At 38.6% G+C, this 144,179-nt stretch overlaps 4 protein-coding genes and 3 long non-coding RNA genes across 10 annotated transcripts in view; 3 read left to right on the top strand and 4 right to left on the bottom strand.

The window, feature by feature from the left end:
* Positions 1-25,093, top strand: part of LOC309485778 (transforming growth factor beta-1-induced transcript 1 protein-like) — a 173,793-nt gene extending 148,700 nt beyond the window's left edge. For all 3 annotated transcript variants that reach the window (XM_082152817.1, XM_082152815.1, XM_082152816.1), the window contains 2 exons: positions 22,471-22,619; positions 24,388-25,093. In XM_082152817.1, coding sequence (XP_082008943.1) covers positions 22,471-22,619; positions 24,388-24,654 — 416 coding nt within the window. In that variant the 3' untranslated portion in view covers positions 24,655-25,093. The remainder of the gene's footprint in view (positions 1-22,470; positions 22,620-24,387) is intronic.
* A 25,342-nt stretch (positions 25,094-50,435) lies between these two features.
* On the bottom strand, positions 50,436-51,849 carry LOC309485914. The gene is made up of 4 exons (XR_014201334.1): positions 51,725-51,849; positions 51,434-51,517; positions 51,038-51,127; positions 50,436-50,846 (listed from the first exon to the last, which is right to left on the bottom strand). It is a non-coding gene; the product is annotated as an uncharacterized lncRNA (long non-coding RNA).
* Positions 51,850-62,322: 10,473 nt separating this feature from the next.
* On the bottom strand, positions 62,323-69,626 carry mylpfb (myosin light chain, phosphorylatable, fast skeletal muscle b). The gene is made up of 7 exons (XM_082152923.1): positions 69,508-69,626; positions 69,227-69,375; positions 68,774-68,869; positions 67,744-67,924; positions 67,266-67,344; positions 67,101-67,149; positions 62,323-66,695 (listed from the first exon to the last, which is right to left on the bottom strand). Exons 2-7 carry the CDS (start codon positions 69,227-69,229, stop codon positions 66,591-66,593), a joined length of 513 nt encoding a protein of 170 aa, XP_082009049.1. The 5' UTR covers positions 69,230-69,375; positions 69,508-69,626; the 3' UTR covers positions 62,323-66,590.
* Positions 69,627-76,863: 7,237 nt separating this feature from the next.
* Positions 76,864-94,640, top strand: LOC309485745 (tectonic-3-like). 2 transcript variants are annotated; one of them, XM_082152748.1, is made up of 15 exons: positions 76,864-77,279; positions 77,456-77,719; positions 83,092-83,206; positions 83,288-83,388; positions 87,224-87,336; positions 88,548-88,656; positions 88,745-88,857; positions 89,719-89,757; positions 89,853-89,927; positions 90,009-90,128; positions 91,072-91,179; positions 92,396-92,499; positions 92,630-92,777; positions 93,983-94,069; positions 94,297-94,640. In XM_082152748.1, the coding sequence occupies exons 1-15, from the start codon at positions 77,063-77,065 to the stop codon at positions 94,444-94,446; spliced, it is 1,863 nt and encodes a 620-aa protein (XP_082008874.1). In that variant the 5' UTR covers positions 76,864-77,062; the 3' UTR covers positions 94,447-94,640. The 2 variants fall into 2 exon arrangements, with proteins under 2 accessions (XP_082008874.1, XP_082008873.1); XM_082152747.1 differs by having other exon boundaries at positions 93,935-94,069.
* On the bottom strand, positions 94,615-123,924 carry mto1 (mitochondrial tRNA translation optimization 1). Its single transcript, XM_082152742.1, has 13 exons — positions 123,762-123,924; positions 119,785-120,023; positions 119,502-119,701; positions 114,665-114,782; positions 114,278-114,576; positions 105,918-106,030; positions 105,281-105,471; positions 104,163-104,293; positions 99,271-99,475; positions 97,960-98,131; positions 97,674-97,783; positions 96,437-96,594; positions 94,615-94,755 (listed from the first exon to the last, which is right to left on the bottom strand). The coding sequence occupies exons 2-13, from the start codon at positions 119,969-119,971 to the stop codon at positions 94,642-94,644; spliced, it is 1,998 nt and encodes a 665-aa protein (XP_082008868.1). The 5' UTR covers positions 119,972-120,023; positions 123,762-123,924; the 3' UTR covers positions 94,615-94,641.
* Positions 107,516-111,632, bottom strand: LOC309485881. The gene is made up of 2 exons (XR_014201300.1): positions 111,500-111,632; positions 107,516-107,932 (listed from the first exon to the last, which is right to left on the bottom strand). It is a non-coding gene; the product is annotated as an uncharacterized lncRNA (long non-coding RNA).
* LOC309485885 lies at positions 114,789-119,018 on the top strand. Its single transcript, XR_014201304.1, has 2 exons — positions 114,789-115,545; positions 118,000-119,018. It is a non-coding gene; the product is annotated as an uncharacterized lncRNA (long non-coding RNA).
* Positions 123,925-144,179: the final 20,255 nt, after the last annotated feature.

The following is a 144,179-nucleotide window of genomic DNA, read 5'->3' as shown; positions in this document are numbered from 1 at the left end:
TCTCTATCGTGTTGTGTTTGTTTCCTTTTTCTGTTTAGAAGATAACTGAGTCTTTAAATCTCCTTTATAAATTATTTACAAAGCATAACTAGTCCTGAAATAGTGAACTGACCACTACTAAATGCTTTATAACTGCCTGAATCTACTACATTTACTCACACTTTCTAAGTGATCTTATTAATCACTGTAAACACCTAAATTTAGAAATGATAAATTGATTTAATAAAGTATGAAAATGCAATTATTAAACACATTATAGATATGCTTCTAACTCAATAATACAGCGTTTAAAGGTGTATTTATAAACTGCTTACTAATGTCTGCTTTATGAATTATGATTTATCTGTTTACCAATGCTTAACTAATGATTAATAGGATGCAGTTATTATAAAGGGTTACCATATATATTATATTATATTTCTCAAAATATAACTTCAAATTTGCATTTTTTTTTATAAAAAAAAAAAGCATGCCAAGAGGGGATCTGCAACTAAATGTTATAATTATAATGTAATTATTATTTTATTAAGATATTAATAATGCGACTGATAGTATTGGCTGCCTATTAATTAAAACATAATTTCTACTCTTAAAAAAAATCAATAGACATGTCCTTATTTTTCTGTTTCCTTTGTTTCTAGGATGTTGATGTACAGAGAAAGTCAGTGTTTGAAATATTGCTCAATTTAAATGCAACCAAACATATGTCGTTCGTTACCATCCAACAGTGGACCTTTCTTTAAGATCTAATTCAAAACTTTTGAGTTGACTTGCTGCATCTGGTCATTTTGAAGAAACAAAAATTAAATCATTTTTTTCATAATATAACTTTAAAAAAATCAAAATTAAAAAAATTAAACATGCCAAGATTGAATCTCAACTCTGAACGATCTCTACCTATACAACAGTGGACTCACAATAGCCTGCAATGGAACTGTGTGTGTGTGTGTGTGTGTGTGTGAACAGTTAAGTATGTCTTTATTTTGTAACTATAAGTTATATATATTTATATATAGGCCTTCATAGATACTTTCTATGCTTGGTTATGCAGTCCCTAACAATTTACTTGCCATTGTTATGTGCCATTGCACTCACACATACATCTCTATATTACTAACAGACCAATGTCACTCTACACTGGCCAAGTGAGGACTCAATGAACGATGTCTATCTATACAAGTGAGGACTTGAACAGTGTGTGTGTGTGTGTGTGTGTGTGAACAGTGAAGTGAACTGGCAGTGAAGTCTGTCTTCATTATGTATATATAGTATATTATATAGTATATTATATATTATGCCTTTTATCACTCGTTTTGAAAACGATGCCTTTACCATCTGCATGTAAACAACATAAACGTGAATTTGTGAAATTGTTACGTCATTCCAACCCGGTCACACTAAATGCGTCTCTATAGCACACATTGTGTTTATTGTGCAATTTATACGTGCATATGATAGGCATGGGTGGGTTTAGGGTAGGTTTAGTAGTGGTGTGTAATATGTAATATGTATTATATGTTTGGTTAGGATTAGTTTTGTAGGATGTGTGTGTATTACACTCAATAAAGTGCGTATTATATGCATGTAAAAAAATATATTTTTGCGTAAAAATTGCACGATAAACACAATGCGTGCCATAGAAATGCATTTTCATGAGATCAGGCAGGTCATGCACAAGTATATAACATGGTCACATGCGTACTTATCATCACGTGTTCACATGTTCATGAGTATTTGAGTTTTTTTTTTTTTTGACAAAGTAAGAAAGGTTTGGGGTGTGCTTTTAGATGGGCCTTTAAAATTTGACAAACAAATATCTTCAGTAACTGGATCTAGTTTCTATCAACTCCGTCTTTTGTCTAAAATTAAAACACTTCCTAACTGACAAAACACTAGAGATGGCTGTTCATGCTTTTATTACTTCCCATTTAGACTACAGCAACTCATTGTATTGCGGTATTTCCAAGTCACAAATCGCTCGCCTTCAACTGGTCCAAAATGCTGCAGCAAGATTTATTCACAAAAGTAGTAAATATAATCACATGATGATGATGATACATTTTATTTATATTGCGCTTTTCTGCTTTACATATAGCCTCACATTCAAGCTGGGGGCAAGCTGGGGCCAGTTGTACTGTTAGAGGGGCCAGTTTAGACCTTATTGTTGTCATATCATTTTCTGCACTGCACTATATGCATTAACAGGCAAAATACCATGATTACCAATCATTCAACAATGTATTTGCATTGCCATTATATTTTTTTAATTTGCATTACATATTCAGAATCAGTCACATTAACTGCATTCTACGATTTTTGTGTTTTTTTTGCAAAAAGATCAGCAAATTCATCTAGATTTAAGGCCTTTGCCCTCCTTGACTCAATACTTAGAACACCTAAATTGCTTAATCTGTCATCTGACATTGTGGACCTGAGATAGGTTTTCACCAGCTTTAGTGCATACAATATAATATACAATTAAATTATGCTTATTTTAAATGTATTGTGCAGGCTAGGTATAAAAAATATAGGAAAAACCATGATAATATGAAACGCTTCAAAACAGAGCGCACAAAGCGCGTATGCGCATCGCGGGTGGAGAATGATGTGCTCAAAGCAACATGGAGTCACAGTGTTCAGCGCTGCACAAGTGCGCATTTAAAAGTTCACGGCACAAAGCGAAGAAATTTCGAGCGCACAAATCCTAGTGTAGCCTATATCTGTCCAACAGTTTATTGATCATTTGTTTCTTCACATAGTGAAGTTTTAAATTCCAGTTATTGTGCGTTTGATGCCGATTCATAGTCCTTGTGGTGTGAACAGGCACATGGTAGCGAGTCGTTTTAAAACAGCAACAAACATAAAATACAAATACACAAAATAAAGTCATTTTATGCAAATCCACAGCCTTTTATCTACAGATCAAGCATTATAATGTGTATATATCATATTGGAGAGAGTTTTACCGTGCATATATATAACATAATATAAATTAACATTACAAAAGTTAATGATAGTACATTTCAAATACCTAAAAATTGACAATTAAGTGATTTTGTTCGAGTCAAAAATATTACTTAACATTAATGAACCAACGGTACACATTTTTTACTTTAGCAATCTTATGGGTTGTGGTCTCTCAGACATTGGCAGTAATAAAAATACAATAAAAACATAGTTTCCCTTTGGACTTAAATTACATATCTTTGTGGTATACGGTAGAAATATTGCACATTTCAGTCTAGCTTAGGTTTTTTAAATAAATAACACAGTCTTGGAAATAATATGTAAGCATGTGCAAATAAGCCTGTATAGTAAATCAAGTTCTGTTGGTCTTTGTGTTTAAGTGAGAAATTAATTCATTTAAATTGAAAGATCTCAATGTTTATAAGATCTTTCAATTATGTTTAACAGTTTTGAGCGTATAAAAGAGTGTATAAAAATGGGCTCTGAGTTTTGGCAGTGGTTGTGTCTAAGTGAAATATGTAGTTTGGAAGATGTAGTCACTGAATGCATTAATACAACATTGAATGACACAGACATTTGCAACACTTCTACAGTAATACCGTAGTAAAATATTTTCAGAATCTAAAAAATTAAATACTATCAAAACAATTAGATGTAGCTGAACACATACAGGTATTAATCTTTCAGTTTCATCACCATCTATAAAAAGGGGAAACTTGGGGGAAATGTGTACTGTACTGTAAACAATGACCATGTGACATAAAATGCTGTGAATTCTGAACAACAGAAAACAGCAGAAATATGTTAGAATTCTACCCGTTATTTGTGTGTTTTTTTTTATTTAACGTGTGTTTTTGGGGGGTAAAACCTTTTCTAGTGTTCTGGAAGAATGAGTTGATCTGAGAATGAAGTTTCAGTGCATTTTGAATGTGAAATGAACTGCTGTCAAGCTGTAAGTTGGTTTGGAGAAGATATCATGGTCTTTTAACCTGATATCATTTAAGACATCATTTAAGACTGTGGTATAAATGATTGAATGATTTAACCATAACTCATTACTATCCTTGATATTCTAAAATAGGTATTTTTCATGTGTATGTAGACTAGGGTGTGTGATATTGAGTTGTTGCACTTCCCCCCCACACGCAATTTACATATCAATGCAGGAAGGCCTTAAAGGCCAGTGTTTTTCTTAGGTGAGAAAACTGGCCAACAACCCCCAGAGTCCTGTTACCAATATCTGTGCAACTTCTCAAATACACTAGAATAAACTAGAGAAAACGCTGGGATTTACCCTGCCAAATTTATTTTGTAAAGTTTTCTTTTGTAAATTTTTTTTTTTTAAATAAATAAAACAAGAATTACACTATCTACTGTTCACTGCAGTTAATGTTACATTATCCACGTTTACAATACTGTACAAAAATATGAAACTGAGATTAACACTTGTATAGGTGTTTAGTTAAATATAATTTTTTTGTTTTTGTTTTTTTTAGATTCAGAATTTAAATATTAGGTTTTGAACATCAGTTTTGATTAGAGAATGTAAACATCTGCAAATTGGCCTGTATAGAACATAAATGTCTGTTGGTGTTTGTGTTAAGTGAGAATTTTTTTTTTATTTTGCCAAAGCAATAATAAATGATCCATAGTTTGGCTCACATAAGCCCCGTTCACACAGAGATTCCGGAAAATACACCTTGCACAATTCTGAAATCAGTATTATATATTATAATATAATATTTAAATATAAAATCTTGTTTACTTGTTTAGCACTATGTTTACAATGAAACTAAATTAATGATTATTCCAAACACAAATAAAATGTAAGTTTCCCAATTCTAAAGTCACTTTTTCAAAACTCTCTTCACACAGTGATCACACCTTCCGTCTATGTGAGCTAAACTGTGGATCACTGCTTTGAAAGATGTCATTGAATGCATTTTGTTCCATTTACATTAATTATTCTTAAACACAAACACCAACAGAACTTTATGTTCTATACAGGCTAATTTGCACGTTTACATACTCTTTTTAAAACTGTTAATAATAATAGTACTGTTAAACTGTTAAAAATTAATTTCAGTAATATCACATTGAAATAGATATTCTGATTCTAAAATATAATACTATCAAAATAATTAGATGTAAGTGTTAGTCTTTCAGTTTCATCACCATCTATAAAAAAGGGGAAACTTAGGAATATTTTAGTACAGTAATGTTAAAAAGTTAGTTTGTTAGTATACTTTACTTTATTGTCCTTTTTCAGGAAATTTGTCTTGGACTCAAAGCTGCATTAGTACACAACATATATATACATACACACACAAACCAAAAAGAGTTTAAAACTACATATATGTATAACTACATCTTGCTATTTAACATATTAATAGATACTCTAACGGTCTTACTCAGTGGGACTCTATACCGTCTCCATGATGGCAGAAGCTGATACATTGGAAATAAAACATGGCTTGAATCACTCACTATTGTCTGTGCATTTTTTTAAAAATCCACGATTCGTAAATTGATTGAAGTGATGAGTACTCTCTTACACCCATAACTTACATTGCAGTTTTCACAAGACATGCAAGCTGTGATTTTAATTGGACCGAAAGATTGCCATATGAAGTTTGCATCCTATAATTTAAAAGACTACCTAAAACGGCATAATTGCATAATTGCATAATTCTCTGATTTACACCAAACAGCCTAAGTCTTCTTAAAAAAATACAATCGTTGCCGGAATTTTGAACAAAGATAATCAATGTTGGCTTTCCAAGTAAATGAACGATCAATGACCACACCTAGATACTTATAGGTATCCACCTGCTCAATATTATCATAGATGATAACTGGGATGTAATCAAAAAGGATTATGTAACATCAACTGCAGTGAATTATAAACAGTAGATAGTGTCATTCTTGTTTTATGAAAGCATTTTACAAAAGAAAACATTGTGTAATGCTCCTGTTGTTTGTGTTTTTTTGTTTTATGTGTGACAAAGTGTATCACTAAGTGTATGGGTGAAACCTTTTCTAATGTTCTGGAAGAATGAGTTGATCTGAGACATGAAGTTTCAGTGCATTTTGAATGAGAAATGAACTGCTGTCAAGCTGTAAGTTGGTTAGGAGAACTGAGTGAAGAGTTTTGAAAATGTACCTAAATATTGAGAAATGTGTCATAGCGATTGTAAAAACCTGTAATTTAATTTAATTTGACAGGGTAAATCCCAGCGTTTTCTCTAGTTTATTCTAGTGTATTTGAGAAGTTGCACAGATATTGGTAACAGGACTCTGGGGGTTGTTGGCCAGTTTTCTCACCTAAGAAAAACACTGGCCTTTAAGGCCTTCCTGCATTGATATGTAAATTGCGTGTGGGGGGGAAGTGCAACAACTCAATATCACACACCCTAGTCTACATACACATGAAAAATACCTATTTTAGAATATCAAGGATAGTAATGAGTTATGGTTAAATCATTCAATCATTTATACCACAGTCTTAAATGATGTCTTAAATGATATCAGGTTAAAAGACCATGATATCTTCTCCAAACCAACTTACAGCTTGACAGCAGTTCATTTCACATTCAAAATGCACTGAAACTTCATTCTCAGATCAACTCATTCTTCCAGAACACTAGAAAAGGTTTTACCCCCCAAAAACACACGTTAAATAAAAAAAAACACACAAATAACGGGTAGAATTCTAACATATTTCTGCTGTTTTCTGTTGTTCAGAATTCACAGCATTTTATGTCACATGGTCATTGTTTACAGTACAGTACACATTTCCCCCAAGTTTCCCCTTTTTATAGATGGTGATGAAACTGAAAGATTAATACCTGTATGTGTTCAGCTACATCTAATTGTTTTGATAGTATTTAATTTTTTAGATTCTGAAAATATTTTACTACGGTATTACTGTAGAAGTGTTGCAAATGTCTGTGTCATTCAATGTTGTATTAATGCATTCAGTGACTACATCTTCCAAACTACATATTTCACTTAGACACAACCACTGCCAAAACTCAGAGCCCATTTTTATACACTCTTTTATACGCTCAAAACTGTTAAACATAATTGAAAGATCTTATAAACATTGAGATCTTTCAATTTAAATGAATTAATTTCTCACTTAAACACAAAGACCAACAGAACTTGATTTACTATACAGGCTTATTTGCACATGCTTACATATTATTTCCAAGACTGTGTTATTTATTTAAAAAACCTAAGCTAGACTGAAATGTGCAATATTTCTACCGTATACCACAAAGATATGTAATTTAAGTCCAAAGGGAAACTATGTTTTTATTGTATTTTTATTACTGCCAATGTCTGAGAGACCACAACCCATAAGATTGCTAAAGTAAAAAATGTGTACCGTTGGTTCATTAATGTTAAGTAATATTTTTGACTCGAACAAAATCACTTAATTGTCAATTTTTAGGTATTTGAAATGTACTATCATTAACTTTTGTAATGTTAATTTATATTATGTTATATATATGCACGGTAAAACTCTCTCCAATATGATATATACACATTATAATGCTTGATCTGTAGATAAAAGGCTGTGGATTTGCATAAAATGACTTTATTTTGTGTATTTGTATTTTATGTTTGTTGCTGTTTTAAAACGACTCGCTACCATGTGCCTGTTCACACCACAAGGACTATGAATCGGCATCAAACGCACAATAACTGGAATTTAAAACTTCACTATGTGAAGAAACAAATGATCAATAAACTGTTGGACAGATATAGGCTACACTAGGATTTGTGCGCTCGAAATTTCTTCGCTTTGTGCCGTGAACTTTTAAATGCGCACTTGTGCAGCGCTGAACACTGTGACTCCATGTTGCTTTGAGCACATCATTCTCCACCCGCGATGCGCATACGCGCTTTGTGCGCTCTGTTTTGAAGCGTTTCATATTATCATGGTTTTTCCTATATTTTTTATACCTAGCCTGCACAATACATTTAAAATAAGCATAATTTAATTGTATATTATATTGTATGCACTAAAGCTGGTGAAAACCTATCTCAGGTCCACAATGTCAGATGACAGATTAAGCAATTTAGGTGTTCTAAGTATTGAGTCAAGGAGGGCAAAGGCCTTAAATCTAGATGAATTTGCTGATCTTTTTGCAAAAAAAACACAAAAATCGTAGAATGCAGTTAATGTGACTGATTCTGAATATGTAATGCAAATTAAAAAAATATAATGGCAATGCAAATACATTGTTGAATGATTGGTAATCATGGTATTTTGCCTGTTAATGCATATAGTGCAGTGCAGAAAATGATATGACAACAATAAGGTCTAAACTGGCCCCTCTAACAGTACAACTGGCCCCAGCTTGCCCCCAGCTTGAATGTGAGGCTATATGTAAAGCAGAAAAGCGCAATATAAATAAAATGTATCATCATCATCATGTGATTATATTTACTACTTTTGTGAATAAATCTTGCTGCAGCATTTTGGACCAGTTGAAGGCGAGCGATTTGTGACTTGGAAATACCGCAATACAATGAGTTGCTGTAGTCTAAATGGGAAGTAATAAAAGCATGAACAGCCATCTCTAGTGTTTTGTCAGTTAGGAAGTGTTTTAATTTTAGACAAAAGACGGAGTTGATAGAAACTAGATCCAGTTACTGAAGATATTTGTTTGTCAAATTTTAAAGGCCCATCTAAAAGCACACCCCAAACCTTTCTTACTTTGTCAAAAAAAAAAAAAACTCAAATACTCATGAACATGTGAACACGTGATGATAAGTACGCATGTGACCATGTTATATACTTGTGCATGACCTGCCTGATCTCATGAAAATGCATTTCTATGGCACGCATTGTGTTTATCGTGCAATTTTTACGCAAAAATATATTTTTTTACATGCATATAATACGCACTTTATTGAGTGTAATACACACACATCCTACAAAACTAATCCTAACCAAACATATAATACATATTACATATTACACACCACTACTAAACCTACCCTAAACCCACCCATGCCTATCATATGCACGTATAAATTGCACAATAAACACAATGTGTGCTATAGAGACGCATTTAGTGTGACCGGGTTGGAATGACGTAACAATTTCACAAATTCACGTTTATGTTGTTTACATGCAGATGGTAAAGGCATCGTTTTCAAAACGAGTGATAAAAGGCATAATATATAATATACTATATAATATACTATATATACATAATGAAGACAGACTTCACTGCCAGTTCACTTCACTGTTCACACACACACACACACACACACACTGTTCAAGTCCTCACTTGTATAGATAGACATCGTTCATTGAGTCCTCACTTGGCCAGTGTAGAGTGACATTGGTCTGTTAGTAATATAGAGATGTATGTGTGAGTGCAATGGCACATAACAATGGCAAGTAAATTGTTAGGGACTGCATAACCAAGCATAGAAAGTATCTATGAAGGCCTATATATAAATATATATAACTTATAGTTACAAAATAAAGACATACTTAACTGTTCACACACACACACACACACACACACACACACACACACAGTTCCATTGCAGGCTATTGTGAGTCCACTGTTGTATAGGTAGAGATCGTTCAGAGTTGAGATTCAATCTTGGCATGTTTAATTTTTTTAATTTTGATTTTTTTAAAGTTATATTATGAAAAAAATGATTTAATTTTTGTTTCTTCAAAATGACCAGATGCAGCAAGTCAACTCAAAAGTTTTGAATTAGATCTTAAAGAAAGGTCCACTGTTGGATGGTAACGAACGACATATGTTTGGTTGCATTTAAATTGAGCAATATTTCAAACACTGACTTTCTCTGTACATCAACATCCTAGAAACAAAGGAAACAGAAAAATAAGGACATGTCTATTGATTTTTTTTAAGAGTAGAAATTATGTTTTAATTAATAGGCAGCCAATACTATCAGTCGCATTATTAATATCTTAATAAAATAATAATTACATTATAATTATAACATTTAGTTGCAGATCCCCTCTTGGCATGCTTTTTTTTTTTATAAAAAAAAATGCAAATTTGAAGTTATATTTTGAGAAATATAATATAATATATATGGTAACCCTTTATAATAACTGCATCCTATTAATCATTAGTTAAGCATTGGTAAACAGATAAATCATAATTCATAAAGCAGACATTAGTAAGCAGTTTATAAATACACCTTTAAACGCTGTATTATTGAGTTAGAAGCATATCTATAATGTGTTTAATAATTGCATTTTCATACTTTATTAAATCAATTTATCATTTCTAAATTTAGGTGTTTACAGTGATTAATAAGATCACTTAGAAAGTGTGAGTAAATGTAGTAGATTCAGGCAGTTATAAAGCATTTAGTAGTGGTCAGTTCACTATTTCAGGACTAGTTATGCTTTGTAAATAATTTATAAAGGAGATTTAAAGACTCAGTTATCTTCTAAACAGAAAAAGGAAACAAACACAACACGATAGAGAACATAGAAATATTAACAGCCTTTAAATCTCCTTTATAAATGCTTTACAAGGCATAACTAGTCCTCACTTTAGATGAGCTCACAAAAACTCGTTTTCAAAAGCTTTCATTGTCAGGCCCCCAAAATGGCATTTTCGTTGAAATGAACGGCCAAAAAGTTTTCAGTTTTCAGTTGAAAATGATGTTGTGTAAACAGACCCTAAAGCGTGTATTATTTATTGCACTTTAGTTTTTCGACATAACATTTTGAGATTGACCTCCAAAATATTTACAGTGTGTTTGTGATGGCAAGAAATGTACAAAGCAGCCAAACACGTATCGTTCTTTACCATCCAAATGGGGACGCGAAGTTCATTTTGATTAATAAAATCATTATTCACTGTATAAAGTATGCTTTACGCTATACTAAATATAGGTCACTATAGTGACCTGAAATCGTTACCTTAAAGAGCTATTTCTGTTTGATTAATCCTATAAACCCTAAAGGGACTGCATAACCAAACATAGAAAGTATCTATGAAGAGAGAAAATAAGTGTTAAATAAAATAAACAAATATTATGAATGATAAAAGGCATAATATATAATATACTATATAATATACTATATATACATAATGAAGACAGACTTCACTGCCAGTTCACTTCACTGTTCACACACACACACACACACACACACTGTTCAAGTCCTCACTTGTATAGATAGACATCGTTCATTGAGTCCTCACTTGGCCAGTGTAGAGTGACATTGGTCTGTTAGTAATATAGACATGTATGTGTGAGTGCAATGGCACATAACAATGGCAAGTAAATTGTTAGGGACTGCATAACCAAGCATAGAAAGTATCTATGAAGGCCTAAATATAAATATATATAACTTATAGTTACAAAATAAAGACATACTTAACTATTCACACACACACACACACACAGTTCCATTGCAGGCTATTGTGAGTCCACTGTTGTATAGGTAGAGATCGTTCAGAGTTGAGATTCAATCTTGGCATGTTTAATTTTTTTAATTTTAATTTTTTTAAAAGTTATATTATGAATTTTTTTTTTTAATTTTTGTTTCTTCAAAATGACCAGATGCAGCAAGTCAACTCAAAAGTTTTGAATTAGATCTTAAAGAAAGGTCCACTGTTGGATGGTAACGAACGACATATGTTTGGTTGCATTTAAATTGAGCAATATTTCAAACACTGAATATCTCTGTACATCAACATCCTAGAAACAAAGGAAACAGAAAAATAAGGACATGTCTATTGATTTTATTAGAGTAGAAATTATGTTTTAATTAATAGGCCACAACAGAGAATGAATTTCTTAAAGCAATAACTTTGCTGTAATGTCCACAACATAAAGCTTCTGATGTTTTATAGTGCTTTCATTGAAAGTGTTATGATATTCTGTATTATTTGTTGGTATGGAACTGCTACTGAGGTACAGAAGAAATTATTAAGAAAAGTAGTAACAAGTAAATTGTTAGGGACTGCATAACCAAGCATAGAAAGTATCTATGAAGAGAGAGCGTTAAATAAGAAAAATAATATTATGAATGATAAGAGGATATTCTCGCCTCTGCTTTTGAACTGTTGCCGTCGGGCCGTCTGTATTTTTTACCCTGTTGTAGATTTAAATGGTCTTTCCTAAAACAAATCTAATTTAAAAATGTTTGATAACTGATGGGTTATATATATATATATATATATATATATATATATATATATATATATATATATATATATACATATACATATATATATATATATATATAGAGAGAGAGAGAGAGAGAGAGAGAGAGAGAGAGAGAGAGAGTTACATAATGAAGGCAGACTTCACTGCCAGTTCACTTCACTGTTCACACACACACAGCTCCATTGCAGGCTATCAAGTCCCCACTAGTATAGATAGAGATCGTTCAGAGTTTCAGGTCCCCACTTGGCATGTTTTTTTTTAAATAAAAAAATGTATATTTGAAGTTATATTATGAAAAAAGAGCTTAAAAGAAAATTTTGTATGTCATTTTTGTTTCTTCAAAATGACCAGAAACACTAGTCCCCTCTTGGCCAGTGTAGAGCGATAGTCCCCTGTTAGTAATATAGACGTGTATGTGTGTGTGTGTGTGTGTGTGTGTGTGTGTGTGCGCGCACGCGCGTCGACGACGGTAAGTTACCAGGGCTGTCTCTCTGCCACATACAAAGGCCAGAGTAAAACATTTTAATATTCCGTTTTTTGCCACTTTTTGTACTTTGTAGATAGATCAGCTATGCCACCCAAGAAGAAGAAAGGGGACATAAGCTTTTTCATAAAGCAGAGTGTAAGTAGGCAAAATAACTAGCCACACAAATAAACTAGCAGTAGTAGTGACTGACCAGGCTTTCAAATGCAGATTCTACTGTGGAAAATAGTATTGATTGGTGATAGTATGTGTTACCATGTTGTTACAGTTAAACCTAGCAGCAGCAATCTTTCAACTAAGGTTAAGAGTATTGATTAGGCTGTGCAGCACTGATAGACTCATAGAAGTCACGCTATCATGATAGAATGCTACGTTAGCAAGTCACTGAATGTTAATTAGCTGACCTTAACTTAGAATCTTGCAGTCAACATAAACAGTGGATCTGAGACATTTTTCGTTTCTACATTCTATTTATGTAATGTATTTGTGAGTGAGTGTAGCCTAAGAATTTAATATTTAAGAATAGAATATATCAATAGAATGTGATATAGAATAGTAGATACAATTTTAGTATTAATGGAATACTGTAATCATGGATAATAATAATAGATAATAATAATGGATTTGTTGTGTTGAATGCATACTATGATACGTGTGTATTTTATTCATTTGTTCATTATTTAATTACATATAGAAAACTCATTCCGGGGGGGGGGGGGGGGGGGGGGGGGGGGGGGATGTCCCCACCAAAGCTGAGGCCAAACCTACGCCCTTGCATCAAGTCAAATGAGCACTTATTCAATATCTCACACCAACGGGTACAGAAGTCCGGATTTTGCAGACCAAAAGCAGGGGCTTTTTGCAGACGTAGACCTCTTGGTATAATTTTCTGGCGGAGATAATCGCTCAGGGTAACTGCATGATAATATTGCTTAATCTCCCGTTGAAGATGATGCTGAAGTTTATCCATAAGTGAGTCGACATCTATCGTACATGAGGCATCATTTTCATCAAAGATAGAGTCTTTTAGCAGAATCTCAGAATAATCTGCTTCACTGAACTCAAATGTCTTACTTGAAGAAGGATAGTCTTCATCTGCCATAATGGAGCCAGCAAGGGGGAGTGCAACAACCAAAAAATCACTGAAGAATCAAAAAATACAAAAATGGTGTGCACATCCCAAACACCCAGATTGGGCGCAGGTGCAGGACAACTAAATAATATAGACAAAATAAAGAAGTGTGAAGTCCGCACACTGAAAATTACTGCTCCAAAAGAGTTTATTTTAGCAACGTTTCGACCCTCAGGTCTTCATCAGGCTCAATGTTAATGTTATACTGAAGACAACTTTAAATAGACACAGGTAATCACCTTAATCAGGCACACCCAAGAAATCATGTGACAAATACAAGTCATGTGACAAATACAAATCATGTATGTCATGTGACAAATACAGCTCATGTGACAAAAAAAAAAAAAAAAAAAAAAAAAACCATACATACACACACATACATATACATACATATACATATATACATACACATGCATACACATGCATTCCCTAAGATCTTGCTTTACAAACGGTATATTGATGATATTTTTATGATTATTAAGGCCACACCTGCAGAGATGTTGACATTTTTGAATTACCTTAACTCAAGGACTGAGCATGTGAATTTCACTATGGAATGTGATCCAGTAAGCATTAGTTTTCTTGATGTTCGAGTATATATATGTGACGGGAAACTCCATACCGATCTGTACCGAAAATCAACGGATCGCAATACCATTTTAAGAGGCGATAGTTTCCATCCTAGACCTCTAGTTAAGAGTCTACCTATCAGTCAATTTAAGCGTATGCGTAGAGTTTGTAGCACGGATGAATCTTACACTCATCAATCTAATGATTTAACTAAAAGATTCTTGAATCGTGGTTACCGTATAGAATGGATCGAAAATGCCAAAAAGAAACTCAACGAGACATCTCAAATGCAGTGTTTGCGAACAAAACGTAATAAACTTAATGCTCCCATTTGTACGATGAAGTACTCCGCATTGGGTGCGGATTTTCGTAGAATCTTAAATCAACATTGGCATGTGATTTCAAGTGATCCTAAATTATCAGGTGCCTTTAAAAATGGTCCGAAATTAGTCTTTAAACGTCAAAACAATCTTCGTGACTTACTTGTAAAATCTGAATATCCGTCAAGTAAAAAACAAGGTATTCCAACTCTTTCTCCAGGTAATTATCGGTGTGGTAAGTGTGCTCAGTGTGCTTTTACACACAAATGTAAATCGTTTAGTCATCCACGGACTGGTCGTGATATTCCGATACGTGGTACCATTACATGTGCTTCCACTCATGTTATCTATCTAATTCGCTGTCCTTGTGGTCTTGCATACGTGGGTAAAACATTCAGACAATTGCGCACGCGTATTAGTGAGCATCGCAGTAACATTCGAACTGGAGATATGCGCAGTCCTATAGCGTCTCATTTTAGACAAGTAGGCCATAATGTCAGCGTTTTGCAGTACATTGGTATAGAAAAGGTAACAAGACCCTCAAGAGGAGGAGATTATGAGAAGAAATTATTACAGAGGGAGTGTTTTTGGATTTATACCTTAAATACTTTGTCACCTTTAGGGTTGAATGAGGATTTTGATATTAAGCCATTTTTATAGTTTTAATTTTATTATTTTTTATTATTATTATTATTTATTTTTTTATTTATTTTTTATTATATATATATATATATATATATTTTATATGTATGTGTGTATATATGTGTGTATATATATGTATGTATATATGTATGTATATGTGTATGCATGTGTATGTATATATGTATATGTGTATATGTATGTGTGTGTATGTATGTTTTTTTTTTTTTTTATGTTTTTTTTTTTACATGAGCTGTATTTGTCACATGACATACATGATTTGTATTTGTCACATGACTTGTATTTGTCACATGATTTCTTGGGTGTGCCTGATTAAGGTGATTACCTGTGTCTATTTAAAGTTGTCTTCAGTATAACATTAACATTGAGCCTGATGAAGACCTGAGGGTCGAAACGTTGCTAAAATAAACTCTTTTGGAGCAGTAATTTTCAGTGTGCGGACTTCACACTTCTTTATTTTGTCTATATTATTTAGTTGTCCTGCACCTGCGCCCAATCTGGGTGTTTGGGATGTGCACACCATTTTTGTATTTTTTTACCCTTATACTTACACATAAGTGCTTAATAGGTACATTATAATTACCAAAAGTTAGACTGTAAATTCATTTTAATTACACAGTACTTTGCGGGCTGTAACATAAAGCGTCACCCTTTACAGTTTTGAATGATGAATTGCTTTTATCTTTATGACCATGAATGACAGAGTATCAAAGCTCGATTTTGCTGCTATGTGAAAAAATCCTGTGGATACTGGATAGCATCATGTCGAGAAGATGGCGCTGTGCTCTACAATGTGAAGGTAAAGCCAGTTTTTTTTTTCACTGCCCAAGGATAAGCATGTGAAGAATCAGTGGTTAAAATTAATCTTTACCATGATATCACAGCAGTATAATCCTAAACTTTTGCTGTGTTCCCTTTATTTCACTGACGACTGCTTCTCAAATCTCGGAGTTCAATGCAGGATTCGCAAACCGCTTGCTCTTGAAAGATGGTGTTCAAAATACTTAGTTTTGAGTTTTATATTGTGTAGGTCTCCTGCTAACTGGCTAACTCACGTTATCACTGTCTTAAATACTAATCAGTTTGTGGGCCACTATTACCTATAACTGTGTCTATTAATGCAGATTGTCTGTCATTCTCACTACTTTGAGGAAAGATTAATCATGGAGCAAGATTTGTTTTACCAACGTTTATGTCAGTCATTCACATCAGTCATTCACGCTAGAGCTCGGCTAATGTATACATTGCATACATGCACTGTTATTGATAGAGTTTCCACGTGTTCACAGCAATATATTACAAAAATACTCGGTAAATAAATTAGTACAAGTACAATATGATTATGATCATATTTTCTTGACCTGGTAAGAACTCTAGCAGTTTTTTTTTTTTTTTTTTTTTTTTGACTAACTGTGTAGATTGTTAATTATTGCATTACAATAATCCAGTCTGGAGGTCATGAATGCATGAACTAGCATCCTTTCTTCAACAAGGAATGAATTCTTAAAGTGTCCCTATTATGCTTTTTTAAAGTTTCCTAATGTTGTTTTGGAGTCTCCTACAACAGGTTTACATGCATCAAAGGTAAAAAAGGTTTAATTTCCTCATAATATACATTTGCACATCACCACATTTCTCAAATGACTCGTCAAATGAATCAATCTCGCTAAATCCCGCCTTTCCGCAAGCTATTCTGCTCTGATTGGCCAGACAGCTCAGTCTGTTGTGATTGGTTTAACGTGTACAGTGCGAAAACAAAAACGGCCATTGCCATTACAACGTCAGCTGTCCTGAGGCTTCCTACACCTTAAACTAAAGACAGTAACGAACAATGACATTTTACCATATCAATGTGAGTGCGAGTCCGATGATGAAACACTGGAAGAACTAGTTATTCAACCTGAACCTCCGTGGCAAGGACGACTCGAGAAGGATGTTTCTCAGATACACTACTCAGTTTGAGGTACATTATGAGATGTTGCAACTGTAATTCTTCACCATCAGCATTAACAAGTGCATGTCCATCAACAAACCGATTATTTTACTTGTACTAATTTATTTACCGAGTATTTTTGTAATATATTGCTGTGAACACGTGGAAACTCTATCAATAACAGTGCATGTATGCAATGTATACATTAGCCGAGCTCTAGCGTGAATGACTGATGTGAATGACTGACATAAACGTTGGTAAAACAAATCTTGCTCCATGATTAATCTTTCCTCAAAGTAGTGAGAATGACAGACAATCTGCATTAATAGACACAGTTATAGGTAATAGTGGCCCACAAACTGATTAGTATTTAAGACAGTGATAACGTGAGTTAGCCAGTTAGCAGGAGACCTACACAATATAAAACTCAAAACTAAGTATTTTGAACACCATCTTTCAAGAGCAAGCGGTTTGCGAATCCTGCATTGAACTCCGAGATTTGAGAAGCAGTCGTCAGTGAAATAAAGGGAACACAGCAAAAGTTTAGGATTATACTGCTGTGATATCATGGTAAAGATTAATTTTAACCACTGATTCTTCACATGCTTATCCTTGGGCAGTGAAAAAAAAAACTGGCTTTACCTTCACATTGTAGAGCACAGCGCCATCTTCTCGACATGATGCTATCCAGTATCCACAGGAATCAGCTGCAGGTTTGAGGTTCAAGTTTTCCCTGGTGTCTGCGCACGCAATAAGTGGGCGGGCAATATGCTAATGTTTCATCTTGACATCACAACGAAATGGCCTATGACTCGTTTGAAAAACAATTCATTTCATTGACTCAGAGTCGACTCTTACTTTTGACAGACAATAACTTTATATACGGTGCACTTTCAGATTTAAAACTTTGCAGGATGTTTTCATTCACTTAGAGCTATGTTACACACTACATGAAAGGTAGTTTTCAAAAATCCATAATAGGGGCCCTTTAACTCAACACATGAGCCTACCGAAAACTGAATGTCATGGGGATCATAATTGAAGTTAGGTGGGCAACGCCAAAACTAGATAGTATACCCCTGTTGTAAAGTTTGTTGAATTCAGCAAGACACATTCTGTCGCCTGAAATGTGGAATGTAGAGGACGTAACTCAATATAAAAGGCTCAACATCCTGAGGCTCAACACCCTGTTGTAACCACAACATCAGAGTCATGTGAACAACAGCACAACTCCTGTGCTATGAGATATATAATAGTTTAGCAATACATTTGATTATTCTATTTAACTCTTTACTTTTATATTTTACTCATTCATTAGGAAGCTATGTCGCTGAGAGAGTCTCGCGCCGGCCGTTTGCTATTGTTAAAAAGTACCCATGTAGCCCCCTACAGTCGCCCATATTACAACTTAGTTAAAGCCCAAACAATAACCAGAGGTTATGACTAGTACATTAAGATAATACTGCTTTAACGCTTGCTATTACCTTAATAGTATTTTTAACTAGCCCCCTATTTGTGACTGAATAACAACTTCAAAATCAAGCAGTTAGTCAGGAATCTAGAATCCCACCAGATGTGCCTCATGCTGCATCTACTCTGGGATCTGGTATGAACTTAAAGGGATAGTTTTAAAAAACAATTAAACAATTCCCCATCGTAAGTACACATTGATGGCCTAAGACACGAAACGAGCGGTTTGTGTGAGAAAACGAACAGTATTTATATCGTTTTTACCTCTTGTACACAGCCACGTCCAAGTGATCTGAGAGCGCGGGCGGGTATAGATATATACACTAGATGTCGCCTTGGCTACGGTTTCGTTCCAATGAACTGCAGTCGCCAAGGCGACTTCTATTGTATATATCTATACCCACCCGCGCTCTCAGATCACTTGGACGTGGCTGTGTACAAGAGGTAACAACGATATAAATACTGTTCGTTTTCTCACACAAACCGCTCGTTTCGTGTCTTAGGCCATCAATGTGTACTTACGATGGGGAATTGTTTAATTTGGACGACGGGGAATTGTTTTAATTTGGACTCTGTGCATGCTCTTTGAGGTGGTGACCATCGACCTGCATTATATGACTGACAGACAAGAACGGTTTGACCTAAAAATATCAAAATTGAAACTACTGCGGAAAAAAAGACACCTACATCTTGGATGCCCTTGAGGTAAGCTAAAACATACCAAAATTGTATTTCAAAGTGAACTATCCCTTTAACCCTGGACGCCGATTTACGGAAACCTAAGACTTCACTTAATCCACTTGAGAAAATAATTTCAGAGTAATTCAGAATAAAATCAAATGTAACAATTTATTATGTCAGGTACATTTATCATGCCAATTTCATAATCAGTTCAAAGATAATAAATACAAAACATCAAATGCTCTGGAATAAAGAGAGAAGATGCGAACCTGATATTATAAAATATATGATGCGGAGTGCCTGCATACACTCCGCATCACGGGCTAATTTGAGTTACAAATCGCTCGGGGCCTCTTGTTGCATTTCTTTATATAGACAGAAACTTCTTTCACATGGAAACATTTGCTAACAATGGAAATTTGCATTCAGAGTTTACACCTTTTGGGAGCAGAATGCCATTTGCCTGGAAGACACACCCTCCTTTGTGTGCAATCTCTAAACTCTTAAGAACTTTATTACCTTTTGGTTTACTTTTTTGGGAATGAGACATTTGTACCAGTCACACTGAGTCATTTCAAATTCTACCAAACATGTATATGTAACGGTCACCAGCTGGAGTGCCCTTGAGAGCCACCAGAGGGCACTCCACACCAGACTATTATCACTCCCTCACAAACTACATTTCCTATAACTCACTGCCCGGACTCATCATCACTGATTGCATTCACCTGTGTCTCATCACCCTGTTAGTCTCAGCCTATTTATACCATGTTCACTCATTCACTCACTGCGAAGTTTTGTATGTTGTTGCACTGCATTTCTGAGCGGTTTCCCTGGGTTCATGTCTCTTGGTTTTGTTTTTTTGGCCTGTTTCGTGGATTAATAATTAACGTTTTCGTTAATTGCAATTGTGATGCAATTATTAATAATTGTGATGTAATTTTTGCATCACAATAAGTGTATTGTGATTGTCAAAACATTTTAGTAACTAGACTGAATTTTATTAGGTTTAGTGACAACATGTTACAATGTTTATATGGTTCAATTTCCGGTAAGCTACGCTTTTTTATTATTTCAGTTCAATTCAATTATTGTGATTTGATTTAATATTGACTCATTTGGATAGATATTACTAGGTAGGCTACACAAGATAGGCATTAATTTTTCTAAAAAAAAATAAAAAAAACTCACCTAATGCTGTAAACATACAGAGAGCCCTATCAGCTGGCAGTAATATTTAAGGTTAAAAATAACACAAATTAAATATAATGTGTTTTTTTATTTATTATAATAAAAACTTTATTTAATGATATAAGTAAAAATATAATAAACATGCAATATAGTACACATATTTAGCAAAATACTCTCTATAGCTCTTTTTTTTCTAGCCAACTAACGTGCTATAGCCTATATTATGGTCATTAAATGGCTTTCCTGAGGTAAATGTTATGTGCCATAATTGTTCTCCAGCTGTTTTATTGACCCCTTTGGTGATATTATGTATGAGGAATATACATTTCGGTAAGTTGAACTGTATCTTTCAAGAGTGTTCATTTGTGTTTAACGTTATTTACTATGAGCTAGAGATGATCGGTTCATGTGCCGCTAGGGATCTGTCACGTCACATTTACAAGCGCCACAAGGGTATTTATTGTCTGAATTTCGTAATAAAAGTGACAGAATCTGAGAGCAGAGATTTTTTTAATATCATAAGAAACCTGCTCTGTCTAGTCTGTCGGTCTCCGTGTCATCTTTGCTTCGCGATTTTTCTGTGCGTGAGAAAATGGATGTGTGGCGTGAGAGCGTGTGAAAAGTGTCAATTGCGTGTGTCTCACGGTGAATGCGTGAGAGTTGGCAGCTATGGTAAATACAGTATGTAGCAGCTAGTAAGTTACAGTACATCCGATAAGGTGCTTAGCATTCGTTCAAAACTTACCTTTCTTTGTGCAACTTCAGGTGTCGAACAAAGTTGTAATCTTCGACCCGCATGTTTTGCAAATTGCAACTCGTTTTTTGTCGACTACCTCGTAATTTTTATAGCCAAACGAAACTATCTTCGGTATCATTTTGCCAACTGGCGCGTTGTTGCTTGTTGCGCTTCATTGGTTGTCTTGCAATGTGCCTGCTTAGATGCTGTCGAATCAAAACAACGTGGGACTACAGTGATTGGATGTCGTGCAGGCAGCGTGCGTGCTCTCTGCATGCATACAGGTGGTGCACATTTTTTCACAGATGCAGATAAACTGAGAGCTGCGCGGCCGTGTGAAAATTTTTTTCCCCAGTTTTCATGGGAAGTAGCAAGTCTTCTCGAGTCAAAAGGCGCAAGTCCAAGTGAAGTCACGAGTCATTGATGTTAAAGTCCAAGTCGAGTTGCAAGTCTTTGTACATTTTGTCGAGTCGAGTCTGAAAGTCATCAAAATCATGACTCGAGTCTGACTCGAGTCCAAGTCACATGACTCGAGTCCACACCTCTGTTATTTAGTGATCTCACCGTGAGAGAGAGACGACATTGGGGAGCTGATTGACTCTGGGATACTAGTTTCTCAAGAGAGAGTCAAATAATAATTTCCAGGAAGGTCCTTTGTCTTCTCGGGCGTGGTCATTCCTCAACCAGACTGCCCGGCATTTTCTAATTTCTCAATTCTTACAGATCAGATGACCAGATGTTAAGTACACATCGGATTTATCATTTTTGAAAAGTGCTCCAATCAAACGGCAAAAAATCCTATCTCAAGATTTGATCTGTGCCAGATGGCAATGAAAAAATCGTAATTGTTTGAATGCGTGAATGCAGCAATAGTGACAAACAACATTTAGCTCATGACTCCAAACATATATATATATATATATATATATATATATATATATATATATATATATATATATATATATATATATATATATATATATATATATATATATATATATATATAATTTTTTTTTTTTTTTTTTTTTTTTTTTTTTTTCATAATAATTCATTTAATAACTTTTTTTAAATGAGGAATTTTCTTGCCGATGTAGATTTCAAGGATGACAAATAACTGTAGGCTTATTTTCACAGGTTTTCATGACCGTGAAGGGAAGCAGTACTGCCAGCAGTGTTTTCTAGCCCTCTTTGCTTCTCGTTGTCAGGGTTGTTCCCAGCCCATCATGGAGAATTACATCTCGGCCCTAAGTGCTCTTTGGCATCCACAATGCTTTGTTTGTAGGGTGAGTAGGTGCTGGATTATTTGCTACAATGAGAATTATACCACACAGTGTTGGGGAAGCTACTCTAAAACTGTAGTTTAACAAACTACAAGCTACTCATAATTTAAAGTAGTTAAGATAAAGTAAAGCTACCCTTCTAAAAAAAAAAAAGTACAAAAGTAGCTAGCTACATTGAATATATACATATATATATATATATATATATATATATATATATATATATATATATATATATATTTATATTATTATTATTTTTATGTAATTTTACAATGGCATTGTACATTACAAATAACTGAATAATTGTTAGTGAAGAATATTTTAAGTAAAAAAAAAAAAAAATTGGTTTTTAAAAAAAATGTCATGCAATACGATTATGATTTCAAAGACTATTGTTTTATTTTGTAATATATCCAAAGACACATAATACACAAATATATATCTCAAATTTACTTTACTGCAGCAATGTACAGCAAAACACTTTAGAGCTCACTCAAATGTTTACTCAAGACAAGTGGAAGTGTTTCTTAAGGGGGTCCTCCAAGAATACTTTGTTTGACATAAAAAAAATTAATAAAAAAAATTATATATATATATATATATATATATATATTAGTGTTGTCACGATACCAAAATTATTGTTTCGATACGGATACCAAGTCAAGTATTGCGATTTCGATACTTTTCCTGAAAGGGAGAAACACTCTCAAATATCATTGCTGTGCTTTATTTTAAAACCGGGACAACATTCTAATCATATAACACACTAATAAATGAACATATGAACAGCAGATATATTAAACATTTGAACAAAATATGAAATATAAAAATATAAAAAATAAATTAGAGCAATGGGCTCTAATTGGCACTGGGCACCGGTTCTATTTCTGAACAGCAGATATATTAAACATTTGAACAAAATATGAAATATAAAAATATAAAAAATAAATTAGAGCAATGGGCTCTAATTGGCAATGGGCACCGGTTCTATTTCTAGCATGCACGCGTTTTCCGCGCGTCTCGAGCTGCGCCCAGACGCGTGTCACACAGGCAGTTAAGCCGAAATAAAAATGGACACGACACGCAGCCAGTGTGTCGCCGGCCTTACAAATCTGGAACGCGGTCATTCTTAGAAGTATCGATACTAATAAATTAAGGAATCGTGACGTTTTTAATTTCCGATTTACTTTTGAAGTATTGGTGCACCGTGCAACAGAGCAAGGTAGGCAACGTACTTCCATATGTCACTCCTCGCGTCATCTTTTTCTACGAGTCGTGGACCACTTGTGCTCGCACATGCAGCCATCTCGCTGTAGTGTTTTTTCACATGACACTGACAGCGGCAGGTTCTTTGCTGCGTGCGTCGGGAAAAAAACACAGACGTCCATAGGGAGGCGTTTTTTTTTTTTGTTTTTTTTTTTTTGATACTGATAAATTTAGGTATTGTGACGTTTTTAATTTCCGAGTATCGCGATACTTTTGAAGTATCGGTACACCGTGCAACACTAATATATATATATATATATATATATACATACATACATACATACATACATACATACATATACACATATACATATACATATATATATATATATATATACATATACACACATACACATACATACATACATACATATATATATATATATATATATATATATATATATATATATATATATATATATATATATAAATTATGATTATGAGATGTATAAATTATGATTATGAGATATATATATATATATATATATATCATTACTTTCTGCAGGAATGCTATAGCCCATTTGTGAATGGGAGTTTCTTTGAGCATGAGGGCCAACCCTTATGTGAAGCTCACTACCACCAGTCCAGAGGCAGCGTGTGCCAGGCATGCCAGCAACCCATCCTGGGGCGCTGTGTCACCGCGATGGGTGCCAAGTTTCACCCACACCATCTGGTGTGCCACTTCTGCCTGAAACCCCTTAGTAAGGGCTGCTTCAAAGAGCAGGACAGCAAACCATACTGCCACCCCTGCTTCATCAAACTCTTTGGCTGAGATGAACGAAGAGAGATGATGAAACTTATTACTCATGCAATGTTCATACTGTGATGGATTTTCTTTTCCTTACTTAACATTTTAAACCCTTGGACAAAATGTACTCTGAAAAATGTTTGTGTCGATGGAAAATTCTGAGATGCTGACCAGACAGTATAAAAAATATACTGTCTAAAATAGTCTCATGACATATTGAGTAATCAACTGAAGGTCTAACCTTTTGCATTTTTTTATTATTTGCTAAGTTTGCTTCTACCTAGTAACAGAAGGGTTTGCATATAAAGAACCAATCAAATTGTATGTAAATTATGTTATGTATCATGTCACTTTTTTACATGTTCCTATTCTATAAAAACTGTTGTATTCTTTTTTGCTGGTGGGATTCTCTCTGATATTTGTCTGAGATCCTCCGGCCATGATTAAAGCATATTCGAAGGCACTGTCTGAAGTTTGTCGGTTATTATTGCTGCGCAGCAAGTTCTTAGGCATTTTATGCGGTCGGAAAAGCTACACTTAGGCGTCAACTCGAGCGGTCAGAGGTGAACTCAACTGAGTATAACATTTTCAGGTGTCAGGGACACTCGGTTCAACCTAAGTTAGGTGTGTAGAGGAAAAATCTACCACAATACTTATACTTTATGAAATACATATTGTTTCAAAGCAGCTTTACAGTGATAAACAGGAAAATAATGATAAATACTGCAAACAGAATTCAATTATTCAATAAAGCAGCTCTAAAAAGACAATAGTGTCATTGTTCAGCTGAAGTTAGTTATGATTCAGTTCATTTCAATGACTGTAAAATTCAACATTTATTAAATGAGTTCAATTCGGATACAAGGAGCTCTTCAGAAGACAGTTGTCGTTATTCACTTTGTCATTTCAATGTAGATTCAATTCAGTTCAATAACAGTGTTGATGTTACAAAATAAATCAATTATGAAACAAAGTCGAATTAGCTGTAAAACAGCTCTGCATAAAGGTGTCCTCACCCAGCTCAATTCGGTTCAAGTTTTGTTCTCATACAAGTGTCAGTGCAGTCAAATCAATAATATTACCAAATATTAAGGCCTGGTTTCATAAAAAGGACTTAGATTAAGCCATGACTAGGCCTTAGTTCATTTCGGACATTTAAGTAGCTTTTATAAACTAACCTTAGAAAAAACATTACTGGTGTGCATCTTGAGATAAAACAATGGCATTGACATATTTGAAGATATGTCACTGCAAGTTGCTTTCAGTTAAAACATCCATTTAAGTCTGGGACTAGCTTAAGCCTCGTCTGTGAAACCGGGGGTATGTGTCCCCAACTAAGCAAGCAAAATGCAACAGTGGCAAAGAACCCAATTCCATCAGGAGAAAGAAATGGAGAAAAGTCAGATCACAAGTCACAAGTCAGATTGTGGATTAATATCATTCAGAATATTTAATTGAGCTCCTTCTGCTTGAAAATCGGAATCTCTCACTGTTGTACTGTCACTTAACTTTACAAAAGTTACATCGTACATCCCCCCCAATACGCAAGATATTTTCTTCTCCACCTTAATCTTATCACTAATTACAATGAAGTTACAATAAAAAATAAAAAATACCAAACTATTAAACAATGTATCCAAGGAAGTACAATTATTTGAACATTACTTTTTTTAGTTTACAACTTCCTGAACAGAATATTGCTTGAGCACAAAAACAAGCGTATCTTAGTTATAACAGGCAACTGAACATATATGCAATGTATAACTATACATTTACGTCTTGAAATCTTGGAGCCATGAGGGAGGTTTGTGCGTTCTTAGCGGACGTTCCTTGGCCTTACAGAAGGAGGTTTCCTCCGCAAGATCAGGTGCAGGATCAGGCATCTGAACAGCTTCTGCCAATTGTGAAGAATGCCATTTCCTTCCATCCTCTAGTAAGTACAAGTAGGTATTCAGACACACTTGTTTCTAAATTTCAACGGGGTCAGAAAATTTGCAGTGTCCCTTCGGCACATGAAAGGGCTTGCGGTGTGCAACCTGTCCCCATTTTTGAGGATAACCAGTTGTGCGCCACGTTTTGCGTCAGTGTAGCGCTTCATCTGAGATTGCTTAAGAACAACTCGCTTGCAAACAGCCGCTGACTGGAGAGTGCTGGCTGGGGAATGAAGGGTAACGTTCAGTTTTGTTCTCATCTTCCGCCCATGGAGCAATTCAAAGGGTGAAACTCCCATGGTGGCATGTGGAGTAAAGCGGTAAACTTGAAGAAAGTCTGTAACAGTACGCTTCCATGCCTTAGATTGTACTATAGCCGACTGTACACAGTCCTTAAGAACTCTGTTAACCCTCTGGGGTCTGAGCTGTTTTCTGGCCCTGGAGGTGTTCTGACATGCTCTGACGTTTGTGCTTATTTCTGTTACTTGTGACATTGTCATGGCTAAAGTCTTATTACACTGTATTTAGCACAAACTCTGCTACAATAATATATCAGCAGCATGTATGTAAAAGTTTGTAGTTTTGAGATAATGACATTTATGCGTGGTTTGTGAAAATACAAAAAAAAATTGTCACTGAAATAAGGCCATGAAACCCATACTGATTATTTCTTCACAAGACTTTTGAAAATTGTATCACGTAGCCTAGAATATTTGCTCCAAAACTATGTGAAAATCATCCTGACTGCTCATTCAGATAAGACAATATATTGATTTAAAACTTCTAAGACGTGTTTTGTGTGAGAAAGCTTTATGCAAAGAGGCGTGATCATCTCATTAATATGTATGTATTTCACACCTGAGAAAGACAAAGACCCTCCCATAACGGCCCTATTAGGAGCGATCAGGCCCTGTCATTCTGAGCAACCTTGCACAAAGAATGAGGAGATTTAAAAAAGAATGGCTTTTAGATTGTTTGGATTTATTTACAACATAACATAATCCAAAGATACACAACAAATGACAAAAGAGCACATTGAAAACAATGATCCAAAGACAGAAACCTTTGTGCCATTCCTAAAAACATTGTACATACCTTTCATTTCCAAGGTGTTTGATTTTCACTTTACCATGTTCATATACAGAGACTCATGTGAATGTTGAAGTCAGCAGGACTCAGTGGCATCTGGTCCCTGAAAGAAAAGAAAAAAAGTGAACATACTGGTATCAAGAGAAACTAGGCCTGCACGATTTTGGGTATAAATTTCAGATTTTTCTGGTTAAAATGGCTTTTTAAAATTCACAGAATACACACACACACACAAATGTTTCCAACAATATATAATATAATGAACACCAGGTTTGTTGTGCCTTGTAGGCATAGGCTACGCGCAGTGCTGCATAAAATAATAATAACAATAACCTATAGCAGCCTATAAATCTTCCAAAAGATTTCAGTAACAACTACGCTAGAGAAAAATATATTGATTATCATATGTTACTTCAAATGTTTCCATTCGTTATGATGATATGAAATGAGATAATAGTAAAAACATAAAGCCTAATGTTTGGTGCGTTTTGCTTTTCAAACGCGATCGCGCTCCAAAATATGATACATTCAAACGCACAGCATGCTCCAAAATATGAATTACTTAAACAGAGAATATTTGTTTTCAGTTTGAATCCGATCATTTAAAAGTACACACTTAAATGTTTATAAAGGTATATGGCTCATAAATGTGTGACAAGTATTCGCTGAGTTTTGTTTCAGTTTATAGACGTGCTCAAGAAAAAAAAGTTCACCGCGACAGAGAGGCAGAAAGCACACCCTGTTTATTTTCTTTATTTTACAAAAGCACAATGTTTTGATTTGATTGTAAGTGGACACATACAAAAGTAGAAATATCACAGATTCTTTTTTTATATATTTTTTTTCTGTTTGACCATAAATGACGGAGTAATTTAAGTTTATTGTGCTACAATGTGAAGAAAATCCAGCAAAACGCGGGGCGCGTTTGCCGACCCCAGAGGGTTAAAGCGTTCTATGGCACCATTCGCCGCTGGATGATACACAGCCATGCGGACTGCCGCAATGCCTCTTTCTCGCAGAAAGGTCGTGAATGCATCCGATGTGAATTGTGGCACACTATCCGTAACCAACTCTACCGGGTAACCATGGTGACTGAAGACGCAATTGAGAAAGTCAATCATAATCCCCATGGTCAAGGACGATGTAAAGGCAACTTCTAATCAGTTATGTAATCAGTTAAGGTGATAGCGTACTCACAGTCCCAAACAGCAGTGTCAAACAGGCCAATAATGTCCATGCCCAGTTTACTCCATGATGCATCTGAGAAAGGTACCGGTTGGAGGGGGGCGGTAACAGTCCGAGCAGATTTATCCAGCCTTTGACACAACTCGCACGAGGAGACCTGAGTCTGGATCACTTTATCCATGACAGGGAACCAGTACAGTCGCGTAAGCGCTGCTTTGTCTGCACGATTCCCTGGTGACTCTCGTGCGCGAGCGCTATTACTGTATGTCGCAATGTCACTGGAACTACTAGACGGGTGTCTCTGAATACCACATTGTCCTTGACACTCAGTTCATTCCTTACATGATAGTAGGGTTGAAGGTCGGTATGCACAGCTTTTATGGAAACAGGCCATCCTTTTTCGATTTGAGTGCTCATAGAGGTCAGTTCAGGACACGAGGCTACAGCAGTTTTGAACTCGAATGGTGAAATCGCAGTCAGGACAGTAGACAGTAGAGCGACAAGCTCTGGCTTATCATCGGAGTTAGAAGCAGAAGTGAGAGGAAGGGGTAACCGCGACAGGCAGTCAGCAAAATGATTTGATGAGCCAGCACGATACACAACGTCATAAGTGAAGCACAGAAGGCGAGCTGACCACCGAGCAATGCACACGTCCAGCTCCCCGCCCAAACACGCGCTAAAGCCTCTTTCTCCATAGTTGAATAACGCCTTTTGGCTGAGGATAAAGTTTGTGACACAAATGCCACTGTGATCTGGGTGCACCTGCGGTTATATCACTCCCAGACCATAATCTGATGCATCAGTGGACACAATGACTGGCAGTTCTGGGTTAAATAGGGTAAGTGCTGAAAATACTTATATACTTATATAAAGTTTTATATGTAAAGTCTAGTACAAAATTTTACTGCCGCTCATAACAACGGCTGGTACAGTTGCTAGGTGACAAAAACCAGACTGTCCCATTGAACAACTCACGGGACACAGCTAGCAACAATTTGTTAATGTGACAATACATTTTGTATATATATATATATATATATATATATATATTAGGGCTGTCACGATTAGGGCTTGCATAGACTAGTCGAGTAGTCGATAGATCGACTACTTCAACCACTAGTCGACGCTGTCGGAAACAATCGACTACTCGAGCATCCATTAATCATAAATGAATTAAAAATGGCGAACGTCACCAACAGACACCACACGTCAGATGTGTGGAAGTATTTCATCAAGGATGACAAAAATATTGTAATTGGCCAACTCTGCAAGAGGCCGTTCACATATTGCGTCTAAAAACGTGTGGAAAGCGCGGCATTGCCGCTGTCTCCTACAAGCGCTTGCGCTCCCATGGCGTGACGTCTGTCGTTGTTATGCAACCATGAACTGCGCTCTCCATGATGACGACGAAGAAGTATCATTCAGCAAAAGATTAATTGATTTCTAGCCCTTGCATTAGCTTTACTACTAGATATATTTCTGGAGATGAGAAGGAAAAACCCGCCTGGAAAAACTAGTGCACCACGTTGCTTCCATTATGAGCGCGCTGGCCAGGCGCCTACATTTGAAATAACAACCTTGAGCGCGAAAAAGACGCGATATGTGAACGGCCCAGAAGCAGACGTCTGAAATGAAAGGCAAGAACGGCTATTTATTTGGCTTTAGACTATTACATGAACATTTAAAAATGAAATGTCATAATTATAATGTTTTGAGAGTGTACTTATGTAATTGTTGCATTAGGCTATGAATTAATACATGTTTATTGATAAGATCTAGCTATTTCATGTCTTTTCATTTACAGTAGCATGAACCACGAGTAGTCGAGTAACTCGAGTATTGTTTTGATAAGAAATCGACTAGCAGAAATCAGTAGTCGTGCAACCCCTAGTCACGATGTTAGATTTTTCACACCACGGTTATTGTGGCCAAAAGAATTCACAATATCGATATATCGCGATATCTATAGAATCTATTTCAGGTAGTTATCAGTCAAATTCATTTTTACTTTGTTTATATAGTTTTTCTTTTTTACCCAACAAACATAAGGATACTGATAGACAAGGCACATGCATTTTTTACTTCTTGCGTACTCAATCTATGGCAAATTCTTGTGAAGGAAGACAAGCATGTGAAGTTTATCTGGTTTCAAACTGAAGCAAAACACTGTCTGAAGGTTTCCTGAAGAACTGAAAAGCTCTTAAACCTATTGTTGCACCGGCGCCAATAAAGTCATGCAGATAGCAGATTTGAATAAAAAAATCAAGTGCAAATACAAATACATAGGCTAAATAAGATGAGTAAAGAAAACGGGGTTCTTAATTTAATAATCACCCTTTATTAATATATGAACACAGAAACCCCCTGTTAACAGTTAATGTCACGTTTCCCATTCCATGACTAGTAAAATAATAGCCGCGTCGCGTCTATGACAACTCGAGGTATCGCACACGCACGCGCGTCTCAGTTTATGGCCAGCAATATCATTGTTTAAGGACATTATGGAATTGAGATAATGTCTGTACTATGTTATGATTACACTGTACAATTAAATAATAGTTGCTGAGTCTGTGATCTGAACACTTTACCTCAGAGCGTCCGTTAACTGAATGAATTGAGAATATCACCTGAAAATCCGATAACATGAGCAATTTTCATTCAAGCAGCTGATTTCTGTAAATTAATGTAAAATTAAATGTATATTGCAGCACAGGGTGAAATCATTTACGATGATTGACAAATATAACGTAAAGTTAATATAAAACGATGTAAATGACGCTCTGTGTCGCAGCAGGATTTTGAACATGGTCCTGAGCCATTGCTGGGCGCCGCGGCCGCCGGTGTGTGAACGTTACACTCATAGAGAATGTGTTCGAATTTTAAAGACGTGGCGCTGCGCTTCTCGTCCGGTGTGCGACCACCTTTAAGGTGCTGTTTTCTTTGAAGCCGAAGAACTCTGTTCTTAATACTGGCGAGCTTACTTTTTTCGGGTGTGGACAGGGTGTTCCACTCTAGCTGCGCGGGCACGGACGAGCGCTGCGTCGTCTTCTTATTTGACAGGTGTCAGCGGGTGCAATACTGCCACCTGAGAGGTCAACCAGGTACTGGCGCTGGAGTATTTACGTGTCATGTTATCATAAGAGTCCTATTCATTTTAAACATTGTGGTTATCGCCAATACCGGTATATTGTCACACTCTAAATTAACACGATGTCAATATTTCATGCTTTGAATATCACGATTATCGTCAACACCGGTATATTGCGACACCCCTAATATATATATATATATATATATTAGTTATAACTGCCTAAAAACAAAACAGGGTTGAAACCCTATCTAAAAATGTTCACCATGTTCAATTTATCTACATAATAAAACCTAAAGGGTATAAACTAGCCTATATAAAATCGTCAACATTTAAAAAAAAGTCAACATTTGAAACTTTATTGTATTTTTATTTTTTTTCATTTTTATCAATAGATACACCCGATTACTCGATTAAATTGAAGCCCAATCCTTCAATTTAAATGTGTAATTGGCAATTTTGTCTCTGGCGCGCAGTGAATTCTAGGGTAGGCAAGGCTGCAAAAGATCCTTCTGATGTATCCTGCATTCATGGGAAAAGGAGGATGGATTTGCGGGCCGCATATTAAAGGAGCCTTCGAAGGACCTTTGAATTGGGACAGCATTCGTCGCGCCGCGATGACGCAAACGGCTATACGTTTCCCTTTAAATGAGTCTCGGTGCATCCTTCGAAGACTGCGTCGGCCGCGCACTTTGAAGGACTCGGCCTTCAAAGGATGCAGCCCCTGAATTGGGACACAGCTTTATATTAGTTTTGTATAGGCCTACTGACTTTGTACAGAAACAGAGCTGTTAGAACGTCTCGGTAACATGTGTAACCCTTGTTCCCTGAAGCAGGGAACAAAGACGTCACATCGGGAACATGAACCGACGAATTGGGAATCTCGCTAGAGAGACCAATCTACTTCGAGCATAACTAAACGAGCCAATGCACACTGGCATACAAGATTTGCATCTGCCACTCCGCCTCGCAGCACGGGTATAAATGAGCAGCAGGTGCATCGCAGGTTTTCACTGAAGAGGTTTTCACCCGGCCACCCAGCGGTGGCACAGCAATTGTCCCTGTCACAGCAAAACTCCTGATGTACTTACAAACTTTCCAATGCCTCGTTTTATGAGTACAGAACCTATTTGTACTACCGTATAAGTTTGGTACCATTCTGGGCATTATTAGTGGGGTAATTTATGAGATACATCCTAGGATCCATTAGCGCCTGCACTAAGCCATCCGGCTGATATTTCAAAATAAGCTCTTACTTTGATAATGTTCGACCAAGGAAAAAAGGCTTCTGGGGGGGTGTTTGGCTCGAGGTCATGGTGCAAAGGACCCTAGGTTGATTTTACTCCGAACTAATGGCTAATGTCACACGTTGCCATAAGGGTCCGTTCACATAGCGTGTTTTTTGCGCGTGCAAATTTGTTATTTAAATGTAGGTGCGCGGCAAGGGTGCTCATAATAGAAGCAAAGTGGCGTGGCACGCTCGTTTTTCCAGGCGCGCCTCTGTTCATGGTTGCATAGCAGACAGATGCCACGGGAGAGCAAGCGCTTGTGGAAAGAAGGAGAAAGCAGTGCGAACTGTGCTCTCCATGATGACGTGGAAGTATCAGCAAAGAATTAATTGATTTCTGGCCCTTGCATTAGCTTTACTACTACATATATTTATGGAGATGAGAAATAAAAAGCCACCCTGTACAGCTATGATCAGCTGTTCGGCCGAGCTTTCGATGTTGTTACGAAGCTGATCAGTTGGTTTTTGTCACATGACCTGTTGAGATGAGATGTTGAGATGTTTTCATCTCACCACGGCATAGCCTATATTTGAAATAACGAATTTGCAAGCGCAAAAAACGCGATATGTGAACGGCCCCTAAAGTGGTATCGGGTGCGGTTGTATCGGGGTAGTTTTACGAGTACGAGTACATGAGCACAGTATTAGACCGACCCCCTGAATACTGGTATCAGTATCGGTGCATCCCTATTTATGTCATTAATATCAGTCTGTCAGAAAAACAGTTGGCTGGATAACTCTTAGCAGGTTTAAAAGGCCCTTTTAAAATTAAATATGAACGCAGTTTTGGATTAAATAAAAGTACAGTCAAGTCAAATAAAACACGTTTTATCTCCTGTATAGTTTGGTAACACAATGTAAGGAACCCATAACTGGACTGCTATTTTCCTCCTGGTCGGCAGGTGGCGCCTCTCACCAGGCTCCTGCTGAACACTACCACTCATTATGGACTCACACCTGTTGTGATGTGTCACACCTGTTAAATATAAAGTGTATTGCATCATATTTGATATGAATCAAAATATCATAGAATATCTGAAGGCCTCTGAATTATCAGCATGATCAACTTTGCTGAAAAACCTGTTGAATACAATCTACTAAATGCCTTCTGCTTTTTTTTAAGCAAGTAAAAGGCCTTTTAGTATAATTGTAGAGATGTCCATCTTTATGTTGTGGCTTTTTGCAGTGAAATCTTTTTTCTTTCTTTTTTTTACTGACTTTTATCAATTAAATATAAGAATACAGTTTAGATTATTTCAAGATGGAGATTAACTGGATTGAAGCAACTATGGTTTACTTGATTACCAATATTACATTTTATCATTGTATTACATTGCATTAAATGTTTTGCCTCCCTGCAATTAAAACTAAGCATTTAAATATGATCTTACTGAGACATATTATTGGGAATATAGAGTGACAACTGATATTTATTTGCATTTTATGCAAGTAGTCTGCTATACTATTATAAAAAAATAAAATTAAAAAAATCTCATTGATTTACATTACAGGCTATTTCAAGAATCTCATCTTACTTTTTGGCCATAAAAAGCACCATATCTGCACCTATTTGTTTTTGCTCGGTTTGGGCCTCTGAAACTGTTTTCTCTCCTGGAGTGTGAGCCAGGATTTTCCTAGATCATATACTATGAGCTATAAAAGCCTGATGTATCCAATTATAAAAAAATATATGTACTCTTTTTGTTGTAGAGGGACTATTTGCTATGTAGGCCGGGGTGGAACCCGGAACCTTTGTTTGTTATTTTGCTTCCCCCCGGTCCTGGTTAAGCTGTTGCACACCGGATGTTTTGGAATGTGTTGTTGCCGTTTAGCAAGCCGCTTTCTGTACTTGCTGCTGAGTTTAGTAAAGAAGATAAACAGCAATGTCTGCGTGCATCTTTAAAGACTCGGGTTATCACACTGGCGACGAGGATTAAAACCGATAATAACCAAGCCAAGGTTCCAGTAAGTCAGCCGGATCGACAGCAAAGAAGTTGCCGCATATTTAAACAAAAGCTATGGCTGCTACTGTCGGCTCGCTCAGTGAGTTCTCCGAGAAGGATGGTGACTGGGTGGAATATGTTGAGAGACTGGAGCACTTTTTCCTGGCTAATGACATTGTGGATGAGGAGAAACAACGATCAATCCTCCTGAGTGTGTGCGGGGCTAAAACGTACAGATTAATCCGAAATCTTGCAACGCCGCAGAAACCGGGAGAGATCGGGTTCAAAGAAATTGTGGAGATGGTGCAAAATCACCTCAACCCCAAGCCCTCGGTGATTGTGCAGCGCTTCAAGTTTCACACGCATTCACGCAAGCCAGGAGTGACAGTGGCGGAGTTCGTGGCGGAGCTGAGGCAGCTATCTGAGCACTGTGAGTTCAGGGCAGTGCTGGAGGACATGTTGCGGGACAGGTTAGTCTGTGGGATTAACGATGACGTCATACAGCGCCGCTTATTGGGTGAAGCCACACTGACTTTCAAAAAGGCTTTAGACATTGCCCTAGCCATGGAGACGGCGGCAAACAACACGATTGACATAAAAAATGCAGGCGGAGGGACGCTATCAGATACTGCCCATTTTGTAGCAAAAGAAGGCAAAAGTAGTTCAGGAAAACTCACAGAGTGTTATCGTTGTGGGGGTCCGCATTTTGCGAATGAATGTGGCTTTAAAGACGCCGTTTGCCATAATTGCCAGAAAAGGGGGCATATTGCAAAAAAGTGCAGGGGTGCTAAAAATAAACAGACAAAAGGATGGGGAAAAGCACCTAAGCCCAACACACATCACCTGCAGAGTGAGGATTTTGAGGAGCAGTGCTCATTCAACATGTTTAACATCCGTGGTCAGCCCCGGGCTCAGCCCATATACGCAACAATTAAGGTAAATGGCAAAGAGCTGAACATGGAAGTGGACACTGGGGCCTCAGCTTCAGTTATCAGTCAAACCACATTCAACAGGTTGTGGAGCTCAGGGGGTGCACCTGCAATGGAAGAGACAAGTATTAGGCTCAGAACGTATACGGGTGAGTGCATTCCACTCGCGGGGGCTATCAAGGTGGACATTGTATATCAGGAACAGCAGGCCGCGGTGACACTGCTTGTGGTTGAGGGGGAGGGGCCGAGCTTGTTGGGGCGGGATCTCCTCCAGAAAATTCACCTGGATTGGAGACAGATCTGGGGTGAAATCAATCATACCACGGTGGTACAGGACATCATAGGGAAATATGCTGATGTCTTTAAAGAGGAACTGGGTACCCTCCGAGGGACCACAGTTAAACTGTGTGTTGACCCCAAAGCACAACCGCGTTTCTTCAAACCGCGAACAGTACCATATGCCATGAAAGCTAAGGTGGAGGCGGAGTTGGAAAGGCTGCAAAGGGCAGGGGTGATCGAGCCCGTGGAGTTTTCTGACTGGGCAGCCCCAATAGTGCCAGTGGTGAAGGAGGACGGGGAAGTGCGCATATGTGGGGATTACAAAATGACCATTAATCAGGCTTCACAGCTCGACACCTACCCCCTACCGCGAGTGGAGGACCTATTTGCTACACTAGCAGGTGGAAAAACATTCACTAAACTAGACATGAGTCACGCATATCAGCAACTTTTGCTAGATGAAGACTCTAAGCAATATGTGACTATAAACACTCACAAGGGCCTATTCAAGTATAACCGCCTAGTGTTTGGCGTTGCCTCAAGCCCGGCTATTTTCCAACGCACCATGGACAATCTGTTTCAGAACATTCCCCAGGTTGCCGTCTACCTGGATGACATTCTCGTCACAGGTAAAACAGAAGAGGAACACCTGCAAAACCTTGACCTGGTGTTAAAGAGAATGTCTGAGGCTGGGCTACGTCTGAAGTGCAGTAAGGGTGTTTTTCAAGCTCCTAGTGTCACATATCTGGGCCATCGGATTTCAGCTCAGGGCTTGTCTCCAGTCGAAGACAAAGTGAGAGCAATTAAGGAAGCCCCAACACCAAAGGACGTTGCAGAGCTCAGGTCGTTTCTGGGTCTAGTGAATTATTATGGGAAGTTTTTACCAGACCTCTCGACCGTGCTGGCCCCACTCTACCAGCTGCTACACAAAGGCTGTGTGTGGAGATGGCAGCAGGATCAGGACGACGCTTTCCAGCACGTAAAGGGACTGTTACATTCAACACGACTGCTGGTACATTTTGACCCTGACAAGGAGGTCATCCTATCGTGTGATGCCTCCCCGTATGGACTGGGGGCAGTTCTTTCGCACCGCATGGAGGATGGAAGTGAAAAGCCAATCAGCTATGTGTCACGTACTCTTACTGCAGCAGAAAAGGGGTACTCGCAATTAGAGAAGGAGGGCCTGGCGGTTGTTTTTGCAGTAAAGCGTTTCCACCACTACCTGTTTGGTCGCCCTTTTACCATCTTCACAGACCATAAGCCTCTATTGGGTCTGTTCAGTGAGACAAAGGGCATTCCACCCATGGCCTCCGCAAGAATACAGCGCTGGGCATTAACCCTGTCAGCATACCAGTATAGCATAGAGTACAAGGCGGGTAGCGACAATGCAAATGCTGATGCTTTTAGCCGTCTGCCTCTCCCAGACACACCACACCACACAGGCTTTCCCCCAGAGACTGTTTTTCTGATGGACAGACTGTCACAGGCTCCAGTGACAGCAAAGCAAATAAAGCTGTGGACTGAAAGAGACCCAGTGTTGTCGCAGGTGAAGAGGTGGGTGATGCAGGGGTGGCCTGCCACTGTGGAACAGGAGGGGTTCAAACCTTACGTCAAGCGCAAACTTGAATTAAGTGTCCTTGATGGCTGTCTTCTCTGGGGTTCCAGAGTGATTGTTCCACCTCCAGGGCAGGCTCAAGTGATGGATGAGCTACATGAGGCCCACCCCGGGGTTTCCCGTATGAAAAGTCTCGCCAGATCATTTGTGTGGTGGCCTGGGATGGACTGTGCTTTGGAAGAAAAGGTGAAGGTATGTTCTCAGTGTCAAAGCAACCTAAAGATGCCAGCGGCAGCGCCACTACACCCATGGCAGTGGCCCGGCCGTCCATGGTCCAGACTTCACCTGGATTTTGCTGGCCCATTTATGGGTCGGATGTTTTTAGTCCTAGTGGACGCGCACTCCAAGTGGCTCGAGGCACAGATCATGTCAAATATTACTGCACCTACTACTACAGACACACTGAGAAGCATTTTCGCAACACATGGGCTGCCAGACACAATTGTGACAGACAACGGGCCCACTTTCACCAGTGAGGTTTTCAAGGAGTTTATGGATAGAAACGGGATTCGCCATGTCTGCACTGCCCCCTATCATCCCGCGTCCAACGGCTTGGCAGAGCGGGCTGTGGAGACTTTCAAAGAGGGGCTGCGGAAGATGTCAGGACAATCTCTGGAAACCAAGCTCGCACGCTTCCTGTTTCAATACAGGATTACTCCACACACAACTACTGGAGTGTCTCCAGCTGAGATGTTGCTGGGGAGGAGACCAAAGTCTCATCTGGACCTCCTCCAGCCAGACATCAGAGCGAGGGTTGCCAGGTATCAGGAGGAGCAAAAAGAAAGGCGGGACCAACATGCAAAAGAGAGACATTTTCACCCAGGGGACAGTGTGTATGTCAAGAACTTTGCCATAGGTTCACCCTGGTTGCCAGGGGTTATCCACCGCCAGACAGGGCCAGTATCTTTTGTTGTGGAATTATGTGATGGTAGGCAGGTGCGCAGGCACCAAGATCACTTGCGGGTCCGCCATGATGGGGGAGGAAAGAGTTCTCACGGGGTTTCATGCAAAGACAGTGTGGGCGGCTCTGCAGAGGCTGTGCCAGTAGCTCCAGGGCACGCGGAAATGTCACATGAGGGTCTGTCTGAGCCCTCAGAGGAGGCACCTGATGAATTGTCGGAGCAGGCAGCTACGGCTGACCCTGCTCAGAGCCTACCTGGGGGACCAGAGCCTGCCTCCAGTTCGGAGGACACCATTCCTGAGCTTAGGAGATCTAAGAGACAACACAAGCCTCCAAACAGACTGACATGTTGAGCTACAGATACACAAACATTAAATATACCCTATAAAAGAGTGTTGTTTGTTTAACAAAAATGTGATGTTCATATTGCTACCAATGTTTCTCCTGGTAGAGAGGCACTTATCTTACAGTGTGTGTATTAATGTTTTATGTTTGCACTTTAAGAGGGAGAAGTGTTGTAGAGGGACTATTTGCTATGTAGGCCGGGGTGGAACCCGGAACCTTTGTTTGTTATTTTGCTTCCCCCCGGTCCTGGTTAAGCTGTTGCACACCGGATGTTTTGGAATGTGTTGTTGCCGTTTAGCAAGCCGCTTTCTGTACTTGCTGCTGAGTTTAGTAAAGAAGATAAACAGCAATGTCTGCGTGCATCTTTAAAGACTCGGGTTATCACACTTTTCATTTAAAAAAAAATTTTTTGTCTAAAGGTTCAATAACTACAATTTTAAAACAATTATTTACAATTATTTCATATGGCAAGATTTACAGAGTTAAAAAGTCTAAAATTAAAATCCAATTCAACATAATTCCGTATAAATACGGAAGTGGATGCACGCACTAGTTGCTTTACGCTGAGGAGCCGTGAGAACTCGGTCAGCGGTGGTCCAGCTATAATGGCAAAGGGACTACGTCCTCCGTTCCCTCCTTCAGGGAACGGTGGGTTGCATATGCAACCAGGACGTTCCCTTTCAGTCGAGAACGTCAGACCTAGTCGACGTCAACTGAATGGGATCTTTAACCCTGGAAAACGCCACTAGAGCTGCCACCTTCCAGTGCCTGGGTAGAAAGCCTCAAGTCCCCCCGCAACTCTGAGGTGGAGAAGAGCGAGGCTTAGGCTGGGAAAGCCTACCTTTGTCAAGGAAGTAAAAGAACGCTGTGGAAACCACATCCTGGCCCGAAGGGGAGGTAACATGTGGGAGATACACATATGGACTGGGCGGCTGACCAGGCAGTACAACATATGGAAATGTCACTGGGATGACTCCAGCCTATAACAGGGTGGAGGATCAACCAACAGTGACGGCAGAGCCAGGAAGACACGGGCTCACCGCAGGGAGCCGACCCGTGGAATAATACACATATGGGATCGCCGTAGGGATCGCAACATATGGACCCAGCCTAACACAGGTTCCACTAGTGCATACAATTGGTAGGCCTGGCTTCGGACGCTCCGCCACGTCCGATGCCGCAGGGTATGGAGGAACTCAACAGGGTTCGGTTAAGGGGAACTCTACTGGAGCAAAATTGCGCACGTGTCCAGTCCATAGGAGGGGAATGGTGCAGCAAGCCGACACTTCGAACTGTGCTTACGGTGAAACTGGCTTCATGTGAAGGGAGCCCATGGGAAGCAACAGTTCAAGACACATGCTAGATGTTGTATAGGTGTCGCCCAGCCCCCAACTCTATTTAACATCTGTTCAGCGAGGCACTGTATGCCAACGCCAAGGAGGGAGCAGTACTCTCACTTAGGAGGAGCTCACCGCCCAGGTGACACATGCATCTTGGGATTTCTCATCAAGATGAAGGCGACCACTTTGAAGTGGGCCAACCTCTGCTTTGGAAACAACCTTCCCTTCTGCTGGTTTCCATAACAGATAGAGCTGGTCTAAAGTCTAGGCTTTGCACTCTGATCACGTATAACCGCACCGAGGCAGACGGACAGAGAAAAGCCAGGGCTGGGTCTGCCTCCTCCGGGTCTCAACTTGTGAGAGTTAGCCGGCCGAATTCTAAGCACAATTCGTTGACCGAAAGCTAGCAAGTCCCTACCCTCTAGTGGAGACCACGCGAGCAGGAGAACTGTTTCTTAAAAAACAGATTTTTTTTAACTCACTGCCTACGATGGCTCAGGGGCGGTCTCTGCAGTGCAGTAGCACCAGAGAAAAAGACCCAAGAGGGTAAGGAGGGGACGCAAGGCGTTATATTTCTCTCCTTGCTCGCCTCAGGGACCTGACGATCAAATCACACTCCACTTGGATTTGAATCCACTGCCTCATGATGTGCACAAATGTAGAAGCCACAACATTTTGAGGTGGAGGGGACAGCCCACACTCCAACCACAAGCAGTTTATTTTTATTTTTAAAGGGAGCACTGAAGAGATCGAACACCTTCGGGATCTCCTCACGGAGAGAAGACTCAATTCAACGAACAGGTTCTATTAGAGGAGCTTTCTAGAAGGTGCTCATAGAAGTGATGGTCTCTACTGCATAACAATTCTTGCGGTAGACCAGAACCTCCGTGTCCCATTCTTACTAGAACCAGACCTGGAACTTTCCAAGGTCTAGACGCAGGTGCCATCGTGCCCCATCCCTGAGAATGTGCTCAGAGGAAGGTGTCAGGAAGGCTGTCGAGAGGAGGAGGTTGGTTGGCCAATAAGGGCAACTAACAAGACCTTCTCCATTGCACAAGACAGGAGCAATGCTCAACACCAGATGTGAAGAGATCACTGAGCATCAGGAGCATCTCTGCTCAACACGTGAGTGTGATGGAATTCACTGAGCTTCAGGAGCATTTCTGCTCAACACCTGAGCATGATGAAGATCACTGAACTTGTTCTCTTCCTGATTTTAGCACCATAGTTCAAGAAGGCTCACTGAGGAACGCATCTCTGCGGGGCCCAGGGCCAGCTGTGGCCAGAGTCTATGTCGAGGGATATCCGCTCAGACAAGAGAAGAAACAACTGGCGTAGGACGAGTTCGGAGGAGCAATCAGACGTGGCTGTGCGGCCCCGAAGTGGTCCGAACAGCTGGCCAGCTGGGGATGGAGTCTCCACTGTATCCGGACCGGAGGCTGTCGTGAGGCTTGTGAGTGGCACGATTGAGCAGGCCGGAAAAGATGGGTGGAATGAAGCGTCCTTAGAAGCTCCGTCAGAGGAGGTAGCGGGCGAGTTGCAACATGCAAGGGGAGCGCAGCTCGACGGTCGCAATGTTGTCAGAACAGTACGCGCTCGCTGAGCAGCGGTGTCTCGAAGCGAGGGACTGTACGCAACTCGAGGCAACGAATGCCAATGCAGTCAGAGGCGCCCAGAGCTCTGTTACTGCATGCCCTTTATACGTGGCCCCTCAGCCATCATTTGGAGGACTCTTGTTCCAGGAGTGACTAGCCCGGGGAAAAAAAGGTCTGCTTATGGGCTGAGGGTTTGGCGACAGGCCAGAGTGTTTGTTTTCTTACAGGGAGCGTGTCGCTCTGCCACGGCCACCTTAGGGACTCGGTATCAAGCCAGTGCTGAAGTGGTCTCATATGGAGGAAGCCGTGCGGCTGCACCTGCCATATGCCCCAGGAGCCTCTGAAAGGGGCCAGTAGGACTGCGGTGCACACACACAGGGCAGGAGCTCTGCTCAACACCTAGGTGTGATGGAACTCACTAAAAATCTTTTAGGAGCATTTCTGCTCAACACCTACGTATGATAAATATCACTGAGCCCGGAAATGAATCTCAAGCCGGGTCTGAAGGTACCGAATGAGGCCAGGCTGGGCATCGGTTGGAAGCGTTTTAGACTTCGACAAAACCGGACCAGGGGCCAGGAACCACAGACGTACCCGAGGTGGGGCAGCAAGGTGGAGGATAGGGATCCGGCTCGAGAGGCCCGAAGGTGGCCCGAAGCGGGATCTGAGTGTGAAAATACTCAAAACACTCTTCAGACACCATTGAACGGCTCCGAAACAAAAAGCAACTAGTGTGTGCATCCACTTCCGTATTTATACCCGCTCCGCAGGGTGGAGTGTGTGATGCAAATCACGCACGCAAAATTTAATTTGCTCGTGCTCGCATGCTCAAAGACAATTGGATCCCTAGCGTGATCCCATTCAGTCCACGTCGACTACGTCTGACGTTCTCGACTGAAAGGGAACCCAGTGTTCCTGTATCTTTCTCTATTTCTGTTATACATGCTAGAAAGTCTAAGGTCTTCACAAGCCGTACAGAAAACCAATCTAATCTGCTGCCTGTTACATGTCAAACTGAGATTGTTGTGGGGGAAAAATTAATACTGTCAAGTTAGCACTTTTAAACATCCGATCACTTAAAAATAAATCACTTCTAGTCAACGACTTAATAACCACATACAACCTGGATTTTATGCTTCTAAATTAAACTTGGCTAGAAGACAGCTGCAGTGCAACAGTCCTCAATAAAACAGCCCCTCCTAACTTTACTTTTATGAGTGTCTGCAGAGCTGTTAGGAGAGGTGGGGGTGTAGCTGCGCTGTTTAAAGATGTCTATCAATGTAATCAAGTATCATTTGGAAATTACCCATCTTTCGAATTTCTGTGTATTGTGTTGAAAGGTGCTCCACGCATTTTACTTATTATTTACAGGCCTCCAAAAAAACAGCCTTTGCTGAGGACTTTACAGAACTGTTATCAACAATTTCCTCAGAGTTTGACTGTTCTGCTATTGCTGGGGATTTTAATATTCACATAGATAATGCAGCAACCAATATGGCAAAATAAATCATAACTGTTTTAAATACTTTTGATCTGACTCAAGATGTACACGGACCCACACACAATCGTGGACACACTCTAAATTTACTTATCAGTAAGGGTCTAAACATTTCAGCGATTGTTATTAAGGATGTAGCACTGTCTGATCATTTCTGTATTTTCTTTGACATATTGATCTCTCTTACTATTGAAGCTAGATCTGTGTCTGTCAAGAAGAGATGCTTAAATGAGAACACTAGTGTGCTATTTGTGAAGGCCATATCTTTAAGACCAAGCATATCTGCAGACTCTGTTGATTCTCTCTTTGAGTCCTTTAGCTCAAAAGTACAGAGTGTAATAGATGATATTACTCCTGTGAAAGTCAGGAAGAAGAGTGGCAGACAAAAAGCACCTTGGAGAAACTCAACAGGAGTGCAAAATATGAAAAGACAGTGCAGAAAAGCTGAGTGCATGTGGCGGAAGACAGAACTTGTAGTCCATTATCTAGAAAGACAGCCTCCATGCTTTCAATGTGGATCTAGGCAAAGCTAGACAGACTTTCTTACAAAAATATTATAAACAGAAACATTACCAACACACGCACTCTTTTTGCTACTGTAGAGAGTCTTACAAGTCAGATTCCCAGTGAAATGCTCTCAGACAGCAAGTGCAGAGAGTTTGCTTCCTTCTTCTCTGAGAAAATCAATAATATCAGAAAGGCGATCAGCATATTCTCGTGTAGCACTGAGGTCAGACACCACATCCGCAGAAAGTTAGTGGTAAAGTTTTGGAAGAAACAGTACAGCACCTTAAAACATCAACCTGCGCTCTTGACACAATCCCCACTTCCTTTTTCAAAAGTGTATTAAACTGCTTAGAAGCAGATCTCCTAGAAGTGGTAAATTCCTCACTTCTCTATTACCCCTTTTCCACCAAGGCAGTGCTGGTGCCGGTTCGGAGCCGGTGCCTACTCGCGAACCAGTTCTTTGTGTTTCGACAGCCAAAGAACCGGTTCTCGGCCAGGAAAACTGGTTCCAAAGCGGCACCAACTCTTTGCTGGACTAGAACCGTTCTTTTATCACGTCATGCATGCGTCGGGGGCTGGGGGCTGGGGGCGGGGTTATTGTCGAACTTCTCGAACGTAACCTCCGTATATAGTAATCCAGACGAGCAGCACAAATGTGTAAACGTCTTCTTCTGACCCCAATATAGGATCGCAAAGCCAGGAGAAACATTTGCAGAAAGACGATGTAGTCCGCCATTGTAATTGTTGTGCTTGAAGTTGGCGCAAGTGTTTCTAGGAAAGCTAAGACGTAACGTAGCCTATGGCAACGTACACAGTGACGTAACGACGTCGTTCGCTGGGCTCTCTAGTCAGTGGAAAAACAAACCGGTTCTGAGAAGGTTCGCAAGTTGAACCAACTTTGAACCAGCACCAGTTCCGAACCAGTTCTTTTTTGGTGGAAAAGGGGTATATGGGACTTTTCCAAAGTCCCTTAAAACCGCAGGTGTCAAGCCCCTCCTGAAAAAGAGCAATCTGGATAGCAACATATTGAGCAATTACAGACCAATCTCAAATCTCCAGTTCAACCTGTACATGCTCCCACTGAGCCAAATAATGAAAAAGAACCAAATTGCTTAACACAGCTATGCAGATGACACACAGACACACGGATCCCAGATCCTTTAGCCCAATCGCCTAACGATTACAGCCCCATTGACTCCCTGTGCCAATGCATTGATGAAGTGAACAGTTGCATGTGCCAAAACTTTCTTCAGTTAAACAAAGACAAAACTGAAGTCATTGCGCTTGGAAACAAAGATGAAGTTCTCATGTTGAACGCATACCTTAACGCTAGGGGTCAAACAACTAAAAATCATGTCAGGAATCTTGGTGTGACTCTAGAGTCAGACCTTAGTTTCAGTAGTCATGTCAAGGCAATAACTAAATCAGCATACTATCATCTGAAAAATATTGCAAGAATTAGATGCTTTGTTTCCAGTCAAGACTTAGAGAAACTTGTGCATGCTTTCATCACCAGCAGGGTGGATTATTGTAATGGACTCCTCACTGGCCTTCCCAAAAAGACCATAATACAATTGCAGCTCATACAGAACGCTGCTGCCAGGATTCTGAGCAGAACCAGAAAATATGAACACATCACACCAGTCCTCAGGTCTTTACATTGGCTCCCAGTTACATTTAGGATTCATTTTAAAGTATTTTACTGTTATATAAATCACTCAATGGCCTAGGACCTCAATACATTGCAGATATGCTCAATGAATATACACCCAGATCACTGGGTGATCATAAACAAACAGATCACTCTGATCATTAGGATCACATCAACTAGAAATACCAAGGTTTCACTCTAAGCATGGTGAGTCCGCTTTTAGCTATTATGCCAGCCGCAGCTGGAACCACCTTCCAGAAGAGATCAGATGTGCTCCTACAGTAGTCAAAATCAAATCCAGACTCAAAACACATCTGTTTAGCTGTGCATTTACTGAATGAGTACTGTGCCACTGTGCGTCCAACTGATTGCACTGTATTTTGTTTCTGCATCCTCCTTTTGATTCCGAAATCAGGTTTTGTGCTCGTGCACGGCTGCACGCGAAACCTCACAACACCCACCCCCTGTCGGTGATTGGTTGCAACACCATTTATTTTGGTTTTGAGTGGTTGGTGAAACCAATTGTTTTTGTGTGCATATCTCAGAGCCTAGGCTGCCTACAGAGACACGTTTTTTTGACGGCCTGCTTATGGGGCGGGCAGCTAGCGGATCGCTAGGAAAGATTAGATGAATGTGATCATTTATGTTTGGGTCTTTTTTGGGCCTGAAATCGCTGATACAACCTTTAATTGGGGAAATTGAAAGATGCAAAATAAGATACACCGGTGTTTTGCCACATGAGAAGTTTATTCTATGTATCATCTCTCTACTATTTTACTGTAATTCATTCCTTTTATAACTGTTTTTTTTTTTTTTTTTTTTTTTTTTTTTTAGTTTATCTCTTTTAATTATTTTATAACTGTCTAAATTGTTAAAAGGTACTGGAGAGTGATTTACCTATGATGGTCAAAGGAACACTGTGGTGACTAGTACGGGGATATTAGTCTGGTGGGTTTAGTTAATCCACGGTATTGTATTGGGGGTAACCCTGAGGGTCTGGATGATCAAATTTGTGAGCAAGTTTTGAGTGCTCACCTTTTTCAGTTGAGGTGAAAATTTATATCTCTAGAGACGTCTAGAGTTATATCGAAGGAAAAACCACAGAAAAGACTGACCATCATGGGAGAATCTCATGTACGTCCGACTGACTGCACTGTATTCTTCATCTTTTTACTACTGTACTTTAATTAATTTTACTCTAATTCATTCCTTTTATAACTGCTTATTTTCTATGCAAAGCTATTTGAATTGCCATAGTGTGAAATTTGAATTCCCTTCTACAGTTGTGTTCAAAATTATTCAACCCCCACTGAAATTGATTGTTTTGGCCGGTTTGACATTGATTTTGATCATTCAGTCATCCTGCTTACAATTAAATCAAAGAGGCACGTGTAGGTCAGACAAATATAACATAACATTTATAATGAAATAACCACAAATGTCTTTTCTGTGCTCACATTATTATCAGTTTTATTCAACCCCCAAGTGACATTCAATCTTAGTACTTAGTACAACATCCTTTTACAGTTATAACAGCTTTTAAACGTGAAGCATAGCTTGACACAAGTGTCTTGGTTGCTTGCAGCGATCTACGGGTATCTTCGCCCATTCATCATGGGCAAAAGCCTCCAGTTCAGTCACATTCTTAGGCTTGCGCACTGCAACTGCTTTCTTTAAGTCCCACCAGAGGTTCTCAATCGGATTTAAGTCTGGTGACTGCGATGGCCACTTCAAAATGTTCCAGCCTTTAATCTGCAACCATGCTCTAGTGGACTTGGAGGTATGCTTGGGATCATTGTCCTGTTGAAAGGTCCAACGTCTCCCAAGCCTCAGGTTTGTGACGGACTGCATCACATTGTCATCCAATATCTCCTGGTACTGAAGAGAATTCATGGTACCTTGCACACGCTGAAGCTTCCCAGTACCTGCAGAAGCAAAACAGCCCCAAAGCATGATTGACCCCCCGCCATGCTTCACAGTAGGCAAGGTGTTCTTTTCTTCATAGGCCTTGTTCTTCCTCCTCCAAACATAGCGTTGATCCATTGGCCCAAACAGTTCTAATTTTGTTCATCAGTCCACAGAACACTATCCCAAAACTTCTGTGGTTTGTCCACATGACTTTTGGCATACTGCAGTCGACTCTTCTTATTCTTTGGAGACAGCAAGGGGGTGCGCCTGGGAGTTCTGGCATGGAGGCCTTCATTACGCAGGGTGCGCCGTATTGTCTGAGCAGAAACTTCAGTACCTACATCTGACAAATCTTTTCTCAGTTCCTCAGCATTCACACGGGGACTAAACTTGCCTTGCCTTGCCTTGCACTGCGACGTCCTCCCAGCCGGAAGCCTGTTCACTTCTTCCCCGTTTGAGCCACCTCTACAACTCATGCTGGGCTGCATTCCAGTCCACTTTTAGACACGCACTTGCAAACTTCCCTAAGCACTTCCCCTCGGGGGAATCCCCGCCGCCATTTTGAAGTGTGTTCCACTTCGTGAAGTGAATGAGGGAAGTTTATATGGACAGACCCTCGTTCCCTCAATTTTGACAGAGGGAGCGAGTCTACTTCAAATGTACACTTCAGGCACCTATATGTCCCACAATGCAGTACGATTGTGACATCACCACATATCTCGTCTAATAACCACCAAAACAGACAACTCTATGATATATTAATTATATATTTTTTAATTTAAAACAACCCAAACACACCTATAAACATTTGGATGCTGCATTAAACAAATTCTTAAAGGAAAAATAAATAAATAAAAAATAAACTCCATAGCTGATTCCAAGTGATCAAGGGCTTAGGACGGTCCTTAACCCTCTGGGGTCTGAGCGGTTTTCTGGGCCCTGGAGGTGTTCTGACATGCTCTGACATTTGTTTTTTTTTTCAGTTATTTATAAACATGTTAATGGCAAAAGTGTAAATTCACTCTATATAACACAAACCGGGCTAGCATAATATCTGATCAACATGCTTGTAAATCTTTGTATTTTTAAGAGAATAATGTTTATGCGTGGTTATAAAAAAAAAAAAAAAAGAAAGTTGCTGAAATAAGAACACAAAACACATTCTAAATATGTGCCCACAAGACTCTTGACTAATGTATGTTGTCGTTTCTAGTTCTGGCTTCAAAATGATGTGAAATTCATCCGGCCTGATCGTTCTCTTAAAACAATACATTGATTTAAACCATAGACTGTAAAAAATATGGACAAAGCGTCTGTGACGTCACCCATAGACTTTCTGAAGAACGGGTTTGAAGCCGTTTATGGGGGGTATGGGCGGCGCCATCTTGGAAAATCTTGGGAAATCCTAACCCCGCCCACCTTCTGACGCAGCGCGCGTCACTCAGCTCGCTCTGCTACTCCGGTTATCTCTGTGTATATTTTAGGCAACGAAATATGTTATAAAACACCATACTAACTCTTTTCGGTTTCATTTAAAGAAATCTTAAACATTATAGCCACACAAATTTGGTTCAGGCAACGCGTATTGATTATATTCACTGCACATAACGTTTGCCTATTTATAACAAAACGAAATATAAAACACAAACCTGCCTCTTTTCGTTTTAAATATAATATAAAAATATTAAACATTTTAATATGGTCCAGGCAATATGTGCATTTGTACTAAACAACAGATGTTGCAGTAAACAACATTACAGATCATCTTCGTTGTATTAAAATTTAAAATGACAAAACTCAACCCAGTCTCTTTTTGTTAAATTTCAGTTTTATCAATATTAGCTATTATAAAAGTATAAGTAAAAGGTAAAGTTACAAGAAGCTATACAAATAAAGCAAACAATTCAGTCAAACATAAAAAGTCATGCGCTCGATCTAGTCTAACCATACAACGGTACAAGTTAAATATAGGTTATAAAGTTATGAAACTTCCCCTCAGCCAAAACGATTGCCCAGGGAACAAATTATAGATTCACGAGACCAAAAATCGCCCGTTAGATATAGTCAAGACGAATTATATCTCATGTTTAACCACTACAGAGACGCCAGAGTCCGCGGCAAACCTCAAAACGTCTAGCCGATGAAAGGCTGCTCCAGGCGGGGTACATCGCGCCGAGCGCCCGGTCATCGCTAGATCTCACAACTGGATACAATTTTCATAAATCTTTATAAATAAACCACAGATTTGAGCTTTAAACAACTACATTCTCGCCTGAAAAACTCTTAAAACTACATTTCATGATACAGAAACAGTAGTATTATATGTCAACTGTATTAAAAAAATGGCGCTTCTTATGTTGTCATTCTCCGTGGCGCTGCCTTTCAGCTGTCAATCAAGCTGTCAATCAAAGTTAACCACGCCCTTATTGTCATACATTTTATATCTAAATACTATCTAAACTAACGAGTTAGAAAAAAATTCACTACCCTCGCCGTTGTCAGGCACTCGGAACCTATCGAAAAATCCAATAAAAGTCCATGGGACCAACCTGTAAAAACATGATTTTATGCTGTGAAAACGGACATTTTAACATGGGGGCTATGGACATTTGCTCCCTTTTGGGACCTTCCCCTAGCGGATTTTCGATGTATTGCAGTTTTTCGCACTTCCGGGTAGGCTTCATTTTTCAGATCAGAATGTTGCCCCTTGATTTAAACATTGTAAAACAGTTTTTTTTTGTCAGAAGAGGTTTATGCGTGGGAGGGGTAATCGCTCATCAATATTAATGAGATTCAGACCAGGGGTGTGACATAGACACTCCCCCAATGACTAATGGGCCATCAAGAGAGGCAGCCTGAACAAAGTAGAGGAGATTCAAAGGTTTTGTTTTTCACTGTTTTATTGTAATTCCTCTATGAGGAGGAACTAAATGTTTTAAATTTCCAATGTTTTAAACTCAGCTGTGGTCCAGGTTCCCGTGCAGGCAGAAATCTCAGAGTCTGTGGAACCATATCAATGTCAGTCTCTGTTTTCCATGACAGAGTAGACTGCTTGTTGCTTGTCTGAATGTTTGTCTTGGCCCTCTTTGCAACAGGTGTCTGATGATCACCATCACCTTTATAGCTGTAAAACAAACAAACAACTGTGAGCATGTTTATTACACAAAATATAACAACTGCATTTCAATCATTATAAGTAACATTGGCCAGATGCATAGCCATACAGACACATAATGTTTGTATGGACTATGTAAAACCAGAATATGTAAACAGAATTATACTAATATCTGAAAGAAAGGGAATAAGTGTACTTACTTTTCAGTTGTTCTCAAAACTGAACGACACCTGTCGCGTGACCTCCCACTGCGAGTTGCAGGTGAGGTTGAGAGTGATGCTACCACATTCCTATAAAAATAATAATATTAATATTAACAAAGGTTGAACAAAGTACTATGCCAGCACATGCATAACTGATGGACAGTCAGCATTTTGGTAAAACAACAAAAATAAGCTCTTTTATACTAACATTACCAATCACTAATTGTAATATTGTGCATACATAACACCACAATTTTTGCAATTGTGTCTGGTAATTGTGTTTTGCAATTGTGTCTGGCAATCCACACAGGCACATGTACATTTGTAGCATCACTAAGTATATATACAAAATTGGTCTAACATCTGTAAAATAGTGGGTAAATATGTACTTACTCCTTCTGATTTCTGTCTGTGTTGCTGCGTGCCCTCTTAGTGCGAGTTGCAGTGAGAGGTGAGAGTGAGCAACCTACATCATTCCTTTCAAAAAAAGTTGAAAACTATTATTATCATATAGAGTACTATTCCAGCACATGCACAACTGATGGGCATTAGCTGATAAGATACCACAAAGAAAAAATATGTAACATTATCAACCAACCTCCAAAAATAAATAAACTCATACAGGCTCATATTGTAATAAGTATATAAACAAAATTGAACAAACATGGGTAAATATGTACTTACTCTTTCTGACGTTCAACTGTGTTGCTGCGCGCCCTCCGAGTTGCAGATGAAGGAGATGCAGCTACATTCCTGTTTTAAAAAAAGTTGAAAACTATTATAACATAAATATTTCAAAGTATAGTAGCCTATCATTAGTAAATAATTGTAGACACGTGCTGTAGGCATTTATTGCGTGTAATGGGCCATTACCGGAGATAGCACAATGCAAACATTAACACATTTGCAATTCACCAGCTGGGCATATTTACACATTTCAGCACATACACACATTTGCAATAGATATTTGCAAGCACTCTTCGTTGATGATAATGAGGCAGCATAAACACTAGTCAAAATATAATCTAAACATACATAATATTTTCTAAATTAATTTCAAAATTCTAACTTTCATACAGGCCTATAATCTAAACGTTGTACATACAGCATGTCTAGGCTATGCTGTATAAAGTCTTCTGAAGGCACGCGCCGAAACGCATTTGTGCAAATAAGTTTATTTATGCATGAAGCCTCTCTCCTACTTTATACAGCATAGCCTAGACCATTTAAATATTAATTACTCTGAATGGAAAGTATGGAAATGGTCCAACCAGTAAAATCTGTAGCCTACGTTTATTTAAAATAGCTTGTCAACTAATTTCTCTGTACTGTAGGCTAATTGGCCTACGTGTTGTAGCCTAGTCATTAAATAAAACAATTTAGTTCATATTTAGGTTTAAATAAAATCTTTTTTTTCTTTTTTTTTCATTTATGTTGATTATATGAAAAGTGAAAAGCATGAGTAAGATCATGCGCAATCGCGAGACAAATGGAGTGGGCAGACAAGATTTTGACCATTTCATTAAGTTTATTTTTTGTATAAAGCCTTTCTTTAAAGTGAATTTCGTTTTGTATTAATTGTATCTTAATTTGAATAGTTGTTTCATCAACCAATTGCCTGTATTTAATACATAAGAATTAAAAATAGCAGGAACTGGAGGCCTCATAAATGAACCCAAACTCATAAGCTTTGCCTAAAATACCAGAGAAATATATAGAAAGCTCGAAATGTGTTATTTTAAACAAAACTATTAAAAACGAAAGAAAACAGACTGCATGAAGCCTCTCTCCTACTTTATAAAGCATAGCCTAGGCCATTTAAATATAAATTACTCTGAATGACAAGTATGGAAATGGTCCAAACAGTAAAATATGTAGCCTACGTTTATACAAAATAGCTTGTCAACTAATGCAAGTAAATTTAAAAAGACTTACTCATCCGAAATATTATCCACGCCTGGATCAAGTCGCTCTTCAAAATACAAACGTTCGTTGTCAGAGTCCTGTTCTTCTTCTGAGGAAAAAGTGAACTCTTCATCGCTATCCAGGACTAGCTGAAGGGCTGTGTGTCATCTTCCAACGGCACAGGAAAGTGAATTAATGAAACTTGCTGGTTTTAAAGCATTTCAGGGGGCTTTTTACCTTATTTTGCATAGATCACCTCTGCGAGTGGGTGTGAACTCATTTCAGGGGGCGTTTACCTTATTTTGCATAGATCACCTCAGCACATTATCTTATGAATAGTGTGCTCTGCGAGTGGGCGTGAACTAATTACAGCTAATTAGATGAGACGGGAGAAACTGTACTTCTCTTTAGTTTCATACAGATTATATTGCAGGAGAATATTTGTTTTGAATGTGAACTGTTTTATTTAAAAGTAGAAATTTAAAGCTTTCTTTAGACGCATGTTTCATGGTTGTGTGATAAGTATTCGCTGAGTTGCAGTTAATTTTCCAGACTTGTTTCAGAAAGATTTTTGCGGAGACAGAGTGAGCTGAAAGCGCACCCTGTTTATTTTATTTATTTAAAAATAAAAACAAGGTTTTGATGTTAATGTGAGTGTACAAAAAAAAAAGAAGACCCTCTATAGTTTATAATCATGTATTTATTTTATTTATATGACCATAAATGACGGATTTTTTTAAGTTTATGTTGCTGCTATGTGAAAAAAATCCAGCAAAACGCGTCGGCGCGTTTCTCGACCTCAGAGGGGTCTTTGAAATATGTATGATAAAATGTATACTTTAGTTTTTACAAAGAAAGATTACACTTGAATTGTTGTTGTAATTGTAACCTTTTTAATAAAAAAATATATTTACAAGGTAGATGTAAACAAACTATTAAAAGGTAAATATAAGCCTTTTCTTTAAATACTTTTTATTGTGTTTGTGTGAGGGAAAAGTCTGCTGTGCGCGGGTGCAAAATAGGAATGATACATGCATCGGTGTACAAAGTAAATTGCGCTGGGTGCAAGATAGGGCCCAATATGTCTAATCTATCTATGTATCTATCTATCTCATAGCAACCACTCAGGACACCCTGGCAACCGCATAGCAACCACCCAGAGTACCCTAGCAACACCCTAGCAACCACAAAGTAACACCCTGACAATCACCCAACAACCGCATAGCCACCCAGAGTACCCTAGCAAACCACCAAGCAACAACACAGAACACCATAGCAACAGTATAGCAACCACCCAAAACACCATAGCAACCACCCTGAGTACCTTAGCAACTGCATAGCAACACCCTAGCAACCACCCAAAACACCCTAACAGCCACATAGCAACATCCTAGCAACCACCCAGATTACCCTAGCAACCACATAGCAACACCCTAGCAACTACCCCAAGTACCTTAAATAAGAGCATTTAGTTTCATATTTGTTCAAATATTAAAATGTAATTTTTTACATCTATGTTGATTATGAAAAGTGAACACCATGATAGGATGCATCGGGAGACAGAGTGGGTCAGACATGATTTTGTTAATGGGTCAGACATGATTAAACTTAATTTTCTTCATTAAGTTTTGTTTTGTAGAAAACCTTTCTTTAAAGTGAATTTCGTTTTGTATAAATTGTATCTTAATTGTAATAAATTTTTCATCAACCAATTGCCTGGACTTAATAAATAAGCAGCAAATATTAGCCTAGAAATCTAGACACACCCTAGCGGCAGCAAAATGTCTAGCAACTCTCCATTGACTTTCGGAGCTGTAAAAACCTAAATTGGGTCAGGCCAATCACATCGTGTATAGATTAGGCGGGGCGGGCTTAACATAATGACGACAGAGTTGCGACGGTTCTCTGCTATTTGAAAACAAAGAATGGCGGCTGCTGCTGGCGAACAGTCTTTCGAATCGGCTTTGGCAGCGACTCTGGAGGACTTGGAGTTAAATTTTTCTTTGAGAAAAACGTTTTAAGTCATTCTTAAAAAAGGAAGATGTGTTCGTAGTTTTGCCAGCCAGATTCAAAAGTTGAATCTTTCAACTAACGTTAGCTCCGCTGTTGGGAAAACGCTCTGGTTGGTTGAAGCGCTGTCCTATTGCGTGCAGAGGGAATTTGAAAGACAGCCGTTTATCCCGCCCCTCGGACTGAGACAGAGCGCATTTAGGCCACGCCCACACCGGGGGGAAAACAATCCAACCTTCTCCATTGACTTTGCATTGCGAGAGGCTGCCTCCTTGTCATTTCTTGCTTCTAACAAAAGACAAAAAAATGCCTAAAAGCTGCTGTGTGACAAGGTGTACAGCAAACAAGCTAAGAAACCCAGAAATAAGTTTTTATTAGCTCTCGACCCCAAAAAATGAGTGTTTAGGACATAAAAGTGGATACAGGCATGTTGAGACAGAGCGTCACGTGTCTCATTACTCTGAGAACTAACGTACGCCCGCTGGAGGAGACCGTAATCGGCAACACAGGATAGTTTATCTTACAGAAATATAATATATAAAACTGACATTTGGATATTTGACTCACCAGTGACCAAATGTTTAACTTACTGCACACGTAGTGTATTTTTAGTGCATACTGAGTGTCAGGATCCCACAATTTACCCATTCGTTCCAGCCTGTGTCCACTTTTATGTCCTCAAACGCTCGTTTTTTGGGGTCGACAGCTTATGAAAACTTATTTCTGGGTTTCTTAGCTTGTTTGCTGTACACCTTGTCACATAGCAGCTTTTAGGCATTATTCGGTCTTTTGTTAGAAGCAAGAAATGACAAGGAGGCAGCCTCTCGCAATGTGAAGTCAATGGGGACGGTTGGATTGTTTTCCCCCTTGGTGAGCGTGGTCTTCAGATTATGACGCGTTGCGCTCTGTCTCTCATGATGTAGGTCTGGCTTGCCATTGACCTGTTGTCCATGAGCTCTGCTCCAGGGCCTCTGCTGCATCCCTTAAAAGTTTAGTATTAAACTTTTGTCCATTTTATATATAAAAAAAAATCGATGTCATCGATGAGGTAAACACAGAAATGTAGGCTACACACATAGCGGCTGAGGTACCCCGGCCCGTTCTGTCTCAAAGCTCCGCCCACACTACTTGATTGACATTCATCTTTTTTTTCTTTTTTTTTTTATTGCAGAAAAGGTAACATACAGATAATAACACAAAATATAAACAATCAATAAAAAAAAAAAATAAAAAAAAAGCATAGCTCACATTCAGTTTTAACAAATAAGGGACATTCATCATTTGCATTTGATTTATCATTTCCGGCTTCCGTTTGAGCATTTGATTTATCATTTGCGATGTGCGTTTGAGCATTTGATTTGCCATTTTCGATGTGCGTTTGAGCATTTGATTTATAATTTGAGCATTTGATTTATGATTTGAGCATTGACTTATAGATTTAATTATGACAGGTTTATACTGGGTTGATAATTAAAAATCAAATCCGAATGAGGAAATTAAATAGCATTTTAGCATTTGATTTATAATTTGTGCAGCCATTTTGAGAGTTTGATTTATTATTTAATATTTTGACCATTTGATTTATCATTTGAACAGTTGTTTTGAGACTTTGATTTATTATTTGATCTTTTTAAGAATTTTAATTTAAATGTTAATTATGTTAGGAAAAAACTTCCATATACTGCACACATACGAGAGATGTCATTGAGCGATTTTCACATAAAACTAAATGTTACTCTTCTGTTTTATGACAAACTGCGACTTTCTTGACTTTCATAATTATCTTTTAAATTGACAAACAGAATAAAAAGATAAGTTGTCTCTCGCCATTGACTACCATACATATTTTTTCCAAAATAAGGTCCCATGAGCCGGAAGCGGAGGGGAGGGACTTAGGCTCTATAATAGGACGCAATATTACGGTCTCGTTTTATCTAAAGTTATCCAAATAAATATTTGCGTTCCCTGCTTAATGCATGTGCCAAAAAAACTCATTGTGTTCTCTGACTAACAAATTACCCAGTAGTTATTTTTTGAGCGTGGGTGTAATTGAAAGAAAATTACTGATGGAAGGGATACAATTACTGTTGTGAAATGATGGAAGGAAGCAAGATGCAAGTAAACTCTTTTATTGATAATAATTGATGTAACGTCCAGAGAACAGGCTAGCGGCGCAGGGACCCCGATGGCCAGATGAACCCGGTGGTGAAGGTACAGCAGTGCGATGAGATGAGTCCAGAGGTGAGATAATCCAAAGTAAATCCACAGGAACAGGAACAGGAACACGGAAGGCACAAGACTCGAACGCAGACTGGAAAACACACCGGGACACCACAAACAACGATCTGACAAAGGGGATGAGAAAGTGGTGAGTATATATATAGGGTGATGAGATGAGCTGCAGCTGGTGATGGGAATGATGAGCTGGATTGCTGATGAGCATTAATGAGCCGGCACGCCCACACAATCAGCACTCACACACAACAACAACAGAACACGAGACAAGAAAGAGACATAGGATTTATGAACCATGACAGTACCCCCCTCCCTAGGAACGCCTTCTGGCGTTCCCAGACTCCCTTACCTGCCGATTGTAATCATCGATAAGGGAGTGATCCAGGATGTCTCTAGCTGGTACCCAACTTCTCTCCTCCGGACCGTAACCTTCCCAGTCCAACAAGTACTGGAATCCGCGTCCCCTCCGTCTTGAGTCCAGAACACGATTGACCGAATAAGTAGGTTCCCCGTCTACGAGTCGCGGCGGGGGGGGAACCGGGACTGGCGGATTAATGCGAGCAAAGAAAACGGGCTTAATTTTGGACACATGAAAAACGGGATGAATTCTCCTGTACACTGGAGGGAGATTGAGGCGGACTGTCACCGGACTAATGATTTTAGTGACAGAGAACGGGCCAATGAATTTAGGTGCAAGTTTATTGAGCGGAGCGGAATGTCCTTGGTAGAAAGCCACACTTTGGAACCGCCGACGTATACGGGAGGCCTACGTCGGTGGCGATCGGCTTTGGCCTTGGTGCGCGCCCCCACTTGGAGTAGAGTCTCACGGGCTCTAGTCCAAGTACGGCGACACCTCTGGACGAAGGCGTGGGCGGAGGGGACCGCGACTTCGGATTCCAGACTAGGAAAAATTGGTGGCTGGTACCCTACACTACACTCAAACGGTGATAGGCCCGTGGATGACACTGGCAACGTGTTGTGGGCGTACTCCACCATAGACAGTTGCTGACTCCAAGAGGAAGGATTCTTAGACACTAAATATCGCAACGTTCTCTCCAAATCCTAGTTGGCTCGCTCAGTTTGACCATTGCTCTGGGGATGGAACCCAGAGGACAGACTGACAGTTGCCCCCAGGAGTTTACAAAATTCTCGCCAAAATTTGGACACAAATTGGGGTCCTCTGTCAGAAACCACGTCTGTCGGGAGGCCATGTAGCCGAAAGACGTGGTTAACGACAATCAACGCTGTCTCCTTGGCTGAGGGTAATTTGGGCAAGGGAACGAAATGGGCCGCCTTCGAGAACCGGTCCACCACGGTCAAAACTACCGTGTGACCCTGGGAGGTGAACGACAAAACTGTGAACGTCACGAGCCATAAGAGGCCACCAGAATTGTTGCTTGACTAAAAATTTAGTGCGATTAACTCCTGGATGGCAAGCCACATTGGAACAATGTCCCCACTGGATAACGCTGGACCGTAAACCCTCAGGCACAAATAAACGATTCGGTGGACAACGAGCCGGAGGCGTTACCCCTTCTAAGGCCTTCTTGACCTTCGATTCGATCTCCCATGTGAGTGTAGAGATGAATAGAGTCTCTGGTAAAATGCACTCGGGAGTAGACGGGCGTTCGGAACGGTCAAAAATACGCGACAAGGAATCGGGTTTGATGTTTTTGGAACCCGGGCGGTACGAGAGAGTAAAATCAAACCGACCGAAAAAAAGAGCCCACCGAGCCTGCCTGGAGTTTAGTCTTTTAGCAGTCCGAATGTATTCCAAGTTCTTGTGATCGGTCCAGACGATAAAAGGTACCCCAGACCCTTCTAACCAGTGGCGCCACTCCTCCAATGCTAACTTGACCGCCAACAACTCTGTTGCCAATGTCATAATTGCACTCGGCAGGGGATAAACGATGAGACAAAAACGCGCAAGGATGCATCTTGTCTGAAGGAGAACGCTGGGATAACACTGCACCTACCCCCACCTCTGACGCATCGACCTCCACCACGAACTGACGAGATGGATCAGGGGTTATCAGGATGGGGGCTGAAACGAAGCAACCTTTCAGTTTGGCAAACACAGTCTCGGCTGCGTCTGACCACCTGAACGTCGTTCTGGGGGAGGTCAAGGCGGTCAGAGGTGCGGCTAGTTGGCTGAAATTGCGAATGAAACGCCGGTAGAAATTGGCGAACCCCAGAAACCTCAGTAGGGCCTTACGGGAATCTGGACTTGGCCAATCCACCACAGCCTTGATCTTCTCAGGATCCATGCGCATTCCCTCATCCGAAATGTAACCTAGAAAAGGAATAGACTGTGCATGAAAAGCGCATTTCTCCGCCTTGACAAAAAGCCCATTCTCTAACAACCTCTGAAGCACTTGTCGGACGTGTTGCACGTGTTCCTGGAGAGACGATGAAAAAAAAAAATCAATATGTCATCCAGGTAGACATATATGAACTGATCGACCATGTCTCGTAACACGTCATTGACAAGTGCCTGGAAGACCGCTGGGGAGTTGGAAAGGCCGAAAGGCATAACCAAGTATTCAAAGTGCCCCCTGGGGGTGTTAAAAGCGGTCTTCCACTCATCCCCTCCCTGATGCGGACCAAATGATAAGCATTCCGTAAATCCAATTTCGTGAAGATAGATGCTCCCTGCAACCTCTCGAAGGCTGAAGACATCAACGGCAAAGGATAAGTATTCTTTACCGTGATGCTGTTCAACCCCCGGTAATCAATACAAGGTCGCAACGATCCATCCTTCTTCCCCACAAAAAAGAACCCCACCCCCGCTAGAGAAGAGGAAGGGCGGATGAACCCCGTTGCTAGAGAATCAGAAATGTATTTCTCCATGGCCTCTCTCTCCGGAACAGAGAGTGAATATAATTTGCCCTTAGGCGGAGACGTACCTGGCAATAACTCTATAGCACAGTCATAGGGACGATGCGGAGGAAGAGAAGCAGCCCGAGACTTACTGAACACCTCCTTCAGGTCCAGGTACTCCGCGGGCACGTTAGATAAATCCACTGCCTCCTCCTGAAACACAGGGACAGAAACAGACGGACAGGCAGACACAAGACAAGACTTATGACAATGATTGCTCCACGCCGACACAGACTTTGACTGCCAGTCCACTTTGGGGTTGTGACGGGTGAGCCAGGGGTGACCAAGGACGATGGGTGCAAGAGGAGTGTCCAGAATGTAAAAGGAGATGGATTCGGTATGATTGCCTGATGTGATGAGGGTGATGTCTTCGGTGGCCAGTGAAATGGTGGGGAGTTTCTGACCATTGAGGGCGTGTACTGCAATCTGGTGCGTGAGGGGTCTGAGAGGAACTTGAAACTTGTGTGCAAAAGTGTGGTCCATGAAATTACCCTCAGCCCCTGAATCCAGAAGTGCCCGACAGTCGAGGAGGTGAGTTGACCATCGGAGTCTTACCGGAAGGAGAGTAGATGTTGATGAGGTCTTCTCGGCAGAGATCCCACCCGACAGTAGCCTCATACTTACTGTCGGGCTGGGCCCTTTTAACGGACAACTGTAAGCGAAATGTCCAGCTCCTCCACAGTACATGCAAAGGCCCAGGGATCTCCGCCTCTCCTTCTCCTCCCGGGAAAGCCGGGCTCGACCCACCTGCATGGGCTCGTGATCGTAGACGGGGCTGACCGCGTCCCCGCCTCCAGAACGCTGTCCCTCGATCCCTCCAGAAGGACGGTTAGGTTGACAACGTCGATCTACACGAGAAAGCCGCGCGTCCACTCTCAAGGCCAGAGCAATGAGGTCATTGAGTCTGGTGGGAAGGTCCATGGCGTAGATCTCCTTTTGGACGCAGTCAGCCAGCCCATGCAGGAACATGTCCCACTGCGCCTCCTCGTTCCATTGGCTCTCTGCTGCAAGGATTCGAAACTCAATCGAAAAATCCGACACGGATCTCTCACCTTGTCGTAAATCGGCCAGCACTCTAGCAGCCTCTCTTCCTGCAACAGCGCGATTAAATACCCGCCTCATTTCGTCAGAGAGCCTCTGGAACGAGGAGCAGCATTCGTCCTGATTCTCCCACACCGCCGTTCCCCATAGCGCCACTTTCCCAGTCAGAAGCGTCAATACGAACGCGACCTTGGTTCGCTCATCATGGAATGTCCTGGGCTGAAGAGAGAAATGCATCGAACACCTGGTTAGGAAAGCTCTACAGTAATTTGGTTCACCTGAATAGGCTTCGGGAACCGGCAGGCGGGGCTCCGACTGGGAGGGCTGTACTGGTGGTGGAATCGGCGGCGTGGGTGGCGCAGTGGGAACGCGAAGCTGTTGAATCTGCTGGGTGAGCCCGGACACCTGCGCCACTAACGCCTGAACAGCGCGAGCTGTATCGTTGAGGTTTTTCTCTTGAGCGTCCATTCTCTGTGTGCTGTTGCTCACAAAAGTTTCCAGTGAACTTGAAGAGCCACTCGCTGCTTCCATGGTCAGGTCAGATCGTTCTGTCGTGAAATGATGGAAGGAAGCAAGATGCAAGTAAACTCTTTTATTGATAATAATTGACGTAACGTCCAGAGAACAGGCTAGCGGCGCAGGGACCCCAATGGCCAGATGAACCCGGTGGTGAAGGTGCAGCAGTGCGATGAGATGAGTCCAGAGGTGAGATAATCCAAAGTAAATCCACAGGAACACGGAAGGCACAAGACTCGAACACAGACTGGAAAACACACCAGGACACCACAAACAACAATCTGACAAAGGGGATGAGAAAGTGGTGAGTATATATAGGGTGATGAGATGAGCTGCAGCTGGTGATGGGAATGATGAGCTGGATTGCTGATGAGCACTAATGAGCCGGCACGCCCACACAATCAGCACTCACACACACACACAACAACAGAACACGAGACAACAAAGAGACATAGGATTTATGAACCGTGACAATTACAGATTGAACTATCTTCTGAAAAATATTATGTGATATTATATATGTTTTTTTTTATTCAAATTCCAATTTTTCCTTTCAGTTCAACCTATAATGGTCTAATTAACATTATGCTAACATTACAAAACCTGTTTTTTTATATTTTGAATGCGAAGCAAAACTCATAAGAATAGACAAAACACCAATAATAAACAATTCTGTACTTTATTTAACGATCACCTAAACATCGTCTTGCTGTAAACAGGACAAAGCAAAGAAAAAAGGAAGAAAGAATTGTGTTAGTGACTTTACTTTTCGTCTTCAATTGCATAAAAAAAAAACTAATTTATAAGTCGCTTTGGATAAAAGTGTCTGCTAAATGAATAAATGTAAAATGTAATGTAAATGCATAAGGTAAAATAATGACTTTCTGGTAAGCGAATGTTCCTTCTTTTTTCCTTCTTTTTGCAATCGCTCTGTCAAATTCCTCGACTTCACTAAAATAAAAGATGAATGCCATTGTGAAAAATTTCAGTCAATACAAATTAAAACAAGGAACCCAAACAAAAGGCCAAATGATACATTCTAGCTCACATGTTAATACCATAGACTGGTTAATACATAGTGAAGGCATAGTAAATTTGATTATTAGGCAATTGTATGAGTTGTAAATGGCTGGCAACAACTTCATATCACAGTTTAATTAATATTGATTCATTTGAATACTTACGTTTTATAAGAACTAATTTAAGTAGTCTACATAAATTATATAAAGTAAAATAATTACTCTGGCATTAATTAATTCAATTTATAGTTTTAGGAGAAAAGGTCCGGTAATTAAAAAAAGGTCAGACGGTAAATCTGATTAAATAATTAATGATGACATTCTTTGATATTAACACACTTAATGTATTTAATTGGTCTACTTTAATGTCAACTAATTTTAATAAATTTTTTACAATGGCTTGTCTACAAAAAGTCCAAGGTTAAAGGCTAACGTTAGCTATCAAAATATTTTAGAGGGAAAAAAGGCGAAAAAACATACATTAAAGACCCACTCCGATGAAAATCATGCTTTTCTAGGTGTTAACATGTTCTTGTGGTATTTTTCTGATGTTAGATGACATATCTTGAGAAAAATAAGTTCAAAGTTGTATTTCTGAGTATTTCTGCATTCAAATGGCTGTGAATCAGTAGCAGACGCCGGCTAAAATAGACTGGAGTTGTGACGTAGTAACTCCACTGGGCGGGGCCACAAGCTCATACTCCCCTCCGCCCCGCCCGCTCAGGTTCTGAGGAGTAGAGAAGACGATGGCGGATCAATACCTATGTGCGGTAGCGGGTTGCAATGTTAAGAGGAGAGATATTGGTATTAGCTTTCATGCTTTACCAAAACAAGTTGCTGTGAGAGATGAATGGATTACGTTCCAGGGTTCCAGACTGCGACCATTTTTTGAGAATGTGCGAGTTAAAATTTTATGTGGTCGCATTTGTGCGAGTGCATGGTCATGTAACTTTACTACTCAGTTAAATTCACGCATGAATTTTCCTGCATTGAACTTGTTTTAGCGCCCGCCAAAGTGAATTTTTGTCCCGCCAAAGTCTTATTTGATCGATGAGTAATGTAGATGAACTGCTGCGCTTGTTTAAATGAAAGAACGAGCAGAGAGAGAGACCCGGACGCGCGCGCGCACACTCTGTCTTCGGAGCCAGGCGAAAATGTAAACAAGACCTCACCGTCTCCAAACTAAGCGCTGTCTTGCTCTCTCTCCCTCGCACATATTAATCAAAATAAATCGACACGGCGGTAAAAGGTCGGAAGACCAAAGTTTCATGTGGAGCATTCTGAGATTTTTTTTTTCTTTTTCTGAATTGCCGCTGGGTGTGAATTGTGCTAAATAAGTTGCCTTATCTTCTCTGAAAAGCGTTCCGGACATTCAGCTGACATAAAACAACACTTTAATTAAACGAAAAAAACTATCCATTGATGAAATGTTTTCTGTGTTGACAGAAAGAAAGAAAGACAGAAAGAGGCTGTTGCTGCCTATGTATCTCGCTTCAGCCAACGGCTTCGCCCACAACGCAGAGGCGAATTGCTAATGAGCTACTGCCGCTCTGCTGAAGCGAAGTCCCAGAAAACGGCACAAGTTTTGTGATTTTGGCTAAAAACGGCATAATCATCATTTAAAGACCACTGAGAATGTTTAAAAATAGCTCAAAATATGATCGGAGTGGGAATTTAACGGCTCAAATTTTCTTACAAACTATCTTTACAAATATTAAATGGACTATTCATATGTTGGTGTATCGATGAGCTATAAAGTAGTTTGATTAAAAAAGAAATCGAATGAGTAGCCTATGATTCGCTAAATAAAATTTGATAGGAGGCGCTGTCTCGAAAAACGAGGGGTCTGAGAATGCGGAACTCTGGGTGCGGGACTGTAGCTGCAGGCTCCGAGTCTGTTCAACTGTCCCGACAGCGCCTCCTGTCATTTAAATGTATTATCATTGAATTAAATGTATTATCATGATTGTATTAGCATTACAATGGCACATGAAACAATAAATACAACTTGTCAGTCAAAAAAAAAAGTACAGCATGAAAGAATTCACTTACCACACTCAAAAACAGTTTTGTGGCTTTAACTCCAAAACGGCACGACGTAAAGAAGAAATGTTTTCGCGGGTATGGTAGGCATTGCGTGCAATGTACGTGCTAACGAAATTTGACGTACATGACATGAGTGGTTTTCAAGGAAATCTCAGTGTTTCATCCGTCCCGCGTTTCAATCGTCCCGGCTCTCCCCTACTTCTATTACTACCTCAATCACACACAGATGTTCTGTTGGTGTCTTTTGAGCGTAGAATCTTTACTACCTCAATCACACATATGTTCTGCTGTTGTCTTTTGAGCGTAGAATCTATTTCTCAGCTGTGCAGCATATACCTGACACGACTCCCAAGTTGCTCTTTGTAGAAATTAAGTTTTATTCACGGCCGGGAGATCACTGGCCACAACAACCAAGTGAGTCTCCTGAATAGAAAGATACATGTACATTTAAATCATACAGTTGAGTAAAAATCAATGTCACTCAAGTCTTCTTCACTGTGATTTGTTCTGATGATTGGTTTGTAATGATCTAAGCTAATCATATGACTGTTAGTTCTACTGTGTTAAACACTTTTTGGTTAAGTATATATGGCCCTTGACCTGAGCATCCTTAGTCATTTAATGTTGAAATACCCATTACATAAAATATTTATATCACAACATAAAATATAAAAAGACTGATCTCCCTCCTATTTTGCTGCCTGTAGGTGTCGTAGCGAAGTTCCCCTCCATCCTCCCCACCACCACCAGGATGGCTCCCGTCCACTCGTCCGGGGGTAGGCTCCCCCTGCCTCTATCATCATGCAGGACCTACCAGTTAACTTCAAGACATGGACGAAGGACGGGGCCTACGCCAAAGAACTTTGAGACGGAGCTTGTCGAGGGTTTACTTATTTATTTTGTCTGTAAAATCATTATACGAGATTCCTCCCGAGTCTTTTTGGTAGAACTATGTTACTTTTAAGGCCAAGTACAGCATAAATCCCCCCCCCCCCAATTTGTAGTTCATCTGTGTCGATCTCACACTCACTTACTAATGTGAGTTGTAGTCCATTGGTTTCTTGCTTACTATATTTAGATATGATCTTATCCGTCAAAAATTGTAAAACAACCTGTGCAAAGCAATATCGAAAACAGTTTCAAAATGTCAAAGCACAGTTTCATCTAACTTCAAAAACATATAATGCATAAAAAGTAAAAGTAAATTAACACTTAAAAAACAAATAATATTTTGTCTGTCATTCATAATTTTCTCTAGTAATGTAAAATTTCAACTGATTTCTCATTGGTTCTACTGTAGGTGCATGAACCTGACAAGAACAGACACAAGGTATAAAAAAGATTTATGTGCTTTTATTTGTGTTACTTTTAAGTTACAGGTGGTTTTGAGGACAAAGAGATGAATCGAGAAAATAAAGAAAAATGCAAAAAAGAAGACTTTGGAATGGAGAAGTGAACAAGGGAGAAAAAGTAAAAATAAAGATGTTTTCTTTTATTTCTTTTCCTCGTCCTCACTCTGTCTTCTTCTGTTTTCTATTAGTGTTCAATGTCTTTCCTCCCTACTTTTTCTGTCTCTCCAAGAAAACAAACGGGAAACATTGAGAGAGATTATGGTGCTCTATTACAGAGATGCACCATCTCTTTAAATATCTCCTCTTCCTATACATTTATGAAGGGAAACACTACATGGCAGACAGAACAGAGAGATTGTGATTTAATGATTTTAGATTATTTTATTGAAAATAATCACATTAGCTACATGTAACTCACATTCAGAGAGCCCAAATGCCAAAATACCTCCAGTTTAGACAAGTGTTTCTGTGAGAGGACAGATAGACCATGGGGAGACTGAATATGTAACAAGATGGTGTGGTAAGAGAGATGGTTGATGGATTGAGTTATTCTTCCTCTTTCTCCTCTCCGTGTGTTATGACATAGCAGATGTTCTTGTAGTCTACGTTTCCAGCCACATCTGGAGGGAAGGCAGCCCAAAGGTTTGTCATCTAGAGGAAGATAACAACCAAAAGATCTTAAATAATTTGTCAAGTAAAACAAAGGCAACATGTTAACATTTAAAAAATTGTTATAATGCATTGCTAGGCAATGACTACGTTGTTCTGGGTGCTTTCTTACTGGCCCAACTGAAAAAGCAAACCTCTATGTCTCTAAATATGGCTCGGGTTCTACCTTCAATGTATAGTGCTTTTCACAAAACACATTGTTTCAATGTTTCACATTTAGAAAATAAGACCTGGCGATAATATATGGCTAAGGGATATTTTTTTACTTGTTTAATCCCACATTTCTCCTCAACAAGCCATACAGTTTGAATTCCTGCCATAGCACAAACAGTAATTATGGTTCTTGCTTTAGCAAACACCATTAATTAAAATCCAACTACAACTAACCTCCTCGGCGGTAAATCTGTCGCACTGGGTGGTCAGGAGTTCCTCAAGGCTATAGAATAAAACAAAATGTTATATTCTTGAAAAATAAATCTTTACCATAGTTGTAAGGGCTTCATGAAAGTTCAGCATTCTCTTGTGTGAACAACAATGAGTCAGGACACTTACAATTCCTTCTTGATGGCGCCTGTAGCCTCAGGGTCCAGAACTTTGAAAGCACTCACGATAACATCCTCAGGGTCAGCACCTTAATGAAGAGTTGAATAAATGTTGAGAATACTTGATGTGAATACTTGTTGAGATGTCAATTCTATGCATTCTAGAAATACAAAACTATATTTTGTACATTTTGTACATAACCATTAATTGTAAGTCAGTAGAGCATGGTGCTAGCAACGGCAAGGTCATGGGTTTGATTATTTGGAAATACATGTACTGATAATATGTTTACCTTTAAAGCACTGTAAGTCACTTTGAATTAAAGTGTCTGCCAAATGCATGTAAATGTATCTGGCAGGTAACAGTTATGTACTGAAGTGAAAGTTACAAATAGTAATACTTAATCCATAACCAAAAGTATGAACAATAAAAATGATTTGTGATTACAAGAATAAACTAAGTCAGAGAGAAGATTTAAACAACTCACCCTTTAGCTTCTCACCAAACATGGTGAGGAAGACAGTGAAGTTGATGGGGCCACTGGCTTCTTTGACCATGGCTTCCAGCTCCTCATTTTTCACATTTAGCTGACCCATGGAGGCCAGCACATCTCTCAGATCGTCCTTGCTGATAATACCATCCCTGTTCTGGTCGATGATTGTGAAGGCCTGTTTGTTTTACAGAGGGTAAGACAGTTTATGCCAGTTCATTTAGCATTTTATCCAAGCAGAAAACATCAGTCATGTTTATGGGGTGGGGACTGGGTCTATGTAACATACCACGAGGATTATTGGTATCTACAAACAACAATCTTCAAAGTGTTACTAGGCTTTAAATTACACTTTGCAAAGGGTATGAATTTTAATTGAAGTTACTACTAATTGCATCATATGTCCCCAAAGATACACAAGATGTTTTCACAGAAGAAAGGATTGATTTTGTAGTTGTGAAATACATTTCCCTTTCTGGCATCAGGTATTGATGTCATTCTACTGAACATAGTTGAAATTGGAGATGACATCTGAGATCAAGAAGTATCTTGGCAGCTGCTGCCCACTTGTCTAAGTTGTTAAAAGGTCACAGAATGTACAACAAGACTTTGGGGATATTTAAGGAGGGGGGATTGGTTACGCTTGCCAGCCCCAACTAATCTCCCTACCACCTCTCCTTACTACTTACAACAGCTATTGTTTTTTTGCTAATTAGTTATTGAACATAAAACTAATGCTACAGTTGGTGACTTCTTTCTTCTAATGTTTTCAAAATCTACTTCTTGCTGAGTTACTAGTTAACATAGAAATCTGCAATGTAAGATTTTCAAACACATGAGCATGGGTGAATGTCTAACATGCCCTCAACCTTTTTTTGTGTTGTGCTGACAAATGTATAACTTTGAATGTACAATATTTTAGGAAAAAAACGTTTATGATAAAGGAATTTATGTATTGAACTAATTTCAGGTTTAGCAGAGATTTAAGAAAAAAATAAGTCAAATTACTGAAGAATGAGCACTGTACCTCCTTGTATTCCTGGATCTGGCTCTGCTCAAACATGGAGAATACATTAGAGCTGCCGCCCTCTGCCTGCTGCCTCCTCTTGGCCTTCTTGGGTGCCTAAAGAGAAACACATATGTATGGAGTGAAAAACACACATGAATGTTTTGCTGCTCCATTTCCACAGTTACGATTTCTGTCTTCATATACATATTCTGCTAATCACCCAATGAAAAGAATTATTTTTCATGTTGCAAATTCAAATTTATATTTCCAGTGATAATAGGGCTCTATATTTTAGAAGGTGTCAAGGCAGGATGTTTTGTAAAGTTGTTAAGTGCACTGGCAACTCAATTATTTTATATATATTTAAAAAAAAAAAAATATATATATATATATATATATATATATATATATATATTGTCTAAAGTCTTCTAAAAACACTCACTAAAAAAAAAGTCTTCTAAAAACACTCACCATCTCTCAATTGTTTTGCCGTTGGTCAAAAGAGGAGAAGTATACACCACACTGATGTGACTGACACGTTCGTAGTTCCTCTTGGGGTCTTATATACTGGCCTGGGTGTGCTAACTTTAGCCTGAACATCAGGTTTAGGAAAGTGAGTGCTGGTGAAAGTACAAGACAGGAGGTGTATGAAGTGCTTTGGTGTCACTTTTCATTCCTGATCCAAAATAGGATTTGCACGCCTTGGAATGAGGTGAATTCAGTCCAGTAATTTTGGCTATAGTTTGGTTTACCTTGTGGGCAAATATGGCAAGGGCAAGGAGATTGTTGCTGCCTTGACTGAAGGGCTCAGTTTCTTCTCATCTGTCTCTGTTGATAATTAATTTGTAGGTTAATGTAAGCCTTGGTATATCTTTTCTGGAAGTAAGAATTTTAAAACAACCCATGGTATCATTTTCTTATATGACATACTCTTGCCAGTCAATGGTCACATATATATATTTTTTTTACAATAAGAATGGTCAATATTAGTTTTATGAATCAATTATGGCTGTAAATTAGACCACTTAACATCAACTGAAAAATATTTGAATATTTGTAAGACCTTATTTGGTTGCATGTCCATGTATAACTTTAGCATTTAACAATATTCTCCAATGAACTAATATCCACTTATGCATTATGTTCACTTTCTTGTGTCCAGTAAGAAGGCATCATTCTACCAAATAAAAATAATGACATAACTGTTTATATTCTTCTGAACTGATTCATTCTTTAAAGTAAACATATTAGCAAATTATGATAGTTTAACATTTATATGTTTTTGTTTTATATCTTCTATTCGTTTGTAAGTCACTAAATGTAAATAATGTAAATATGATTTTAAGATCAAAAACAGTAAATGATCTAAAGATTTACTTCTTACAGTAGCTAACTAACAACATATTGATTCTGGAAAATGATAAAGGTGCTGTACCATATATGTACACTGGATGTGTGGTGTTTATTTTATGAATAAATGTCTGAATAGAAGGGGAGTTTGATGACTAAACATAATTTTCAAGCTCTGGGGCTCTATATCGAGGAGCTTATAGACCTCCGAGATAGTCCAAAACAGCATTCTGCAGCCCTCCCTCTTCACACCATATATGCAATCCATAGCAGACATTTATCATGGGCCCAACACTGAATGCATGTATTGAAATACAGGGTTGTGGAAACTGATACTCTGTCTCTGCAGGGAACTTGGTCTTTTCTGTGGCTCTTCTGTTAACTGTCAGTCCCACTTTTTGAACATAGAGCTGAAAATAACATTTCTAACATAAATCTTGAATACTTTGGAGCACAGACTTAAGTTTGTTCTCTTTTAAATGAGACAATTGGCAGATTATTGTAAAAATGTATGAAAGTGATTTTTATAAAAAAATTTATTAACATTTTTATTATTTTTTTTATATAAAATTTGAAGTTTATGAAAATGTAAAAATATAAATTAAAAAAATGATATAAAATGTAAATTTGATAAAACATGATCGACTATAAAACTTCAAGAAAATCAAAGCCAAAAATTTGAACAAGTTTTGTTCCAAATTTTAGGTTGATATCTCAAAAAATTTGCTTTCAGTAAGATTTTGTTTGGGCGTAGTATGAATCTTTTCCACTAGATGACAAACAGGCTCCATTGGTGACCAAATAAGGACGTACCCATTTCTATATATGGTTTGAGTGATCTGAACCATATATTTCCATATTTTTTGTACAATTTATGAAGTAGATGCTATTCAGAAGTGGTACGTGCAATATGGCAGTATTTGATTTGAATTCAACCTTTAACAAACACATAAAAGACATGCAGAAAGAACACGCATGAGCGTTATAAATAATTTTTTCTTTATATTTACATTTTTTTCTTTTTTTTTTCTCCCCAAAAATAGAATTGTTATCTTTTGAACTCTTTACATGAAAACAAACTGAGGTTTCTACCAATCTTTCATGTTTTTCATGTGCATCACTATTTCAAAATAAAGGTCTGAACACGCCTTATGACTTATATTCTTGTTGCAAATTAAGAAATTACTGTTCCTCTGTCATTTGTATCAAAATCCGTTCATCAAATAAATGCAGCCTTGGTGAGCATGAGAGATTATATTTAAGTTATAGTAATGAATGTATTTTTTTCTTTATTCTAACATTATTCAGTATTTTGAGATTACAACACAATATTGTCCAAAATATACACTATATTGCCAAAAGTATTGGGACTCCAAATCATTGAATTCAGGTGTTCCAATCACTTCCATGGCCACAGTTGTATAAAATCAAGCACCTAGGCTGGACAGAGCAGTGGAGACGTGATCTCTGTAGTGACGAATCACACTTCTCTGTCTGGTAATCCGTTGGATGAGTCTGGCTTTGGCGGTTGCCAGGAGAACGGTAATTGCCTGACTGCATTGTGCCAAGTGTAAAGTTTGGTGGAGTTTGGGTATTATGGTGTGGGGTTGTTTTTCAGGGGTTGGGCTTGGCCCTTTAGTTCCAGGGAAAGGAACACTTAATGCTTCAGCATATCAATACATTTTGGACAATTTCATGCTCCCAACTTTGTGGGAACAGTTTGAGGATGGCCCCTTCCTGTTCCAACATGACTGCGCACCAGTGCAAAAAAGCAAGGTCCATAAAGACATGGATGAGTGAGTTTGGTGTGGAGGAACTTGACTAGCCTTCACAGAGTCCTGACCTCAACCCGATAGAACACCTTTGGGATGAAAGCCTTCCCAGAAGAGTTGAAGCTGTTATATCTGCAAAGGGTGGGCCAACTCCATATTAAACCCTACGGATTAAGAATGGGATGTCATTAAAGTTCATGTGCATGTAAAGGCAGGCGTCCCAAAACTTGTGGCAATATAGTGTATTTTAAAACATACATTTAACTGGATGTCTGTCCACTGCACTTTACAGTGCATTAAAGCTATACATTTAATTTGAAAAGTGAATTTCCTGTGGATCAAACTCATATTCTTGGTGTCTGTAATTATCTTGGAGTTTTTTTTGTAATGTATTTTACAGTTTGAAGATTTTGCCATATGGGAAGAGCAAGTAAAAAATATTCCCTTGGCACTGACTGCACAGTAGTAATATTATAAGTGGAAGTGGTATAAATAGTAATTTAAAATAATTCAACAATTCAGACAGAGTTTAAGTGCCACGACAAGAAAAGGTGTAGTGGAAAAAGTGACAGCTGCAGACAGAATTAGCTCGCCATCCCCCGGTTTTCACACACACTTTTCAGAACTAATGTAAAGCGTATCAAATATTTTATGCTAGGCCAAATGTTCTCTCTCCAACAAATTCTCTTCTGACCTTACACACACACATTGGCTTTCTAAGTTGTATGGAGACTTTCCATAGACATGAAGATTTTTTTACTGTGGAAACTGTATATTCTATCCCTCTATTCTATCCCTGTATAACTCTATCCCTACCCCTAAACACAACCCTTACAGAAAACGTTATGCAATTTTAAATTTTAAATTTAAATGCAGTCCCCATTTTGTTCCCCCCCCCCCCCCCCCAGGCTGATGTCCCCTGCTCTTTAAGCACACACTCTCTTCACTCCCACTCCCCTGAGCTAAATATAGGGCAGTGGTTCCCAAACTTTTTGTCAGCCAAGCTTCTTAGATGTGAAATATTTACTTCAAGAATCCTCTGTAATTTTAAATGACCATTTCAATGATTTAACAACATTCATGTAAGTTCATGGCCACACTGGTGTTTTAGGAACCCAATCAAATTCAATATAGTTGTCATGTCTTGTTTTCGTTTTGTTTCATGTTCTTGTTTCATGTCTCAGTCATGTTTCCTGTTGTCATGTGATTCCCTGTTATAGTCATATGCCATGTGTTCCCCGTGTGAATATGGCATGTTGTCATTGGTTTATTGTCTAATCATGTGCACAAGTGTCCATGTTTAGTCATTAGTCCTTGTATATTTAAGCCCTAATGTTTGCCTTGTTACTTTGTCAAGTATTGTTTGTGTAACCACTGTTTGGTAAGCTTTCTGTTCATGTTTATGGTTTGCCAAGTCTATGTTTGTTTTATGTTTTGATCATGCTTTGGATCACTTGAATAAACTGCACTTGGGTTCTACAACTTGCCTTCAGTGGACTCCCTTTACAATAGTAATGTGCATAATAATAATAATAATAATAATAACAATAACAATAATAATTGTGTTTCCCCAAACTGACGCCTTAGAAGCAGGGATAAGCTCCACAATTCCTGTGATCTTACCGAGGTCAAATGATTTGGAGAAATTTATGAATTATTGCTTTAAAAAAAAAAGAAGATAATTATAACTGTTAACACTTTAGATTACAGCTGTCACAGCAGGTCAGGTAAAATCGAGAATGGGATCCAATTGCAGTACCTTTATTTTTAAACTAAAACAAAGATGATAATCGACAACAAAGAAGATCACAGGGAATAACACCTGGTCGCATAAACAACACAAGACACAGAATGTCTCCAGTTACTTCCGTAACCTCGGTTCCCTGAGAAGAGGGAAAGAGACATTGCGAGCTATGCTATGGGGTGTAGCCTATCCCCTCCTTCCCTTAATACTTAAGCCTAATTGCACCACGCCACTCAATTTTACTGGTCAATGACATTTGACCGCACAAGCTAGGGGTGGAGCCATCTGCTATATAGCTTGGCACTCATAGCCATTGCCTCTGAATCTTTCGACTGAAAATAACCATTGCCTCTTAATCTTTTGACTGAAAAGCAATATTTATAAGACTGAGGTTTGGACACAACAACGTGTGCAATGTCTTACTAAAGTAATCGGAGACGTTCCCTTTCGAGTCGGTCTCTTGACATTGTGACCTATGCTATGGGGACAGCATTAAACCCCACCCCGCTGTGGAAAGAACTCAAGCATAGTGAACAGAATCACAATTAATTAGCAAGCTTGAGCCCGTTGACTGCTTACATACCAACTAGCGGACCTAGGAGAAACCATGACAGCCAACAGAATCATAGAAAATCCAGTAGCAGCACCGCTGGTACTAAAATAAACAAATAAACAAGCATTAATGCGTGCAAGTATCGCTGATAAGATAATAATACCTGCAACTCGAACGCTTATAAGGCAACGAATAAACGCTCCAATCGGAGCGACCGAGTCAGTGCAGAGCTCAGTTGAAACCACACAGTTCAGACTGAAGGGTGTGGTCAAGTGCACAAATAACCAATAGAAAGTCAGCTGGCATCTTTGCACACACAAAGTAAAATCTAGCAAAAGGTGCTCTGAGAAGACATTCCTTTTGCCCAAGCCCACGAAGAAGCCATATTAGTAGAATGAGCGCGGACTCCAAAGGACAAATTTCATTCTTAAAAGCATACTGTATGCTAAATCTATAGCTTCTACAATCCAATGAAACAAATGCTGATTCGAGACCTGCAGCTGTTTACGGTGACCTCTGAAACAGACAAACAACTGTTCTGACAGCCTGAAATGACTCAATCTGTCCACATAAACTCACAAAGCGTGAACAGGGGATAATGCCTGCAGTGTTATAATTTGCACCCTGAATGACATTGACAGCACTATGGGCACATAACAGCTTCTGGGTGTCAGCCTGACCATACAGTCATTCCTATCAAACTCCAAACAAGCAGTCTTGTAGAAAGTGCATGCAGGTCACCTACTCTTTTACCACACGCCAAAGCGAGTAAAAGCGTCATCTTGCGAGAGAGCACTTTTAACTGTCCCGTATGCATCAGTTAAAAAGGTGGCTCGGAAAGTGCACTAAGCACCAGTGTAAAAGTCTGCACTCTTCTAGTGAGGTAAAAACCTTTATTAAATTAGTGAGAGCTGTGTGTAGAGAGCTGTGTGGTGACTACTTGTGCACTTTATCTGACTAACTTCCCCTTTGATACGGGGAAACACACACCGGGCAACACAGGGAACAGTGAAGCCAGTGCGCACTTGAGGTGGGCACCCACTGGCGAGGGGCTGCTGACCTCGCCGACCGATAGCCTCCATCTTTTGAACAATGGAATATGAAGCTAAGCCGGTGGCTTGCCGCAGGATTTAATAGCACTACCTGCTTTATGGAAATGGCGTTCGGTAGCAGAGTGGTTAGGTGGCCGCACAGAGGGTGTCTGGCGTGGCGCAGGCGTTCTAAGAAGGCAACGTTTAATAGACCCCTCCTCCTTATTTTTGACACCGCAGCGCTGTTGCATTAAAGCGATGGCAGGACCAAATAAAGTCTGGCCAGGCTCAACTGGCGCTCCAGCGATGCTCCACTTTTCACTATCGGGGAGACCAGATAGATTAAACCACAGATACAATACATTGTATGGGTCAAAATTAGCGAGTTTTCTTTTATGGCAAAAATCAGTAGGATATTAAGTAAAGTTCATGTTCCATTAAAGGGATAGTTCACTTTGAAATTAAATTTTGGTATGTTTTAGCTTACCTCAAGGGCATCCAAGATGTAGGTGTCTTTTTTTCCGCAGTAGTTTCAATTTTGATATTTTTAGGTCAAACCGTTCTTGTCTGTCAGTCATATAATGCAGGTCGATGGTCTCCACCTCAAAGAGCATGCACAGAGTCCAAATTAAAACAATTCCCCGTCGTCCAAATTAAACAATTCCCCATCGTAAGTACACATTGATGGCCTAAGACACGAAACGAGCGGTTTGTGTGAGAAAACGAACAGTATTTATATCGTTGTTACCTCTTGTACACAGCCACGTCCAAGTGATCTGAGAGCGCGGGCGGGTATAGATATATACAATAGAAGTCGCCTTGGCGACTGCAGTTCATTGGAACGAAACCGTAGCCAAGGCAACATCTAGTGTATATATCTATACCCGTCCGCGCTCTCAGATCTCAGCATTATATGACTGACAGACAAGAACGGTTTGACCTAAAAATATCAAAATTGAAACTACTGCGGAAAAAAAGACACCTACATCTTGGATGCCCTTGAGGTAAGCTAAAACATACCAAAATTTAATTTCAAAGTGAACTATCCCTTTAAGATATTTTGTAAATTTCCTACCGTAAATAAGAAATGTATTCCCTCAAATATTGTCCTATCCAAACAAACCATACATCAATGGCTTATTTAGCCTACGTATTCAGCTTTCAGGTAGGCTATTAATCTCAATATCAAAAAATTGACACATGTGACTGGTTTTGTGGTCCAGGGTCACATTTGTTGTGAGACCAAAACAAAACTGACTCTTGTAATCAGACATACAGAAAAAAGTGAAGTCTTGTGTATTTTCAATCACTGTCATCAAAACCGTCGCCATAGTTCATATCAGGAAGAATTGTCAGAGCAGTTTTATTGACAGCATGGCTAATTAGCATTTTGATTATCTTGTTTATGAACGATGACACAAGGACGAGCCATTCTGATGGCACTGATACGTTAAATTGACATGAATACTTTTGTGAGATAAAATAAGGATTTTAAGCCTGTTGGGTGCTTTTGCAGATAATCCATTGAGAAATGCACCAAACTGAGAAAAACTGTGACGCAAAGTCCCTATAGAAAGGGACTTTGCTTTGACTAATGCAGCAGGTGGCGACAATGTTCATAAAGAGTGAATAGTCATTAAAGAAGAAGAAGAACCGGATATGTACAGAATGTACACTTCCTTAACAACGACGGTCTGAAGGACGCAAATGTGTCAAGTGATTGGAGTAAAGTAACGTTAGATTGTTCATTAATACATTATTCAAATGACAGAGTGCAAACTTCTTTTAAGACATCTTTTTTGATACTAAGTGGATTACTGTCTAAAGTCATCCCGAATTAACAGATATCTTCAACAAATGTCGAAGGTTTCCTTTTGTTGTTTCCTATTAGTTTTGATTGCGATTGTTTTTCCTCAAGCGACTTTTCAGAACACTGCACAACACCTCTCAACCGATTCAACAAACTCTTCGGTTTCATCTAACGTTACAGCCGCAGCACTGACTGCCACATTCACAAATGGAAGTGCTGTTTTCCCCACTGATGCCACCACAGAGCCCATCATAAGTCCATCGGGTAAGAGGATGAATTTATATAAATAACATGCCTACATCATATTTCACCCCCCAAATCAAAATAAATTCGGCCGCTTCTGCATAAAGAAAAGTTTTAGCCTTTAAGGACCAACATGCCATGATCAGACGGACATTCATGTCGCGTTCTAATTCTCTTTGCTTTTTCTTTTCCTACAGTGACTGAGAGCATCACTGATCAGACTCCATTGAGCACCGATCTGAGCCCATACCCCTTCACTTTTACTGATAACGCACCTATACTTACTAACCAGTCACGATCAACAACAGCATCGAGTAATGATTTGAGGGCAGACATTAACTCTTCGTATCCAACAAACTCAACTGACTCATCTGCAACTGCTTCACCGAAGGGTACATTCACAGATGATCGCGCAGTTCTGCCTACTGATGCCACCAAAGAGCCCATCACAAGCCCGTTGGGTGAGTCGAAAGAAGCTGAATCTCATAAAGCTATTGTGCATAAATTAACCCTATTTAGAACAATTTTTGCAATGTAACATTATTCTCATCCAAGTTAAGCATTGGAATAACTATGAAATTTGTGTATTTGTGAAAAAAATTTCAATCAATTAAAGATTACATTGCAGTACAGACATTCATTCTAGTAGTCAGTTTATAGGTAGATTTTCATTCAATGCTTTGGCAGCATTTCCGATAGATGTGTTTGGCTCGAAGGGTGCTCTTCACAAATCTTGCGGTCAAACATGTATGACATTTTGACCATTATATATATATATATATATATATATATATATATGTATATGTATATACAGTATCTCACGAAAGTGAGTACACCCCTCACATTTCAGCAAACATTTTAGTATATCTTCTCAAGGGACAATACTATAGAAATGAAACTTGGATATATATATTTTAGAGTAGTCAGTGTGCTGCTTGTATAGCATACTGTCCTCTGAAAATAACTCTACATACAGCCATTATTGTCAAAATATCTGGCAACAAAAGTTAGTACACCCTAAGTGATAATAGCTGTATGTCATTTAACCATGCAAAGCCACATGTCCTATTCATCATGTTCATGTTTTTGTCTGCTTGACAAGACCATACAAATTTGTGTATCTTGTATTAGAGCAGTTACAATTTGTGCTTTGAGAACAATTCTCTCATACTGACCACTGGATGTTCAACATGGCACCTCATGGCAAAGAACTCTCTAAGGATTTGAGAATTAGAATTGTTGCTCTCCACAAAGTTGACCTAGGCTATAAGAAGATAGGTAACACCCTGAAACTGAGTTACAGTACAGGCCAGGGTCATACAAAGGTTTTCCAAGACGGGTTCCACTTGGAACAAGCCTCGCAAGATTCAGTCAAAGAAGTTGAGTCCTTGTGCTGTGCGTCAGGTGCAGAAGCTGGCTTCAGAAAACAGACGCATGAGTGCTGCCAGCATTGCTTTAGATGTTGCAGAAGCAGAAGGTCAGCTTGTCAGTGCTCAGACCATTCACCACGCACTGCAACAAGTTGTTTTGCATGGCCGTCGTCCCAGAAGGAAGCCTCTTCTGAAGCTGGCTCACAAGAAAGCCCGCAAACAGTTTGCTCAAAGCAACCTGTCCAGGAGCATGAATTACTGCAACCATGTCCTGTGGTCTGATGAGACTAAGATAAACTTGTTTAGCTCAGATGGTGTCCAGCATGTGTGGCGATGTCCTGGTGAGGAGTACCAAGAAAATTGTGTCTTGCCTACAGTCAAGCATGATGGTGGTAGCATCATGGTCTGGGGGCTGCATGAGTGCTGCTGGTACTGGGGAGCTGCGCTTCATTGAGGGAAACATGGATTCCAACATGTACTGCGACATTCTGAAGCAGAACATGATGCCCTGCCTTTAGAAACTGTGCCAAACGGCATGATAACGACACCAAACACACAGCCAAGATGACAACTGCCTTGCTGAGGAAGCTGAAGGTGAAGGTGATGGAGTGGCCAAAGTATGTCTCCAGACCTGATCCCTGTTGAGCACCTGTGGGGCGTCCTCAAGCGGAAGGTGGAGAAATGCCATGTGTCTAACAGCCAGCAGCTCTGTGATGTCATTATGGAGGAGTGGAAGAGGATCCTGTGCAGCTCTGGTGAATTCCATGCCCAGGAGGATTAAGGCAGTGCTAGATAACAATGGTGCTCACACAAAATATTGACACTTTGGACACAGTTCTGACATGTTCACTTGGGGTGTACTCACTTTTGTTGCCAGCTATTTTGACAATAATGACTGTATGTTGAGTTATTTTCAGAGGACAGTGAATATATACTGCTATACAAGCAGCACATTGACTACTCTAAAATATATTCAAGTTTCATTTCTATAGTATTGTCCCTTAAAAAGATATACTAAAATGTTTGCTGAAATGTGAGGGGTGTACTCAATTTTGTGAGATACTATCTATCTATATATATATATATATATATATATATATATATATATATATATATATATATATAATTGGTCAAAATGTCATAAATGTTTGACCGCAAGATGTGTATATATATGTATATGTGTGTATATGTATGTATGTGTGTGTGTTTATAATAATATATGTTTATATATAAGTTTAAAAGTACATAAGTATCTTTAAAATGATGTATACTAGTGCAAAGTGCCCGTGCAAAATCAGTTTTTGTGTGAGTTTTTAGTAATTGTTGGTTCGGTGTGTTTGAGTGCTCATTGTTACAATTACACCGCAAAAGTTCAGTGACATTTTTATTTGTGCATGGTAGGAAGCAAATACTGATACTGACATAATGACATACAATAAATATGGAAAATTGAACTACACGATTGAGGGAGCAGGCTACACAGTGAACTCCGAGAAAACGCTACACTTGAGCAAACAGTTTGTGAATAGGCTACTACAAATGATGGCCGTGAAAGAGACTGTGAACTATTACACAGTAGCGATAACGTTAAGCGCACCAGAATAAAATATAATATTCAGAAATAAACAGTGTAGCTGACTTACAGATTCAGTTAACATCCACAAATGAATAAGCGCGACGATTCAGGGAGCAGGCTACACAGTGAACTCAGAGAAAACGCTACTTAAGCTCCGCTGCTTTCTTCGACCCTCTCTGCCTCTGGTCCTGCGCTGTGCTCACTCAGGCCACATCCACACGAAGCCAGAGCTTTTCCTATCCGATGTTTTTTTTTTCCCCGTTCAAAAAAAAAATTCCGTAAACACGGCGTCGTCTCAAGAAATATCTGCATACACACGAAACCACTGAAACGGACTCAAAACGATGTAGTATACATGCCAGACCAGTATGTGGCGCTGTAATTCTGCCACATACATACACTAAAAACGGAGATGAAGACTTAGAGCATGCGCATAAACCATACTGTCTATGGCATAAACCTTGCGCGCTGTATACAACAATAATATTAGGCACAGTAGCTTCTTTTTTTCTTTTCTTTTTTACCAAGAACTTTATTGAACAATATGGCCCTGGTACAAAATATGAGTCACGATATTCGATAGTTAGCGGACGCATAAAGCTTGCCACAAAGAACCGGAAAAAGTAATCATTATGAATGTGTCAAATATAGCAAGGAGACATATATATATATACGATTTTTCATCGTCATAAGAGAGTTGTCTGTTTCTTTTAGTTTTAAATTGTTTTGTTTAAAAGTAGACATTTCAAGCTTTCTATATATTTCTGAGTTTCGGTTCATTTATGAGACGAGCTCAGCTCAGTTCACGAGCAATGCAAGTTATATCGCGCCGGTGCCTCCATGTCCTGATTAAATTGTCTGCTATATTTTCTTCTTATTTATTAAATCCAGCCTCCAGGCAATTGGTTGAAGAAGCATTGATTAAAATTAAGATACAATTTATACAAAACGAAATTCACTTTAAAGAAAGGTTTTATACAAAACAAAACTTAATGTGGTCAAAATGATGTCTCCCGATATATTGCGCATCTTATGATTACTCATGCTGTTCACTTTTCATATAATCAACATAGGCCTAGATGAAATAAAAAAATAACAAACACATAAATATGAAACTAAATACATTTTCTTTAATGGCTACAACATTTAGGCCTATAAAGAGAAATTTAATGTCAGAGTGGAATTTGAGCGAACGCCGTTTTACCGGTGATCATGAGGGGCAGGGGTGCGTTTTTTGAATAATAATCAAATAATTCCCAGCGATCGGCGAATATTATTTTTGCTTGAAACGCCCATCCCTACAAAATACGAAATGTCTTAATCAGACAACAGACAAGCATCATAGCATAATAAAGAAAATATAAATAGGCCTAAATAAAGAAGTAAAAAAAAAAGAAAAAGAAATGAAGTAAAAATACATTCAAGTAAATAATAAATAAAGAAATAAAAGAGGCTCAGTAGCTTCTGCAGCACGAACACAAGCATGTAGTCGGCAATTGTTGCTGTGACTTAGCGGTGTCTGACTAGTTGAAACTTGGTGTGATGACATCATCGTTTCACAAAATGTACGGATTGGGCGTACACACGAAAACGCAAGGGTGGTGTTTTCAGATTTATCCACCTTGGGACCCGGTTTAAAAAAATAGCGGTTTCAGTGTCCGAAAACGCCGGATCCGCCTGGACGAAACGCCAATACGATACAAAATTTGTACGTATACAGCTAAACGCGTCTCCGTGTGGACAGGGCCTCAGTGTGCAGTTTGAGAGGGGGAGTGGCCAGCTGTGCTCACTCAGTGTGCAGTGTGAGAGGGGGAGTGGCCAGCTGTGCTCACTCAAGGCTTGTTCAACTTCATGCAGCTCTGCGCAGACCGATCGGCGGTTGACTTGAAGCAGTGCATGCCGGTTAGAAATTTTGTCCGACTTGATACAGCGCCGACGCCACGTGACTGTGACGTATGCCATCAAAGTACCGCAAGAGCAATTCGAGAGTTGCCGGAGAACTCAGCCAGCGCAGCTTCTCAAGACCGGCTGCACAAGCTCTGATGACGACACAGCTGTTCTACAATTGGCCAGATTCACCGCATGACAACGATCAGATGTGTTTCATGTTTATTCGAACACCTTTAGTTCCTCTAAAGCTCACAAATCATTTTTTTTATAACAGTAAACACTCTTTTCATGTATTTGCGATGTTATATTGTGTCATGTTTATCAAATGAAAACTGATAAAAAAAACGTAGACTTCACTTCATTGATAGTAGCTTATGTTGAACTTTATTCTTGTTCAAACAGACGCTGTATGAAGCAGTACTTAAAGTATTGATTGAAAATGTCTCTGAAACATCTGTGTATTATTTGGCAAATATTGCATTTATTTCACTTCAGCTGTGGTAAAGTATGCAAACACCACGTGAGCGGTCACTACGGGAACCAGAAAGTGTCCGACTTCACGTCTCCGTTTGCAGTTCCTCCCCGCCTGCACACGGCTACTCTCGCCGATCGGTTACATCCAGCCGCAGCCGATGTCGAACACACCTTCAGTGTGCAGTGTGCGAGGGGGAGTGGCCAGCTGTGCTCACTCAGTGTCAGTGTGAGAGGGGGAGTGGCCAGCGGCAAAAGCGAATGTGTGCTTCTTTTACCGCTATATTTACCGATATCTTATGCATTTCTAATCCAAACAACGTCAAACCTGGCACTGCACTTACTTGTGCCCGTAGCAAGACACCTGTCAAGTTTGAAATCCATCGGACTAACGGTTTGAGATATGACACACAGACAGACACACAGACGTTCCTGTAATTTATAGATAGATATACATGTTTAACTATTGAGCTATTCCACCCTCATCACACTGGTAAGTTCAATGTGTCTTGTCTCGCTCTTGCAGGCTGCCTGTGTGATGTCACACCTGACTTCTGTAACATTGGATGCTGTTGTGATGTCATGGACTGTGGTCTCCTGAACCTCAGCTCTGTGTTTAACAACTGTGGCCAAGATGCGGGGTAACAGCTACTGTCTGTCATTAAATGTGTCCACTAACCTTTGAATGTGCTTTAAATCGCAGATGTCTTTGTCACATAAAGGTCTGGCGTCTGTCTTGAGAGCTGGCTGATGTTGAGAACACAAATTGATCCAGCACTGGTTACTCTGAATGGAAACCTCCTTTGTGTTCAGAGAGAAGAGGGTAAATTACCATGCATTACTGTATTTTCACCTCAATGAACTCCAGTTTTACTGATTTACTCTTAAAAGATTTACTCTTGTAAAATTCTCGTAAGGCCCTGATATACTTGAAGCAAATTTGAAGAATGAACTGGTGTAACGTAATTTCAAACAAAATCAGGCCAAAGAGAAGTTCGTTTCGAGGGATTGAAAAGCAAAAAAGCAAACTTTCCAGAAAACACTGGTAAACATCTTCAAACTACCATTGGTTACACAGAGTTGTAATTCTAATTGAAAGCGACACTTACACACTATTTTAATTTTTCAAACGGTAAAGTTGTTTGCTTTACAGCAATCTATTATATAAAGTGCTATATAAATAAACCTGAACTGATTTTACTGGAGTGCCGAAATGAATACTAACATGTCCACATCAGTTTTCACTCGCATGACTGAAGCGGAGACCTGAAAGGCAAAACTGCAGCACTGGCCTGTACATTTTTCATCTGTTTCAAGAGACAGATACTTAGATCACCTCTCAAAAGAAGAAAAATATATGTGAACAAACTACAAGATTTGGCCACTTGTGATCCAGTACATGCAGCAGTATTTGAATCACTAAAAACAGTGGGACATTCTAAAACGTTTCATGTGAAAAAAAGCTTGGTTTGCCCTAATGTACTAAGACAGTGAAAAGATCAAGTTCAATATAAAACTTTTGAACAGGAAGTGTTCCTTCGGAAGCAACAGAAAATTCTTGCATATTTCCCAGAAGAGAAATTAAGTACAATTTACCTTCAAATTCAAAAAGTTTTCAGCCCTCGGCTCTTAATGCATTGTGTTTCCTTCTGGAGCATCAGTGAATGTTTGAACCTTTTTAATAGTTGTGTTTGAGTCCCTCAGTTGTCCTCAGTGTGAAAAGATGGATCTCAATATCATAGTCACTGCTGGAAAACTAAAGAATATGCAGGACCTGAAGGATTTTTCTGAAGAACATTGGGCAGTTTAACTGCTCAGGACAAACAAGGGACTCAAGAACAGCTATCACAAAAAAAAACAACAAAAAAAAAAAACAGCCGTGGATCATCCAGGGGCCTGTTTCAGAAAGGAGGTTAAGTGAAAACTCTGAGTATGTTAACCCTAAAATGAGGGAAACTCTGAGTTTTCTGTTTCAGAATGGGAGGTATGTTAAACCTGAGAAAGCAGAGTAAGTCAAGCCCGTTTCTGAAAGAGAGGTAACTTATACTCCGAGTCAGTTACCATGGTAACTTACTCTGTGAACCTAACCTGGTCGGGAGCAGGTTTTCTTCAGTAAACCCAGAGTTTATTTCGGTCTCCTCCCCTTTTTAAAGTGGAAGTGGTGTTTAAACACCTCATTCATTCTTTCAGTACATTTTTATTAATAAAATTAATCTTTTATAAAAAAAAAAAAAAATATATATTTTTTTTTTTTTTTTTTAAATAAGATGAAGTCTATATAACTCCTTTACTGGCAACTGAAAACACAGTAGTAGATTAGAGTTACATAATGTAGTTCTAAACAAATTCTACAGAATTAAACTGTGGCATTTACTGGAAATCACTGAACGTGTTCATCTGTGCACCAGAAGTTGATGGACCGTCCTCCTGCTGTTCTTCCACACTCTGGGGGCGCGGGGAGAGATAAGAATACCCGTTTATACTTAGATTTAAACTTAGATTCTATAGGCTACTCCACATAAAAATGTGAAAAAATCTGAATGTGTAGATTGTTTGATGTGTAGACACATAATATTAACATTACCTCTGTAGGCCTCTCTGTGGCAGCAGAAACTCTTTATCCCCATGTGATGAGCATTTGGTTGAGTACACTTTATAACACTATTTGTCATAATTTCTGGTGTATTGAGTAGGCGACTTACAACTGCCTGGGGTTCTGTTGGGACAGGAGGCTCCAAAAGACAGATATTACCATCAGAATCTATTGGGACCAACAAAAATCCTAACCCAAAGTAAAATAAATGGAAATCTCAAAAATAGCCTATATAAAAAAATAACACACATGTAAACCTCTTACATTTTATGAAGGCCCTTGGATCTTTGGGACTGGCTCTGAAGTCCGTCCAGGAATTCCCTCAGCCAAAAATGCTGCTGCACTGCTAGACACTGGATGCTTTAGTTATTTAATATGTCAAATGTTTGTAAAGTCAGGTAGCCTACACCCATACTATGCTCAAGCCTTACTTGACTGAATTATGTTTTTATATTAAAATTTCAGCTGCTGCCATGTTCTTTTAATGCCTGCAGGATTGCACCTACATGAAAATTAAAATTAGATTGAATAACATACTGTTCTTCCAGTTTCACCTCTGATATTATAACAGTTGGGCAAGTTACTTGTATTACTAACTACAAATGACATCTTCAACAGTGTAATTAGATTAATGTAATAATGACTATCTTTAGAAATTATTGGTCTACTTATTACTAATTACTAAATCCCATGTCAACCTTAAACACTTGAACAATACAAGGAGAGACAAACAGCACTTTTAATGCTTTCAAATAAACAATGGGCTTTATGCACAGCTGCACTACTTCCTGAACTTCAGCCAGTTCTTTGTTTCCTGTCTACCATTATTGGACAAACTGATTAATCCAGGTGTGCCTGACCTCAGTAACAATAATCAGACACACCTGGATTAATCAGTTTGTCCAATAATGGCAGACAGGAAACAAAGAGCTGGCTGAAGTTCAGGAAGTAGTTCAGCTGTGCATAAAGCCCATTGCATGAATTATTCTTGAATTGACCAAAGTGTGTAGAGGGAGAAGGTTACATTAAAAATATAACTTTTAAAAATGTATGTTAAATAGCCTATACAGAATTGTTCTATAGTCTAATACAATTACATCAGATTAAACTTTAAATTACAGAAGAATTAAGAGTAATCCCTTTAATTAAATTACAGTATTTAGATTACTTGGTAATTAATTCACCCATCACTGTATAACAGTAATTAAAATGTGAAGAAATATGAAGACCTCTTTTTGTCTGGCGCTGTTGCCATGGTGACTCATAATATCTGTGCTCCATTGATAATGGCTTTTTATAGTTGTGGTGCACGCGCTTAACTCAGAGTCAGTCAACTCAGAGTTGATTGAACTAACTCATTTCAGCTGTTCTGTAACCGAAAACTCAGAGTTTTCCATCTCAGGGTAAGTCAACTCAGAGTTCAAGTTTTAACTCAGAGTTGGTTGAACCTCCTTATTGAAACAGGCCCCTGGTAACGACACACTGTATTAAAAATCAAGGGTATGTAAACTTTTTGAAGGGGGTCATTTTTCATAAAAAAAAATTGTCTTGTGGACTATATGTGAACATCTTTTATGTAAAATATCTGATCAGGACAGACTGGACAGTACTAAATGAAAAATAAATTGAATTTTTTTATGGTCCCTCTTATTTTGTTAAAATAATTAACATTTTGCAGATTCTGCAAGGGGTGTGTAAACTTTTGAGCACGATTTTATATCCCTGCTCAGGTATTTTGAAACCTTCCGTACCCCTAAGTAAGGAACGAAAACTTTGAGTATATCGGGGTCTTAAGTATGTATGCTGTGCAAAATCTGTGAATTTTTCTGCCTACTACATTTACCAAAATATGCAGTATACCACAGTGCATACAGAGCATTTTTTCCTCATTGATTGTTCTGTTTTATTTGGAAAAACAAAATCGCATTGAAATGTTAATCGTTGCATACAGCAAACTCTTTCACACAATATTTATTAATAATAAAATGACTGCATGACTTTTTCACACAAGCATGTTGTTTCAAAAAGCTTTGCTTATTCTTTACTTTCTTCTCTCTGTGCTTAGAAAAACCGTCTGCTGCTCAGACTTCCTCTGCTCGTCTTCAGCCCAAGTCCATCTATCCATTCTTACTGAGAGAGCTTACGGCCTTCAACAGTCAAAAAAAAAAGTTTTACAAGGTAAACTGTGATCACATGTTGCATATTGCTTTTAATTAGCATTGTGTAGCTTGTATTTAAACACCATGTCATAATCAGGGGCTGTATTCACAAAAAATCTTAGACTAAAAGTTGCTCCTAATGCAGAAATTTAGAAGCAACTCTTAAAAATTAGGGGTGTGTCTCTCCTATTTTTCACCCAAGAGTAATTCACAAAGCATTTTAACTCTAAAAGTAGCTTCTTTTTTTTTTGCTAATGTTTTGAGAACATTATCAAAGACCAGATAACTTTGAACAAACATTTATTTAATGTTACTGGAAGAATGTTTATTTTATTTAATTTTTTTTATAACTTTGATGGATCTACAAGTGTATGATACTATGGAAGACCAATTTTAACAAGAGTAGAGTTCTAACTCATTCAGAATATAAAAAGTTTACCCTATAAAACGAGGTTGTTACAATTTTTTCAAATACATTTATATCTGAATCCCAGATTCCCAGCTCAAGCAAGTGCTAATGTCAACTCAAGTTACTATTAAATTCCCAAGAGATAAAATGTGTAATATTATACCCGTCACTCCAGTGCTACCAAATCAGGTGCTGGTACAACCATGTGTAGAGTTTGGCGACAACCGGTGCCACTGTTTCTAAATGTTAGTCTGGAGCCCTCCCTGGCACATCACCAAAGAGTATTTAGGCTTGTCACTACACTGAATTGTATTAAATTGTACAAAACTTTACAGATGTATCCCTATCATCCCTTTACAGAATCCTCCTTATAAACCTAAATAGTAATATATATATATATATATATATATATATATATATATATATATATATATATATATATATATCCTACTATATTACTTAGATATTATATTTAAATTAAAAATAGCTTTTTTATATATATATATTTTCACTTGTTTTTTTTGTGACATTTTGTTGTGCTTTTGCCATTTTATTAGGTTATATATATATATATATATATATATATATATATATAACCTAATAAAATGGCAAAAGCACAACAAAATGTCACAAAAAAAAAACCAACTGAAAATATATATATATAAAAAAGCTATTTTTAATTTAAATATAATATCTAAGTAATATAGTAGGATATAATAATAGTAATAAATAATATATACATGTATTGCACTACTGTTACATATTCATAGGCAATGAATATGAAAAGTATTTAACACTGGCACTGCTGGACTTTGTCACAGGCTGATGACATCATTCTGACCTATTATGACCGTACAGCCATAGTGAGCACACTTGGACAGCCATCACCAGGGCCGGTGTCATCTGCCTGCATCAACCACAATCCTGCAAGTATGGGCAAAAATGTGTAAACATTTGACCTGGTTTTTGCTCTAAATAATATGAATAGTTGTATACTGATTTATGGTTTCTTTTCCAGGGTTCTTGCGTTCAAGTTCTCTATCTTGCTCTCGTGCTGTGACAGCACAATCTTGTGCGGATGACAGGAGTTTAAATGCTCTCACTTACTACACTGGCTTCGGACTACTGAGGGTGAGACTAAAGCTCTCTTCTAAAACCTAGATAGTTGTTTAGGTCAGCATCCCAATGGAAAGGCTGTTCCAAACAGGTACACTATGTAACTTTTGGCACTCTAGCGGTAAATAAACAAAATTACATGCATCTTGCGGAAGAACATTGTAGCCAGAGCTACTTCTCTCTATTAATGTATATGACGAGTCACGCAGGTACTGGGCTACTCCACAGCCGCTGGCGTCCCGCTCTGTCTAAAATAGTCAGAATATAAACACATAGGCATACCGTAGTGATTCAGGATAAGACAAAAACACGGATTGGAAGATAGATTCATGGTGTACTTGCACATTATATATATTTTGTAAATTTTGAAGTAAAAAAAGTTACATAGTGTACCTTCAATTATGCTGCCTTCTAAAATACCTCATCATGGCAGTACCAGATGTATATTTTGCAGATAAGGGCAATCCCATAATGTAACTCAGTAGACAAGTTGAGAAATTGCTATTCCATTCCAGAAATATTGCTATACCCAATATTTATATTTGCGATGCATTCTCATGCTTACAATTTCTGCGTTAATAATAAATTAATTGTAAATATAATTCATGTAAACAGCTGAAATGTATTAAAATACAGTGGACTGGAAATATACCAATATTTGCATTTCTTGACTGTATTTATTTTAAATATAGTTTAAAGTAGACTACATTTACATGATATTTGGTCTTCTCTACATGCGTTTTGCAGTATTAAATTACAATTAACTGATTCCTTTTAGTAATTTAGTTTTAATGGTTGATTATGAATATTCCTTAAAAATAGACATCCCTGGATGCCTATTGTATGCATATTAATTATTTAGCTTTTGTCTTTTAGGTTCCTAGTGCCCAGATAGAGAACAGTCCAGAGTTTGTTGTGAGTTGCATCAAATTATTTTAACTATATGTAGTGATCTACTTACAATTTTTGACCCCAGAATGATTCCAGACATTTTGTTTGCATTTTCTTAGATCCCAATTTCTACCGTGAGTGACTGGCCTGAACCGCTTGAGCAAAACGGCTCATGTCTGAATGTGGTATCAAAGGTCAGTGCAGACAGAGGTTTGTGGGTATGCACATATTTTTGTCAGAATGTACATGAGTGAAGTCTTTTGTTGTTCTCATAGGTGGAGTATGTGATTGAGTACACAAGCAAAGGAGAGATTGCAAAAGCTACACTGAACACAGAACTGCTGAACACAACTGTAGATACACAACTACAGCAAAAGCATGTGATTATATTCCAGGTAACTTTATCTCTATATACACTTGTGGTAAGAAGTTTACATACATCTTGAAGAATCTGAAAATGTTAATAATTAAAATAATAATAGGGCTCATAAAAATTGCATGTTGTTTTTATTTTGTAAAATTACCCTTCAAAAATGTACAAATGCTTGATTCTTAATACATTGTGTCATTTCCTGGATGATCCATGACCGTTTTTATGTTTTATAATGTACAAATGCTTGATTCTTAATACATTGTGTCATTTCCTGGATGATCCATGACCGTTTTTATGTTTTATAATAGTTGTTCATGAGTCCCTTTTGTTTGTCCTGAGCAGTTAAACTGTTCTTCAGAAAAATCATCCAGGTCCTAGACATTCTTTGTTTTTGCAGCATATTCTGCATATTCTAACCATTTCCAACAAGGACTGTATGATTTTGAGGTCCATCTTTTCACTGTAAGGGCAATTGAGAGACTCATACAACAACTATTATAAAAGGTGAAAACACTGATGCTCAAGAAGGAAACAAACATTAAGAGTTTTTGAACAGAATGATCTTTCTAAATGTGTATTATCTTGTCTTCAGGGAAACATAAATATATCCTTTAGATTCTGAAGGGTTACTAAATGGAAAGAAAAGACCTTTTAACAAAATAAGAAAAATGCTTTTATATTGTGACATGGCCGATCATAAAAAAATAAATAAAAAAAAAACAACAACATTTGTACTTGGTTCTGTCCTTTAGCTGTTGATTGGATTGTGGGAGGAAGGTCAGAATGCAAGCTTCTAGTTGATTGTAAGAAAGTGTTTCCTGGAGAAGTTCGGCATATGTCACCAGAGAGAAGTCTGTCGTTTCACCCAGAAGATAGAGATGACATTTTGATAAATTATGAGGTAAAAAAAAAAAAAATCCTTTAATAATCAGCAAAAATTTTAACACCTGTTGTTTGAATACCAGTTGGCCACACTCACTCACCCCATGGCCACACCCATTCCTCCATCACCTCCAGAGGGGCTGAAACCTGAATCACTACTAGTTGGGTGGTTTGGTGAAAAATCACAACCTGTATCCTTTCCACTTTACTGTGAAATTGTTATTGTATCAGAGTACTACTAATTCATCTGAGGTTAAATAAAATAGACTGAGTGTGATTATTTTTGTATAGCACACATTCATTGGCATGGTGTGCCTAAGTTTGTTGGAGAATGAATGATAGAGAAATTATGTCAGAGCATCTGCTGATAAGGTATCCAACTCATCATGCATCATGTTTCTGCATTAGTAAGCTAGTCATCAGAAGGCATAACTAACTTTACGGTGTCCACCTGGATGCTCTCCACCATTAGATGCTGGTGCATAGTTTTTTGCTCATTTTGCAGACCTATATGTGACATTGATTTGACAATACTCTATTACTATAATGATTGAACTGCAAATGAAATTCATATTCATAAAATACTTACGCTTGTGAATGTAAAACTAGTTGTATTGTTTTTGTCAGTATTTCACTATGGGGTAAATTGTAATCCTCCAGTTACATTTGTGACTTAAAGCTGGAATACACTACACAACTTTTTCTCTACGTGAGCCAACTCATTACACATAACGACACGCAATATATGTTTTTAAAAATACAAGCCATTATTTTATTATATTTCAGCATAAATATACATCGCTAGGCAGGTAAATGAACAATCTAGCAACAGGTAACACATTTGATCTACTTATGCCTGAAATGTTGCACGTATATGTAACAAGTAAAGTATTTATCATAATGTACTTTAAATAACATTAAAAGCAATGTCAGAAAGATATCAGCTCTGCTGTTGTTCATAAATACCAGTAGTGATGATGTACAATGAGGACATTGTCACGTCACCAGAAATAGTCATTAGTGTCCCAATTTGTAGTGAGCCAGCGTGCTTTACTGTCCTTACCAGTGCATGATATACTGATCCACAAGCCAGGGAGCTGCTTGAGACGCACCCACAGTGATGCTAAAAAAATGTCCATCATACAGTCTAGCTACACAATTTTCTTATTCAGAAAATGGTCAAATCTAACGGTTAACTAACCCATTAATCTATTCTTACTAATGCAAACCAAATTGTGTCCAAATTTCAAATACCATGTTTTTTTTTAAAGAGATATTTAAATATGTAATTTTGTTAAGAGATATTGTCAGAGCAAATATTTACACCTCCTGCATAGTTCTTGGCTTTAGGGAAGGATTTAATGTATCTCTGTGATGAATATATAAATTCTTTGACATTTGTTGAAGTTGACAGTTTTGGGGTTGTCTGATGATGGAGGGTGTTCTGCTGATCTTGGTAATCGGACCCCTATTCTTTTCAAACAAAACACTGTGACTGGCTGCACCTTCAGGTATTACACCAATTTACTACGTCATAACTTTTTACAACCAGCTTGAAGACATGATGTCAACATATTTGATAAAACCAACAACATAATAATGGTTCTATTTTGATTCCTGTCGTCTTTTTGATTTGTCTAGATCTTTGTCCAGTGACTGTGGTGTGTTGCGGGCTGAGCTTTTAGGTATTTTAGCAGGGGTTACAGTGCCTGATATGATCAGTATGACTGCAGGCTCTCAGACAGACCAGAGTCGAGTCATTTCACAAGACTGCTCCACACCAGCTTCAGTGAGTTACGATAATTATAGGGATAATTTTCATTGAGTAGCTGTATTAGTATCAGTTATACTGGCCAGTAAACAAGTATTTAAAATATACTGTTTTAATGCTGACCATTGCTTTTGACTACCCTTGGAATATATTATTAAGAAACATCATTGTGTTAGTTCTCATTATCCAGTTGATAATACTTACAATATCAAAATCAAATGCGGGTGGTAAATCTTAAACTTTGGAACAGTCTTCCTAGCATTGTTCAAGAGGCAGACAGACACTTATGTTTTCTCTCAGTTTAAATCTATTTTAAAGACCCATCTCTTTAGATGGGGGAATTGCACCCAGAAACAACCAAAACAGAGTCATGTACTGTCAGTTAATTTTAATAATTCATTACATTTATATAGCGCTTTTCTCGGCACTCAAAGCGCTTTACATAGAAGGGGGGAATCTCCTCAACCACCACCAATGTGCAGCATCCACTTGGATGATGCGACGGCAGCCATATTGCGCCAGAACGCCCACCACACACCAGCTTACTGGTGGAGAGGAGACAGTGATGAAGCCAATCAGTGTATGGGGATGATTAGGAGGCCATGATGGACAGAGGCCACTGGGCAAATTTGGCCAGGATGCCGGGGTTACACCCCTACTCTTTCGAAAGACATCCTGGGATTTTTAATGACCACAGAGAGTCAGGACCTCGGTTTTACGTCTCATCCGAAGGACCCAACGACTAGACAAGCCTTAAACAGAGATCATAATGGCCAGCTACAGTACAGCAAAGAATTATGCTAGGACCAGCTGGGACCACAACATATTTTTAATAACTAGGAAGATCATTGTGCAAACAGATAAGCCAGTCGCCTAAGCTGCAACTCAACCTTCTTTTCTTTCTAAAGCTACTCACTGTAATGTCTATTTGATGCTTTTCACATTTAACACAATAATATTTGGGGGTCATTTCTCAGCCAAATTTGATGTGGGATTTGATTGATTGATTGATTGATTGATTGATTGATTGATTGATTGATTGATTGATTGGTTGATTGGCACATTGTGTAATTAAGTTATAATTTGATAAAAAAATAAATAAAAAAAATCGCTTGACAGCCCTAAAATATAGAATATCCCAAATATGTTAACAAGCTTATTTGTAAATGTTTCAGGAAGCATGTGAGACGGGTTGTCTCCTGCCCGTGTCTCTATCATTACAGGTGCTCTGGGCTCAGAGGGGCCTCAGGGCCCTGCCACAGAACCACATCTTGGGGGCCAAATTCATCTTTGGCTGTCAGAGACTAAAGGTAAGCATAATGTTACTGTTGAGCCCTGAGATACTGACATGATTTTCATATGTGTAATTTTTCAAAAAGTACTACTTTGTGTAAAACTTTGTTTTTCCTGCATATAAACATTTAATTTGTACAAATATCTATGTAACATGTTTTGATTGAGAAGCTGACATTTTTCACACACAGTTAAGAGGTCTTTGGGAAGTTCACATGAATTAGGGTCTTCTTCTTGCCTCTAGTGTCCCCTCCGGTCTTCTGTCCCATTGACCACTGAGGTGATGTTCTCTGATGCCACAGTTTACCCAGAAGCCCCTGGGGGGGAACGTCAACCTGAATTGTTTCCATTTGATTTTTTTTCCAGAGGGGTTGGAGAGTTTGATCAAGAGTAAATCAAACTTTGGGGTTAAATTTGGTTTGATCCTGCTTGTGTCAATCAAATAACACTCTTAAAGCTTGAAAGACACCCACAGTTGTAAATAGTTCCCCATTTTAAATGGGTGGGTTTCTCTTCCACACTCTCACTTTTGACTTTCATTGACTTTCACTGTTGAATTATTTTGCATAATACACCATTTTGATCATTCTTATGAGACTCCAACAATTTTACTATGATTCCTGTGTTTGTTTCTGTGCACATAGTTAAACAGATGAACTATGGCTGCTGGGGTGATTCCTGACAGACGGGCAGCAGCTCCCAACTAAAAATCAAAAAAACAATGAGTTACTATTTGATATAATGGCTGATTTTAAGAGATTGTTTACACCTGATTTTAAGATCGGACAGTCTGATCACAAGCGGTCAGCTCTTCATGCAGGTATCTAAAACATTTAGCATTCTGATCACTGAAACCACATACAAAGGTTTTAAACGAAAAGTGCATACATTAATGCACAAGCCTTCAAAGAACCTCTCCAGTCTGAAAATCACCATGCACTGACCCAGATCATGTGAAGCACTTCTGTTACCCAAGTTACCCAGGTATTCCATTACAACATCTGAACACTCATGTTTGTGTTTAGATTACATTTCTGGACGTTTATCTGAAAGAATGGTGCACAACTGTGTCTGCCTCAACATGCACTAACACAGTGATGCAGTTAAGCAGCAAATACACATTTTCTAGTTCAGTTTTGAGAAGCATTTGATACTGAAATGGTGCTCAGTCTCACTTGCCCACTTGTGATCAGATCAACCCAGACAAATCTTAAGAGCAGGTTGAAGCAGGCCTAAAATAAAGGCTTTCAGTGAATACCACACACAGTCATTTCTTAAAATGACTACATACATAAACACTTAATACAATACAATAAGTCATTTCAATTAGTCTGTTGTACAGTTGGACAATTCATTTGTTGGAAACATCAGTCTTAACCTGTAGCTGCTAAAAATGTGCTGAATATAACAAAGCTCACGTCACTACAGATGCTGTATCCCACAATGCAATGCATTTTTAACATCTGTTTTTGGCTCGATTTGTTATCGGACTGCAAATGTGTTTTTTTTTTTTTTTTTTTACACAAAAACAAATCAAATATTGAATAAATGTGAACGCTTTAAACTAGATAAAGTTTTAAATAGTGAATAAACCAATGCCCCGAGGGTCTTGTGACAACGATGTAGCATACTTCTGTTTGAAATGGTTTATAGTTGCATACCGTTTCAAATATTATTTTTTTTTTAAATAATAGGTTCAACAGGTTATACTACACTATAAGCGGTACACTGGTATTCTGCTTAGACTCCTGTCGAAGCCAGTGAATCTTTACAAAGAATTCTGGTTTCCTTGTTCAGTAGTTGGTTTATAAATACGAATGCTGAAAATGTCAGTATCAAACCGCATTCATCCCAAGAATCTCCAACTATGTAATAATACAGTGAAATACAGAATTAACCAGCACAACATAACTTGCATTAAATATACAAAGAATGTAAGGTGAAGCAAGTCATTTCTGTGTCACTTCTTGTGGCACCAAATGGACAATAATGACTGGATTCTTACATTTTGTGCAGCTTGCCCATGTAAAACTAAACTAACCTAAACCACCAAAGTACTGGAGTGGTGGTCAGAAGTGTCCGGCCCGAGAGTGTATCTCAGTAAGTGTGCTGCTCTGCCATTTCTAGGGCTGTCAGATCACTTAAGCCCCTTTCACACAGTGAGTTGATCCCAGAAAATTGCCATAGAATTGCTAGAGTGCCTTCTGTGTGAATGCAAACATGTCCCGGGATTGAGCCAAAATCAAACAATCCCGGGACACATTATCATGAAAACATGATTTGAAGCATGATTCGTGTCCGTTAAATATTTGGGGTCTGTTCAAATCTTGTGCCACTGGTGTCACAGAAATTGCAAGCTTCACCTTTATCGTGTGGGTCCTTACTGTGCTCGGTCGTACGCTATCCAGAATCTCTCTGACCTCCTGAGAGAGGGACACGGGTAGAGTCAGATAGTCAATGTCCTCTGGCAAATATAGACTCTCCTCCGCTTGCATTCTCTCTATCTCTTTCCTCTGCTTCTCACAATGTGGACGGTAAATAGCTACAGGAACAGACCGAAGTAACCGTTGTGCATCATTGAAGTTCTGCAGGTGCCATTTCAGTTCACACATACAGTTGTGATCAAAAGTTTACACACACCTTGCAGAATATGTAAAATGTTAATTATTTTAACAAAATAAGAAGGATTATACAAAATGCATGTTATTTTTCATTTAGTACTATTCTGAATAAGATATTTTACATTAAATATGTTTACATAGTCCACAAAACAAAAAAGTTGAATTTATAAAAAAATCACCCCGTTCAAAAGTTTACATACACTTAATTCTTAATACTGTGTGTCGTTACCTGGATGATCCACGGATGTTTTTTTGTTTTTTTTGTGATAGCTGTTCTTGAGTCCCTTGTTTGTCCTGAGCAGTTAAACTGCCCAATGTTCTTCAGAAAAATCCTTCAGGTCCGCCAAATCTTTGATTTTCCTGCATCTTTTGCATATTTGAACCCTTTCCAGTTGTGACTGTGTGATTTTGAGATCCATCTTTTCACACTGAGGACAACTGAGGGACCCATACGCAACTATTGCAAAACGTTTAAACATTCACTGATGCTCCAGAAGGAAACACGATGCATTAAGATCCGAGGGGTGAACACTTTTGAACAGGATGAAGGTGTGTACGTGTTTACTTAATTTGTTCCTTCAGAAGCTACAGAAAATAATAAGTATAATTTACCCTGATCTTCAATACAAAAAGTTTTCTTGATGTGTCATGTTTTCTTCTGGAGCATCTGTGAATGTTTGAACCTTTTGTAATAGTTGTGTATGAGTGCCTCAGTTGTCCTCAGTGTGAAAAGATAGTCACGGCTGGAAAGGGTTAAAATATGCAAAAGCTGCTGGAAAACCACAGAATTTGCGGGACCTAGAGGATTTTTTTATGTAAAATATATTAGTACAGTACAGTATGATCCCTCTTATTTTGATCAAATAATTAACATTTTGCAGATTCTGCAAGGGGCAAGTAAACTTTTTAGCACAACTGTACCTGCCATTAGTTACAAAATTCTGGTTCTATGAAGTATGGTAACAAAACGCAACAATAATGTTTTGGAATGTTATATTACCTTCGACTTTCAGTCTCTCTGAAAATTCTAGATACAGGCCAGAGAGTTCTGGGAAGGCAGAGGCTAACATCTGGAAAGAAACATCTTTGTACTGCAGCACCTCCACTCCACTGAAACAGAAATTGGCACTTTCAGGTCTATAGTTATTTATTCTCATATTAGACACTGAGGAAGGCATCAATGATGAGATTAAACTGACAAACAATCAATTATTTGCATGTGGACAATTTCAAGTATTACATACGCAAGTTTATTATAGTAAGTAAATAAAAGACTTAGGTCTTACTTGAGAATGGAACTCTTAGTCTCGCTGATGTTAACATCTCCCAGTTTGTCCTTCCAGCGAGAGGCAGAGAGATGTATGGACTTCAGGGCAGATAAAGCATCATTCAAACTCACTTGAACCCGAAGAGCTTCATTATAGCGCTGCTCAGACACGCAGCCCAATTCCTCAAAACCTATAAATAATAAACAGAGGCATATGGTAACAAACTGAAATACCAGCCATATATCATGACAGAGCAGTGTATTGGTTATATATTTGAGTTTGGCCTTACAATAGTAACAAACCAGTTTATTGGCTATCTATCTATGAGCAGATGTTTTTGAGTCATTAACCCCTCTTGTGTGTGGAACTATATGCCACAGATACAGGGTATGACATTGTGATGTATGAGGATGTGTCCTAGCCTCACTACTAATTAAAACATTTCAAACTAACAACAGCAGCCTGGGCTTCTTATTAAAAGTTACTGAAGTAACAAGGAGTCAGCAAGATTGTGTGACTACTTTTAAACAGCAGTTCAACAAACAAGAAATCAACATCGGTTAACTTATATTTTATAACAGTATTCGTAGTTCCTTTGCTCTGTCAGTGAAAATAGTTCCAAACAAAGAAGACAACTGAACCAATGCTGGAACCAATGTGGTATTTAATTCCCGAACAAATCGGTTGAGTGAATGATTCAAATGATTCCCTCATAACATATCTTTATGATGATTTAACCAGAAGGAAGAGACACTGTAAAACCCCCACCACTAATGTTCAGACAGTCTGACTGGAACAAACACAGACAAGCAGAGTGATACAAACAGTGAAAAGTTCCAGTGGTGATGGACTGTTATATCAGCACTCCTGGAATGCTGCTCAATAAGATCTGAGAACTAAATATTCACTAAGAATTCATAATTTTCCCCCCAAAAATTACAGAAAAGACATTTATAATGTTACAAAAGAGTTCTATTTCAAATGCTGTTCTTTTGAAATTTCTATTCATCAAAAAATCATGATTTTTTTTTTTTTTTTACAATTAGTTTTAAAAAAAAGAACAAAGGAAATTAATACTTTTACTCAGCAAGGAGTCATATAATGGATCAAAAGTGACAGTGAAGTCATTTATAATGTTACAAAAGATTTTTTCAAATAAATGCTGTTATTTTGAACATTCTATTCATCAGTAACCTAAAATACAATATTTTTAAACCAAAAAAAAATATTCATACCTTTTTCCTTTTTGTTCAGCTTTTTACTGTAAAATATGTAAAGTCACAGCTTTGTGTAAAAATATTCTCTTGTACCTTTCAAATCTTACGGTACCTCTGAGAGTGAGTCGTAGGTCAGCATTGTCTGGTCTGAGGGCGGTTCTGAACTCAGCCCTGCTTGTGAACATACGGTATGGCTCTGTCACTCCACGACCAATCAGATCATCAATTAGAACTCCGATGTAGCTCTGAGTGCGTGAGAGGGACACCGGGGGCTTAGAGAGAGATGTCCGACCTGCATTGACTCCAGCCCACAAACCCTTAACAGAGAACAGAATAAGCAAACATAAGACAGAAGGCAAGGCAATTTATTTATAAAGTTAGTTGACCAATGTGCTGTACACTTTTTAAACATATCCACACACACACACACACAAAAACTAGAAAATAACACAACCATTCAAATGTGTGGAAACATTTTATGTTAGATATAAAAAAATAAAATAAAGTATACTTAATAAATTTGCATTAATTTAGGATGCATTAAGTGATCAAAAATGTTTGTGAAGACATTTGTAATGTTGCAAAAGACCATTTCAATTTAAAATAAATGCTCAAACATTCATGCAGTCCTTTTTTTTCTTTGTTTAAGATACTCAGCTTGATTTTCACATCATGCTTTCTTCCCATAGGTGTTTTTCGGTTTGTAGGACAACTGTTACAGACCTTGTGATCAAACTGTTCCCACATCAGCTCAATATTTAAAGCTAGCAACCATCTGCTATAGTATCGCAATATACAGTACACTATACAATCCCCGAGAAACAGCTCCATTCATTCTCTGATACAGGAGAGGAAGTTTGTCTAAACCTGTAAAATTGTACTCTTTTAAAAAGGCATCGGAAATAAGTGCAATATAGTTTTGTCAAAAATATAGATTTTTCGATGCATGCTGATTTTGAAATATCTGAAACGCTTCCAATACTCATTTTCCACATAATAGATACACAACACCAGCTGCACTTTCTTGCTCTCCCATCTCTCCGACAGCAAGTTGACAAACAAACCCGCCTCCCCTTACGCACTCATTTAATTTGCTCCGGATCAATATTGTTGGTGTTACAGGGCTTGAATTTCTGCGTGGGATTGCACATATTGCACATAATTTAACTCATTCCCACAGATTTTGTGCTCACACCCAAAGTATGCGCACATAAAGCCACCTCTCGGCCTGCTAAATTTAGGTTTTCTTGCCGCTTATTCCACTTAAACAGTCAAATACACTAAATAATGTAAAAATGCCAGTATTGGCGAGTTTTCACATAAACATTAAATGAATGTAAACAGTTGAGAATGAAAATGCATGTGCAACAGTAAAATGGATTTGTGTGTCAGGTCTTAAAGTGACAGCAGCCTAATGCTGCTGCCAAATTATGAGATGATATTAAAAATATCTATATGGTAGTATTCCCCTATGGTATCACTGTCAAAATTGTTAATGTAAATCCCTGGTGATTATTATTAGGACATATCTCCAAAACATTCAAGGTGGCTTTTATTAAACCACACCACTACTTAATCCTGGAGAATTAGTTAACAATAGACTGGTCAAAATTTCTAGAAAAAGTAGCAAATTCCCAACAACACTATGTTCCTTTTGAAGAGAAATGGTATCTGTGAAGTATTTCAGTCAGGTATCATATTTCAGACCATATCATAGTATTAACTTTACTCATCAGTGTTACAAATGACTTTGACCACATTCTTTTGGCTAGACTCGAAAATGATGTTGGCATTAGTGCTACCGTTGGGATATATTATTAAGAAACATCATTGTGTCAGTTCTCATTGGCCAGATGATAATACTTACAAAATGCGGGTGGAAAATCTTAAACTTTGGAACAGTCTACCTAGTATTATTCAAGAGGCAGACAGACTCTTATGTTTTCTCTCAGTTTAAATCTATTTTGAAGACCCATCTCTTTAGATGGGGGGAATTGCACCCAGAAACAACCAAAACACAGTCCTGTACTGTCAGTTAAGAACCCAACGACTAGATAAGCCTTAAAGAGAGATCATACCGGCCAGCTACAGCAAAGCATTATGCTAGGACCAGCTGGGACCACAACGTAGATTTTAACAACTAGGAAGATCATTGTGCAAACAAATTAAACAGAACTAAGCTGCAACTCAACCTTGATGTTTCAATTTACTAGACAGATTACAAGCCCACCAATGTTCTCACCTAATTCATGTCTCCACCTAAATCTGAGATGTATTAGTTCAGAAAAAGACTGAGTTGTAGTGGAGCCTAGAAATCACACAGTAGCTACGTTTACGTGGGCACCTTTTGTTTCAATCGGAATAAATTAATTCCGATTGATGAATCCGAACGTAGTGTTTACATGAACGTTAAATAAAGTGATCGGGATGTTGTCACAAGCTTAAAATCAGAATAGATTTTTTGACATACGCACACTGCACGAATATAGTTTCCCACTGTTTGAGCATACTAACCATTCTTCAATATTGCTCTATTCTTTGTTTTAAAGAGCACAGTTAATATTTATCTTTTTCGGGTCTGACGAGCACATGAACCATTACATGCCGTGCTGCTTATATTTATCAAGCAGTAAAGACGCCCCTTCCCATGCCCAAAACAAGGCAAAACAAACAGCAGCCACATTTTACAGTTGTTAATAGTTGTTTACATTCATTATTATTGTAAAGTTATGTGCTTTATATTGTAATTGTCTCTCTGGTGAATGAGACGAGGTAATTTGAAAGCGTTGCATTACACCCTTCACCAATGCCATCTCGAAAGCAGTGGGTGATTTTCCCTTTGTCTTTTGTTGTTTGATTAACATTAAAGACACAAAATGACAGCAGCCTGATGTACCTGTTATACTGTAGCCTAAGACCTAATGGATGGATCCAATATATTAAGACACATCCTAACTGTTTATGTTCACTTAAGACATAACCGACTGTTATGAGGATACTTGCCAAGATGGACATTTTGACATTATTTTTGACATTAATTAATTATTAGCTCTAACCCCCAGCAGTTCTTTCACGAGCTGCAGTTTGGGGAACCCTGGCATAATATGTTTAATGCATTCTATGATGTTAATAAATAATGAAATATACTTTCTCTTAGTTTTTTATAGAAGCAATCTTAAATTAATCAAACATTTAGATTAGAAAAAGTAGAGTACAAAATGTGTAATCACATATAATATACCTAACTACAATTTTCGTCATGTAACCAATGTAATCAGTAACACACTACAATTTAAAAGTAATCTACCCATCACCGATTACAACACACTGTAAGTGTATAAGCACCATTTGGTGTTTGGACCGTTTGGACCTGAAAATTGTAATGCATGACATCAGACTTAACAAACGGACAGCGTCTTTCTTTTCTCATGCCTGGTACACGCAAGACTAATGAGACATGGAATGTTGACGGTGTCAAGCTGAGGTAGTCACTCCACGAATAATGTTGTTTTTTCTTATCTGTCAGTTCTTTTGTCATAAATTATAAAAAAAGTTATACTATACATTTAATTACAATCTTTCTACGAAGCAGTTTATAAAGGCAGCTAACTTTTTACAAGTTTGTTTCATTTATCTGCAAGAGCTGCTTATGTCAGAGAGAGAATTTCTGGAAATCAGTCAAAAAGGAAATAGAATGTTAACATTGATGCTATTTAATTACAATGGCAATTCCATCAATGCTGAATTTCTTTCAAAAACATAAACATGTCTTAGCATTTCCAAGCTTTTATGTGGTAGTTTAGAAGCACAAGAAGAAATACTTAAAGGTGAAGTCACTTAGTAACTAGCAACAGCAAAAAAAAAAAAATTCACAAATGGGCTTCTCAAAACACCTCCCACCTGTCATTGGTCAAACTGATGGTCTGCCTTTAACTACCCCACTGTTTGAGCTAGAAGTTGTTCAACGTTAAAAGCTGTTGTTCTGAAAATGTCAGTGTTTAAACTCTTCAGTAATTCAACTTATCAGTGGATTACTTGATTCTACACATAGACCTCGGTACTACGACAGATAGAGTCATGTCATCAATGAACACACTGGAGAATAACGCAAATCACACAATTCATCAACGAGAACTGACAAAGAACAACAAATAAGTAACTATAGAAACAATCGAGGATTGAATCAGTAACCGATGAAATTAAACTAAACAGAGCAGGGAAAAAGGAAACAGAACAGAATGTTAAAATAAGGGTTCACATAACAGAACATAAACCTGACAAATAGTTTGTTGGGCTATTGTTATATGTCTAACAGTTAGTAACAGTTAATCTGACTGAACAAGAGGTTTTCTAATATTTTACCAGTAATTGTCTCTAAGCGTTCTAGACAGGCTGTCCCGTCAGTCAATGCAGGTTACATTATTACGCCACTAGGTGGGGGCAAGGGACTGTATTTTAGTGAGTCATTAAACGGTTCATCAACAAGGTGAAGGTTTCATTTTGAGCGCCACTTTAGATGGCTCAATCGACCAGCAATGTGTCGCCTGGGTAACGCTGAAGCTGATGCTTTACTTCATCGAGATTCAATGCATTTACCAGCCCTGACTCCATTAATGGGAAATGGATATAAGACTTGACCCTAAGTAGGACAGACGCAGGTAATCGCACGCGCTCAGTCCATCTCTGTCTCTCTCACTCGCTATCTGTTTAGGCTTGTTTAGTGCAAATCTGTATAAATCACAATGGAACACAGAGCCTTTAGTAAAAAAAGAGCCATTTGGCAGGAAAAAAATACATTCTTCACTCTTGTTATCATTAACTTATTTAACATTAAATATGAATGCATGAAATGTAAAACATGAAGGGTATAGTCTTATGATTTTTTTTTTAAATGTGAACATCGAGGATTCGCGATTGCGGCAGTTGCTTGCATTCCTCTGTAGTTGGCTTGTCAGTAGTTGGCTTGTCAGTATTACAATATTGCGGTTATCACAATATCCCTACCTGTGCAGCTGCCTCCTCATAGCCTGTGGTTCCATTTATCTGCCCAGCCAGGAAGAGACCCTGAGTGCTCTTTACCTGCAGCCACGGGAAGAGTTGTGTTGGACAGACAAAGTCATACTGCACTCCATAACCTGGAGCAAAACATTAAGACAACTTATGAGTTTTCTGTATAGTCTATTGCAGATCAACACTGAGCATTACCCATTTAATATTTACCCGCCCCTAACTGCCCCATTGTTTACTGTCTTAGTGGGCAGTTCTTTCACAGAATAATCTGCAAAGCGGCCCAGTGGAGATATTCAAAAGTCTGGCAACGTGACAGTCCAACGTAACATGATCCAAGGTCTGTGTCTCTAAAATGTTCCAAATTAATAACCTGAATTAATTAACGAATTAATAGTCAATAATAAATTACACATCTACAATAAGCATATCCAACCTTACCCAGATACATCCAGTACACTCATGTTAAGCGGTATGTACAATGTAGCAAATCTCAACTGCTTGATTGTTATATCATCAAAAAATGTAAACTACACGGTATTATCTCCCAGCAATATTAAAAGTTGGATATATAGTAATTACTACTTTACCTGCATACATACAGTATGCTCACAAAAAGCAATACTATACACTACATAGCAAATCCTGGCTGTTTGATTGTTTATATCGTCTCAAAATGTAAACCATATTATCGCACAGCTCTATATATAATGTTGGATATATTATATCCGCATACAGACAATGCACTCATGTAAAACTATATATGCTGTCATGGCATGCAATCATTTGTCATTTCTTAGCACCATCTTGTGGCAGTTTGGTGTAACAACAAAGACTGAAGATGACTACGAGCTGTTTTCTTAGTCGTTGGTATAGATCATGTGACTCTTGGGTTAGAGGTTAACCAGGAAATGACTGCAGTGTTTCAGTGGGCATTCACTAAATTCCAGGGGTTTAATTACTGCAACGTAAAATGGGCTTTTTTTCGAGTTGTGGGGAAGACGCCCCCTTTACAAAAAATTATTTTCTGGGGAAAAAAAATGTTCTGAAACAATGCACGTATTGTGGAAAAGTATTGTACAAATAAATTTGATTTGGCTTGATTATAAATGTACCTGGAGTGCAAATCTTTGCACGTTGCAGCCCAGGAATCTCTCTGATGAGGCAGAGTTGCTTCTCAGGGGGCATCGTCATAGACAAACCCTGAGGGTACATGAGGTCAGAGGTCAGACCCTCCGGTTCCAGCCATACCTGGTGCTGGCGCCCTGGAAACCGAAGCACCTTCGACTCAATGGAGGGGCAGTACCTGTGAGAAATGGTGTCAGATTCATCATTTGATGCAAGCATTTACTCTTAATAATGCCCCATTCTCATCTTGTTAAAATTAGTATAATACAAATACTTAATCAGTATATTAATTCACCATAAATGCTCTTCTAATGACAAAACAGAGCTAAGAAAGTGCACCAGGCAACACTGGCTGAGCTAAAATGGTATATAAACTAATATGTGTGTGATACTGTACCTAGCTACCTTTGAATGCTGAGGCCACTGCCATTTTGCTTTTTATATGTTATAATAATAGGAGAGTGGTAGAGGTATAAGCTTTCATACGATTTGAAGTTTCCTTGAATTCATGAGGACGTGAACAGCTTTACTAGTCAGAAATTCATAATTATGGTAATTCAGAAAAAGACGTGAACCCCCACCTTAAGCCAGTGGAAAGTGTTTGTGTGGGTGTTCAAACATTACCTGGGTCCTTTAGTGTCTTGCTGTATGTGTGAGTTATGGTGGCTGCTCTCTTTCACCACTCTTTCTACCCCAGGAGTGGTGTAGGTCAGATAACATGGAAGCTGCTCTTCGGGCTACACAGAAAATTAGCAACATGGCGGTTTACTAATCCAAACTATGATGACAGAGATCAGTACCACATTTTTCAAGGCACATCATATGACAGCTTTGTGTGAGGTAGCCATGACAAAATAAACATTTTCTAACAACATAAATGTTTAATTGTTTTTCTAGTTTTCCAGTCTCCCTTTGACAGTTCAGGATAGTCACAACAAGTAGAAGAGTTTTGTTCTTGTGGTGCCATTAAGTCAAGTCAAGTCAAGTCAAGTATATTTGTATAGCCCTTTTCACAATACAGATTGTATCAAAGCAGCTTCACAGTATTAAATTAAAATAATACAACAAGGTTTGTTTCTAGTGGAATTTATTGATTGATAAAATTAAATTAAATATCCCCAAAATATCCCCAACTGAGCAAGCCAAAGGCAACAGTGGCAAGGAACCGAAAAACTCCATCAAGTGACCTAATGGTGTCCTAAAACTCCATCAGGTGACCTAATGGAGAAAAAAAAACCTTGGGAGAACCCAGGCTCAGTCGGGGGCCAGTTCTCCTCTGGCATTTATGAGCTAGAGGCCGGATTGTAGTTTGAACTGTAAGATTAAAAATATTATATGAATGCCTGGCTGAAGAGATGCGACTTTAATCTAGTTTTAAACTGGGAGAGCGAGTCTGAGCAACGAACAGTATCAGGAAGACTATTCCAGAGTTTTGGAGCCAAATGTGAAAATGCTCTCCCTCCTTTGGTGGTTCTGGATATCCTAGGTATGACCAAAAGCCTTGAATTTAGTGATCTTAAAGAGCGCGATGGATTATAGGGCGATAGAAGATCTGTTAAATAGACTGGAGCTAAGCCGTTTAGGGCTTTATAAGTCAGTAGCAATACCTTGTAATTAATACGGAACTTTATAGGTAACCAATGCAGTGATGATAAAATCGGTGTTATATGATCATATTTTCTTGATGTAGTATCTTCATTAGCCAATCAGTGTTTCCTAAACGCAATTTCCCTGCAGCTCAAGGGCCTAAAACTAACTTTTTGCCACACCTGCCAATGGCCGGTGACTTGACAAAATATATTGGCCATGAATATTTTACAAAAACAGCCAGTTATGATACCAACATTTTAGTGACCAGTGAAAAATTCACAATTCTCTATTCCAATTTCAATACCACAGCTAAAACTACTTCCCTAACTAATATAAATTAAAAACATTATTAAAAAGACAAGTAACAATAGTTTTCAGGTAGAGACATTGAATAAAGTAATCAAATGTAAAATAACACTGTATAGTCTCTCACTGTATAAATTAAACAGATTAATCTGCATTCCGTAACTTTTTTGGGTTAAAAATTATCCAAAATAAATGTGAGCAAGTAAATAACCAGCCAGTGTTCAAAACTATCTGCTTGCCTTAGCTCGATTCAAAACAGTAAGCTTGTAATAATGTTTTTAATTCTAGTGATACTGGTGGATTTCCGCGGGAAATTCGAGCATGTCTTTGCGTCATTACGTCTAATCTGTACACATAAAGAAGCTGTCTCGGCTAGTAGGCTATATTGCATGTGAGGATGTTGGAGGTGGAGATTTAAAGCCTTTTCTCACAGCAATTGATATAATTAAATTAATCAATTTGATGGCGGATCCAGAAAGGTTCAAATGACAATCACCAGTGACAACTGGAGATTCACCTGTTGTAAAATGCAAAAGACATCGTTCGGACTTCGGAGTGGCTACAGAAAAAAAAGAGACTGCAATCGGGCCCATGCGAAAACAAGGATAAATATCGGAAGGGCATTAAATGTAGTTACGCAATGCTGATGTTGTTAACATGAACAATTTGAGAACAAAGTATAATTTGCACGGTTTGATGTGATATGATAAGCAATCATTTAGATTTAATCAGCACAATTTAGTCTCACACATCAACCTGGAGGCTAGGCAAACGGGCCTGGCCTGCTATATTCTCCTGAAGCTTGGGTAAACAAGCCTAAGCCTGCAACATCATTTTGGAAGCTGGGACATACTCTACAAGATAAACTGGTACTGTTATTTGTCAACTTTACTATTAGTAAATTAATGACGATGGCATTTTTCTTAATTTTCTTATCCCTGTTGGTCACTTGGAACTTGAAACTGGACACTGATCCTAGGGTGAGTTGTTTTAATAATATGGTGGGCATACAGGAAACCTACTATAGTGGCACAAAAACCAGTATTGACATGCACCAGGAACCATTACACTTTTGTTGGAACCTGGACTTCTGGATGGATCTGTATTGGGATTTGCCTAAACTGCAAAATTTTTTTGCTTTGTATAATTTGTCTTTCTCAATTAATGACAGGCATTGCCTGGTTTCAGCATATGATAGGCCGGCTTCAAAATATACTGTGAAATGCAGATTGATTATTACACTACTCCTACTTCTATCTGGAAATGTGCAGCCCAATCCTGGCCCCTGTTTGCAATGTGTCTTGACCCCTGCTGAATTTAAATCAATGCCTGGACTTAAATTTGTTCATCTTAATGTTCGCAGTTTACTACCAAAAATGGACATGGTTAAAATTTGGATTGAATCTACAGATGCAGACATAGCGATAATTTCGGAAACTTGGTTGACGAAATCAATTACTAATGAAGATATAAATGTGCATGGGTATAATGTTTTTCGCAGTGACAGGCCGAAGAAAGGTGGTGGTGTAGCCATCTATGTTAAGTCAAGATTTGGTGCATCAGTTGTTCTGTCTGAGTCTCTCTGTAAGCAAATGGAGTTTTTGGCCTTAAATGTTGAAATATTTAAGTCCCTTTCAATAACTGTTGTGGGGTGTTATAGACCTCCATCGGCCTCCAGGGAGGCTTTATCATCTTTAAAGCTTCTTTTGTCCAGATTAAACTATAGGGAACTTTTACTGGCCGGGGACTTGAATTGGGACTGGCTAAATGTTGTTTCTGATGAATTTAAATCTTTTTGTGATTCTATCAGTCTTAGCCAGTTGGTAAATGTACCTACAAGGCCTAATCTCAAAAATCCAGATAAATCTACTTTAATCGACTTGATTCTAACAAATGTCCCTCATAAATTTGTATCCATGGGTGTCTTTTGTAATGATCTGAGTGATCATTGTGTTATTGCTACTTCGAGAGGCAGTAAAATACCCAAATGTAAATCGCAAATTATTAGAAAGAGGAATTTGAAAAACTTTAATGAACAAGCCTATCATCATGATCTATCTTTGATTAACTGGGGACAGCTAGGCCTGTTGCCTGACGTTGAGCTTGCCTGGACACTTTTTAAGGAGAATTTTGAGAAAATTGTAAATAAACATGCTCCTTGGACAAAGCATAGAGTGAAGGGACGGGAAAACCCTTGGTTTTCTCCAGAGTTGTCAGACATTATCCATCAGCGAAATGTGGCATGGGCTAAAGCTAGAAATGGTGATTCTGCCACTGACTGGTCCATTTTCAGACAACTAAGAAATAAATGTACCTCTCTTATCAAAAAGGCTAAATCAGAATATTATTTATCAGTCACAAGTGAAAACCTCAATAATCCACAGAAATTTTGGAAAGTCATCAAGTCTCTTTCTGTGAATAAAAGTAATGAAGCCCTCCCAAAATTTGTCTTAAAAAACTCTCTCCCAGTCTACGACAGAGTTGATGTCTTAAATTGCTTTAATGAGCATTTTGTATCAGTTGGTTCTCTGTCCGAGTCGACAGGAGTAGTCGCTGTCACTCCATGCACATACTCCCCAGTGTTTTCTGGAGAGCCTTTCAATTTTGTTTCTTTTACTGTGCAGCAGGTGCATGGAGCTCTTAAAGCGTTAGATCACAGAAAACCTCCTGGACCAGATTTAATAGAGCCTTACTTTTTGAAAAAGGCGGCTGATTTTGTTGCAGAGCCCCTCACAATTCTTTTTAATCTGTCAATTCAAAACAATGAAATACCATCAGTTTGGAAGTCAGCTTTTGTTATTCCCTTGTTTAAAGGAGGTGATCCAGCAGTTTTAACTAACTATCGGCCTATATCTAATTTGTGTGTTTTGTCAAAAATTTTAGAATCCCTTGTTTCAGACCAAATAAAAGAGTTTTTATACTCAAATGAACTCCTTTCCAAACTGCAATCAGGCTTCAGGAAAAAGCACAGTACCATCACTGCTGTCACAAAAGTAATTAATGACATACTTGTCGCTCTTGATAGAAAGCAATTCTGTGCATCACTTTTTCTTGATCTGTCGAAAGCTTTTGACACAGTGGACCATGCTGTTCTAAAGCATAGGCTTCTTTGTCTGGGATTGTCTGATTGTGTAGTTTCCTGGTTCATGAATTATCTGAGTGACAGGACTCAGTGCATTAAATGTGATGGTCTATGTTCTGCATTAGTGAAGGTCCACAAGGGGGTGCCACAAGGCTCAATATTAGGTCCTCTCTTGTTTATTATGTATATAAATGAACTAGGCCACAATGTGTCGGATGCTAATATGCATTTGTATGCTGATGACACGATTATTTATTGTTTTGGATCGTCCCCAGCTAAAGCGGTTGAGTCTTTGCAGAAAGCTTTTAATGTGGTTCAACGCACACTTATGCAACTTAAACTGGTTCTCAATGCTGATAAGACCAAACTGATGCTGTTTAGTAATACTAAGAAGGTTTCTCAAGCTCCTCCTCCTGTGTTCACTTTGACTGGAAGTGTCATAGAGGTGGTTCATTCTTATAAATACCTTGGTATCTGGCTTGATGATGCTCTCACTTTTAAGCCTCATATAGACAACCTTGTGAAGAAACTCAAACTTAAACTGTCTTTTTTCTTTCGAAATAAATTTTGTTTTTCTTTTAAAGCTAAAAAGCAGCTAGTCACTGCAACATTTTTATCTGTCTTAGATTATGGAGACCTGGTGTATAGGACCGCTTCAGCACAATGTCTGTATAAGATTGACACTGTTTATCATGCGTCTCTGAGATTTATTACGAATTGTAAAAACTTGACCCATCATTGTGAATTATATTCCAGAGTGGGATGGCCATCGTTGTCCAACAGGAGATCAGGGCATTGGCATATTTTTATCTATAAGGCCATGCTTGGTCTGTTGCCATCCTACATCTGTAGTTTAATCACATGGAGAAGTGTTGGTTCTTATTCATTGCGATCAAATGATAACTTGCTGCTCTTTGTTCCATTTGCCCGTACAGAACTGGGAAAAAGGGCTTTTGTCTACTCCGCTCCTTCTGCATGGAACTTTATGCAAAAAGACTTGAAATTATCTGAACTTATTTCCTTAAATGCTTTTAAGTCCAGATTGAGAGAACCTGAAATGACCTGTTTAAATTGTAAATGTTTTTAATTATTTGTATTGTATAACTTTTATAAATGTAATTGACTGTGTTTTTGCTGCCTTTTGGCCAGGACTCCCTTGAAAAAGAGGTTTTTAACCTCAATGGGACCTTCCTGGTTAAATAAAGGTTAAAAAAAAAAAAAAATTTACTGCAATGCTTTTTTCCCCCTAGTTGGTCAGAACAAAGTGGATGTTACTTGTTCAGATGACATTTTCCAGTGAAAATTCTTATGTTGGTCATACATCCAAAAAGTAGAATCTGTAATTCCAAATGACAGTATCCACACCGGCGCGGCGACTGACAGCCGCACATTCTCCTCAAAACATTGGATTCACCCGCGCTGTGCTGTGCCGAGGCACAACCCACGTAAAGTTGATAATTCCGCGAATAACTGCAATTGCAGATTCCAAAACAAAGATGAAAAACTACTGACTGCAGACTTAACATAAAAAAAAAAAAATTGAGACGCAATTTTTTAATTATTGATTTTTTACATACTTTTGAGTGAATATGTCTGTCCAAGTGCAAGAAGACTTGAAACAGAGCTAATATCAGTATTTACGCGCTGTCTGAGACTCTGCTTTCTGGGCGCACGCTTCGAATGAGTGCGCACAATAAACTTACCACACAGCGTGCGAGTAACGAATTGAGTTCCTTTTCGTGTCTTCTTGCACTTGAATATTTAATTTGGCACGACAGTGCAGCGCTGGGCCGTCAACTGTCCCGAGCGTAGTTTACGTTCATGTTCTCACAACGTTGCTTTGTTAGAGTTCATAAAGATGTTACCACCCAAATGGTCAATGTGTTTTTTACATGCATTTGGCACTTGGTGAGTGTTAATTTTAAGCCCTGAGTGAGTAAGCAAAGTAACCCAAGTGAGCACAGACAGAAGCAGGCAGGTCACGTACTTCTGAAGGGTCCACTGAGATAACTGAGAATGCTAAAAGATAGCTTTCAGTAGGCATCACAGACCTCCTTGTGAGGAACAGACCAAATTTGTGTTTTTTGTGTTTTTGGTTTTTGGTTATTCTTGTTAAATTGTGTGCATTACGTTTTAGTCATGATTTAAATGGGCAGAATGCAAGCTTACCAGTGAATAACAACTAATATTTGGATCTGCTGCTCACACAAAGCTGTTGGTATATAGCATACTACTTTTATGTAGTGTTGTTTTTCAGATGTGGTCACTATGTTGTATGGAAAAATGCTGCGTGAAAATTCTTTCATAAAAGAGGAAAAAATTACCGGTATGCATTTCACAGAAGTTAGTCAGTCATTCAGATTTGGAATGACAGATTTGGTGAGTAAATGGGGTGTATTCCCTTGGGGTGTAAATGATTAGCTAAAGCCGCGTTTCCACCAAAATTACCAGAGGGAACTTTTTTTTCCCCCAGACATGTTGCTGTCTGCGTTTCCACCATGGTCTAAAGTACTGTGATGATTAGGCAAATAGCCTGAACCACGTCATCGGTCCATCTGTCATATTTTTAAAACTCCATTGTTGATTAGAATAGCAAACATTGTTACTGCACGCACTGCAACAGATAAAAAAAAAAAATGGTGGTTGAAAAAAAATGCTGCAAGTTCAAACAATCAAAATGCGGCATGAACTCAACCAATCAGCATTTTCAGCGCCCAAGTCCCACCCCTGAAAGTTCCTGAACTTTGAAAAAGTACTATCTTCGCAAGCAGGGACTTTCGGAGGGGGACATTTTTTACCCGGTACTTCATTTAGACCCTGGTTCCTGCGGTAGAAACACACAGACTACCACCTTAAAAAAAGTCCCTAGTCCCTGGGGAAAGTTCCTGCGGTGGAAACACGGCTTAAAGGAGTAGTTCACTTTAAAATGAAAATTACCCCATGATTTACTCACCCTCAAGCCATGCTAGGTGTATATGACTTTCTTCTTTCAGATGAATACAATCGGAGTTATATTAATAAATGTCCTGGCTCTTCCAAGTATTATAATGGCAGTGGATTGCAACCAACAGATTGAATGGTAAATGGTAAAATGGACTGCATTTATATAGCGCTTTCACAGACCTATGGCCACCAAAGCGCTTTACATATAGCCTCACATTCACCCATTCACTCACACATTCATACACCGACGGCGGTGTCAGCCATGCAAGGCGCCACCCAGCTCGTCGGGAGCAGCTGGGGTTAGGTGTCTTGCTCATGGACACCTCGACACTTGGTCAGGTGGAACCGGGGATTGAACCACCAACCTTCCGGTTTGTAGACAACCTACATGAACCACTGAGCCACTATAAGCTCAAAAAAGTGCATCCATCCATCATAAACGAACTCCACGTGGCTCTGGGGGGTTAATAAAGGCCTTCTGAAGCAAATCGATGAGTTTGTGTAAGAAAAATATTCATATATAACAAGTTACAAAGGAAATTCTAGCTTCCGGCCAAACGAACATACGCAGTCCTACTACTTACTATACTACTTGCCCCTAATGCGCAACTTATGACGTCGGAAGTGGCATAATGCATCATGGCGTAGCGTAAATATCAGCAGTACGTCGCATTACTCGCATAAGTTGCGCTTTACACTTAAGTCAAATCCATATGTTCGTTTGGCCGGAATCTAGTTATTTTACTTTATACATTTTTAAATATGAATATTTTTCTTACACAAACTCATCGTTTTGCTTCAGAAGGCCTTTATTAACCCACAGGAGCCGCGTGGAGTTCGTTTATGATGGATGGAAGGCTTCAATCTGTTGGTTGCAATCCACTGCTGCCCTTATAAAGCTTGGAAGAGCCAGGACATTTATTAATACAACTATGAATGTATTCGTGTGAAAGAAGAAAGTCATATACACCTAGGATGGCTTGAGGGTGAGTAAATCATGGGGTAATTTTCATTTTAAAGTGAACTACTCCTTTAAGGATAGAATATGACTGGTAATTCATACCTTGCAGTGTGTGTGTGTATTCATGAAGCTGAATGGAGTGGGACTTGGGTCAGGCAAACGAATAAGGGTGAGAGAGAAGTCGATCGTATCCTTGATGATACGGGGAGGAGTACCAGTCCTCAGCCGGCCAACCTTCAACCCCAAAACTTCTTTCAAGGTATGAGAGAGACCCGCACAGGAAGGCGGATCAGCCATTCGCCCCCCTGGAGAAGTGTTTTGGCCGATGAAGAGAGCACCAGACAGGAAGGTGCCAGTGGTCAGAACCACAGAGCGGGAATGGATTTCACCACCTCCATGAGCTGCCACAGACAACATTTGGTCAAAACATGAATCCGTCACTCTGTTATTAGGAAGAGTGGAGTGCGTTGAGTATATGATGTTTCTCACCCAAGCGTATTCCGTAAACTTTATGTCTCCCTGGTTTCTCTGGATCAGCCGTAGTGAATAGAAGGTCCTGCACAGAGCCCTCTAGGATGGTCACTCTCGGTGTAGATAAAAGCTCTGACTGAAAAACAGAAGGTCAAAATGGTGTTACTATGAAACCCATAGAAATCTATACCTAGATTTTCTTTGGTTGCTGTTCCTATAAGCCACTATCATGGCTGTACCCACCATTGAGGTCTTCCGGTCCTTAGTATTTTTAACCAAGATAACGATAACCAAGTTTCTCATGAGCTGCCTCAGCAGTCTACTAGTGCTTGCCAATGTCGAAAGGTTTAAGGTAACCAATCAAAGAAGGCAGGCTTCACTGTTCACAAAGGCTGCTGATTGCGAGATAAGATGCAAGTAGCTAAAATAAACATTTAATATTTTAATTATTTTTTAAGAAAATAAATGTTAAATGACTGACAGAAACAATCAGGAATAGAAACTAATAAAATTGTGTCTCATTTCTCAATTTTGAATTGAAATATACTATAATGTATTTACATGATTCATGTAAAGCTGCTTTGAAACCATCTATATTGTTAAAAGCGCTATATAAATGAAGGTGACTTGACTTGTTTTGATTTACGAACTAATCATTTTTACAACGTGACCACGGTTTAGTGAAACGAGGGAATTCATTATTATATTGTATGCATGCACAATTGAATTGAAACGAGGGAACGGTTTAGTAAAACGTACTGGCGTATTAGTAAGTCAAGGGAACTAATTGTTAATTCATGGCCACTATGTACTTTTTTCCCCCCCATATGTCATGTGCAGGGCTCCATAGTTTTCAACATATTAGGCATAATAATATTAATGAATGTGCCATGGTTTCCGTTGTCCGGTAATTGCCGGACATTGGCCGGAAAAAAAATGAAATGTCCGACAAAATTAAATCTCTCCGGTCAAATTGTCCGATTAAAATTACCTAATAATTCCGCCCCCCTAACACAATCTGAATTTGAGAATAAGCCTAAAATGTATAAAACAAAAATACACCGACCTTTGGCTATGTTATAAAGGAACAGGCTCTACCGTTTGAAAGTTATTAAACAACATCGCATGCTGCATTTCAAATAAAGCGCACGCCTAAAACGGCTGTAATAGGCCTATAGACCTAAACAACGAACGAATGAGTGAGACGTTTCAAATATGGCCAGGCCCAGGCAGACTAGCCGTAAAAGCTTTTTTCAGAGGCCAGACATTTAGAATCTGATTCACGATGGTGAATCAGGAACGCCTGAAGCCTCAGATGTCCAGACAGCTCCACCACCACCGGAGAAAAAGCAGAATCGGATCAAGACGAAGCAGCGAAGTCGCTTTGCGGAGAACAAGGTTACGCGGCTTATGCGCATTGCAAGTTGTGGAGAGACACTAGCCGCGTTTCCATTAGGCTACCCTTCAAATTGCGCAAATTGAAATTGCGAATTAAAAATACGCACAATGAAAACACGTTAATTTCGCAAAAACTCCCGTTTATCGCAAGAACGTTTTTATGCTCGCATGAGGTGGTTTTTCAGGCAATTCGAAAAAGGAATATTTCGCAAAGCTGCAATGGAAACAGTTTTTGCGCATTTGCAGTCACCTGACTTAGAAGACGCGGTTTGTTTGAGGTCCATGTATAGCTACGCAAATAATAATAATTGTATATTATTTTATTATATTATAACATTTAATAAGCTATATTTAGAAGACGCTTTTATGCAAAAAAGGAACAAAGCTGAGTGTGGAGCACGCACTGCATGGCACGGAGGCGCGGGCGTGACCACTTGCATTTTCCTATTAACAGTGGAAACAACTTAAAATACTCTATCATTTCTGGTCATACAGAAAATAATAATAGCCTACATTATTCTCAACTACTTTTATTTGTGTAAACTCACAATAACAAGAAAACGTTGTGCTTTTGTAAAATAAAACAAAACAATCAGACGCACTTTCATGATCTCCATAAACTGGAGCGTGAGAACTGAAACAAAATATAGTCTAAAGCTTGAAATGTCCACTTTAAAACGAACAAATTCCAATCGAAAGCTAATACCTTCTGATTATGTACCTAATCCGTATGAAAGGTGCATTTCTCTCTAAAAGCGCATCTGATTAACAGCGGAGATGGAGATGTGATTTTAGCCAACACTTAGAAAACAATAGTTTATTCATAATATTAATGGCTCTTCTCATTCAGAACTGCGGGAAAAACATAAATTCCAGGTTCTAATCTGGCCTTTGAAAACCAGTAAAATCGACATGTTTTCCATATTAATTTGTGAATATTTTAAATGTTTAATAAAGGGGCAAAAAGTCATAAACAAAAATCAGAAAATGCGTCGGTATTTACTTTTTTGCGCAGCAGTTTGTGTAGCAAGTTCAAATTAAAATTTTGGTGTTCAACTTTGCGTTTTAAAAATAGGCCTACAACAACCGTTCATTTTTCGTTTTTCAATTACGGGTTAAAAAAGGAAAAACGAATGGACAAAAGTAGCCTACATGGATCGTTTGGACAGAATACGAGACAGAGTTCTTTATTAAATTCATAAAAGAAACAATAATTAGCCTATAGGAATACTGGATTCTAAATCTCAAATAAATGCCACAATCAAAACCTCGGAGCAGAAATGAGGGCGAAACACCCAGAAACTCCTTATGTGTCGTTCAGTAGGCTACAAGGGTCTTTCCCTGCCATTAATGCTTGGATAACACGCCACGTCTCCTTCCATTAATCATAATAATAATGTCTAATGCGGTGGCTGTGATATTATATAAACCAACGTCTGTTGCCGTGATTTTTGAAATGACTTATCGTGAGAGAAAAAAGGACGTTTAGTCGCATATAACATCGGTTAATGGAAACGACGTCATTTCGCAATAGTTTTTTTTATCGATATTTAGATAATAGCGCAAAACATTTGCGCAAATCTGTAATGGAAATGCGGCTATTTACACCGCGAGATATTCAGATATTTTATGTTGGGAAGGGGGATTGGTTTGTTAAACTATGAATGTGAAACCATAGTAAAAACAATTGGCGTTGATTGACGCCAATCGGACGTTCATGTTTTTTTTTCGTCTATTTGAAAGTTAGGCTAATAAACATGTTGCATTCTATACGGCCTGATTATGTCATTTTTTTAAGTTACATAGCCTGCCTCCAGTTTTCCTCAACTTGACTAATTAAGAGGCAATATTTGACCGGCATATCATCAAAATGTCCGGAAAACGAAATCTCTGCCGGTCACTTTGACCGGCACCATTTTTTTCTAGCGGAAACTCTGGAATGTGCCTATATTGAGAATTAATTTAATAAACTTAGTGACCTAGCTTTCCTGGTAGCCTTCAGTAAATTCACTTGTCTAAGAAAATAATTATTAAAACGTATACAAATAAATATCAGTTGACTCGATGTTTGCTTTCTTCAGTCAAGTCAAGTCACCTTCATTTATATATCACTTTTTACAATACAGATTGTTTCAAAACAACTTTACAGTGATAATAGGAAATTGATGGAACAGAGATTGTTTTGGCTGTACAGCAGCTCTAGAAGAAAGTCATTGTCCAGTTTAAAGGACAAGTTCGGTATTTTACACTTAAAGCCCTGTTTTCAGATCGTTTCTGATGAAATAGAACGGTTAAGATTGAAATTTGGACACATGCTGCTGGCCCGAGAATTTCCGGTTTCTGTGGTAGTACCCCCCCACCTCCACAATGGCTGCATAGGTGCACTGGAACAATCCTTCCTAAAACGCATTAAACTTTCGTTTACAAAGACGTGAAACTCACCGAGTGGTCAGGGGTGTTCACTGATATGCTCACACAAAAATCGCTGCAAAAGATGCTTTCCAACAGGTGTTTTACCATTCGTTGTAAAACTGTGGACCTATTTTTCCAAACGCCTCACACCCGTACATTCTTCCGTTGAGAGCTTGAATAATAGACACTCCAGCCCGGTGGCGGAGTAATACCGTACCTCACAGCACATCCAATACAAGTCAATGGAGTTGGACAAAAACTACGATAAAACCTGTTGGAAAGCATCTTTTGCAGCGATTTTTGATGGAACATATCAGTGAACACCCCCTGACCACTCGGTGAGTTTCACGTCTTTGTAAACGAAAGTTTAATGCGTTTTAGGAAGGATTGTTCCAGTGCACCTATGCAACCATTGTGGAGGTGGGGGGGTGCTACCACAGAAACCGAAAATTCTCGGGCCAGCAGCATGTGTCCAAATTTCAATCTTAACCGTTCTATTTCATCAGAAACGATCTGAAAACAGGGCTTTAAGTGTAAAATACCGAACTTGTCCTTTAAGTAAGTTTTTGATTGATTTATTTCCGTTGTAGAAATCATTAGTCATTAACCGCTTACACAACACCATTTTCAACTGAAAACAGAAAACTTTGAATGCGTTCTGGTCATTCATTTACACGACAATGCCGTTTTGGTGGCCTGAGAACGCAAACTTTGAAATAGGGATCAAAGTGAAAGTTTTTTAAACCAATACCGTTGTCATCTCCGTGTAAACTTCAAAAACGCGAATCTGAGAAAACGGTGACGGCATGCACATGCATATTACATCTATGAAATGTATAGTTTTATGAGAATAAAGACTTCAATTAAATCTGTTTATCATAAAGCAATCATTTCTCTTTAGAAGACATGGATTAAACTGCTCGATTACTTTTACAATGTCTTCATAAACGTTTTGAAGCTTGAAAGTTTGGTTGCATGGAGTTTCAATAGATGGACAAAACTCAACTAATTAGTATTTTCTTTAGTAATGCTGACAGAATGGAACCTGTATAAAGTCTTTATAGCGTTGGCGGTCCAGCTGGGTTCTGGGGCCCCACACTGCAGGCCCCTTACTGCGGTTAAGAATAGAGAAATGAACCCCGGCCCAGTCTCCGGCCCGTCCCATGACACCATCCAGAGCGTCAATCTCCTTCACCAGATGACCTTTCCCGACACCTCCCAGCGATGGGTTACACGAGAGCGCCCCTACAAGACAAATGGAGAACTGTGTTTACAGGTTGTTCTGAATAATATCTAAATAAGGTGCTATAGTAAACCTTTCAACTCACCGATAGTTTGGATTTTCTGTGTGATGAGAAGCGTCTTTGCTCCAACTCTGCTGGCGGCCGCCACTGCTTCGGTTCCAGCATGACCGCCACCCACCACGATGACATCATAATGTTGAGTGTGAATATCAGAGGCCTGAATGGAGCAGGTGGAGAGAGTCTTTGGAAAGCGCAATCTTCTTACCAACATGTGCGATGATTGTCAAGGTGGTACACTGCCTCGGATGGTAAGGATTTTCGATCTGTGATCAAAAAGGGAGGTATTAAAAGCTGCCTTAGTAATCAATATGCTTTTACATCTGTCTACAAAAGCAGCATAGAACACTCTCCAGCTGAAATACTAAATGATTGGTTATTTTAAACAGCAAATCTAATAAATGTTGCATCTGAAAACCCAGCTGCATTATCCTGCAAAAAAAATGTTTATGGAAATTGCACCATTGCAATTTGTACAAATTAAACATGTTTTAATGTTTTTAAAAAGATGTTTTAACAAACATTTTACTACAAATACAACCAAAATACCATGGTTAATATAGTTAAACCATGCATAAACACAAATTAACCACGATTTAAAAACCATGGTATTTGTGGTATAACTGTGGTTATACAAATGGTAATCAATCCGGCAAAAAAGCATGGTTATAATAAAACTAAGGTTCGTTTTCATAGGGGATGTAACCAGCGTGAAGTTGGCCCCCCACCCAACGTAAAACATCAGCAAAATAGTCCCAATCGTTTGTGCCGGTAAACGTTTTGTTGGTGCTGCTTCCATGTTTTTTTTTTTATATTAGACTTTGAATTTTAGGCAATGATGTCACCAGCCACCCCACATGATCCAAATTCACCCAAAGTAGTCTCAATCGTTTGTGCTTCGTTTGTGCTGTAATTATTTTTTTTTGTGCTGCTTCAGTTTTTAAAATATTAGACAATACATTGAACTGAATGACATTGAACGGCGAGTTATCATAATTACTTAAATAAATAATTACAGAATCATAATTACTACATGTGATCGACATTCTGATATAGGCCTATGTAGAAATTACAGTTGTGTCAACCAATTAATGAATGTAATGCTCTCATCTGTCGCATAAGACGTTTGTGTGGAAAAAAACTGGCAAAATAACAACTGGCAAGTGCAAAATATTGTTGTGTCCTCTTTTATTTTATTATTTTCGATTCATCCTTAAAATGCTATTAATTTCACATAAATTCAGTATATAAATACATTTGTGTTGGATTTGCCGTACCAGTGTTGGTTTTTGAACAGCCCCTAGTAGAGTAACCTATGTAGGCACTTTGTATGCACTTAGGGGCAAGTAATGATGATTATTAACATTTAAATTTCTTTGAAAATTTGATTTTCTTGAATATTGACCTATTGCCTATTGACCTGCATAACGTTCTGGCTCCCGCTGGCTACAGGGGATATGCTCTGCATTTTGTAAAAAATAAAAGAAAACACCTTACACATTGTGTAAGGTCCCGTGGCAGGGGCATTCAACAGTGACGGATCCTCTGGCAGCTGGCCCTAGCGGTGACAGGTTAGGTGACGGGTCGAGCGGCAGCTCCCCTGAGAAGGGTATTCCTGCACAACCGGAGGCTGCAGTTTCAGGGCCCCAGTTCTAGGTCCCCAGTTTCAGGACCCTAGTTTTTTGTGACACCTACCGAACTGGATCACCAAAAACACTAATTTAAGATGGACGACATGGACACCAATCAGACTGTGAGTACCGATATTCAATTAAGTTTTATTTTATAACGTTTTAATTCGTGGCCATGATTTAATGAATCCTTGTTGAGTTTTAATGACTATAATAAGTAAATCTAGCCAGCACATTAATTAAACTTAAAAAGATGACAAAAGCATGTTGATGTGTGTAAGATTTACCTGTAGCTTACTGTATTAGTGTGAAACTTGCTTAATACTCATTGTTTTACAATATTAGTTAAGTATAAAATGAAGTGCAGTTCATCTGTGGTGTTCTTTTTCCAGAGGTATGCCGAACCATGTAATGTGTTTGTGTGTCCTGCTCCTGCACTTACAAAATGTACTGTATTTACTGCATGCTAGCGCTACTCGTGTATGGACCCATGTATAATGGCTTGCTGTTCAGTAGTGGTATAATAGTATATTTATATTAACGTTTTTCATAGGCCATCATATATGCCCTGGCTGTCCACGGAATGTCTCCTTGCAAGAGGCTGAGCAGGTCTTCCTTTCTGGTCCAGATTATCATTACAGGTCAGAGTAAATTATGAATTATTTTTGCACAATGCCCAGTGCACCCTTTTGTTACTGATATTTATAACACAACAGTGATTGTTCTCTGATAACTATTTCAGAGAAGTGGAAGAATTTAACTGAAAAATTGACAAACAATTGAGGAAAGAAGGGAGACCATTCAGTTGGTGGGTATTGCTCTTATATACTTACAAAATTGGAGATTGGAATTAGACATCAGTAACATGAATATTCTGTTTGGCTTTCTCTCTACAACTCCAACAGTGCATAAGTGTTAAATCAGAGATATATATATCAGTTGAACATGTTAAACAAATGTTTCTCTCTCTCTCTCTCTCTCTCTCTCTCTCTCTCTCTCTCTCTCTCTCTCTCTCTCTCTCTCTCTCTCTCTCTCTCTCTCTCTCTCTCTCTCTCTCTCTCTCTCTCTCTCTCTCTCTCTCTCTCTCTCTCTCTCTCTCTCTCTCTCTCTCTCTCTCTCTCTCTCTCTCTCTCTCTCTCTCACACAGAGTTGAAGCCTACAGCCATTCTGTCTGTGCAGCAATGGATGAAAAAGGAGGTCTTTTTGGTGCTGTTGTTATTGCAAAAATGACATATAAATATACATTCTTGAATCATTCTTGAGTCTTGTCTTGCCTCTCTACAACCTTTAAAATGTCTGGCTGTAATTTAGTGACTGCATATGCTGATTCCATCTTTATTTTACCTGGGGTGCGTTTCCCGAAAGCATCGCTGGCCAACTATGGTCGCAAGTTCATCGCAATGTCCATTGAACTCTATTGGCAACGAGGGAACTTGCGACCATAGTTGGCTAACGATGCTTTCGGGAAACGCACCCCTGATAATGAGCTAATTAGTTAAACTTAAGGAGGTTAATCAATATACAGTATAATAATTCAAGAAACTAAGACTCACTTTTTCAGTTGTTTAAAGATTGATACACATTTTTCAATTATATTTTGTGTTATTCATTTGTTTAAATTTTAAATTGTGACTCACGTTGTGTACACACTTTGTAATTAACCTCTGATGCATTTTGACTCAAAAATCACATTTATAAAAAATAAAAAAATACTCCTGAGATTAAATATCTTGATACTATGTACAAAGCTCTGGTACAAAGTAACTAAACCACCTGGGTCTTTGAACTGCGGTCCTGAAACTGCAGCCGCCATATCATCCAGTTCGGTAGGTGGCGATGTCACAAAAAAAACTAGGACTCCTAGAACTGGGGTCCTGAAACTGCAGCCTCCGGTTGTGCAAGATGACCTCAGAATGACCTATAAATATTATTTTAAAATCTAAAAAACCGAAGCAGCACAAACGAATTTTTACGGCACAAACGATTGAGACTTTTTTTGCCGACGTTTTGCGTTGGGTGGGGGGCCAACTTCACGCAAGTGGGGATGTTTTCTGGAAATACGCGCTGCAAGGTATAATAATAATAATAATAATAATAATATGTAAAGTAACCTACAATGGTATGTCCATTCGCCACCACATTCTACTCTGAGCTTACAGGAAAAAAGCTTTCCTGTTTATTACCCTAAAGCTGCTTTGAAACTCTATATCTATGTATAAAGGGCTAAATAAAGATGACTTGACTTAAATTACCGTGAATGCGTGCCTTGATTTAACTGCATGTTCGCTGATTTATGACTTAGACTTAATGCTCACTTCTGGAACTCTAACATGACAATAAACTTCTGACAACTGCACTGCAAGAACTACTCACCACTGCCCCTTCTTTTATCTTTCTTCTTCTTTTATTTTAATGGTGGGCTGATGTCATGATGAGCATTCTCACCACTGCTCCTGATGTAATTTCTCCTGTTTAAACAAGTTATTCTTTGTCGTTACAGTGAACAACATCCTCTCGGTGATCAAGATCAGAAAGCAGGCAGCCATGTCTCAAAATTTTTTACCTTAATAACTGTCATAGATACGCAAAATTACCGTAACAACAGACGTAGGCATTCGTTTTTTTTATTTTTTTTATTGCAATAATAATAGGGGTATACAGAGATATGCAAAACACTTGAGTCTATACAAATTCACAACTCTGCATCTTGCATCAGAAAATCAATCATACAACTAATACATCAATCCTTTTCAACAATTGAGATGTCTTAACAGCTTTACGATTGTTTTGTATTGAAGTCAGAGAATTATCGTAAAAAAACTTTAACTCAGTGGAAAATAGTCTACCATTTGGTACAATTAACATATATTTTGCTTTGTGTATATGATATTTCCCAAATAAAATATATATTTTTTGTTGTATTATCCATTTCCAATAAACCGGTATCACATAGGCATTCGTTTTACCTCTTTATTTTCTAATATTTAATGCACATATGTTATTGAAATACAATAAACATGAAAACAAATCTATTCTAGTGTTAATTATAACGTACATAAAGAAAACCAAATCCAACCTGCAAAAATAAATAACCAAATATGATAGGTCTATGTATTTTTTTTTTAAAGCCATCGGCCTACATTTATTGTATATTATCTTTATTATTCAACTTTTTCAATGTTTTTTTTTTTCAATAAATAAATGAATTTTTGTTTTGTTTTGTTTACCTACAGCAATAGGGCCCAGTGGGTTTGATCAATATTTGAAAGAAATAGGCTATATTGAATTGGATAGTATACTGAAATAGGCCCATATGCGATCAATCATTTTCACACAGTGAAATTGGCAGTGACATAAATTTTGTGTTTCGCAAAGTTTGTTGCTTCAGTTGTAGTTTGTTGATTCACATTACTAGATTATTGAGTGATCAGATGCATTTTAAATAATTGCAAAAAGCTTAATTGGCACAAAAAACAAAACAAAAAAAGTGTCAGATTCAGATTCATTCTTTATTGTCATATAGAGGAAATTTGTTTTCACAGACTGTACCAGGAGCAACTTTCAACACGCATTATGCACATACCACACATATTTTGGACACATGTCCACATAAGGTGGACATGTGTCCAAAAAAAAAAAAAAAAAAAACAAAAAAAAAAAAAAAAAAACAGTAAATAAATTACAAAAAAAAAAAAAAAAAAAAAACAGTAAATAAATTACGCATTCTGTGAATTCAAAGCTCTTATTGCTGAGAGTACAAAACTTTTCCCTAGCCATGATTTAGTGATTTTAAGGAGCTTGTTTCTATTAGTGAGAGAAAGCATAGTGAAGTAGCAGGTGGCACAATACAGGAGGATGGGTTCAATGATACTACGGTACAAGAGGAGAAGAAGGTGTGGTTTGACTGAGAAAGTCCTGAGTTTACGTATGACATATAGTTGGAAGCGCCTATGAATGTCTGTGATGTGATGGTCAAAACTCAATTTATTGTCCAAAACAATGCCAAGTTACCTGAAACATTCGACAATTTCTACTGACTGGCCATTGATGGAGTAAGGCCGTGAGCGGTGGAGAGTTTTTGGCCTGTGTCCAGGATAAGTTCCTTTGTTTAAGTAACGTTGAGGAGCACAATTGGGTGAAATGGGCAACAGATTGGTGATATGCTGTTGCTGATTCCGTGCCGGTGAGGAGGGCGAGTATGGCTTTGTCATCCGAGTATTTGAAGTACTTTGTGATATCGGAGGGGCTACAGCAGTCGTTAGTATATAATGTGTAGAGGAAGGGACTGAGGACGCAGCCTTGAGGAGCTCCCATGTTGACAGTATTGGTGGAGGATGTTGGCTACCCACCCTTACTGCCTGTGGTCTGTCACTGAGAAAATTATAGATCCAGCAGATGAAAAGAGGTGGCACGTGAAGATGGTGGAGTTAAGTTATCATGATGTGGCAGATAAGGGCAGATCCTTTGAACGCTGCTGATGACGCGCTGTGGAGTGACGCTCGAGTGATCAAGTATTCCAATGTATAAAAAAAAGCTTTCAACGATTCCTCCGTCCTACTTTTCTTTCCTTGCAGTCTTCCCTCGTATCCTAAAGGGAGTGGAGCTGAGACGCAAGGAAAGGAAGCGAGGAAAGGTAACGAGGATGCACAAATAAGAAATGACAAGCACCCCTTGCGTACTTTCCTCACATCCTAAGGGGGGTGGAGCTGAGATACAAGCAAAAGAAGCGAGGAAATTAAACAGATGCACAAATAAGAAATGAGAAGCACCCTCTGTGTTCTTGTTAGCAATGGTTGCCTCCAAAGAAGGATGTAAAGCCATCATAATGGCCTCACATGCAAGAAAATTGCTGCAAAGAATATTGCACCTGAAAGAACCATTTACCAGATCACCAAAAAAAAAAAAAAATCATTTAACAAAGATACATCATTGTTATAATTATCATACACAAACTGTACATTAAGTTCTGAAGTCTGTTTGGAAGCTACTAGTAAAATTTTACAAAAGTTTACTACATTGTGAAGTTAGGATGAGATCCTGAAGTCAGGGAGTGAATAATGGGTGGGTCTGATAAGCGTGTCATCTAATCTCTAATCAGTTAGTAAAATGCCTTTTACTATTTTGGACAAGTCAATGCAGGTGAAGTGTGATTCCTCCTCCAAAACAAAGAAAACAGCTAAGGTGCATCCCAATTCGCGTATGAAACTTCACTTGGCCCTCAGCCAAAACGATTTGCCAGGGAACAAATTATAGATTCATGAGACCAAAGATCGCCCGTTAGATACACACTAAACAAATTACATATCACGTTTAAACACTACAGAGACATCAGAGCCAGTGGCAAACGTCAGAAGGACTAGCCGAGGTAATGCTGTTCTCGGCGGAGTACATGAGCGCTGAGTGATCAACTGGATCTCATAACTCCGGAAACGTCAGATAAAAATTTCAAATAGGCGCTCTCTTTATAAATAAACCACAGATCATGTGACTCTGGCAGTTTGATACACACTCCGGATCATTGATTTGGAACAAAAGATTCGTAAAGGTTTCGAAAGCTTCATGAAGCAGTGGCTGCGCCCGAAAACTGATAAATGCTGCCTTCGGACGCATTCCAAGGTCGGAAGGCATCAAGGCACGTCCAAATGCAATGTTAGTTTCACTTCCTGTCTCCTGAGATACCTTCATCTGATCGATTTTTGAAGGCAGCATAGATGTATCTTTTGCTGCCTTTGATATCCCACAATCCTGTGCTTTCCATTCTGTGACAGTTGAGCTAGAAAAATAAAGATGGCGTAAAGTTTTACAGTCCATGGTCGGTATGCAGGAAAGGAGAACAGAGGCCTTTTTTTTTTAATGGATGTCATGGAGAAGAGACTTCACTACACAAAAAAAAAAAAAAAAGATTTTGTGAAAAAATAGCTTATTATTTAATTAATCGACTGCCTATCCACTAATTTCAACATATTTTACGCTAAACAATACTTCTGTTGATAACGATATGTAACGTTAGATTTTACTGTCATAAAAAAGGTTATTGTTAAAGTGTGCACTTTATTACAGTTCATCTGAGTTGTTTTACGGATATAAAGTTTGTTTATTGAGCAGGGGCCTGTTTCAGAAAGGAGGTTAAGTGAAAACTCTGAGTATGTTAACCCTGAAATGAGGGAAACTCTGGGTTTTCCGTTTCAGAATGGGAGGCATGTCAAACCCGAGAAAGCAGAGTAAGACCGGGACCGGGGAAGGCGGATTAATATGAGAATGAAACATGGGCTTTAATTTAGAGACATAAAAGACGGGATGAATTCTCCTGTACGCAGGAGGGAGTTTGAGTCGGACTGTCACCGGACTAAGGACTTTGGTGACAGTGAATGGGCCGATGAATTTGGGAGCTAGCTTGTTACATACGGAGCGAAGAGTAATATTCTTGGATCAAAGCCACACTTTTTGACCTGCGACATAAACGGGAGGCTTCGACCGGTGGCGATCGGCCTGAGGATCTCACAGGCTCTGCTCCACGTGTAGCGGCACCTCTGGATGAAGGCGTGGGCGGAGGGGACCGCGACTTCGGATTCCAGACTTGGAAAAATTGGTGGCTGGTAACCTAAGGTACACTCAAACGGAGAGAGACCCGTGGATGACATTGGTAACGAGTTATGTGCATACTCAACCATTGAGAGTTGCTGACTCCAGGAAGAAGGATTCTTGGATACTAAACATCGCAACACTCTCTCCAAGTCTTGGTTGGCCCTCTCGGTTTGGCCATTGCTCTGGGGGTGAAACCCCGAAGACAGGCTGACACTCGCTCCCAGCAATCTACAAAACTCCCGCCAAATTGACACAAATTGGGGCCCCCTGTCAGAAACCACATCCATTGGGAGGCCACGTAAGCGAAAGACGCGATCTACGACAGCCACCGCTGTCTCCTTGGCAGAAGGTAATTTAGGCAAGGGAATAAAATGAGCCGCCTTCGAGAACCGGTCCACTACGGTCAAAACGACCGTCTTGCCTTGGGAGGGCGGTAACAAAATCGAGCGCTATGTGGGACCAGGGTCTCAAAGGGACAGAGAGCGGTTGGAGTAACCCATCTGGGGGTCGATTGGAAGTCTTACCAGTAGCACAAACCGAGGCCAAAACAAAACTCAGAATGTCACGAGCCATTAACGGCCACCAGAATCGTTGCTTAATCAAAAAAACTGGTACGGTTTACTCCTGGATGACACGCTACGTTGGAACAATGACCCCACCGAGTAACGTCGGACCGTAGTTCCTCCGGCACAAACAACCGACTCGGTGGGCAACCGGGCGGAGGTGTTACCCCTTCTAAGGCCGTGCTGACCTTCAACTCGATCTCCCATGTGAATGTGGAGACAATGAGTCTCAGGTAAAATGCACTCGGGAGTGGACGGGCGTTCGGAATGGTCAAAAAGACAAAGTATTGGGCTTGATGTTTTTAGAACCCGGATGGTACGAAAGAGAAAAATCTAAATGACCGAGAAAAAATGCCCACCGAGCCTACCTGGAGTTGAGTCGTTTAGCGGATCTGATATATTCCAGGTTCTTGTGATCGGTCCAAACGATTAAAGGTATCCCTGACCCTTCTAACCAATGACACCACTCCTCCAACATGAACTTAATCGTCAACAACTCTCGGTTACCAATGTCATAGTTACGTTCGGCAGACGATAAGCGATGGGAGAAAAATTGGCAAACCCCAGAAACCTCTCTAGGGCCAACTAGCAACCTCTGGAGCACTCGTCTGATGTGCTGAACATGTTCCTGGAGAGAAAAGGAAAATATCTGTCATCCAGGTAGACATACTGTATATGAACTGATCTACCATATCTCTCAGCACGTCATTGACAAGTGCCTGGAAAACCGCAGGGGAGTTAGACAGACCGAAAGGCATGACCAAATATTCAAAATGGCCCCTGGGGGTGTCAAAAGCGGTTTTCCACTTTTCCCCCTCCCTTATGCGAACCAAATGATAAGCATTGCGTAAGTCCAGTTTTGTGAAGATGGATGCTCCCTGCAACCGCTCAAAGGCTGAAGACATCAATGGCAAAGGATAAGTATTCTTTACCGTGATATTGTTCAGCCCTCGGTAATCAATACACGGTCGCAGAGAACCATCCTTCTTCCCCACAAAAAAGAACCCAGTCCCCGCTGGAGCAGAGGAAGAACGGATGAACCCGGCTGCTAGAGAATCAGAAATGTATTTCTCCATGGCCTCCCTTTCTGGAGCAGAAAGTGAGTATAACTTGCCCTTAGGCAGAGACGTACCTGGTAGTAGATCTATAGCACAGGCATAGGGACGATGCGGAGGAAGAGAAGCAGCACGGGACTTACTGAACACTTCCTTCAGGTCGAGGTACTTTTCAGGCACGTTTGACAAATTCACAGACTCATCCTGTAACACAGAACCAACCACAGACGAACATGCAGACACAAGACAGGAGGCATAGCACTGATTGCTCCAGGCCGAAACTGAACTGTGGCCCCAGTCAGCCCTGGGATTGTGCTGCACCAGGAGACCTATCGATAACTTTTATGATGGATGGGTGCATTTTTTTGGGCTTCAAAATCCCCCCAAAAAGATTGATAATCTTTCTTATTTGACATGCAATAACTCATACACGTGTGCTGCATCTGGATCATATGTTGTGGTGATAGCATAAAGTAATCAAAAGTTACAGCATTTGGAACCAAGGTAGCCTTTTTGTTTAGCCCTTGCCTAGCCCCCTAATGGACATTTTTTAAATTGTTCCTCAATGAGGAATATCTTGTGATCAACGCAATGGATTATGATTGGATTTGAGGCTCATTTTAATTGTAAGAATCTGCTGTAAATAATGCTGTGCCATTTTCTACGATCATTTTCATGAGCTGTATGATGTTTTTGACACATTGCAGTATAGTACAAAATTATTTAATAAATTATGTTTTTTTCTTCTATTTATCAGCATATAACTCAGCACTACTTAGGAGTTAATCAAATTGGCTACATTCATTGTAAAGTTCTCTATTCAAATGACACCTATTTTGAGTTGATCAAGGCAGTAGTTTTGAAAAATGTGGTTATTAATTTTTTCGTAGCTAGGTGGGAGTTTATTGAAATGGTCACATGCATTAAAAGCTGAGTTTCTAAGCTTTAACATGATACCCATTTTGTGTTATTCCACTTGAAAAAAAAAGCATGGACGGTTCCGGGAACATTGGATAACACATTGCATCCCAGAAAGATGAGACATGTTTTTAGCCAAGTATGTTACATCACTCCATGAGGAATATCTTGTAATCATCACAATGGATTATGTTGATTATGTCGTGTGAATCTGCTTTAAATAATGATGTTCAATTTTCCACAATTTATGCATGCTTCATGGAGTTATGAGCAAAAATGTGACATCAATGCGCTCCATCTATATACAAGGCTCTATGTTCGCCTGTGTGGGTTTGTGTGTTACAACTTAATGAGGAATATCTTTAGATATGATTGATGGATCATTTTGAGTTTAAACTCATTTTACTCAAGAGTATATGCTGTAAATAATGATGTTCCATTTTTCACGATCAATGTATGTTTCATGAAGTTATGCGCGAAAACGTGACAAATTCCGTTATTTAAAAACTTGCTCAAGTTTAGTTAAAAGCCCAAAACAATTATACTTGTATTATACTCCGTGAGTGACATTGCAGTACATAGTACAAAAAAGTATTTCATAAATTATGAAAATATCAGCAAATAACTCAGCACTACTTAAGAGTTAATCAAATTGGTTACATTCATTGTAAATTGCAAGAATGCAAACAACAAACAACAGAATGCAAACAAAGTGCAGAAAATGTAACGATTAGTAAAACTAGCAGAAAAAAAAAATCTGAAAATGAGGTTTAAATTAAAAGAGTTTACCTTGAATTTGAAGCAGCGTTGAATCCTCAATTTGTGCGCTTCTGTGCTGTGTAGGGGAGGGGAAATTGTGGTCCAGTACGCATGCGTAACAGCACGTTTTGGACATTTTTAGTAATTATAATTAAATGACATTAGTTATGGGAACTATATATTCTAATATTTCAGCAACAATATAAAATTTTGGTTAAAACGGGTAAACAATTTTTTATAGTAAGGAATACTATTTGATTTTACAGGGAAACTGGGAACAACGGAAAAAGGAAACTGGTGATTGCAAACTAAAATTCCAGGAAAGTGAAACTAACTGAACATAATTGTGACAGAACGCCACCATCCTGGAAGCCGCGGTCTCACGCCGTAAAATGGCTGAGGAGGTGGTTGTCAGGCTGGTGGAGGAGGAAGTCAAGATTGTCTGACCCAGGCGGAGCCGGTGGTCCAAGAGAGCCCGGTGGAACCGAGGGAGGAAGAACCAAAGGCGGAGGAGTCAGGGCGACGGGTTGAAGTGGAATGACGGGATCTGAGACGGGAGAGAGAGGCAGAGTAGGATCGACAGAGGCAGAGGCGGAGTAGGATTGACGACAACACAGTATGAAACAGTTTTTTTTTGCTTGGCAAGGACTAGCCGCAATGAAGGCACAGACTATTCAGAGCTGGATAGGACCAACCATGCCTAACATACACTCATCCTGGTATGGACTGGTGGTGAAAAGAGTTTGGGCAGGGTGGGATGTGATACCTCTGATTCCCAGTCAATAAGCCTCTCATCTGTGTCCAGCTCCACCAACACTCCCCCTGGCACAGATGTTGCCAGCTCACACACCTGGTCAGACTCACTGTGGGGCTTCGGCTCTGGGACAATGATCAGCGCTGTCCTTATCACAGGCACATCCATCGTGGCAGGCGTTAACTCCCCATCTACGGTGGACTCTGGCTTCTTATCCATCCATGCATGGGGGTGATGGCTGGCTGGGCTCTGGGTCTAGGTCGGCAGGGTTTATGGGCGAAGACATCAGTGATGGGTAGAAGTGTTCTAAGCATCGCAGAATAGCTTCTTTCCATGTGAGGTTATCCAATATTGGCAGCTCCAGTAATAATTTGCTCCCATCCAGTAAATCGGTGTTAAATGGTCCAGAAAGGAGTGCTGTGCCAACACACAAAACCAGGCTGAACAATTCAAAAAAGGAAGTCCTTCTCAAACAAAGTAAGTCCTTCTCAGGCAAGAGCAATGAACGGTGCTCCCTTTTCCATTGTTATTTTTACGGTCGGTTCTTCTGTCACTGTTGGCGGCAAGAAGACACACAACGATGAGGAATCAGATGCAAACCGTCTTTAATACTATCCACATGGAATTAAACACAAGGCATGTAAGAAAGCACAACCATAGTATAGACAAGACCATACAAAACTCAAATGAAACACAAGGACTTAAATACACAGATCAAATGAGGTAATTAATGATGGACAGCTGAACAGAATGATGAAATCAAATGAATAGCTAAGGTGACAAACTAAGGTGGGAAAACAGCAAACAAAGTCCAAACATATTAGAACCGTGACAACAGTTTCCATCACCCTGTTTTTATGCACATTTTGAAGTATCTCATCAGAAAAGATTGATGGAAACGGCAAATTTAGAAGAAAAAAAGTTTTTACGTTTGTTTCAGGTGGTTTTTGACTTCTGCGAAAAAGTGTTTATGCGAATAATGGGAGATGGAAACGCATTTGCAGAATAAATTCTGACGTAGCAACATTAAACCTACATGACTAATCGGCTGTTTCCACTGATGGGGTTTTATTTATTGTTGGTTACTAGGTTACCAATACCACCATATCCGCTCGAACAACTTAACCCTCCTGTTACCCTCAAATCTACCAACATTTCTTACTCACTGGGGTCAATTTGACCCCAGCAATTTAAACCCCCAGAATATGATTTTTTACCCCCAAAAAACTTTATGTTTCTTTGTTGACTACTTAAATAGCCCTTTAAATAAAACAAGAACAATGATTGGACAAAATGATTGGAAGCACTTCTTCATTCCTTTTATAGCAATCATGTGCTGATGATATGATGTTAGCTGGTCATTTGGTGCAAGGGACAAAAACAGTGAAATTTGGGGTTTTGTGATAAAGCTTTTTGCAAATATGTAAAATGCCTCTGATCACTCTGCACAATAATCTAGAAAAATGTGAATCAACATAACAACTGAAGCAGCAACATTTTCAAATTTGGCCACAGCTGTACACTGTCATTCAAGTGAAAAGCGGGACCATACTAAGGTACCATTTTTGGAAGGTAATTGAACTGCTAGACAAAATTAGGGTAAACACTAAGAGTCTCATGCTCATCTGAGGAGGATGCCTCATAATCAGGGCCCGACTCGACATTATCGTCTATCTCAGACACATTCCCCTCTAAGAACCTATATGAGGATATATGCGCATATATGAAACCTATATACAGCATATATGCACAAATTGCACATATATGATAATATATTATTTTACAGAAATATACAGATAATTGTATTATCTGTATTATTATACAGAATTTTACAGTTTTTGTCATTATACAGTGAATGCCTGTTATTTTACAGATATTTGCTGTAATTTAAAGGTCCACTATTAAATTTACAGGTAATTGCTTGTATTTTGGTTGTACATCAATTGTACGTTTTTTAAAAGGAACTTGTCTGTATTTTTACAAAGTAATATTTTACAGAATTTTTCTGTGAAATTAGAAAACAAAGAAAAGAAGGTATAACTGCAGAAATCTGCATCTATTCAATATGTTGTCCTTACAGATTATTAAGCATGTGGGGGTTAAAGTGAGTTTTTTTTAAGGTTAAATAATAGTATTTGTACATACAGTACTAGCCTACCCTACATAGGCTACAGTAGGCCTGTATTGAATTATTTTTTTATTGCATAGGCTATAGTTGCAAATAGATGCTCATTTTGATCATTATTTCATTGTCTTATTCTCCCATAATTTCATGTATATTTTATTAATATTTTTCCAAATCTCCGTTGCTGCACATTCAGGGCTTTTGTGTGTGTGTGTGTGTGTGTGTGTGTGTGTGTGTGTGTGTGTGTGTGTGTGTGTGTGTGTGTGTGTGTGTGTGTGTGTGTGTGTGTGTGTGTGTGTGTGTGTGTGTGTGTGTGTGTGTGTGTGTGTGTGTGCGCGCGCGCGCGATGACGCAGATTCAAATTCGCCGCCATTACTTTGGATCTGTATCAAGGGCAAGCAGGAGCTTTGAATTCAGTCTACTCTCGTGAAGTGGATTGTGAGATTAACTACCCAGGGGGCAAAGGGGGCCCAACTATGACTTTGAGTCATAGTTGGGTTAACTTCTATAGCAGTGAATGAAAGACTACATTAAATATATTTTTTGTGTGTTCCAATTTGCTCAAATAGCAAAAGAAAAACGCCACAACAGCGTTTTCACAACTTTCAAAAAGAGTAAAAAAAAATAGATAATGGCAGTCGGAAGAGAGAAAGTTGTCAACTTTGTCACAGCCGCGCTATTAGAAACACCCTCACAGCAGCGTTAACTAGTTTTTGTGTAATATAATACAAATATAGTGTTATATGCGTAATTATCTTTTATTATGACAGTATGTGGCAACATGTATGTTAAAAGCGCATCTTCTGCACTAAACAATGATATTGCAATATGCTAGACTCTTACATGTATCTAACGCCACACTTACACTACAGAAGACTGTAAAAAAAAGTACAAATTACTTGTATTTTAATTAAATACTTTTTTCACAGCAGTATTTTGTATTTTATTTAAATACATTTGATGAGTAAGTATTTGTTATTTGTAATTAAATACTTTTTGATGTATTTGTGCCCATCTCTGGTTAAAGGTTTAAAAGAGGGCAAAGAGGGCAATTCCATGCTACATAGGATGCCGTTGCCAGGGGTTGGCAACCAAATGTAGTAGGATACAGCATGCTGAAACACTAGAGAGCAGTGACTCCGAAAACAGCTAAACAAATTGTATAAACATTATTACAGAAATTAGTTATCACCCTGAATTGTAATCTGTTTGTCTGTTTCATTAATGTTTTTTGGTTTTGTTTTTTTGGTACAAATTGCAACTTAATGTAACAGTTTTAATCAGTAAATACTTTTAAACCTACTCCACACATGACTCCTGTGTGTTTTAGTCTTTCAACATTTAGTTGTCAGTACCTTTGTCTCACACTCCAAACACCTGGATTGAACAGTTACCAGCCTAACCAAAATCCTCAAATCCTTTTTTTTTTTATAGAATAAATAAAGCTATCCCACTTATGAAAGAATATTAGAAATACTAGACATTGCAATACAAATAATAGATATTGCATAAATATGCAAACGATATACTGTACATGGGCAATTCCACGCAAAACTGTCACATCCATAACGCCAACACAATGCCATGGTATTTAGTTGGCGTTATGGATGTGACAGTTTTGCGTGGAATTGCCCACATACAGAAACAGAGCAGTATACAATTAACACTAGTTAATGGTAAACTTCTTTCTTGGATCTTGTTTGAATTGACAGGCTATTATAGTCTTGAAATTGAATTCCCTCTAAATGTGTTATGGGCCATGAGGACTGTCTGGTTAGTGAAAATGATCAAAATATGATTTCATCTAGTAAAAGTTAACTTCACATGGTAATTTGTTTATTGTAACAACAACAAAGGGAAAAGAATGCTATCGATTACAAATGGAATGTTCACATTTGTTTTGCCTACCTATGAATTAAGAGGCATTGTTAACTCTTACATTCTAATTACATGTACAATCAAGGCATCAGATGAAAGCTTATCTTCCACTCTTTTGAAAGGTGTGCTCAGTTTGTTTCTAGCATAAAGTATCAGGGAGATATGGCTCAGGATTCATGAATATAATTAAACCTTTTTAGCATGTTTGGGTGATTCCGGGGAGTTAAAGCAGAATTTGAGGTAGCATTGTTTTGAACCTAATTACAAGTTTCCAGCAGCTTGTTGACCGGGTTGTCCTCCCAGTTTGTGAGCCTCAGACATCATAGATTTCATTTTTAATATGACAACCTTTTACAGCAGCCCATGTCTGATTTCCTAAAAAACAGGTGTTTTGCCCCCTGGGTATAACAGTGGTTCAAAGCAATCGTGTTCGTCGAGAGCAGCCGTGAGCAGGTCGGAGCCCTGTTGTCAGTCAGTCCGTTTGGATCACTGATCTATATAATGTCATTCTATATAGATCAGTGGTTTGGATTCTTCGGAAATAACGCCCTTTTCAGTGAGCCTGGTTCGTCACAGCGGACATCATGCCAACCAATCACCGGCTGAGGTAAGAGTCTACATGTGAACGATATTTTATATTACATTTGTGTTAAGTTTACGTTACAGTTTTCAAGCTAACGTTAGCATTTTAAATGATGTTCAGTTAACTGGCGAGAGCTGGAGGCAAAACACTGAAAATGTAGCATGCATCTTTACATTTTCCATCTGTTTTAAGAAAGATCAGCTGAACCCACACCTCAAAAGACCTAAAACAAGCTTTCGTAGACTTGTTATACATATCAAAGTCCGTTTAATTGTGTATAAAATCTTTGTTATTACGCGATATCTGTCAGTAAATCAATCTCTTAAATGGCGGGACATTTTGAAACACTGTCTGGAAGCTGAAAACTCTTCTCTTAAAAAATAGTAACCATGTTTTTGGCGGATTTTTATAACCATTTTTAATAACCACAGTTATACTACAAATAGGCCTAACGTTACCAAGGTTTTTTTTTTTTTTTGGGTTAAACCATAGTTAATTTTCGTATGGGTTAACGTGGCTATCAAGACCGTTAAGAAAACGAATTAAGTAAATACTGTACTTGTTGATGATACAGGAAAACACATGAGACTAGAATATGAACACCACATGATAAATTGCATATTCTGGCTGCATCTGCTTGCCAACACGTAGCTATAGAATGCATATATGTGCATATATTAGGCTTATAAAGTAAGTTGAGGTTTTGCATTGTCCCAGTGGAACATATTCTGACATGTGTAAATGTAATACTGAGTTGTAAAAAAATATATATTTTTTTTTTCTGATTTCAGGTCAAGTGGAAAGCAGAATGATCATGGCAAACAAGGTATGGGAAGAAGTAATTTAAAATATTGTAATGGCCGAAATCTTCTGATTCCATATGATTGCACTAAAAGTGGCAGAAAATATAATTTGTTTTATACTATATTTTCCCATGTGATATTCATTTGATCCTTGTGAGGCCACTTGAGCTGCACAAGGTTTGGTTTTGCTACAGTAAGACCACGATTGTGTTAGATTATTATTATTATTATTATTATTTTGTATTGTAACTAGGCTCTGTCATTTAGAAACATGGGTTTTCCTATCACTTAATGACATATATCTCTACCTTTCATTCCAGCCAGAGGATCTGACGGTTGCTGCTCGCATCTCAGCCTACCTGATGGAAAATTCTTGCTGGATGAATGACCTTCACCTTCAACTCAACCTTGCCAAGACAGAACTGCTTATGGTTTCAGCCAAACCATACTTGCTGCGATCCTGCTGATTTGCCTTATACAACATCAGAAAGATCCGGCCCTTCCTATCGGAGCCACACAACTCCTTGTCTAAGCTCTTGTTCTATCCAGACTGGACTATTGCAGGCCTTCCAGCATCAGTCAAATCTCTGCAACTGATCCAGATGCTGCAGCAAGACCTAAACTCACTGCTTCAGATGTGTCTCCAGACGCTTGTGTTCTGCAAGTGAACGGCGCCTTGTGGTGCCATCATCCCAAAGAGACACAAAATCACTTTCACTGACCTTTACCTGGACTGTTCCCTGCTGGTGGAATGACCTGCCCAACTCAACACATTTTCAAGAAACCGCTAAAGATCCATCTTTTCATAAACACTCTAAATCTTTGTTTTAATAATAAAAAATAAAAAATAATTTCTATGTGTACTGTGCTACACTAACTGGGACTTGTCACTGCACTTGTTGCTTCTATTGTTCTCTTAATTTTTAAGTCACTTTGGATAAAATGTAATTGTAAATGTGTAAAATAAGTTATATTAGAGTATAAAGGTATACAGCAATTGCCTTTTAATGTGGATATTTTTACATGTTCTAAATTATATACTAAGATTGTATTTCCTATCATTCACGTATCTTGATGTTCAGTGTTTATGTTTAATGAGTAATACTGTAAATGTGCAGGTATTCTGTACTTATACGTTTAGTTAATTTAACAGAAATTGATTGTACATTTGCTATTATTAAGTACTTAATTAGAGATTGGTCAAAGTTGTGAAATTGGAAATGCAAAAATTAAAACTGTAAATATACAAACTTTGTATTTGAATTTATGTACTTAATGCATTTTCAACATAACTTCATAGTTATTATACACATAAAAACTATATATTAAAAGATAATTACTGTAGATAGACAGCATTGTTATAAAATAACTTTATAAAACCCTAAATTTATAGTTTAACCTGAAAGTTAAATGTTTTTTTTTTAATGTAATTTGACATAATTTATCCGTTTTTCCACGGTTTAATAAGCCATTATCAACAGTAATGTACTGTAATTTAATTAATTTTGACTGTAAAGTCAATTCTGTATTTTTACGGTTTTTGCCTGTAATTTTGTAAAATGGTTATTTGCCGTAATTTAACGGAATCCGTCTGGAAACTTTGCTGCCAGAGATTTACCGTTTGTATACGGGATTTTTTTTATTTACAGTGTAGTAGCTATGGATTTTAATAATTTTACTAATATATAGGTAAACATATAGGTGCATATATATGTGAACATATAGGTGCATATATACGTGCATATATGCACACATATATAAGTGCATATGTACCTATATAGGTACATGTATCCACAAATATATATGTACACATATGTGCATATATGTACATATAATATAGGAAAACGGCCAATTTTATATATGTCACATATATTAAAAACCTATATCAAAACCTATATTAAAACATATATGTTTATATAGGTTATTTCCATGTGGGGTCACTGTCACTGCCAAAGAACTATGACAAAATCGAACTGACAGTAAACCTTTTCCTTGAGGTCATTTTCAATTGAGAGAGAGCATAAAGAGAGAGCTCACAGAGCACAAAGATAAATGGTTTATAATGCTTCTGTGGAAGCTTTCATATATTTGCCCCTCCCCTATATTATGTTTTCCCCTCCCCACAGCACAAAATATCAAAGTTCTTGCAAGAATTGTTTTCCCTTCCCTGGAACTAGAAATATCTAATTTCTTGTGAAAATGATGATTCCCTCCTCCACTATATTGTGTGAACTATCAGTGGTTCTCGCAATACTTCAGGTAGGCCTATATGGTAATGTTAGGTTACGGCCCTAAAGCAGAGGGAAGTTTTTTTACACGGAAGCGAAAAAAATTCTGTATTATAAATTTTAAGGCCAGACAAGTAGTTTGTTGAGGGTTGGTTTGTAGGGAAGGACTACACACATGCGCACATATATTCAAACACGCATACCTATAGATGTGCATGCCATCAGCGTTCTCACAGGTTCGCATTTTTGAAAGTTTGCGCAGAAAGAACTTAAGAGTTTTCTGTTAAACCGGTGTCGTGTTAGCATAAGTTAATAACTAATGATCGTTGCGACGGAAGTGAATCAATCAAAACTAACTTTAGCTGGACAATAACTTTATTTTAGCGCTGCTATAAAGCCAAAACAAGATTGAAGATGACTTGACTTGACTTGACTTGACTTGGAAAATAGACGTACACTACAGGGTTGAGCTCCCGGGTGGCACATTATGGCGGCGCTATGTTGATCAGCTAAGTAAAAGTGGATTGAATGGGGCAGAATAGCTCCCAACAGTCTGCTGATTCTTCTGTCACTCCGATAGAGCTACCATCATCTCCTCCAAGAATGTTCAGAGTCATTGTCCTCATCTCCCAGTATCACCTCCATCTGCATCCTTTACTGAAACCAGCACTTTTAGCCGACAGTGAGGGGGTGCCCTGTGACGAAAAACGTTATCCAACACGCATACATAAACCACCAGAGACTGATAGAGACCGTTTAGACCAGGGGTCGGCAACCTAAGGCAAGCGTGCCAGTGTTAATCGCTGGCACACAAGCAAACGCGAGAGACGTGTATGTATTTCATTCAGAAAAAGTACCTCCCTCCTGCATACAGATCTACATTTTGAAGTAATAATTCCTCGTAGTAACAGCTTGTTTTATTAAGTTAGGACTTATAAATACTATTAAAGTGTTACTAAAAGTATCTATACATTTCAACCAAGTATATAGAGGCCTTATTAAACATTACACACATAGTTAAAACAGAACGGTCAAATGTTTAAGGTGACAAGCTATTTGAAGTCCGCATGGCTGTGTATCATCCAGCGGCGAATGGTGCCATAGAACGCTTTAAAATGACTGTGATGCAGTGGAAACTCCGTTCATGCGTAAGCTACCTGGTCTTACCAAATTATCTTACCAGTGCTGATGCCACTCTTGAAATTAGCTAATGATAAATAAAATTCAGCTCATATCTGTCACAGATCAGCCTAGTCACCATCCTCTTCATTACACTTCCCAGCATCCATCCTGGTCCCCAGCTGCACGTCATTTCCAATCACTCACACCTGCACCTCATCATCACCCTCATCACTGCCTTCATCACTGAATCCAGCTCATTGTCTGGTCAGGTCTATTCATCACAGCAGACTATCTCCCTGTCTCCAGTGATTTCTAAAATGAAAATTTTCAGATATCAGGGTAAATGTGTTCATAGTCAGAAATATCTCACCAGGGGCAAATAAATGTTCAAATGATTCAGTTCATACGGCACTAGATGATTCACACTCTATATACTGAAGGTTAGAAGACTACAAAGTTTTTAGGGTTTTATTAAATGATTTATGTATTTTATACATAATGAGCAAGTTGAATAAAGGAGAATATGGAAGTAAAATAATGTCAAATGTTTTTGAAATAAAAAAACCTGTTGAATTGCACTACTTGAAAAAAATATGCATTGCATTAACCATGCTTGCATTTTAATGCATTGTATTTTTAGGGCTTGCATTTTTATGGGCTGAAATTCAACATGGTTGAATATTTAAGCTGTGAATATTTCAATTAAAAACATTTCAAACACATTTTCATTATTAAAAATTAAATAATCCATATTCACCTTTCATATTTCACTTCCAAAATATTTTGTATATACTGTTTAAAAATACAACCTATAATATTCAACAGGCAATTTTCGGTCCATTTTATTTCGCTTTGCAAATTTGCTTCCACAAATTCAGTGGTTCAAATTCGACAGTAAATTCAACATTGACATCCAGGAACTGCAGGAAAAGCAGTAGATTACCGAGCATACTCTCCATCTGCTGTTAGTCGATCTCACCAGCAGGGGGTGCAAAAGCGCGTGTTGTTGACGAAGACCAGCAACAGTTAGAACAAGCCATTCATTCATAAAACTCATTTACAGCAATGTAAGTGTATCTGTGATTATTATGACGGCTAGCTGTTTTATGTTAAATTCAGTGTCTTCACGTTTACTTTTCCTGTGTAGCCTACATGCATCTTTCTCTACCGTGAACGAGATTATAATGTTATTCCCCGATGCGGATATACAGATCCAATGTTACATTTGAGGTTGACATATATTTCTCTTGGTTGTTGCCTTAACTTTATATTGTGGCAATGTGCTGCATGCAGGCTATTAGGGTTTCCCTCAATACTTCAGGATTCCCCTACTGGACATATACAACGCCTGTCCTTCGGATGAGACGTAAAACCGAGGTCCTGACTCTCTGTGGTCATTAAAAATCCCATGGCATTTCTCGTAAAGAGTAGGGGTGTAACCCCGGTGTCCTGGCCACATTCCCTCCAATGGCCCTTACCAATCATGGCCTCCTAATAATCCCCTTACATTGAATTGGTTCTATCACTCTCTCTCCACCTATAGCTGGTGTGTGGTGAGCGCACTGGCGCCGTTGTACTGTGGCTGCCGTCGCATCATCCAAGTGGATGCTGCACACTGGTGGTGGTTGAGGAGAGATCCCCTGATATGGTTGTAAAGCGCTTTGGGTGTACAGTAGTACATATGAAAGCGCTATATAAATGCCTCATTCATTCATTCATTCATTCAACGCTTAACGTAGCTTAATGGATTAATTACAGTGATATAAAAGACTCAGAATAACGCGCAAAGCTTAATGCTGAGCGTTTCCCAGTGAGAGACTGGCATAAAGTTGGCTTGACGTTGGACATTCGCACATTTAGGGACCGTCTCTAAAGTGTATAAGACTTTGGTGTACACGTTTCTAACTTCGATAGCATTTGAATAGAACGACTTACAGTCATAAAACCAACTGTAAAGTGTTCATGTAGTGTCAGGCAGGGGCGGAGTGGCAATCGGGAGAGTCGGGACTTTTCCCGGTGGGCCGGTAGTGTTTTGAGGCCGCGAGGGCCGGTCTGATAATAGTTAATGACGTTATACATTGCGAGTTATATTAGCAACAGAATCTTGCGGCCTGATGTGCGGCCGCTTCCCGCTGGTCAAACTGTGCAGCCTCTCTGCTCAACATAGTAGCTAGCCTATATAAAAGTGCTCAACCCGTTCGGCAGGTCTAACCATGTCTAGGATTTTCAAAAACATAGGGGAATCAGTGAGCGGCTCCTCCCCAAATGGCATAGCCTGTCGGGCCGGCCTTTGATATAAAAAGCCGCCGAAAACCTCTTTTTCCCCGTCACGTTTTGGAAGTCTAATGTCTGTGTTAGTGAGTTAAATGATAGAAAGGCAAAAAAGAAAACTGAAAGGTGGCGGCATGGGCGGCGCTAGCAGGTTCAGCACCCCCAAGAAAGACCAAAGCACCCCGATAGCACCCCCAAAAATAATTTCTGGAAGCAATTATATTCAGGCTGTGTTCTATGGAAGCCCTGAACTGCATTTAAAAAAAAAAAAAAAAAAACGTATCTTGTTATTTCGAGATATTAAGTCGTTATTTCAACATAGTATCTCGTTATTTCGACATAAGAAGTCGTTATTTCGACATAATATATGTTATTTCGACATAATATCTCGTTATTTCGACATAATAAGGGGACATTCTAATCTGCATTAAGCCACATTAAGCGTTCTTATAATGGTTTTCTATGGGAGGAAAATGCTTAACGTTAAACGTTGCATTCATATTCTGGGCTCATCTTATTTTTTGTACATAGCAGCCTACTTTGTTATGATTTTAGTATCATAATGATTAATAAATGCACGCACAATTATCCGTGAACTTGATTTGAACAAATGCCTTTCCACTTATGTGTGCAAAATTCAGAATTAAATGAATGCGCAGCAATTTGTACAAATAGAGAATCTGTAGGCCTACTATACTGTTATAGCCATTAAATAAGCGCATTTAGTTTCATATTTGTTAAAATATTATAATGTTATTTTTTTTTCCATCTTTTCCCTTGAAGGCCCTTTCACACTGGACGCGATTTTGACGCACGAATAATTTGCGCGATGGGTTTATTTTTTGATCAGCTGTTTGTGTAATGACTTGAGTGCTTCCACACCGAACGCGAATGCGCTGCGGCGAAAAAACGACTTTTATTTTTTTCGCTTCGATGCCGATTTTTTTTTTTACTTTTGCGGCGACAGAATAGGCTTCAGCCAATCATATACTACTATACAAGGACAACGATTTGAAAGACAATGTGTGGCGTAGCATTGCCAACCAACTCGGTTATCACGACTGTGAGTATGTTGTGTGATAGTTTTAGTCGTTGTATAGTCCTGTGCTGTGTAGGCTAGCAGGCCAAACTACATTTGGGATAGAAA

The sequence above is a fragment of the Leuciscus leuciscus genome (genome assembly GCF_965113295.1).
Source record: "Leuciscus leuciscus genome assembly, chromosome: 21".
Classification (NCBI taxonomy): domain Eukaryota; kingdom Metazoa; phylum Chordata; class Actinopteri; order Cypriniformes; family Leuciscidae; genus Leuciscus; species Leuciscus leuciscus.
Note: the sequence above shows the minus strand (reverse complement) of the source record. Positions and strands in the feature narration are given on the sequence as shown.

Bases quoted from the DNA above. Each gene is read 5' to 3' on its own strand.
- mto1 (XM_082152742.1), bottom strand. From the start codon at position 119,971: ATGTTGGTAAGAAGATTGCGCTTTCCAAAGACTCTCTCCACCTGCTCC. The intron at 104,294-105,280 runs GTACATTTATAA...GTTTTGCTCCAG, and splicing joins TGCAAAGATTTGCACTCCAG to GTTATGGAGTGCAGTATGAC. The intron at 96,595-97,673 runs GTAATATAACAT...CTGTTCCTGTAG, and splicing joins AGAGAGACTGAAAGTCGAAG to CTATTTACCGTCCACATTGT.
- LOC309485745 (XM_082152747.1), top strand. From the start codon at position 77,063: ATGTCGAAGGTTTCCTTTTGTTGTTTCCTATTAGTTTTGATTGCGATT. The intron at 89,758-89,852 runs GTGAGTTGCATC...GCATTTTCTTAG, and splicing joins AGAACAGTCCAGAGTTTGTT to ATCCCAATTTCTACCGTGAG. The intron at 91,180-92,395 runs GTATCCTTTCCA...CATTTGTTGAAG, and splicing joins TTGGTGAAAAATCACAACCT to TTGACAGTTTTGGGGTTGTC.
- mylpfb (XM_082152923.1), bottom strand. The intron at 67,150-67,265 runs GTAAGTGTCCTG...TTTATTCTATAG, and splicing joins GGCGCCATCAAGAAGGAATT to CCTTGAGGAACTCCTGACCA. The intron at 66,696-67,100 runs GTTAGTTGTAGT...ATCTTCCTCTAG, and splicing joins ACAGATTTACCGCCGAGGAG to ATGACAAACCTTTGGGCTGC.